Source organism: Bufo gargarizans, chromosome 8 (genome assembly GCF_014858855.1).
Source record: "Bufo gargarizans isolate SCDJY-AF-19 chromosome 8, ASM1485885v1, whole genome shotgun sequence".
In the NCBI taxonomy this organism is placed as follows: Eukaryota; Metazoa; Chordata; class Amphibia; order Anura; family Bufonidae; genus Bufo; species Bufo gargarizans.
Genome location: NC_058087.1, coordinates 65,838,682 through 65,982,860, shown reverse-complemented (window position 1 = coordinate 65,982,860; position 144,179 = coordinate 65,838,682). Strand labels below are relative to the sequence as shown.

General features: G+C 42.0%; 1 protein-coding gene across 1 annotated transcript; it reads left to right on the top strand.

Moving 5' to 3' along the window:
- Positions 1-44,733: 44,733 nt before the first annotated feature.
- Positions 44,734-132,279, top strand: CPS1 (carbamoyl-phosphate synthase 1). Its single transcript, XM_044305128.1, has 38 exons — positions 44,734-44,945; positions 50,471-50,580; positions 52,570-52,714; positions 54,359-54,448; positions 55,826-55,882; positions 56,816-56,908; positions 63,058-63,147; positions 64,066-64,194; positions 64,285-64,391; positions 64,560-64,701; positions 64,787-64,864; positions 65,013-65,111; positions 65,364-65,459; positions 67,168-67,357; positions 69,640-69,797; positions 72,947-73,075; positions 75,911-76,055; positions 77,516-77,726; positions 77,812-78,010; positions 78,385-78,561; positions 78,662-78,780; positions 83,843-83,984; positions 91,263-91,328; positions 92,331-92,394; positions 96,371-96,552; positions 100,356-100,550; positions 100,974-101,041; positions 101,122-101,197; positions 104,215-104,292; positions 108,466-108,573; positions 115,290-115,379; positions 120,051-120,221; positions 120,298-120,372; positions 123,326-123,424; positions 125,220-125,279; positions 127,910-128,019; positions 128,753-128,882; positions 131,261-132,279. The coding sequence occupies exons 1-38, from the start codon at positions 44,835-44,837 to the stop codon at positions 131,357-131,359; spliced, it is 4,488 nt and encodes a 1,495-aa protein (XP_044161063.1). The 5' UTR covers positions 44,734-44,834; the 3' UTR covers positions 131,360-132,279.
- The last annotated feature ends 11,900 nt before the right edge of the window (positions 132,280-144,179 follow it).

Sequence of the window (144,179 nt, the reverse complement as noted above, 5' to 3'; positions counted from 1 at the left end):
CAGCTGTCCCCGCTCCATTCTTGTGGTAGGTGGGACCGCACCTATCAGACAATGGGGGCATATCCTAGCGATATGCCCCCATTGTCTGAGATGGGAATACCCCTTTAAGACTTTACTGAGGAACACTGTTAAGATGCCCTTTACACTTGGACACAACCTAGCCAGTCGTTTCTCTAAAAGCCTGCATCCCTCACTCAGTGGACTTTACAGTCATCATAGGAAGAGCACTATTGCCCGCTATAGATTCTCCTAGAACGAACTTGAGACAGATAGGGAAGAGGACCATAACTCCCATTCTTGCCTAAATTCATACATTGGTATCTGGGAAGAATTACACTGTACAGTTGGAACTGTGTTTCGCTATAGTTGGGCGTTATACAACTTATATTTTTCACTCCAGTAAAGAGCCCCTTAATCTTTTGCATCGGGCCTGGTTACTGACTCCTGCCCCATCCATTGGAAATTGCACTCTACACGCCATGCCTTCCACCCATACCAGGGGCGGACATGCCGCCTGTGCAGCCGGTTCAGCTGCACAGGGGCACAAGTATGGGAGGGGTCCCCTTCTTACCGGCGGCAGGGGGAGATGAGCGCTTCCATTGTGGAAGCATTCATCTGTATCGTGGTCCTTAGGACGGCGATACAGATGGATGCTGCAGCCGGGCAGGGAAGAGGCTTCGCCCTTCCACGATCCTCTTATAGGCACTAGGCCTGCAGCCTATCAGATTACATAATCGCGCCACCTGAGCGGTACAGCACGGGACACGGGCCAGAAGAGGCCGGCATCGCATCGCTGAAAGCAGCAAGGAGGTAAGTATAAGTGTTTACAGACGTGGACAAAATTGTTGGTACCCTTTGGTCAATGAAAGAAAAAGTCACAATGGTCACAGAAATAACTTTAATCTGACAAAAGTAATAATAAATTAAAATTCTATAAATGTTAACCAATGAAAGTCAGACATTGTTTTTCAACCATGCTTCAACAGAATTATGTAAAAAAATAAACTCATGAAACAGGCATGGACAAAAATGATGGTACCCCTAGAAAACACAGAACATAATGTGACCAAAGGGACATGTTAATTCAAGGTGTGTCCACTAATTAGCATCACAGGTGTCTACAACCTTGTAATCAGCCATTGGGCCTATATATATGGCTCCAGGTAATCACTGTGTTGTTTGGTGATATGGTGTGTACCACACTCGACATGGACCAGAGGAAGCAAAGGAAAGAGCTGTCTCAAGAGATCAGAAAGAAAATTATAGACAAGCATGTTAAAGGTAAAGGCTATAAGACCATCTCCAAGCAACTAGATGTTCCTGTGAGTACAGTTGCACATATTATTCATAAGTTTAAGATCCATGGGACTGTAGCCAACCTCCCTGGACGTGGCCGCAGGAGGAAAATTGATGACAAATCTAAGAGACGGATAATCCGAATGGTAACAAAAGAGCCTAGAAAGACTTCTAAAGAGATTCAAGGTGAACTTCATGCTCAAGGAACATCAGTGTCAGATCGCACCATCCGTCGTTGTTTGAGCCAAAGTGGACTACATGGGAGACGACCAAGGAGGACACCATTGTTGAAAACGAATCATAAAAAAGCAAGACTGGAATATGCCAAACTACATGTTGACAAGCCACAAAGCTTCTGGGAGAATGTCCTGTGGACAGATGAGACAAAAATCGAAGTTTTTGCCAAGGCACATCAGCTGTATGTTCACAGACGAAAAAATGAAGCATATCAAGAAAAGAACACTGTCCCTACTGTGAAACATGGAGGAGGCTCTGTTATGTTCTGGGGCTGCTTTGCTGCGTCTGGCACAGGGTGTCTTGAATCTGTGCAGGGTACAATGAAATCTCAAGACTATCAAGGAATTCTAGAGAGAAATGTACTAGCCAGTGTCAGAAAGCTTGGTCTCAGTCGCAGGTCATGGGTCTTGCAACAGGACAATGACCCAAAACACACCGCTAAAAACACCCAAGAATGGCTAAGAGGAAAAAATTGGACTATTCTAAAGTGGCCTTCTATGAGCCCTGACCTCAATCCTATTGAGCATCTTTGGAAGGAGCTGAAACATGCAGTCTGGAAAAGGCACCCTTCAAACCGGACACAACTGGAGCAGTTTGCTCATGAGGAGTGGGCCAAAATACCTGCTGAGAGGTGCAGATGTCTCATTGACAGTTACAGGAAGCGTTTGATTGCAGTGATTGCCTCAAAAGGTTGCGCAACAAAATATTAAGTTAGGGGTACCATCATTTTTGTCCATGCCTGTTTCATGAGTTTATTTTTTTACATAATTCTGTTGAAGCATGGTTGAAAAACAATGTCTGACTTTCATTGGTTAACATTTATAGAATTTTAATTTATTATTACTTTTGTCAGATTAAAGTTATTTCTGTGACCATTGTGACTTTTTCTTTCATTGACCAAAGGGTACCAACAATTTTGTCCACGTCTGTATATATTTTTTTTACGCTTTGCTTGGGGTCCTATCTGACACTCATGAGGGCCTCTACTTGGGGCCCTATCTTACGTACTGGCACACATTGGGGGGGGGGGCACTATGGAGGAGCCCTATTTTATATACTGGCACATGTGGGGGGGAACTATGGATGGGGAGGCATATTTTTATATACTGGAACACTTGGGGTGCACTATGGAGGAGGAAGATCCCTATGAGGGCCCTATGTTATACTGGCACATATGGGGGCCCTATTTTCTATACTGGCAGACATGGGGGGGCACTATGGAGAAGGGAGTGGATAGGAGCACTATTGGTGTCATTATATAGGGGCATTAAACTGGCACACATGGGGCATTTTATACTGGCACATTATGCCAGGCACCATGGGGACAAGGGGAGGCACACTATCGGGGCACAATATAGGAGTATTTTATACTGGCGCAAATTATAGAGAACTATGGGGACCTTGGGTCAACTGGGGGCACTAAGAGGTTGTTTTTTTGGGGCACACAGTAGGAGGCATTGGCACACATTATAAGGGCACTATGGGGACATTGGCTCTACAGTGTGCACTAAGAGGAGGTATTTTTTATACTGCCACACAACAGGAAATATTTATGCACTGACGCACATTATAAGGGGGCATTTTTCTACTGTTACACATTATAAAGAGAATTATTACTACCAGGGGCATTTTGGTGGACTTTATTACAGTTGAGGGACTATGAGGAACATGAATACTAGTATGAGCACTATGGGAGCAGTCTGGTAGATAATTATTTCTATTGGTGGGACTTTAGGGGGGACTATTACTGTGGGTGACACCCTGGCATGGTATCAACTTGGCACAGTTATTTTTAGGGAATATTATGTCTACACCAGGCACATCCTTTGCACAGGGGCCCTCTGCTGTCTGTGTCCGGCCCTGACCCATACAAACACTTAACATCACTGGCACCCCATCTACCATCAGGCAGGAGCCCCAGAACCAGGGTGTTCCCTGAGAAAAGAGGGTGCACCCCCTTTCACTGCACGGTCCTGGAGAACAACAGTGTGATGAAAGCCACTGTGATTGACTAACTGGTACAGCCAGAGCCGCTACCACTCTCCTCCTCTGCTCCAGCTCCTCAGGGGGTTGATGCAAGTGTGGACAGTGTGCTAGTTATATGCTGGTAGCTGTGTGTGGTCAGGGCCAATTCTGGAAATTGGTAGTGGAAGGCAATTGCTGACACCCCCTGGAGGAACCCAAGCATAACAAACAGGAGGTTGCTGCAATCTCATCTACAAAGCCTAGAATGAGATGCTGTGGTAGAGGGCAACCTCCCTGAGACCAATAATGGAAAATAAGTTTAGGTAAGAGCTTTTAGCTGTCTTGGGTGCAACCTGACCTCCAAAAGGAATTGTGATAGTGAACATAGTCCTTAAAGCTACCCAGAATGTGCAAACCTCTGACGTGACACTGAACAATGACTCTGTTTAGCTCTCGCTGCCCAACATGCAGTTAACCCATCACTGCTACCTGTGTCAACAATACAGATTAAATCACAGTGCCTCACTAAACATAAACAGTGGTTTACATTATATCACCATGCAGCGCCTAATGACATCTTGCATGCCCCTTTACCCAGGGAATGTCCCAAATTTATTATGTGTGTTAGGCCTCATGAACACCACCGTGGTTTGGGGCTACATCTGAGCCCCATTTATTTTAAAAAAAATAAAAAAATTGTGGATTGAATTCATACCCATTCACTTCAATGGGGCTGGAAAAGATGTGGACAGTACTCGATGTCCATTCCATGGTCGCGCAAAAAAAAAATAGAACATGTCCTATTCTTGTCCGTATCATAGACAAGGATAGAACTGCTCTATTGACGGCCGGTCGTTTCGTTCCACGGAATGCACATGGCCGACATCCGTGTTTTGCGGATCCGCAATTTGTGGACTGAGAAACGGACACAGTTGTGTGCATGAGACCTTAGGAATGGATTTTCCTTAAAACAGATCAAAATTTATGGTTAACCTTCACGCAGCTATTGAGATTATAAAATGTATTCTGCAGCTGCTGCAAGAGGGAACTCGCTTTATGGGGGTTATTCGGGTTTCTTTGAACTCTTCTCCTTCTAGTGGGACAGAAATAATTTCAACATTTAGCTTAAAGCCATGGGTTGGTATGAGGAAAAGTGTCTGCTTAATGAGTTCCACTGAATATATCATGTCCTGTGAACAATTTAAACTTTTTCAAATATCCTCACTATTTACATTTCTCCAGTTTGGTATTTTTTGTGGAATAATGCTAGGGCTAAACTGAGACTTTTTTTAGCGTTACTGATTGATTTCAATTACTGAGCAACAGCTGCAGTCCAAATTAATACACGGAATTGTACACAATCTTGAGGACTTCAGCTGTTACTCAATCAAAAAGCAATCAGTAGTACTACAAAAAAGCCTATGTGTAGCCTCAGCCACTTTTGCACAGCAGCATTTTGGTATTTTTGCCTCTGTACTAGGAGTGGAACCTAGAGTAGGGTAGGCTCGCACAGTGTTTTTGGAGGCGGTTTTGAGGGAGATTTTTCTCCAGGTTCTTCAGTCAGAGTCCTTCCTTTTTATATTCTGATTCCTTTTGTACACACTTCTGGTTTTGGCTGAAAAACCTGCAGGAAAATCTGATTCAAAACCTGCTCCAAAAATTGTGTGACCTTACAATTACTGATGCCAAATTGTGCCATGTGAACGAAGCCTAAAGAAGCAATGCTGACTGGGTGAAAAATGTCTTAATAATCCATTGTCTTATGTTGCAGGCTAATGTCCCCAAGAATATTTTGAGTCTACACTTCAGAAGGTGAAGGATCATATTGTCCAAGAACAACATGGATTTAACATATAACCTGTCATTTGATGAGGCATGTTGGCCAACAATGATAATATGGGAGAGAATTAACCAAGCATACACTTCAGATTCTCCACCGACGGATTGGGGGGTTCAAAAAGGGGACTATGGATACCAATATTGGAGTCTTAACTCTCGCAATGAAAGTTATATTGTGGTCTGGGACACTGATTGCTCCTACTGGAAGGTGAAAACTCCATTTGGATTATGTTTATATTTTATTGGACCTCTTTTTATTGACAAATCGAAGAAGGGTTTGTCCGTACCACCAATATTCACTGTCATTAAATCGGATACAAATGTCTTACTGCCTGCCCAAGAGTTTAAAGTGACCGAGCAGATGAGAAAAATTGTCAGTTTTGTTAATAAAGGTACATGGCCATATATGATGTGAAGAACATATTAATATTCATGCTGTACCTGTTACATTAATGGGAACCTGTCATCAACTTTATACTGACCTCACTGAGGGCAGAATAAAATAGTGACAGAAACTCTGATCTCAGCAGTGTGTCACTTATGAGTAGAGTTGAGCGAACCCAAACTGTAAAGTTCGGGTTTGTTCCGAACTTTAGGTTTTTCGGCACCCAGACCCGAACATTTACGTAAAGGTTCGGTGTTCGGCGATTTTTATGACTCCTTTTGAAAGGCTGCAAAGCAGCCAATCAACAAGTGTCATACTACTTGCCCCAAAAGCCCATCACAGCCATGCCTACTTTTGGCATGGCTGTGATTGGCCAACTGCAGCATGTGACCCAGCCTCTATTTAAGCTGGAGTCACTTAGCGCCGCCCGTCACTCTGCTCGGATTAGTGTAGGGAGAGGCTGCAGCTGCTGTGAGGGAGAGATCAGGGAGCGATCTTATCAAGAACTGGTTTATGTACTCGGCGATCTACAGAAAAAGTGTTTAGTGGGTGCAGTGTACAATTTTTTTTTAAGCCTGCCCTGAGCCAACTACTGCTGAAAACAAACTTTTTTTTTTTCTTCATTTCATCAATATCAATACCTGATCGGCAGCCATTTTATGCAACGATAGTGCACCAGTATAGGCTATCTGCAAGTCCAGAAATACAGCTTTGGCATACTGGGGTAAAAAAAAGCCAGTAATATACTGCACATCTGGGATAAGACAAGCATAAGTGTCTGTCACATTTAGGACAGAAATACAGCTTTTTGGTTACATACTGCACATCTGTGATTACACGTGCATAGGTCACTGTTACATTTAGGACAGAAACGGCTTTTTTTTCTTACTGGGGTGAAAAAACCCTCTGATATACTGCACATCTGTGATTACACGTGCATGAGTCACTGTCACATTTAGGACAGAAATACAGCTTTTTGGTTACATACTGCACATCTGTGATTACACGTGCATAAGTCACTGTTACATTTAGGACAGAAATACAGCTTTTTTTTCTTAGTGGGGTGAAAAAACCCTCTGATATACTGCACATCTGTGATTACACTTGCATGAGTCACTGTTAGTTGAGCAGACACCTGGATGTTCGGGTTTGAGAAGTTCAGCCGAACTTCCCGGAAATGTTCGGGATCCGAACCCGATCCGAACTTCATCCCGAACCCCATTGAAGTCAATGGGGACCCGAACTTTTCGGCACTAAAAAGGCTGTAAAACAGCCCAGGAAAGAGCTAGAAGGCTGCAAAAGGCAGCAACGTGTAGGTAAATCCCCTGCAAACAAATGTGGATAGGGAAATGAATAAAAATTAAATAAATAAAAATTAACCAATATCAATTGGAGAGAGGTCCCATAGCAGAGAATCAGGCTTCACGTCAGCCACCACTGCAACAGTACATTGGCATATATTTAGGCCCAGGCAGAGGAGAGAGGTCCCGTAACAGAGAATCAGTCTGCATGTCATAGCAGAGAATCAGGCTTCACGTCAGCCACCACTGTAACAGTCCATTGTCATATATTTAGGCCCAGCACCCAGGCAGAGGAGAGAGGTCCCGTAACAGAGAATCTGGCTTCATGTCAGCAGAGAATCAGTCTGCATGTCATAGCAGAGAATCAGGCTTCACGTCAGCCACCACTGTAACAGTCCATTGGCATATATTTAGGCCCAGCACCCAGGCAGAGGAGAGAGGTCCCGTAACAGAGAATCTGGCTTCATGTCAGCAGAGAATCAGTCTGCATGTCATAGCAGAGAATCAGGCTTCACGTCACCCAACATTGGAACAGTCCATTGGCATATATTTAGGCCCCGGCACCCAGACAGAGGAGATGTTCATTCAACTTTGGGTAGCCTCGCAATATAATGGTAAAATGAAAATAAAAATAGGATTGAATGAGGAAGTGCCCTGGAGTACAATAATATATGGTTAAGGGGAGGTAGTTAATGTCTAATCTGGACAAGGGACGGACAGATCCTGTGGGATCCATGCCTGTTTCATTTTTATGAACGTCAGCTTGTCCACATTGGCTGTAGACAGGCGGCTGCGTTTGTCTGTAATGACGCCTCCTGCCGTGCTGAATACACGTTCAGACAAAACGCTGGCCGCCGGGCAGGCCAGCACCTCCAAGGCATAAAAGGCTAGCTCTGGCCACGTGGACAATTTAGAGACACAGAAGTTGAATGAGGCCGAACCATCAGTCAGTACGTGAAGGGGTGTGCACACGTACTGTTCCACCATGTTAGTGAAATGTTGCCTCCTGCTAACACGTTGCGTATCAGGTGGTGGTGCAGTTAGCTGTGGCGTGTTGACAAAACTTTTCCACATCTCTGCCATGCTAACCCTGCCCTCAGAGGAGCTGGCTGTGACACAGCTGCCTTGGCGACCTCTTGCTCCTCCTCTGCCTTGCCTTTGGGCTTCCACTTGTTCCCCTGTGACATTTGGGAATGCTCTCAGTAGCGCGTCTACCAACGTGCGCTTGTACTCGCGCATCTTCCTATCACGCTCCAGTGAAGGAAGTAAGCTGGGCACATTGTCTTTGTAGGGTGGATCCAGCAGGGTGGCAACACAGTAGTCCGCACAAGTTAAAATGTGGGCAACTCTGCGCAGGCACTGCAGCATGTAGTCGCTCATGTGTGCCAGGCTGCCCAGAGGTAAGGACAAGCTGTCCTCTGTGGGAGGCGTATCGTCATCGTCTAGCCTTTCCCCCCAGCCACGCACCAGTGATGGGCCCGAGCTGCGTTGGGTGCCACCCCGCTGTGACCATGCTTCATCCTCCTCCACCTCATCCTCGTCCTCCAGTAGTGGGCCCTGGCTGGCCACATTTGTACCTGGCCTGTGCTGTTGCAAAAAACCTCCCTCTGAGTCACTTCGAAGACACTGGCCTGAAAGTGCTAAAAATGACCCCTCTTCCTCCTCCTCCTCCTCCTCCTCCTCCTCCTCCTCCTGGGCCACCTCCTCTTCCATCATCGCCCTAAGTGTTTTCTCAAGGAGACATAGAAGTGGTATTGTAACGCTGATAACGGCGTCATCGCCACTGGCCATGTTGGTGGAGTACTCGAAACAGCGCAACAGGGCACACAGGTCTCGCATGGAGGCCCAGTCATTGGTGGTGAAGTGGTGCTGTTCCGTAGTGCGACTGACCCGTGCGTGCTGCAGCTGAAACTCCACTATGGCCTGCTGCTGCTCGCACAGTCTGTCCAACATGTGCAAGGTGGAGTTCCACCTGGTGGGCACGTCGCATATGAGGCGGTGAGCGGGAAGGCCGAAGTTACGCTGTAGCGCAGACAGGCGAGCAGTGACAGGATGTGGTAGCGCAGACAGGTGAGCAGTGACAGGATGTGAACGCCGGAAGCGCGAACAGATGGCCCGCACTTTATGCAGCAGCTCTGACATGTCGGGGTAGTTGTGAATGAACTTCTGCACCACCAAATTCAGCACATGCGCCAAGCAAGGGATGTGCGTCAAACCGGCTAGTCCCAGAGCTGCAACAAGATTTCGCCCATTATCGCACACCACCAGGCCCGGCTTGAGGCTCACCGGCAGCAACCACTCGTCGGTCTGTTCTCTACCCCGCCACAACTCCTGTGCGGTGTGGGGCCTGTCCCCCAAACATGAGTTTCAGAATGGCCTGCTGACGTTTACCCCGGGCTGTGCTGAAGTTGGTGGTGAAGGTGTGTGGCTGACTGGATGAGCAGGTGGAAGAAGAGGAGGAGGAAGCCGAGAAGGAGGAGGTGGCAACAGGAGGCAAAGAATGTTGCCCTGCGATCCTTGGCGGCAGAAGGACGTGCGCCAAACAGCTCTCCGCCTGGGGCCCAGCTGCCACTACATTTACCCAGTGTGCAGTTAGGGAGATATAGCTTCCCTGGCCGTGCTTACTGGTCCACGTATCTGTGGTTAGGTGGACCTTGCCACAGATGGCGTTGCGCAGTGCACACTTGATTTTATCGGATACTTGGTTTTGCAGGGAAGGCACGGCTCTCTTGGAGAAGTAGTGCCGGCTAGGAACAACATACTGTGGGACAGCAAGCGACATGAGCTGTCTGTGTCCACCAGCCTAAATGACAGCATTTCATAGGCCAGTAGTTTAGAAATGCTGGCATTCAGGGCCAGGGATCGAGGGTGGCTAGGTGGGAATTTATGCTTTCTCTCAAATGTTTGTGAGATGGAGAGCTGAACGCTGCCGTGTGACATGGTTGAGATGCTTGGTGACGGAGGTGGTGGTGTTGGTGGTACATCCCCTGTTTGCTGGGCGGCAGGTGCCAACGTTCCTCCAGAAGCGGAGGAAGAGGCAGAGGCGGCAGCAGCAGAAGAGGCCGAGGCGGCAGCAGCAGAAGAGGTAGCAGGGGGAGCCTGAGTGACTTCCTTGTTTTTAGGGTGTTTACTCCACTGCAGTTCATGCTTTGCATGCAGGTGCCTGGTCATGCAGGTTGTGCTAAGGTTCAGAACGGTAATGCCTTGCTTCAGGCTCTGATGGCACAGCGTGCAAACCACTCGGGTCTTGTCGTCAGCACATTGTTTGAAGAAGTGCCATGCCAGGGAACTCCTTGAAGCTGCCTTTGGGGTGCTCGGTCCCAGATGGCGGCGGTCAGTAGCAGGCGGAGTCTCTTGGCGGCGGGTGTTCTGCCTTTGCCCACTGCTCCCTCTTTTGCTACGCTGTTGGCTCGGTCTCACTACTGCCTCTTCCTCCGAACTGTGAAAGTCAGTGGCATGACCTTCATTTCATGTGGGGTCTAGGACCTCATCGTCCCCTGCATCGTCTTCCACCCAGTCTTGATCCCTGACCTCCTGTTCAGTCTGCACACTGCAGAAAGACGCAGCAGTTGGCACCTGTGTTTCGTCATCATCAGAGACATGCTGAGGTGGTATTCCCATGTCCTCATTATCAGGAAACATAAGTGGTTGTGCGTCAGTGCAGTCTATGTCTTCCACCGCTGGGGAAGGGCTGGGTGGATGCCCTTGGGAAACCCTGCCAGCAGAGTCTTCAAACAGCATAAGAGACTGCTGCATAACTTGAGGCTGAGACAGTTTCCCTGGTATGCATGGGGGTGATGTGACAGACTGATGGGCTTGGTTTTCAGGCGCCATCTGTGCGCTTTCTGCAGAAGACTGGGTGGGAGATAATGTGAACGTGCTGGATCCACTGTCGGCCACCCAATTGACTAATCCCTGTACCTGCTCAGGCCTTACCATCCTTAGAACGGCATTGGGCCCCACCAAATATCGCTGTAAATTATGGCGGCTACTGGGACCTGAGGTAGTTGGTACACTAGGACGTGTGGCTGTGGCAGAACGGCCACGTCCTCTCCCAGCACCAGAGGGTCCACTAACACCACCACGACCATGTCCGCGTCCGCGTCCTTTACTAGATGTTTTCCTCATTGTTATCGTTCACCACAACAACAAAAATATTATTTGACCCAATGTATTGAATTCAAATTCAGGCCTTTTTTTAAAGACAACTAACACTATCTGGCTATCTATTTAGGTACCGTATTACACTAATACAGGCACAGCTGATATACCCTTTTAGGGATAGATTTAAAATAGCTCTGATACAGCAGAAACCACTAAATTAGGAAATTGCTAAATTGGGAATTCTATTTGAACCCAGAACAAAAACTGTGCTTTGATGGACACTAAATAACTTGACCAGCCACAGCAGTAACAACAGATTTAGCTGGATATAAATTTGAGGCCTAGTATTTAGGCGCTGGGTGACAGGTATAGGTTTACTGACAGAATTAGACTTGGAAATGCACAGTAGCGTGTGTGTGAAGTTATTCAGAATGACCCTATGTGCACCTTGAATCTGATATACCCTTTTAGGGATAATTTAAAATAGCTCTGATACAGCAGAAACCACTAAATTAGGAAATTGCTAAATTGGGAATTGTATTTCAACCCAGAACAAAAAATGTGCTTTGACGGACACTAAATAACTTGACCAGCCACAGCAGTAATGACAGATTTAGCTGGATATAAATTTTAGGCCTATTATTTAGGCGCTGGGTGACAGGTATACGTTTACTGACAGAATTAGACTGGGATATGTCCAAAAAATAACCACGCTATTGATGGTTAAATGCACTTGGTGTGCCAGCTTGACCAACCACACTATTGAGGGTTAAATGCACTTGGTGACAGGCTCAGCTTGCCCCTGATGTAGTATATGGCCAAAAAATGACCAGACTATTGATGGTTAAATGCACTTGGTGTGACAGCTTGACCCTGATGTAGGATTTAGCCAAAAACAACCACACCATTGAGGGTTAAATGCACTTGGTGACAGCTTGCCCCTGATGTAGTATATGGCCAAAAAATAACCACACTATTGCTGGTTAAATGCACTTGGTGTGACAGCTTGACCCTGATGTAGGATTTAGCCAAAAAACAACCACACCATTGAGGGTTAAATGCACTTGGTGGCAGCTTGTGCTGGCGCACCACAAGACACAAAATGGCCGCCGATCACCCCAGAAAAAAGTGACTGAAAAACGCTTTGGGCAGCCTAAAAACTGTGAGCAATTCAATAGCAGCAGTTCAATCATCCACAGCTGCAGATCGATCTCTGAATGAAGTCCTTTGCAGGAGTTAATCACTGCCTAATCTCGCCCTAACGTCGCGGCTGCAACCTCTCCCTATGCTGATCAGAGCAGAGTGACGGGCAGCGCTATGTGACTCCAGCTTAAATAGAGGCTGGGTCACATGGTGCTCTGGCCAATCACAGCCATGCCAATAGTAGGCATGGCTGTGACGGCCTCTTGGGGCAAGTAGTATGACGCTTGTTGATTGGCTGCTTTGCAGCCTTTCAAAAAGCGGCAAGAAAGCGACAAACACCGAACCCGGACTTTTACGAAAATGTCCGGGTTCGGGTCCGTGTCACGGACACCCCAAAATTCGGTACGAACCCGAACTATACAGTTCGGGTTCGCTCATCCCTAGTCACTGTCACATTTAGGACAGAAATACAGCTTTTTGGTTACATACTGCACATCTGTGATTACGAGTGCATAAGTCACTGTCACATTTAGGCCAGAAATACGGCTTTTTGGTTACTGGGGTGAAAAAAGCCTCTAATATACTGCATATCTGGGATTACACGTGCATAAGTGAGGGTTACATTTAGGCCGCAAATACCGCTGTCATATAGAGTTTTAATTTTTTTTTTGTGCAATACCCTACATCAGGGTTTATATTGGCGGTTAATTATTTTTAACATATTTAACCCTTTTTTACTTTGCTTTGTGAACGCTAACTATGAGGCAAACATCTAATAAGGGACGCGGTCATAGTCATAATGGTGGTGTTGGTGGAGCTTCTGGTGCAGGGAGAGGACGTGGCCGTTCTGCCACAGCTACATGTCCTACTGAACCTACTATCTCAGGTCCCAGTACCTGCCCGAATCTACAGCAATATTTGGTCGGGCCTAATGCTGTTCTAAGGATGGTAAGGCCTGAGCAAGTACAGGCGCTAGTCAATTGGGTGGCCGACAGTGGATCTAGCACGTTCACATTATCTCCCACCCAGTCTTCTGCAGAAAGCGCACAGGTGGCGCCTGAAACCCCTGCCCATCAGTCTGTCACATCACCCCCGTGCATATCAGGGAACCTGTCTGAGCCTCAAGTCATGCAGCAGTCTCTTATGCTGTTTGAAGACTCTGGCAGGGTTTCCCAAGGGCATCCACCTAGCCCTTCCCCAGGGGTGGAAGACATAGAATGCACTGACGCACAACCACTTATGTTTCCTGATGAGGACATGGGAATACCACCTCAGCACGTCTCTGATGATGACGAAACACAGGTGCCAACTGCTGCGTCTTTCTGCAGTGTGCAGACCGAAAAGGAGGTCAGGGAGGAAGACTGGGTGGAAGACGATGCAGGGGACGATGAGGTCCTAGACCCCACCAGGAATGCAGGTCGTGCCACTGACTTTCAGAGTTCGGTGGAAGAGGCATTGGTGAGACCGAGCAAACAGCGTAGCAAAAGCGGGAGCAGCGTGCAAAAGCAGAGCAGCCGTTGCCAAAACAGTTCGCCTGCTACTGGCCACTGTCACCAGGGACCGAGCACACCAAAGGCAGCTTCAAGGAGTTCCCTGGCATGGCACTTCTTCACACAATGTGCTGACGACAAGACCCGAGTGGTTTGCACGCTGTGCCATCAGAGCCTGAAGCGAGGCATTAACGTTCTGAACCTTAGCACAACCTGTATGACCAGGCATCTACATGCGAGACACGTGCTACAGTGGAGTAAGCCCCTTCAAAACCAAGAAAGGGCTCAGGCCCCTACTGCTCCCTCTTCTGCTGCTGCCTCGGCCTCTTTCTCCGCCTCTGGAGGAAAGTTGGCACCTGCCGCCCAGCAAACAGAGGATGTGCCACCAACAACACCACCTCCGTCACCAAGCATCTCCACCATGTCACACGGAAGCGTTCAGCTCTCCATCTCACAAACCTTTGAGAGAAAGCGTAAATTCCCACCTACCCACCCTCGATCCCTGGCCCTGAATACCATCATTTCTAAACTGCTGGCCTTTCAAATGCTGTCATTCAGGCTGGTGGAGACGGACAACTTCAAACAGCTCATTTCGCTTGCTGTCCCACAGTACGTTGTTCCGAGCCGCCACTACTCCAGGAGAGCCGTGCCTTCCCTGCACAACCAAGTATCGGATAAAATTAAGTGTGCACTGTGCAACGCCATCTGTGGCAAGGTCCACCTAACCACAGATACGTGGACCAGTAAGCACGGCCAGTGAGGCTATATATTCCTAACTGCACACTGGGTAAATGTAGTGGCGGCTGGGCCCCAGACCTTCAGCACAGCCAGGGGTAAACGACAGCAGGCCGTTCTGAAACTGATGTGTTTGGGGGACAGACCCCACACTGCGTAGGAGTTGTGGCGGGGTATAGAACAACAGACGAACGTGTGGTTGCTGCCAGTGGGCCTCAAGCCCGGTCTGGTGGTGTGCGATAATGGGCGAAATCTCATTGCAGCTCGTGGACTAGCCAGTTTGACGCACATCCCTTGCCTGGCGCATGTGCTGAATTTGGTGGTGCAGAAATTCATTCACAACTACCCCGACATGTCTGAGCTGCTGCATAAAGTGCGGGCCGTCTGTGCGAGCTTTCGGCGTTCTCACCCTGCTGCTGCTCGCCTGTCAGTGCTGCAGCGTAACTTCGGCCTTCCCGCCCACCGCCTCATATGTGACGTGCCCACCAGGTGGAACTCCACCTTGCACATGCGAGCAGCAGCAGGCCATAGTGGAGTTTCAGCTGCAGCACGCACGGGTCAGTCGCACTGCAGAACAGCACCACTTCACTACCAATGACTGGGCCTCCATGCGAGACCTGTGTGCCCTGTTGCACTGTTTCGAGTACTCCACCAACATGGCCAGTGGTGATGACGCCGTTATCAGCGTTACAATACCACTTCTATGTCTCCTTGAGAAAACACTTAGGGCGATGATGGAAGAGGATGTGGCCCAGGATGAGGAGGAGGAAGAGGGGTCATCTCTAACACTTCCAGGCCAGTCTTTTAGAAGTGGCTCAGAAAGAGGATTTTTGCAACAGCAGAAGCCAGGTACAAATTTGGCCAGCCAGGGCCCACTACTGGAGGAAGAGGATGGGAATGAAGCATGTTCACAGTGGGGTGGCATCCAACGCAGCTCGCACCCATCACTGGTGCGTGGCTAGGGGGAAACGCAGGACGATGACGATACGCCTCCCACAGAGGACAACGTGTGCTGACTACTGGCTGGCCACCCTGCTGGATCCCCGTTACAAAGACAATATGCCGTCCTTAATTCCCTCACTGGAGTGTGATCGGAAGATGCGCGACTACAGGCGCACGCTGGTAGACGCTCTCCTGAGAGCATTCCCGACTGACGCCGAGGGACAAGTGGAAGCACAAGGCGAAGGCAGGGGAGAAGGAAGAGGTCTCCAACACAGCTGTGTCAGCGCCAGCACCTCAGAAGGCAGGGTTAGCATGGCCGACGTGTGGAAAAGCTTTATCACCTCGCCGCAACAACCGGCCCCAACTGCTGATATGGAGCGTGTTAGCAGGAGGCAGCATTTGAACTACATGGTGGAACAGTACCTGTGCACACGACTACACGTACTGACTGATGGTTCTGCCCCATTCAACTTCTGGGTCTCCAAATTGTCCACATGGCCAGAGCTTGCCCTGTATGCCTTGATGGTGCTGGCCTGCCCTGCAGCCAGTGTACTCTCTGAACGTGTATTTAGCACGGCAGGAGGCGTCATTACAGACAGACGCAGCCGCCTGTCCACAGCCAACATGGACAAGCTCACGTTCATTAAAATGAACCAGGCCTGGATCCCACAAGACTTGTCTGTACCTTTTGCAGAATAGACATTTATACCACCATCAAACATACATTCTTGTACTCAAGTCAAGTGCAATGATTCTTTGTTTTCCTTTTTTTTTTATTTGTCCCAAAGTTAAATTTAAAAATATAAAATAACACAAATCAGTGTTGGCTACCTATTCCTCCTTCCCCGCCGCTTCCACCTACACCACCACATCCACCCATCCACCGCCTCCTCAACCTCCTACTCCTAGATCCAGATTGTTATTTTAAATTTTTCTGTATTTTATGTTATTTTAGGTCCTCTCCCTATCCACCTTTATTTGCAGAACAGTTGCCATGCTCTTAACACATTTTGAATTCAATGGGGTTCAGGGTCAAGTTCGGGTCAAATTCGGGTCCCGAACCCGAACTTTTTTTCAAGTTCGTCCGAACCTGCCAAACCCGAACATCCAGGTGTCTGCTCAACTCTACTTATGAGCTAAAAATAAGTGGTTGCTGAGAACCAGCATCATAATCATTGCAGCCCAGGCCTGGAAAAGTGTCAAATCTACCTGAGAAGAGTCCTGGTTATTCCTAATCTCCTGCTCTCACCCATCTGCTGCTGATTGGCAGTTCTCTCCTAGAGAGAAAGGGAGAAAACTAGGTTGAAGCCTGTCAGTCATCAGCAGGTGGGCAGGAGAGCAGGAATCCATGAATAAACATGACTCTTCTCAGGTGGCCGTGACTCTTTTCCAGGCCCAGTCTGCAATGATTGTGATGTTGGTTCTCGGCAACCACTTTCTTTTAACTTTTAAATGACAGACCGCTGAAATCAACTCTATGCTGCCGTTAGTATGGGCAGCACAAAGTTGATGACAGGTTCCCTTTAAGCGTGGTTTGTGGGCTGGTATTGGAAAAAAAAAAGAAGCAAAAATCTTAACTTCAGAAAGCATTCAGCTACATGACAAACTACAACACTGAAAAATATTTAATTGATCCAGTGAACATTGCATCCATTTGCTCGGAAAAAATTATAATTTGCCAATTGATCTTTTTTTTTTTTTTTTTTTCTCAGCTTGCTGGATACGGTAAACAGAGGTGTGAACCTACCCTTACTGAATATTTATTTCTTCAATACAGTTTTTGTGCACCTTTGTAATGATGTCAAATAATAGCCATTGCTTTCTTGTTTTCCCTTGAGCTACTGTATTATCTGAATGTTGTCTTATTTTTGTTCTATTGTTGAACATTCTCTTTGTGGCTCCTGGAGATTTGGATCTTTGTGTATAGATCTAATACATAATGATCCATTTTAGGTCAATGATGAAGACACATAAACCATGTAACAGGCTGACATTCCTAGGGGTATGATCACATGGAAGTTTTTGGTTTTTTTTTGGATGTAAAAAAAAAGTTGTAAAAGTGAAGTATTGTGTGTACAGACCATGGTTACTTTCATTATTTAAAACCAAGAGCTAATATATCTCCTTCCACTATGAAGGATAAAGATTCTATTGCATAAAAATACTGTACACTGAGGTAATTACCAGTATTAATACTGCTTGCTCTTACCTAACTTGTATTATTTTTCAGTAATGTCTGTCATGACATCCCCCCCTGTAAAAAGCAAATAAACATTTTTCATGTCACCTTAACCTTTTGTGTTTTAAAATACACTGTAGTCTATGGGATGCTGAGACACTGCCTGCTGAGCTGTGCCTAGTTCACAACTTTACAAGCAGTTACCATGACAGGCCAGGGAAGTTTTGGGAACCTTCAGAAAGCCCCAGACTGGCATGATAATTGATCAGAGCCCCGCATTTTCCCCACAGGGGGCTCCGATCGGAAGGTCGAGGGAGCGATCACTATAGCTACGCCAGTCATCTGAGGGGTTAATCAGCCGTGTGCTTGCTGTACTTTACAGTTGGCACCCACCAAGTACAGAGTGAGCTCAGCGTGTAAGCATGCTCCATACAACCCCTTTCATGTTGTTTTGCGGGACAATTTGCACTTTCTAATTGCACCATTTATTTTTGTATATGATGTAGTGGGAAGCTGAATAAAAATTCCAAAAGGTGTGGAATTGGAAAAAAGCACAATTCTACCACATTTTTATTTAATTTGTATGAGTTCTTTATGCAGTAAAACTGAACTGTTACCTTCATTCTCTGGGTCAGTACAATTACAGTGATACCACATTTATATATATATCTGTAAAGAATAAATCAAGGCAACTGGACGTACTGTAGATTTCTTGAAAACGTTTCACTCGTTCTTCCAATGAGCTTTCTCAATTCTGAGTGACTGTACAAAAATTGAATAGAGGCGGGGGGTTAGACATCTATTGTCTGCCACATACAATGCTGTCTTGACACCTTTTTTCTGGGAGGTCATTATCACCTACTGACTCCAATTAGGATAATGGAATCAACACCTTTGACCCAATGCTGGGTCTAATTACCGGATGTGGATTCAGTTACATATTTATTCCCAGAATTTTTGTAGACACAAAAAATTGAGAAAGCTCGTTGGAAGAACGAGTGAAACATTTTCAAGAAATCTACAGTACGTCCAGTTGCCTTGATTTATTCTTTACAGATATATACCATGACCTGGATAAATGAGAACCTTCACAGACACATTTATATAGTTTTTCTTGTGTTTAAATACAGTGGGATGCGAAAGTTTGGGCAACCTTGTTAATCGTCATGATTTTCCTGTATAAATCTTGGTGGTTACGATAAAAAATGTCAGTTATATATATCATATAGGAGACACACACAGTGATATTTGAGAAGTGAAATTAAGTTTATTGGATTTACAGAAAGTGTGCTATAATTGTTTAAACAAAATTAGGCAGGTGCATAAATTTGGACACCACAAAAAATAAATGAAATCAATATTTAGTAGATCCTCTTTTTGCAGAAATTACAGCCTCTAAACGATTCCTGTAGGTTCCAATGAGAGTCTGGATTCTGGTTGAAGGTATTTTGGAGCATTCCTCTTTACAAAACATCTTTAGGTCATTCAGGTTTCATGGCTTCCGAGCATGAACAGCTCTCTTTAAGTCACACCACAGATTTTCAATTATATTCAGGTCTGGGGACTGAGATGGCCATTCCAGAACGTTGTACTTGTTCCTCTGCATAAATGCCTTAGTGGATTTTGAGCAGTGTTTAGGGTCGTTGTCTTGTTGAAAGATCCAGCCCCGGCGCAGCTTCAGCTTTGTCATTGATACCTGGACATTGGTCTCCAGAATCTGCTGATACTGAGTGGAATCCATGCGTCCCTCAACTTTGACAAGATTCCCAGTCCCTGCACTGGCCACACAGCCCCACAGCATGATGGAACCACCACCATATTTTACTGTAGGTAGCAGGTGTTTTTCTTGGACTGCTGTGTTCTTTTTTTCTCCATGCATAACGCCCCTTGTTATGGCCAAATAACTCCATTTTAGTTTCATCAGTCCACAGCACCTTATTCCAAAATGAAGCTGGCTTGTCTTAATGTGCTTTAGCCCACCTCAAGTGGCACTTTTTGTGCTGTGGGTGGAGAAAAGGCTTCCTCTGCATCACTCTCGCATACAGCATCTCCTTGTGTAAAGTGCGCCGAATGGTTGAACGATGCACAGTGACTCCATCTGCAGCAAGATGATGTTGTAGGTCTTTGGTGCTGGTCTTTGTGGTGACTCTGACTGTTCTCACCATTCGTTGCTTCTGTCTATCTGAGATTTTTCTTGGTCTGCCACTTCGAGCCTTAACTTGAACTGAGCCTGTGGTCTTCCATTTCCTCAATATGTTCCTAACTGTGGAAACAGACAGCGGGAATCTCTGAGACAGCTTTCTGTATCCTTCCCCTAAACCATGATGGTGTACAATCTTTGTCTTCAGGTCATTTGAGAGTTGTTTTGAGACCCCCATGTTGCTACTCTTCAGAGAAAATTAAAAGAGGAGGGAAACTTACAATTGACCCCCTTAAATACTCTTTCTCATAATTGGATTCACCTGTGTATGTAGGTCAGGGGTCACTGAGCTTACCAAGCCAATTTGAGTTCCAATAATTAGTTCTAAAGGTTTTGGAATCAATAAAAAGACAACAGTGCCCACATTTATGCACCTGCCTAATTTTGTTTAAACAATTATAGCACGCTTTCTATGAATCTAATAAACTTCATTTCACTTCTCAAATATCAGTGTGTGTGTCTTCTATATGATATATTTAACTGACATTTTTTATCGTAACAACCAACGATTTATACAGGAAAATCATGACGATTAACAAGGTTGCCCAAACTTTCGCATCCCACTGTATTTGCATTGCCATAGTCTGACTTTTTATTTTTATTTGCTTTTCCGTTGCACTGTTTACTATATGGGATAAATACATTTTTAATTTAACAGTATGGGCATTTTGGGACATGGCTGTGCTAATGATTATTATTATTTTTTTATTTTATTTTTTTATTATAGGGCAAAAGGGGGGGATTAAATTTTTTTATATATATATATATATATATATATATATATATATAATTTTTTTTTTGAACTTTGCACTTTTTTCACTTCTTTTATGTATCCCTAGGGGACTTTACTATGCGACTGTCCGATTGTTTGTGCCATAGACGGCAATGAATCACCATTGCAGTCTATGGGAGATTTATTCTGTTCATGTTGGAGCTTAGCTGTGGTAGGCCTTGGAGCATTCAGAAGTCCTGAGGCGGCTCAGCAACCAAATAGCTTCCCACATCTCAGCACAAGGGAGCCGTTTGGGCACCCAGCATCTATGGCGCCAGCTCAGTACATGTTACAACTGAGCTTGGAAGGGGGTTAAAGGGGTATTCTAGTTACTAAAAGTTATCCCCTATCCACTGGAATAGTGATATCTGATTGGTGAGGATCTAAATGCTGGGATCCCTACCAATCCTGAGAACAGGGTTTCTGTTCCCTCGTTCTGGAGGAGCAGCAGGTTCAGCAAGCGTCCTGCTGCTCCATTCACTCTGGTGGACTGCTGGCCAATTGCAGCAATCCATTTGATGGATAAGGGTATAGCTTTTAGGAGCTGGAATATACCTTTATGTTGGAGAAGTTTTAGCAAAAGTCAATGACATCCACTTTCTGCACAGATGAACTTATAATAATTTGTGTCAAACATCTGCTCTTGAAATGAAAATGCAGATCACCTTTTATGTTGTGAACCTTCACCAGTAATGTATTATTTATCACTTATTGAAATTGCTCTCTTTATGGTCAAGAATGTTTTGATATTAATAGGGTGGGGCAGCTTGAATCCAACTGATTTAACGTGTCCAGGAGGCACATTTAAAAAAAAAATTGGGTTGCTATATTACTGAGCAGTTTTTAGCTTTTAAATTACCTTTTTATAATTTTTTCGTTTATTTTTTGCCTTCAGGAGGCTCCTCTGGTGAGCGAGTTTGACCCTGGTCTTTTTTGGTACCTAAAGAAATTGGCTATATCCATGCCAGCTCTTTTTCATAGTACAGGACACAGATAAATATTCTGGATGCATAAAAAAAAAGTTGCAATCAGTGTCTACTTCAGCCAATTCATTTTTGTTATAAAGGTCCCCAGAAAATAAAACTGATTACAGAGTTAGAGGCATAACTACAAAAGGCTGAACCCCATACCAAACTACTGAGTAGGGTAACATATATTTTAAGCTACGTAGTTGCCAACAGTCCCGAATTTCCAGGGAGGGTCCCTAATTTTCTGATATGGTCCTGGAAAATTTGTGGTTGTCCAATAGTAGAATTGCTCAATCCCGATTTTACTGAATATATCCTGTATTTATGGCAGTAACCACAAGCCTCTACAGCAATAGCACCTCCGAAGAACACGCATCTCCTCCGTTCAAGGGCTGGAAATGATGAAGTCATGTGACTGCTGAATCCAGTGATTGGCTCCAGCAGTTATGTGACCTCATCACTTCTGGTTTATCAGGGACCCAAAATGGTGGGGATGTGAGCTGCAGCACTGAAATGACAGGACTTCCAACAGGTGAGTGCTGTTTTTGTACATACTTTCCTGACAGTTTTTAATTTTGCATTTATGTTAGAAAACCCCCTTGATACATTGAGTTCCTCCTTCAGTTTTTACCACTCAGTTCAAAATTAATTTGGAAATCTGCTAAAATCAATTAATATATTCCTGAAGATAAATATTGCAAAGTGAATAAAGGGTTAGTGAAAAAGTCATGTTATATGCAGTGTTGCAATAAATTGAACATGTGCCTATCATAGGAAATCTGCAAGACCTATTTGATTTGGACTATGACTTAGAAAACAATATACAGCCAATGAAAGAAGCGCAAGTCAGCAGCCAAAGCCACGTCACCTGGTGCATTTGACTTGGTGCTAGTAATTTTCCAGTTTTTTTTATTACCCAGTTTAAATTTCTTTTGAAGTTTAGGTTCCACTCCACTTTAAACCGCTGTGACAAAAAAATGCTGTCAGCTTAGTTCCAACTTGAAATGGGGTCTAAACATATTGATGGACATTAGAAAGCTTAGCTATTATGCTATTATATTAGAATTCTTAGTATTTAGAATATATAACATAAATATTCAGAATATTTACGGATTTTGTACGTGACGGTTTAATGGGGTTATGTCATCTGAGGCATTGGTGACGTTGCTAGGATATGCTATGAATGTCAGATTGCTGTGCCAACCTCTGGGACCTGTACCTAACTAGAATGGGGGCCCCAAAGTGAACGAGAGCCACCTTTTGCATTTATTTCTATGTGACTGACGGAAATAGTCAGAGCTCGACTATTTTTGGAACTCCCATAGAAGTGAATGAAGAATGACCTTGTTTGTCCTGTTCGTTCTTGTTCACTTTGGTGGCCCTGTGCTAGAGAAGGGTGGGTTCCAGAGGTGAGACCGCACTTATCTGACACTGGTGGCATATCCAAGCAATATTCCATGAATATCTCAGAGGAGACAACCTCTTTAATATACATTTGTGAAAAACCAAGTTATCCAGACTAGATCAAAAGTGTACGCTAAAACAGTGTTCCTCAACTCCAGTCCTCAGGGCCCACCTACCGGTCAGGATTTGGGAATATCCCACAGAATGAATACCGGTGGTAAGTCCTGACGCAGTGACACTAATTATATCACCTGCTCAATACTAAGGAAATCCTGAAAACATGACTGGTAGGTGGGCCCTGAGGACTGGAGTTGAGGAACACTGCTCTAAAAGACTCTTAAAGAGAATGTAATTTGGAGAAAACTCTAGAAATACAAGAAGAATGGAAAGATTGACAGCTAAAGACACCACAGAAAAAGTCCCTAAACTGATTATATCTTGTTTGATCTGGCTGAAAAGTCAGGTTTTTGGATAAAAGCTATTTGTGGCCTCACACATGTTTGTCCATCTTGGAAAATTTCCTCTGAGCCAGCATTTGGGCCAAGGGGCTAGATAATTCTGTGAAGGGACTTATGATCCGCAAATGCTAACCCCATAGGATAAGTTACATCATCATCTAGCTGTAATAGTTACAATTATGGTAACTACAAAACAATTTAAAAAAAAATGGGATGATATTTTTTTGTAGCTAGGCAACATAAGGGTGACTGTCATCCATGTAGCTACATAGAAGGAGCCTGTCAGCAGTTTTGACCATGATAAACTGCTGACAGCACTGGGGAGGGCAGTACATACATAGAATTCGTAGCGCTTTTCTCATCAGAGGTAGATAGAATGTGAATAGGGATGAGCGAATGTTTCATCTGAAGTCGATTCGCATAAAACTTTGTTTCAATACTGTACAGAGCGAGCGCTCCGTACAGTATTAGAATGTATTGGCTCCGATGAGCCGAAGTTATTACTTCGCGAAGTCTCGCAGGACTTCGCATAATAACTTCAGAAATTGATTTATACTATAAAAAAAACATTTCCCGAACTCGGGTTCGGTTCCAAATGGATTTTTACAGTATAAATCAATTTCTGAAGTTATTATGCGAACTCTCGCGATATTTCACAAAGTAATAACTTCGGCGCATTGGAGTCAATACATTCTAATACTGTACAGGGCTCTCACTCTGTACAGTATTGAAACAAAGTTTTATGCAAATTGACTTCAGATGAAACATTCGCTCATCCCTATTCACATCTACCTCTGATGAGAAAAGCGCTACAAATTCTGTTTGTACTGCCCTCCCCAGTGCTGTCAGCAGTTTATCATGGTCAAAACTGCTGACAGGCTCCTTGTATGAAGCTCATCCCTAAATATGAACTATTATTCTGACATGTTCTGCTCCTGCAAGTGCTAAGGAGCTTCATTGTGAAGTGCTTACTGCATTGATCTGCTTCACAACTCTTTCCCTCTTCTTTGAGTGGCCTCCTGGTTGGATGCTACAGCTTTCACTTAGAGCACAAAGGAGGGACTTTGTGAAAGAGCAGTCCGCAGAACCCAGCACAATAAAAGTTCATATTCTCACTTTTTCTAATAGGAAAAAAATCATAAAAGGTGTGTTTGTACTGCTTTCCCCAGCCGCTACCTAGTGGTGCTAGCAGTTTGTCATGGTCAAAACTAGGCTTGAGCGAATTGACCTTCAGATCACAGATCCAAAGTAGATTCTTGCAAAAACTTTGATGTAAATGCTGTAGCTCTATCCATACAGCATTAAAATGTATTTGCTCCGTGGAGCCAAACTTTGTCTCGCCAGAAGTCGCACAAAACTTTAGTAAACTTCTACTGTATTCATATCTGCGTATTTAAAATAGGAATCCAAAGTGGTACCTCGGTACCAAAGCCCACTTTGGATTCCTATTTTAAACAATTTTTTTAATAAGCACATATAAATACAGTAGTAAATCATAGAAGTCTCTTGCGACTTCGGGTGAGCCGATACGTTTTATTACTGTATGGAAACAGCATTTACATTGACGTTTCTGAACTAATCAACTTCGGATCTATGATGCAAAGGTCGATTCGCTCAAGCCTAATTAAAACTGCTGACAGACTCCCTTTAATGTTCAGATGATAACTGATTCAGAACTGCTATTCTGAAAATGTAGTTATAGTTTATAGAATATTGCTGACTGGTAAATATCTAGATAATCATTTACCTAATCCTCAAACCTGCAAAACTGCAGACGGTTGCAGAACTTTTGGCATGTGCTGTAAAAGTCAGGTGGTTTGTGCCAAATGTTGTCATGTGACTGATGGGTTACAGTTGAATATTGCTAAATTCACTTGAGTGGCTTGGAAGACCTGCCCTTACGTAGATGGATGAAAGTAGATTTGCCCTTCGATCACACTCTATGTCAAACATTTGTGGGAAATTATAATAAAACCCACCCCCATGACTTGGCTGGGATAACATGATCGGCAAATGCGTCGTTGTAGAGTGCTCTCTTGTCCTCTTATTTCCAACTTTCTGAAGGTCATGAGTATTGGGAAAATATTTGGGCACCCCTTTCCATAGAGAAACCTTATGTTAAGTTTAGTGTGGGCCACAGTCTTAAGTAACTTCTTAGTCTTTTCAGAGGCTCTGACCTGAGTTCATAATGGAATTAAATGTGGATATGCCCTTTCTAACTGGAAGGTGGCTTCTCTGGGGAACCCAAAGGATCTCACACCAACCCTGAGCTCATGATTAGCTACATCAACTACATGTTGTGTGGTATAAAATATGGTTTATGAGTTATTTTCTGCCTAATCTTATTTTAAGCCGTACTCCCTTTTAGATGGTCACATTGACCTTTTTCAAGTTAAGTGCCTTAGTTTATAATGCCACCTCTCGGAGGACAGCGGAGGGCATCTGTGCTCATGAGTAGCTTAACACAGAGAACTCCCTTACCTTTCTATTACAATCCACTAGTAATTATGAGCTATAACATTCATTAGCTAGTCAGAGGAGTTGCTGAGAAATTGTAAGTACGGTCAGGATCAGGGGAATAGGTGAATCCCTCGGTGGGCCCCTAATCTCCCACCACCTACACAAGTGGCACATAACACAGTAGACTTACTGCACTACATACATATATTCAATGTGCAGCATCTCAATCAGCCTATGTTCATATAAAAAACTTAATAGATTATTAAAGAAATTACCCAGTTTATTATTATAGAAATGACCAGAGCTGAGATGACTTCTAGCAAAAAAAATATCTTAGAACAAAAGCGGGGTGGCACTGCCCTTTCTCAAACAGTAAGCCTCTAAGATTGGGTCTTATTTGTCACTCAAGGTGGTGCCTCCAAGTCTTACATAAATGTCCAACAAAAAGAATACAAATAGGCGGCACTCATCAAAAAGTGGATTCTTTATTCAAACATCTGGTTACACGTCACCATGGCGGGCATGGGGCGGACAAACATAGCACAGGCAAAAGGATCATGGTGACGAATCGCCGAGGCGCGAACCGTCTGTCGCCATGCGCTATGTTTGTCCGCCCCATGCCCGCCATGGTGATGTGTCGCCAGATGTTTGAATAAAGAATCCACTTTTTGGTGAGTGCTGCCTACTTGTTTTCTTTTTGTTGGACATTGAGATGACTTCTAGGTATAGAGGAAAGCTAGCCAGTATCCTCTTTTCCCCAGGATCTACCTTCTCAAATTTGCAGCAGGGACCCCCATGTTCAATCATCTGGTAGCATCTTGCTTCTGTGTGAGCAGGAAATATTTGAATGTATCCGTATGGTAGGCCCCCAAAATAAATTTTACTGGTGGCCCCAGGCACCCCAGTCCAACACGGAGTACGGTCACATAGTCCATCATTCTTACCACTTACTTAGCTTCTCCTCAGAGAAGTAGAGAAGATGTGGCAGCTTCAGAAGCAGCCAGCTCAGCACAACAGTGATCCATCTGCGTAACAGAAGGAGCAAGACTGAGCCTGTGCGTCCACGCTTGCCGATTTAATAAAGCAGACCAAGTAAAGGCTATTAAACTGAAACAGCAGGTGATGCTATAATAACTATTCCATGAATATCTGGTGATATGAGCATTTTTTAAAATAAATGAATGCAAAAAATGTTCATAATTTGGGTCTGGGTGCTACTATAAACAATATTGTTATGATTAAGCTAACCAATGGTGGATCCTCTTGAAGAAGTTTCTCAAACCTCTTGAGTTCCCTGCAAGTTATTGATGTTCATATGAAAAATATATACATTTAAAGGCCTTCTTTTGCACCATGGCTTCTAACCATGCCCACATCAATTCATCCCTCTGGGATATGTCTTATGCAGGTACTTACATTGAGAACAGAGTTATAATGTGAGGGGTCACTCAATTTCATATGCAGCTAGTAATGGATCTGCTTAGAACATATACCAGAGGCAACCAGCTGTATTCTGCTTTCTTCTAGCTCATATATCGCAAGAGAGTGTTTCATTTGATGCTTGTGCTGTGCGTCTATAAAATATCACCTTTCCTGGATATATAAGTACTTTGCATATTATACGGTTAGCATTTTTTGAAAATTCTTTTTTTTAATTATCTAAGAGTTGCATTTATGTGTTTTCTTCTTGTAGCTGAAATTTGCCCATCGTTCTGTCATATGAGGTGATAGCCTCATGATCAGCAACCTCAAGCATGATTGCAACATTCGCCAGTTTCCAAATTCTTCAACTTTTATTGAATCCCTTTCATGAAGCTTTACTGTGGATGGTCTCCAAGTCAACACCCATTATCCCCCCCTCCGCAATCTACACACCTACCTTATAAACCAGTAGCAAACCAGAGTTTACTGAGGTTACAACATCTGTTTGTCAAGGTTCTGCATACACGTTTATGGAGAAAATACAAAAATATAGTAACTTATACAAAACCCCAGACTGCTGTTTAAATAACCTTCTTTTCTTTTCCCTTTAATGCTGTTAGTTTAACCAACTTGTAGCCAAATACACCCATGTGATATAGGTTTGTCCTCAGCTCACTTGTAATATAGGAAAGAAAATATTGACTATAGTGCATTGCCCTCATTACGAAAATGTATGTGACATATTATGTGGAAAAGGACAGGCTCTTTACAGATAACTTAGATGCAGTTTTTTTTTTAAACTCATTTTTAGGCCTATTGCACACGACCGTATGGCTTTTTCAGTGTTTTGCGGTCCGTTTTTCATGGATCCGTTGTTCCGTTTTTCGTTTCCGTTGTGTTTCCGTTTCTGTTCCGTTTTTCCGTTCCGTTTTTCCGTATGGCATACACAGTATACAGTAATTACATAGATAAAATTGGGCTGGGCATAACATTTTCAATAGATGGTTCAGGAAAAAACGGAACGGAAACGGAAGACATACGGATGCATTTCCGTATGTGTTCCGTTTTTTTTTGCAGATCCATTGACTTGAATGGAGCCACGGACTGTGATTTGCGGGCAATAATAGGACATGTTCTATGTTAAAACGGAACGGAAAAACGGAAATACGGAAACGGAATGCATACGGAGTACATTCAGTTTTTTTTGCGGAACCATTGAAATGAATGGTTCCGTATACGGACCGTATACGGAACGCAAAAAACGGCCAGTAAACGGGAAAAAAAAACGGCCGTGTGCAATAGGCCTTATAGTCTAAACCAGGAGTGGATCCTACTGTTTTCTGGCTCAGGGTGCAAAACGTTGGTTTTCATTTTACCCAAAGACTGACCACCAACAATGCACTGCAGCCTGTATTTTTGTTAGTGCTATATTGTCAGTGAGTAACGTTTGTTTTTTTCCATGTGGGTAAGCATTGGCTCATGGATAATTTGCTTTTTCGTCCTTACAAATGCCTGGGCACTGACAAAAGGATAGTTAGGAGAGACCTATTCATTGCAAGCTCAAGATCAAATGGGAACACATACAACAATTTTGTCTTTGTTCTGTCTTTACTTTGCACTCTTCGTTAGAAATTTAATTAGTTACAAATTACTTCTTCACAAATCGCCTTCCATTATATAGAGCAGGCCTAATGATGGGGAATGGTTATTGAGCCCCTTCCCCCCCCCCCCCCTGTCATTTAACCTCTCAGATGCTGCGTTTAGCGCTAATCGGGGCATCTGAGACTCACATTCATGTGCTCAGGGGTTAATCCGGAGTTAAAACAAAAATGATACTCACCTCATCCACTTGATCACAGAGAGGCCGCCCGTTCCTCTCTTGATTGAAGAAAACGCGCCAAAGGACCTGCGTCGAATGTGAATACGTCACAAGGTGATCACTCTGGCTGCACACAGTGACGTCAACAGTGTTGAATTCACCGTGAGCAACCAGCGTGATCACATGGTGACGTCTTCAATCATGCTCAACACAGGTTCAATGAAGACGAAAGTGGACAGCCTCTACGCGATTAAGTGGATGAGGTGGGTATAATTTTTTTCTTTTAGCCAGCATTTTAGTAAAAATTGATTCGTTACCACGAAGCACGAAGAAATTTGTTGGGAATCCAATTTTTCCTGAAATTCGGATACTTCAATTCACCCAACACTATTCTTCATCTCTGTCTGTTTGGTGCTCTAAGCAAGCTTGCTATAATGTGCCCCTTCTCCCCATCATCAGCATTTTCACTGTTGTGTGTTCCATGGCTTATTGCCATCAGTCTCTTGTGTCTAGTGATCTAGTACCAACCTCTCTAATACCTATTGGTTGGATGTGCCTTATGTCCTTTGGGTGACATTAAAGATGAGCAAACCAGTTAGCAATTTTTCAGATGACAGACGAACCCAAACCTTTTCAGGTTCTTTTTGGACAAATGCAGTAGCACCATTTTACTGCACATGTTGGCGGGAAAAAAACACTAATGAAGAAGAAGGGTGCTCGCATAACCTTGAGAAGAAGTGTGTGGGGGGGGGGGGGGCTTGCTCTGATTGTCTCACAGGCAGATGAGCCAATCAATGCTGCAGGAGGCAGGGAGGGGACCTAGTAGAATGAGCAGAATTTTATTATGTGTTGGGCTGTGAATGAGGGTGGTTGGGTCTTATAGTGTGAAAAATGATCTTTGAGAGTCAGGGACAGTAAAAAATCACAATCAAGCTTGTATTCTACTTCCAGAGACAGTGAAGGGAAAAGCTAGAATTAGAAAGAATAATAATTGTGCGTGAATAATAGGAACAGGCAGGGAAAGCTGTCAGCTAGGGAATAGGAAGGGAGGTGCTGAGCCTGGCTTTGCCTCCTAGCAGAATTGCATTTACTGCAAACCTCAAAAGCAGCTACCTGCAAGGACATTACTTTTATTTTTTCCCATTTCAACAGAAATCTTTTTTTGGGGTAGGGTGGGGTGGAATAAGCACAAAACTAAACTACAAATGTTCTACCTTAGGTGTAGCATTTTAAATCTCAATGAAAACACCTGAAATACTAGTCCAAACTCCATGTCAGGGCATCTCTCATAGTTAAAGGGGTTATCCAAAGTCTAACACATGCCCCCCAATGCCTGGGCCGTCATATAGATTATACTTACCCCACTCCCCAGCACCCGCGTCACTCCAGATCCCTGCACGGCCGCCTCCCACGATGCTAGGGAGGCTTTTCCCTGTCACAGCCTGCTAATGGCTGCTCCCCCTGTTTTGATCCGTACGGCAGGGAGATGCAGTGGAGGCCGTGCTGGGATTTGGAGCAACGTGGGTGCCGGGGTGCGTGGTAAGTATAATCTATATGAGGGTCCCAGGCATTGGGGACATGTCTCCACACGGTTGCAATTTTTTGGGGGTTATTGAATTTATTAAAGCCAACATATACATGTTCAGTACTGTACATAGTAGCACACAAAATTATCCGTAAATGTTAATCTTTATATTAGGTGTTAGGCTTCAGTCACCCTTTTCCATTTATTTCTGTCTCCACACAGTTGAAATTTTCTTTTTGGGGGATTGTTGAATTTATTAGAAACAACATACACGTCATCAGTACACCAATACACAGGGTAGCGCACAAAATTATCTGCGAGCGATAAAGTGATATTAGTCATCAGTCCTCAATCAGGTCCACTGTGTCGCCATTGGTTCAATGTTTTTTGCGGCAGTAAAAAGGAAAGGCAGCACACCAGCAACATGAACAGGTCCTTTTGACCCCCCCCCCCCCTCTTCCCAGCATATTATCGGGCTGGCTCCCACAGCAGGCTCCATCTCCTCCTTCCGGGACACAGTACGGTCTCCAACAGTAGCAGGGCACAGGAACGGTCTGCTGGACTTGCAGGGTCAGAATATACCACACACACAGATTATATCAGCTATACCCCTTAATCCATGATGTTCCAAATTTCTGGAATTTAAGATTGCAAATGTGCAAATGCTCGAGCATCTGTATGAACAGCGGAAAACCATGAATGATTTGGTCATGCACCAGACCGCCTCAGCAGGGAGCATGTGTTGTATCGAGGTCAGGCAGTGGCAGCTCATACCCTTCATATTGCAGTTGTACCTTATCCCCCTCATATGTATTTTTGAAGAAACTCTGATGGTTATGCAACAGGTGACGAAGGAGGAGGAAGAACAGCTAAAGCATATTGCTGTCTGCCCTGTAGCTGTTGGGGAAACCCAATAAGAAACTCCACTTGGGGGAAGAGGAGTCAGTGTTGGAGTTATAGGAACAAGACAACAATGATGATGAAGGGGACCTTGGCCAGGACACCCAATCGTCTCAGTGGGGGGCGTAGCTGGAAAGAACTAGCTCCTCGGGCAGGCTGGTCAGAATGGCAACCTGTAGTCTCTCTTGCTTACACAGTGACAGGCGGATTGTTGACATCATATAGTCTGTATTGCACAGGGCAAGGGCTGTTTGTTTATATTATTTACACTGCTAGGTGGAGGCTTCCGTCTAGCAGTGTTCCTGGTGACTTCACTGGCTAAAGCCCGATCCTTAGCGATGGTGACATCAACAGGCTCACTGCTAGGCGGAAGCCTCCACCTAGCAGACACCCGGTACGTCACTGGATCTAATGAAAAAGCCCTTGCTCCGATGCTCCTATCAGGGGCTTCCTGGGTGAAGAAGGGTATATGTCTGGGTTCTGCTTTAAACCTGGATAACCCCTTTAACGGCAAATATATTGGATAATAAATATTCATTCAATATGGCTTATTAAACAAGGGAGAGTAAGTAGCAGGGTGACACTGTTTCTGTCCTACTTATTGTACATGTGTCTCATATAAACACCAGACAAACAATCCAAATTTTTCGGTTGTGCTCAGCCCAACAAAGTCCTGAAAACTGTGCCATTTTTTGCAAATCTGACATGTGTCACTTTATGTGGTGATAACTTTAAAACGCTTTTACTTATCCAGGCCATTCTGAGAGTGTTTTCTCATCACATATTGTACGTTACGACAGTGGTAAAATTTAGTCAAAAATTTCATTTTTATTTATAAAAAAAATTCCAAATTTACAAACAATTTGGAAAAATTAGGAAATTTCCAAATTTTGATTTCCCTACTTTTATAATAGATAGTAATACCTCCAAAAATAGTTATTACTTTACATTCCCCATATGTCTACTTCATGTTTGGATCATTTTGGGAATGCCATTTTATTTTTTGGGGACGTTACAAGGCTTAGAAATTTAGAAGCAAATCTAAAACCCACTTTTTCAGGACCATTTTAGGTCTGAAGTCACTTTGTGAGGCTTACATAATATAAACCACCCAAAAATGACCCTATTTTACAAACTACACCCCTCAAGGTATTCAAAACTGATTTTACCAACTTTGTTAACCCTTCAGGTGTTCCACAAGAATTAATGGAAAATAGAGATAAAATGGCAAAATTCCACTTTTTTGGCCGATTTTCCATTTGAATCCATTATTTCCAGTTACAAAGCTAAGGATTAACAGCTAAACAAAACTCAATATTTATGGCCCTGATTTTGTAGTTTACAGAAACACCCCATATGTGGTTGTAAACTGCTGTACGGGCACATGGCAGGGCGCAGAAGGAAAGGAATGCCATACGGTTTTTGGAATGCAGATTTTGCTGGACTGTTTTTTCCCCACGCCTCCACAACGGCAGTAACATGGAGATTATCCCACCTCCTCAGGGACAGGAAACAACTCGTGGACCAGCCTATATAAGGCCCCCTCCCTCTTACCTCTCCATATCTGAACAAGTAAGGAGGTACAAGAAGTCTATCTCTAGCCCTGGTGGTGAAAAAAATCTTCAGTTGGGCGGAAAAAAATATTCAGTCTCTTTCAGCAGCCCATGTGAGAGGGAAAGAGAATCAAGTGGCGGACTTCCTCAGCAGGGACCAGCTAAACGCAGGAGAATGGATGCTAAACCGCCAGGTATTCAAACAGATCTGTTCCAGATGGGGAACGCCAAAAATCGACCTGTTTGCCAGAAGAAAGAACAGACAGGTTCCGGATTTCTACTCTCTGTCGGTAGAGGATCAGCCCTTAAGAGTGGACGCACTTTCGGTACCCTGGCCGCCAACCCTGTTATATGCGTTTCCTCCATTCGCCCTCATACAGAGTGTCATAGCGAAAATTCTGGAAGAAAAAGTCCAGATCATCCTAGTCACGCCATTTTGGCCCTGGAGATCGTGGTTTCCGATCCTGAAGAGTCTTGCAGGAGAAGAATTCTGGATTCTCCCCCCTCGCCCAGACCTTCTGCTTCAGGGTCCGGTTTCTCATCCTCAGGTCTCTCAACTCCGCCTGACAGCCTGGAGGCTGAAAGAAATATCCTGAGGAACAAAGGTTTCTCCAAGAAGGTGATCTCCACTTTGCTACTCAGTAGGAAACCTGTCACTTCAAAAATATATCTGAGGGCCTGGAAATCCTTTCTACTCTTTGGGGAAAACAGATACGATCCATCAGGAGACCCTCAGTTGTCCCTCATACTGGATTTCCTTCAAGCGGGGTTGGATAAAGGTCTCGCAGTAAGTACATTGAAAATTCAGATAGCAGCCCTGAGCGTGTTTATGGACTGTAAACTGGCTGACATGGAAATAATTAAAAGGTTTTTTAAAGCAGCTACCAGGATTCGCCCTAGGTTAAGATGCCTAGTACCTTCCTGGGACTTAAACTTGGTACTTTCCAAACTTATGTACCCTCCATTTGAGCCAATTGCAGATATACCCTTAAGAATTCTTACTCTTAAGACATCATTCCTACTAGCCATTGCTACGGCCAGAAGGGTTGGCGAAATACAGGCTTTTTCTATCCTGCATCCATACCTTTCTGTTTCAGACGACAGGATCACGTTAAAACACGCTCCTGAATTCCTTCCAAAAGTAGTGTCTAAATTCCACTGCCAACAGAAAGTTACCCTTCCCTCCTTTTGTTCTCAGGCAAAGAATGAAAAAGAGAAACTCTTTCATAACCTGGACGTCAGGAGATGTGTCCTTTAGTGTCTAGAAGCCACCAAGGAGATTAGGAAGACTAATCAACTGCTAATTCAATACCTGGGCATGTTTAAGGGAAAAGCTGCCAGCAAGACTTCAATATCAAGATGGATCAAGTCTTGTATCTATCTAGCCTACCAGACAGAGGGTGTTTCACCTCCACCGTTTCTTAAGGATCACTCTACCAGGGCCCTAGCCACGTCCTGGGCCGAGGGTGCTTCAGTTTCCTTAGAGGACATTTGCCGTGCAGCCACATGGTCCAATCCATGTACATTTTTCAGGCATTACAAATTGGATGTTTCTGCAAATAGGGATTTAGCTTTCGGGCGTAGGGTTCTATCTGCCGTTGTCCCACCCTAGGCTATTTTCTATGTTATTTCCTCCATGTTAATGCCGTTGTGGAGGCGTGGGGAAAAGACATACATTACTCTTACTGGTAATCGTTTTTTTCCCTTTAGCCTCCACAACGGCAGGAGGAATTCCCCCCCCCAAAAAAATAAATAAATATATATACATTATTTACTATATACTCTATGTATTCATATATGTATATATGTGTATATATATATATATATATATATATATTTATATTCCTAATAGTTGAATATATATGTTCTTCTAATCCTGTAAGTTACAGATTTCGGGCTTTGATATTTGTATTTTGTTGCTTATATTTTCTTGATTAAACCTTCCTTGCATTTATCTCTATACTAGGTTACTAACTGGAGAGGTAAGAGGCCTTATATAGGCTGGTCCACAAGTTGTTTCCTGTCCTTGAGGAGGCGGGATAATCTCCATGTTACTGCCGTTGTGGAGGCTAAAGGGAAAAAGCGATTACCGGTAAGAGTAATGTATGTCTTTTTTGACACCATGTCAGATTTGAAGCACCCCTGATGTACCCCTAGAGTAGAAACTCTAAAAAAGTGACCCCATTTTGGAAACTACGGAATAAGGTGGCAGTTTTGTTGGCACTATTTTAGGGCACATATGATTTTTGGTTGCTCTATATTACACTTTTTGTGAGGCAAGGTAACAAGAAATAGCTGTTTTGGCACCGTTTTTATTTTTTGTTATTTACAACATTCATCTGACAGGTTAGATTATGTGGTATTTTTATAGAGCAGGTTGTCATGGACGCTACAATACCAAATATCACAACATTTTTTGGTTGTTTGTTTCAGTATTCCATAATAAAGCATTTTTTTAAAAAAGGATTTTTTTTGTGTCTCCACATTCTGAAAGCCGTAGTTTTATTTATTTTCTGGGTGACTGTCTTGTGTAGGGGCTCATTTTGAGGGGGGATGAGATGACTGTTTGGTACTATTTTGTGGTGCGTATGACTTTTTGATCGCTTGCTATTACACTTTTTGTGATGTAAGATGACAAAAAAATTGCTTTTTTTACACCGTTTTTATTTTAAAAAAATTATGGTATTCACCTGAAGGGTTAGGTCATGTGATATTTTTATAGAGAAGGTTATTACGGACGCAGCGATACCTAATATGAAAAAAAACTTTTTTTTTATTTATGTAAGTTTTACACTGATTTCATTTTTGAAACAAAAAAAATCATGTTTTAGTGTCTCCATAGTCTGAGAGCCATAGTTTTTTCAGTTTTTGGGCAATTATCTTTGGTAGGGTATGATTTTTGTGGGATGAGATGATGGTTTTATTGGCACTATTTTGGGGTGCGTATGACTTCTTGGTCGCTTGCTATTACACTTTTTGTGATGTAAGGTGACAAAAAATTGCTTTTTTTACACTTTTTTTTTAACGGTATTCACCTGAGGGGTTAGGTCATGTGATATTTTTATAGAGCAGGTTCTTACGGACGCGGAGATACCTAATATGTATACTTTTATTTATTTGCTTAAGTTTTACACAATACCAGCATTTTTAAAACCCCCAAAAATTTTGTTTTAGTGTTTCTATATTCTGAGCCATATATTTTTTTATTTTTTGGGTGATTGTCTTAGGTGGGGGCTCATTTTTTGCGGGATGAGGTGATGGTTAGATGGTACTATTTTGGGGGGCATATGCCTTTTTGATCACTTGGTGTTGCACTTTTTGTGATGTAAGGTGACAAAAATGGCTTTTTTTACACCATTTTAATTTTTTTATGGTATTTATCGGACAGGGTGAATCATCTGATATATTTATAGAGCTGGTCATTACGGATGCGGAGATACCTAATAGGTGTGTGTTTTTTTCAGTTTTTTATTAAAAAATAAGGGGAAAGGGGTGTTTTTTTCCTTTTTTACCTTTATAAATGTTATTAATTTTATTAAAAACTTTTTTCTTTACTTTATTTCTGATGTTCTTTATGTCTGATCCCCTCTGCAATGCATTGCAATACATCTGTATTGTAATGCATTGCCTGTAAGTGTATGACACTGAGTAATACACTAACAGGTTGCCTAGGAGACCCAGCCTGAGGTTGGATATCCTCGGCTCCCATAGAAGGCAGGTCCCGATGTCGTGCAAGGCATTGGGCAGCCTCTGCATGGCATCGGGCTGCCTTCTGAGACATCGAGTCCCCGACGCAGCGGCGCAGGGACTCGATGGGCTCACTCAAACACAAACCCCTACTATGCCGTGGTCAGCAGCATAGAAGGGGTTAATCCAAAGTGATCGCTGATACGGGGGGTGTCACAGGACCCTCCTCGGCATTGTCCCAGGGTGCCTGCTGATTGATTTCAGAAGGCACCCAGTTCCGATCACTGCCCAACAGGTACGCCCTGTGTCCTTAAGTACCGGGACATCAGGGCGTACCTGTACGCCCTATGTCCCCAAGAGATTAATTGACCTGATTGTCTCAAACTTTACCTGTTCATCCATAGTATGTGTATGTGCATACAGGTTGCACCAACTACTACTATAACACACCATGATATTTCTTTATGTTTTGGTATCCTTAATTTCTGGCTGTAGGTCATCAGTGGTGGGCTACTGACCATAGCATCTAACTAGAACTTCATACCTCCTTCAGTGAAGACAGAAAGATTATCTTAAACTCCACATTCCCGCCAGTCAGTTACAAGAACAATCAGAAGGAATGGAATGTAACCTCTCTTTGGCTTATGTTTAAAATGTCTAATGTTTTTTTTTTCCCCCATACAGCTACTCTCTAATTATAAATGGATGCCCTCCCTTGGTTAAGAACTTAAATTGTAATGAGTGTTTCCCGGCCTTCCCTCCCCCCAAAAAAATCATCTGACATTTCTTGCCACCCTTCAACATATACACAAGGCTGCTAAAGTCCTGTATGCACCATGTTTGTTTGCTTTTCCATAAGTCTTTTTTTAACCAAATTAGGCTGAAATCATGGCACATGTAAGATTCCTTAGGGAATTTTTCTCACCTACCTTGTGCCATGATCTGATACTCTTTTTAATATAAAAAAAATACATATTGGGAAGTAGTATCTCCTGAACAGGGAATGCAAAGGTTCTTGATGACAATGGGTATGCAAAGGTCCTTGATAGGGTTCAACCCCAATTCCCAAAAAGTTGGAACGCTGTGTACAATGTAAATAAATGTAAATAAAAATAGAATCCAATGATTTACAAATCTTCTAAACCTGTATTTTATTCACAATAAATCATAAAGCACATTTTGAATGTTGAAAGTGAAACATTTTCCCATTTCATGAAAAAATTTACTCATTTAGAACTTGATGTCACATGACTGAAAGTATAAAAAGAGCATGTTAGAGAGGCAGAGTCTCTCAGAAGCAAAGATGGTCAGAGGTTCACCAATCTGTGGAAAACTGCATCTAAAAATGGTGGAACAAATAAAAAAAATGTTCCTCAAAGTAAAATTGCTAACACTTTGAATATATCATCATCTATAGTTCATAATATCATCAAAAGATTCTGGGAATCTGGAGAGATCTGGAGAAATCCATGCGCACAAGAAAAAAGGCAAACAGTCAATATTGGATACTCGTGATCTATGGGCCCTCATGGGGATCAACATTAAAACAGGCCCGATTTGTACTGGAAATCACTTCATGGGCTCAGGAACACTTTTAGAAATCATTGTCTGTGAACACAGGTCACTGTGCAATCCACAAATCTAAGTTAAAGCTGTAATATGCAAAGAAGAAGCCATATGTCAGCCCGATCCAGAAACACTGCTGTCTTCTTTGGGCCAAAGCTCTTTTGAACTGGAATGAGGCAAAATGGAAAACCATTTTGTGGATAAAACCATGGATGCCGTGTTCTGCGGACTTAGAGGAGAGGGACTATCAAGCCTATAATCAGCGCACAGTTCAAAAGCCTGCATCTTTGATGGTATGGGGTTGCATTAGCGCCTATGGCATGGGCAGCTTACACATCTGGAGAGGCACTATCAATGCCAAACAGTATATAGAGGTTTTATGCTCTCATCCAGATGTCTATTTCAGGGAAGGCCTTGCATATTTCAGCAAGACAATGTTTACGACTTCTCAAAATAAGAGTCTGGCTGCTAAATTGGCTTGCATGCAGTCCTGGCCTTTCACCAACAGAAAACATTTGGCACATCATGAAATGTTGAGCAGCTAAAATCCTACATCAGACAAGATGGGACAACATAAAAAAAATAAAAAATCCAGCAATTGGTCTCTTCACTTCCCAGACATTTCTAATCTATTGTTAAAAGAAGAGGGCATGCTACATAATGGCTTACATGGCCATGTTCCAACCTTTTTGAGATTTGTTGCTGCCATCTAGTTCTAAATGGGGTTGTACAATAAAACATGTGCCATCTCAATGGCTTTACCAAAAGTGCTGATTGCCATATTAGTGATTTACTTTAGGTTAGCTAAGAATACAATTTATTGATTATGCAACATTTAGGTGAAAAGGAGGGACCTACTCACAAATGGCAAAACATGTTTGCTAAACTATGCCTTTCCATGTATTGTAATGGTCATGAAAAATCTGGTCACACTTACCCAAGGTGTCACAGAAGGGTCTGAAAGTTGAAATTTAGAATCCCTTCAATTCTAAAACGGGAAAACAAGCAGAGACTATGATGACAGAAAACAAGAAAATGATATTAGACATTATTCTGTGGTTAATGTTGGAATAGTAAAAAAATAATAATCATGTAGTGAATTATAATATGTTGAGCCTTATGGTTATAAATTGTAATGTATGGTTTATTATTTTATGCACTTATATAGTGCTATTATATTCCTCAGCGCTTTACAGACAATAGCATCCAACTGTCCCCAATGGGGCTCATAATCTAAGTTCCCTATCAGTATGTCTTTGGAGTGTGGGAGGAAACCTTGGTCAGATTCGAACCTAGGACCCCAGCGCTACAACGCACCAGTGCGAGCCACCGTTCTGCCCCTGGTATGGTTGTAATAAAGCACTTTCATTAGCTTCAATATTCAGAAAATGTGTGTGTTACTGTGTCATATACTTGCAGTGTAAAAATCATGGGAATTTTTGAACCTACACTCCCTAGAAACAGAAATAAAAACATCACAATTAGATGCTGGCAGCCAAGAAATATGGGCACTAAGAAATAGACACAAGAACCCCCTTTATATACCTACATAGTGTTTGAAAATGGTGCTCCCGCTCTGGGAGACACAATTAGCCAGAAGGGGGCGGAGAGCATGGTATCTTCCCACCAGCCCAGGAGGAGATTTGCATAACTGGGCGCACAGGGGCTCCCCATCGCGGTCCCCCTGAGCTGGTGGAAAAATCTACCATCAAAAAGAAATTTATTATGTAAAAGGAATTCCAAGATTTTTAATACGAAGCAGTTATGGATCTTATATTGTATGCCCCGAGTTTTCAAAAAATGTTTGGTTGCTTTTAGGCTAAATTTGTGTGGTATGCTAGTATATAGTGCCTCTACATCAATAGAAGCCAGACACAAATGATCATCCACAGAGATATTCTCAATCTTCATCATAAGATCTGTGGTATCACGTATATAAGATGGCAAGGATACTGCAGTTTTGTGTCATGGAGTCGACTCCTGAGTCGATCGGACGACCCTTTTAACGGAGGATATCCCTTGTGTATTTTAGGGAGAGCATAAAAGGTAGGGATTTGAGGATTTTTGGGAACCATTTTTCCTCGTTAGAGATCACCTAAATGCTTCAATGAGAATAGATTCTAATTCCCTGGAGAAGTCCTTCATAGGATTTTTTTGATAATATCCCATAACAGGTCTTGTCATTAAGGAGATTAAGGCACATGGTTTGGTAAGTATAATGATCCATTATAACCACGTTTCCTCCTTTGTCAGGGGGTTTACAAATTATAGTGGAATCTGTTTCAAGGTCATTTAGCGCCTCCCATTCCTCCTTATTAAAAGTTCTTAACATGTTAGGGTTAGTTGAGGGAATTCTGTCTATCTCTTCAGTTACCAATTTACAGAAAATATCGATAGCCTGGGCATCCTATGGTGGAGGCATCCTACTGCTCTTTTCTTTAAGAGAGGTGAAGGGTCCTTGTCCCGGAATCTGCTCACCATCCTCCAAAAGAGAGCTCAAGACTCGTCCTTCCTCAAGATCCTCATCTAAAATCCCCAATTTTTGTATGTTTCTTTGTCATGGGATCTGAATTTTTTTTTCCATTTACGTTTACGAGTAAATAGATTAATGTCCTTTATCCAATTAAATGAATTGAACTTAGTTGTCGGTACAAAAGAGAAACTCTTTGCCAAGACTCTATTCTCAACTTCAGATAATGGTCGTGTAGAGAGGTTGATAATCTGATTTACATGGGGTAATACTTTTGTTTCAGTGACTTTGGATTGGTTGTCCCCTTTCTGTCCCTCAATTGGTACGGGAAGTCATTCGTGCCATTCCCTACTTCTAAAAAAGAAGACGAGGAGGAGGATGAGATGGGTGGGCCGGGTGTATATGTTACCCCGCTGATCAGTTTCTGGGGTGGCGTTTGAATACGGGTGTCCGTATGACCTCCCCTGTATCCTCTATGGGGCCATCTCTTTCTACTTCTCCCTCCTTCCTTGGGCCTTCCCTGTATGAACTGATGTTGAGGTAATTTCAGTGTCTGACGACTCTATATCAGCTGTAGAGGATTCCACAGTCTGGACTCCTAGTGTATCGTTAGTGAGGAAACTAAAAACTTGTTTTTCCCGAAAATCTGTGAGATCATGTATAAATTGTCTCTGTTTTCTTTCTTTTAAAGTTGTTTGATAGAATTTAATATTATGTTGTAAGAGGGTTGCTCGTCTACCAAAGTCAGGGTCAGTTTTAAATTTTAGGACTGAATCAATAAGGATATTAAGGTGTTGTGTTGATTGGTCCAAAAATTAAGCATTCTTCATCCAGCAACAGTTGCATAAACCGAATTGAGCTGTCTAACAGCTCCTGTTCCCACTTAGTAAGTAGAGAGGTAGATCTATCTCTCTCTGCAGGTACAAGGTGTACTCTCAGACCGTTTGAGACAATCTTATTTTTTATGTAATTTTCTAGGGATTGTACCTCCCACCACGATCTAAGGCTCTTTTTGTATTCTTCAAAAAGTTATTTGAATAATGTTTTTAATGAAGGTGTCCCTCCCCGGCTCCCTTCCCCCTCTTTTTCTGAAAAACCTCCCTTGCCTCACTAAGCCAAGATTCGGTGTTAATTGGTCCCCTCAGAAAACCTGCCATATTACATATCAAAAACAGCTCACTGGAACGTTATTAGTAGAGGAGTAAATTAAATGCTTACTAGAAAAATCCCCTAAAAGTTAATTTTTAATCTAAACCAATAAAACTAAAAAAGATAATTAATCCCCACACAAGATATTCTATCTATAGATGACTAATGTGCCCACAGGTATGTGACTAAATAGATAATACAATTATGTAGGGCAATATGCTAGGCAGATACACTTGGCCATGGAACGCATTGGGCATATCATTAGTATCCTGCCTCGTGCGTTCGACTGGCACGTCCATACGGTGCATTCCACCGCCCGGAAGTGTGCTCCATATGCCGGAAGTCCCAGCAATAACGCGTTCTCCGTGTAACAACCTGCCTATTTCAGCCCTTCTCATGTCTGGCCTTTAATATAATATAGTCTTGTTTATTATAATATTACCTTGCTTATGTTTTTTCATCATTATTTTGTGTACATCGTATATTTATATTGCTGGAACGCTTCTGCTTTCCACCTGACCGGAAGTAAGGCATAGTCTCTGACCCCTTCTGGCTAATTGCGTCTCCCAGAGTGGGAGCACCATTTTCAAACACTATGCAGGTATATAAAGGGGGTTCTTGTGTCTATTTCTTAGTGCCCATATAATCTTGGCTGCCAGCATCAATATCCTTTGTTTTGTCATGTCCCCTGATGATGTTCCCCATATCTTCTATGGGGAAACGTGTCGGGACACTTTTTGAGAGAACTGCTTTTTAGGGCTTTCCTAGGGGCTTTGACCAGGGTTAAGCCACCGATAAGTGGGGTCGGCCCTTTCGAGGCAGGTGCTCCGCTTTTAGGCAGGGATAGCCTAAAAGGGACACCCAGGGACAAGTCATCTCCCGACTACACTGCTGGTGACGAAATACCCTTATCTGGTGGCTTCTGGAACTACACGGTAACTGCAACTTCACCTAGCAACGCATCTACTTTGCTGGAAACGATCCTATGTGACATTTACCGCAAGTATATGGTAACCGTGAGTAAACCCACCAACCAGCCTTTATTGTTTTTTAAATGTATGTGCCTAGGATATTGCCCTACATAATTGTATTATCTATTTAGCCACTTTTAAGGGATTTTTCTAGTAAGCAATCCAGTAACAGGCCAAAAGTCAGGGCAGGTAGCACAGATTCAAATCCAGGAATCAGGAGAAGTCAGGTTAGGTGGCAGAGGGCCAAACTCGGTAGTCAGACAGGAGTGAGTATGAGTAGTCCGACAGTATAACAGCGCACCTTTTTTAGGTCTAGCAAGCTAGGCAACCTATTGCTAGGGCAACTGTCCACAGGGGATGGTCTCTTAAATTATGATGCATTCATTGCACTGATCTTTTAAGGGCTGGAGGGGGATGCAGAAGACCCTACAGAGAGAGAGGTACTGCAGGCAAAAAGCAGGCCCCAAACTATGTGGAGGGGATGGAGCAGTGCTACTCTGGTGCCTGTGCTTGCCAGGAAGCAGCAGAGAGATGCCAGCAGGCATGGACCACAAAGTTACAGTGTATATAATGACCTTTTGTAATGACAATACGATCTAGGCACTTGAGCATTGAAGTTGCTAGAAGGTGTCTACATTTTTGGAGTTAATCATGTTGAGTTTGCTAGAAAGAGATCAATGAGGAGCAGTGCCCTGGAGGACACAGTGGCTCCATGTATTGGATGGTCTCCCATTCATTCGAATGAACACCATGTATTACTACACATACAGGTGAAACTCAGAAAATTTGAATATCGTGCAAAAGTCCATTTATTTCAGTAATGCAAATTAAAAGGAATTGCATTAATGCAGCTAAAAATTAGAATTTTGTGAAAAGGTTCAATAATCTAGGCACAAAGTGTCACACTCTAGTCAGCTAATTAATCCATACCCCATGAGCAATGGGGACCTCAAAATTGAGACTTTGGAGTTTCATAAGCTGTAAGCCATATAGCCAACAAATAAAGGCTTGAAATATCTCGCTTTGCATGTAATGAGTCTATCGCTTTTGTTACATTACTGAAATAAATAAACTTTGCACGATATTCTAATTTTTCAAGTTTCACCTGTAATTTGTGCAGCTTCCCTTTGCGACAAAAAGGCTGACAGAAAATTGCTCTAAAATGTAGAAAATATGCTCGAGCCATAGAATCGTACAGCTATGTACACATAGCCGGTATGCTGTATGCTACTGGGACCATAAGTACTCCATGTGGCACTGTCCAATATTAGAGTGTAGTACAACTGTACAGAGCAGTCATACCCTGACAAAATAAACCTTTTTCTTTCCATCAATATTGTTGGAATTTTTTTATACAACAAATTATTTTCTTCTATCATTTTCAGCCCTATAATAATACCGCATAATCCAGCATCTGACCAGACAGGTCAACCAAGTCCTGTGACCTATACATTTAGGACATAAAGCCACTATTGACATACTCTGTTAGCTTTAGCTTATTTGACTTTCATGTTACAAGGACAGTTTTAGGACAGAGCAGTAGCTGTTTTTTTGTGTTTTCTATTAATTTCCAATACAAGCAGAATATAACATTGCTGATGAATAAAAAAGCTGCGGTCCTCTGAAGTAACCTGTTTTTGAACATTACTCCAAGAGATAATGTTTAATCAGTGTTGCAACGTTGTCACACAGACTTCTAAAAATCACGGTATGGAGGGAGGGAGGCGGTCATCGGGAGGCGGAGCTTGGCTTCAATTTATTAAATGCCCACATCCGAGCAAATATCAGCAAATGTGACCCTGCCTGCAGCCTCTTTCCTACAAGCCACTCTGCAGCCTAAACATCTACCCCTACTTCCTCCAGAAGGGCTGAACTGCTCTACAAGGCCCTAAAGATGACGCGGATTTTGTCTGTTTTTAGGGCTGCCAGAGCAGGGCTTCTTAAGCCAACGGCCCAGCATCACTGTGGCTTCGCAAAACCTGGCCTCCGGTTCATGAGCGTTAAGGTATTAGTATTTTACTTTGTGTTACCTGATGGTTGATATTCTTTTTAGCTTTATTGTGTTACAATAGTAGAGAAAGAGTTCTATTTCTGTAATAAGATATATTACAAAGTTTCTTGTCTTTGCTTGTATTATTGATTTATGATGAAAATTACTCTTCTAATATGCTAGATATATTAAGAGACTATTTGGGTATGTGACCACATTGTTTTATACCTCCCAGTAAACTGTACTAGTTTTACTTTCTTGATCATTGGCTATTGAGGGTTCTTACAGCATAATTACAATGTATCATGTATCAATGTAACATTAGGATATATAAATAAGGAGTTTCTAGTACAGGCACTCAAATACAGTACTCGTAGTTTGCTAGTACACACGTAGCATAAATATAATTTCCGGTGATCACTATTACCTCTTTAAGGGCTAGTGGAACCACACACTTTGATTCCAAAGGTGCCACCTGGAAGGGTTCTTTATTCCGTAATGTAGCGTACTAAAATCCAAGGCACACTTGTTAGTGATGCACAGCTGAAGTTTAGTAGATCATATAATATGTAACTGAAGTATGAGTGGGATGCATGTTCTTTCCAGCATTTACATATTATAGAGCAGTATTCAAATAACAAAAACAGTGCTTCCGTTGGTGTGACTTTTTTGAAATTGTATCTGGTACAGGAGCTTGGCAGATACTGGTTGGCTTTTTCCACCAGGCATTTCGGTGGTCGCATTTACCAGGCTCCTATTCCTCCTATACCAGATACAACCTGGTCACTCTGACTGAAAGACCATTCTTGTTATCTGGATACTGCTCTATAACATGTGAAAGCTGGAAAGAACATACCGTACATCAAGTTCATACTTCAGTTACATATGATATGATATAATAAACATATTGTTTATCACGTAGCAGTGTGCCCTGGATCAATCATTCATATCTCATCCATCACTCATGTTGGCCCCAATTTCTCAAGTATTCAGAACAGGATCTCTGCCTTTCACAAGACCGTATTTAACAACTTCTTAGATCAGTTTCTAGGCATTTCACGAATTCTTTGTCCTTCAAACTACTTAAGGCTAAAAACTGTGCAAATATCCATGTAATTTACCATCATACAGTTTTTAGTTTTAGTGTTACTATTGCTAGATTCTATATATTAAAGTGGCTTTGTCATGAAGGCAACCCCTTTTACAGAATAAGTTGGACCATCAATCAGTCTTCATCCCCAGGAAAGCTGTGGCACCCATACATTTCCTCTGAATCATCACCCATGAAATACATGTGCTGCAAGCCCAGAAGGAGCAGAGGATGGGAGTGGTATTGGCTCTGGCTGTAGCAGTCAATTACAGTGGCCCCTAGGGCTAGGGCAGTGGTAGGAGGGTACACCTTCTCTTCTCTTGGGGTGCACCCTGATGTTGGGGCTCCTGCTTGATGCTAGTTGGGGAGGGGCGGGGGGCTTGATATTATTGGTTTGGTGCAGAATGGGAGTTGTACATACAATAGTATCAAAACACGGTTCCAAATAATTCACACTGCAATCTCCCCAGGTAGCAATGTATGGATTTGAGCGATGATGGGAATTGTAGTACTCTTTCCTCTCTTTCTGCAGAATCTATGGCTGGCAATATTAGTCCTGCAATGCTGGCTGTAATTTTCAACTCAGGGATACAGGGTTAAGATACGAATGCCCAAGTCATGTCCAAGTAGGAAAGGTGTATCAGCAATGTCTCTCTCACAGCAGTAAAGTCAGCAGCTTTGATCAGCAAATCCTTACTGTCTGACTCTAATGCTCGGCCATGCAAATTCTGGACTTTCTATCAGTTCCTTCCTTTTATCTCTCTTTCTTTCACCTGAGTACTGCAGACGTGGTGAGGTCTTTCACTTGAGTAGATAATCCTCAGAGAAGGTGATTCTCTGGGACTTTGTTCCAGTCCTGTGAGGAGTGGAGCACATGGAGCTTCCTCTCACTCCTGCCTCCGCAAACTTACTACTAACTAGACTGAGCTAGGGGTGGATCCAGGATCCACACATAACGTCCTGCAAGGGCTGAGCCAGGTTTGTTAACCCAGTCTCATCCATACCAAAGCCACGATGGTTACATTACAAGGTATGAACAAATAAAATAGCATTGCATAATATTATATTTGCAAGTACCTTATTCTGGTGTACTGCACATGGATGGACTGATTCTACCAGAGTGGGAGCTGCTGATTCTTAGAGGATTTGCACTTTAGCTTATAGACAGGGCTCCTGAGCACAAGCATCTTCATCTTCAATGTCAATATGACCTTATTGTACGCAGAGAAAGTCTGAGACAACCACTTTTAATCAAGGAAAATGACAGTCATTACTGTAGTGTATTGATAAGACCTTCCTATGTACCATTATTTTTGGAACCTCAACAACAAATTCCAAATCTAGAGTTAAATAAGAGAAATAACAAAGATTTAGATGTGGAACTCTTTTTTTTAATGAGTAGACTGTTTTACTACTTAGATTAATACCACAATAACGGAGGAAAATCCTAAGGGCACTAATGTACAAATGTGTAACATAAATAAGCACTTGATGTTAGGAAAACCATTCTAATTTGGGTGGCGAAGTATAATGGGCATTAACCACTTATGGCTGGTTTAATACATTTTAATGACAGAATTTCAAGACTATTAAAATGCCTTCTATAGATAGACACAGGCAGTAAAAATCTTTTGTTACAGATTTTTGCGGTGGTTTAATAGTTCAGTATAAGGTTTTCAAAACCACATCCACTTGAAGTGGACTCCATGCAGATTTTTAAATCTCCAGCATGTCTATTAGGCCTCATGCACCAAACCGTATTTTATATCTACATATTTTGGATTGCATACGAACCCATTCATTTCTATGGGTCTGCAATAAAAACGGACAGCACATGAATGTCATCTGTGTGCTGTCCACATGCATGTGTCCGTTCTGCAAATTATAGAACATATCCTATTCTTGTATGTGTTGTGGACAAGGATAGCCATTTCTAGTAAGGAGAGTGAGAAAACCATGGTTTTCACATGGAAGGTGTTTGCATTTTGCGGATCCAGGGTTTGCGGACCGCAATACTGACATGGTCATGTGCATGAGGTCTTATCTTGAGGAACTGATATGGATTTTGGATGCAGATATACAGCTAAATAAATGGCAAAATCATTTATGCCATCTGATTTCCATGATTATTTTCCCTGTCACACATGTGTATGAAACTGTATATAGTCTTTGATACATTATATTTTCCAAATATGTGCCACAGATATATTGTAATACTGCTTTTATGTATATTCCCTGGACTGCTCATATATAGTAGACACTTTATAGATTTATATGAGATGTTTTGGAATTTGTTTTGCTCACTACAGCTTCTGTATAAAGCTTTATAATTTCTTATATAATTTATGTAGCAGCATAGGAGCAGCAGGAGCGGAGGATGAGAGTAGTAGTGGCTCTGGCTGTTACAGTCAATCACAATGGCTTTCCTCACACTGATGCTCCCTAGGACTGTGCAGTGAAAGGAGGAGGCACCCTTTTTTCCCCTGGGGCACACCCTGATGTTGGGGCTCCTGCCTAATAGTAATCGGGGTGCCCGTGTTGTTGAGTATTTGTATGGGTGCAAAGCAAAGCATGTAGAGTGCAATGGCCAGCGTATGGTGCAGGAGTCAGTAACCAGGCCAGATTTAGCAGAATAAACATCTCTCTTTACTAAAGTACAAAAATAGGAGTTGTAGTACATCCAACAATAGCAAAATACATTTCCAACTGTACACAGTGCAATTCTTCCCAGATAACGATGTATGAATTTAGGAAATAATGGGAGTTATGTCTCTCTTCTCTCTCTGTCTCAAGTCTCTTCCTGCAGAATTGATGGAGGGCAATTGTACTCTTCTAATGGTGGCTGTAATATCCACTGAGCGATACAGGGTTTTAGAAATGACTGGACAGGTCATGTTCAGGTGTGAAGGGTGTCTTAACAGTGTCCCTCACTTCAGGAAAGTCATAACAGCTTTAGATACAGGTTACCCTACTGACTCCAATGATTGGCCATGCAGACTCGAGGTTCTTTAGTTCTCTTCTTTGTCTTACTCCTTCTCTCCTTCCGTAGATCATACAGAGATGGTGAGACTCTGTAGATTGATGGGACTAAGAAGAGAAAGCAAAAGTCCCAGCTTCCCCTTCCTTCCAAACTCTTCCTATTAATGACTAGAGCTAGAAGTGGAGCCAGTCCACCCCTAACCTCCTATAAGGGCTGAGCCAGGATTTATCAAACACAGGCTTTCATGAGGGCATTACATATACTGTGCATAGTAATATATCTATTTAGTAACCATACTAACTAGATTACTATGAACGCAAGATAAATCTTTATGTAGCTATCATTGAAGCTGCGTGCTAAGAAAACTGGCCAAACAAATAGTCCATATTTATGATACATTTAATATTTCAAGGGCCTCTATATTATTAATAATAATGGTCTTATGGTTTTAGTTACAGGAAAAAATATTTTCTTTCCATATATTTCATCCTAAATGAGACTGGTTTTCCCAAATAGGCCTCATGTACACAAGCGTGTTAGGGATACCTGTAATAGCCTGGTGTGTGCCCATACTGAGGATACATGGTGGCTCAGTGGCCTGCAACACTGGGTTCTTGGGTTCAAATCTGATCATGAGCAACATGGAGTTTGCATATTCTGGCTTTTATTTGAGTACTCTGGTTTCCTCTAAATGATTGAGGTAATCATTGGGAAGGAACATTTCTAGCAATGATCTTCCTGATAATTGCCCTGTGTAAATAAGCTGCCAATCACCGATGAACAAGCCGACAGTCATTCACTGGGTGGAAATATTGTCAATGTGGACAATAAAATTACCATTTATAGGAAACAGATCATTGTGTGTAAACAGGGATCTTCTGCCCAAAAACTGTGAATCTTTGGGGGGATGACCAACTACACAAGTTTTTACTTATTTCAAAACAGCAGAGGTGATTGCTGCATGTAAATGCATCTCTAACCTCCGTTCACGGTCAGGCAATTTTAGGGAATGAACAGTTCTTTAATGATAATTGCCTGCACAGTTGGCCCCTGTCTTTTAAGGGCATTAAAACTCCAAAAACATACTGATAGGATAATTGAGTTTTCTTGAAACGCACCGCTAATATGTGTCTGCCAGAGATAGCCACATTACATGATGGGAGTCTCACTGGGCACAAATGACAATCACTGCACTGCAGACTCTGTTAGTGCTATTTAAGCAACATTAATGCATAATCCAGGGGAAATAAAACTGTAGTGTGCGCCATAGAAACAGGCGGAGGCTATGGCGGTGCAGTGACGCTATGGTCTATGATACAGAATACATGCACACAGCCCTAAGGATCATTTACATAGTTGACTGTACCTCTGTGTCATATTCATATTATATTAAAAACATCTATATAAATGCAATGCAAATACAATAACAGTACCAGCCATATAATAAGGCATTAAATATTTCTTATTTAGGCGCACACTGCAAATCTAGTGCTGGAAGATGGGACAAAAATCAAAGGCTACTCCTTTGGGCACCCTGCGTCAGTAGCCGGAGAAGTCATTTTTAACACTGGATTGGGCGGGTAAGTTGCATTTTATTGAACCTCAGTTGTATGTTTTAGCTGGAAGAATTCACAATATTAATACAAGTAGGTTTATGAGACGGCTTAGAGAGGACCTGTCACCTCTCCTGACATGTCTATTTTAGTAACTCCATTTTCCATGTAATAACCATCATGAAGCATCGTTTCTCATAACTTTAGATTGTGCCATGAATGAATTGCTAGCAGTCCGCAATAAAGGTCCAGATGGGTGTTACCAGTTGGCGGTGTGTCAGAGCACAGTCTGACGCTATCCAATAAGTGCTGCCAGTGTAAGACTGTGCAGGGACAGACCGCCAGCTGGTAAAATCTGGTTGGACTTTTATTGCAAACTGTTGGCAATTCATTCATAAACTTCTAGTACAATATAGACTTATATCAAAAGATGCTCCACCATTACTGTTGCAAGTATTTGCTAAAACAGACAGATCACCAGAGGTGACAGGTCCTTTTTAAGAGGAACCCTACTTTAGCTTTGTAATAGTCTCTTTGCCCATATTACCAGTTATGATGAGCTCTTCCTAGTATTTTTATATTGCAGAAATATAAAGAACAAGTGTATATTGTGTAGAGAATATAACTTACATACCTTGCAGTATCCAGAGGCGTAGCTAAAGGCTCTTGGGCCCTGGTGCAGGAGTTCAGCTTGGGCCCCCCTTCCCTCAGTGCTTTGTGGCCAGGGGCAGGGAAGCACATAGCCTTAGTGCTGCCTGAGGCAAAAATTCAAACGGCGCCCCCCCCATGCCAAATTCTTGGCCTAACCCCTTCCCTCCAGCCAGAGGTGTAACTTGACCAGCATGCACTTTCTATAATACTGGTGTCTTCTTATGTGGTACAAGGGTCTTTGGGCCCCTCAGGCTCCTGGGCCCGGTAGCGACTGCTACCTCTGCATCCCCTATAGCTACGCCCCTGGCAGTATCTTATTTGGTGCAAATTTATAGAATGGACTTTCCCACAGCTATGATGCGTCACATTTGTCATGTGACCGTGGCAGCCATTTACCAGCTTCAGCAGTGATGTGTCCTTCACATGGAGATCAGAATAAGGGTCCATTTACACGACCGTGGGACTGCTGTGGATGACATAGAGGCATGGACACCGGAGCACGCGGAAGGGTGTGCCTCCTTATCAGTGCCTCTACGTTGCAAAAGATAGAACATGTCCTATGTTTTGCTGCATCTTGCGGATAGCAGACCCATTGAAGTCAATGGGTCTGCATTGTGATGCAGGGTGCACACGGCAGGCGCCCATGTTTTGTAGGTCTGCGGTTTGTGGATTACAACACTGCCACAGTGGTCCCACAGTTGTGTGACCGGACCCCAGGAACCATGAGTACATGTCAGACTGATAATTTCACCTCTATGTAGTTTTTTTTCCAGAAACATTGCCATTCTTATCAGTGATGAGCGTCAGGGGCAATATTCGAATTCGCGATATTTCGTGAATATTCATCATATATTTGCGAATTTGCGAATTCGTGATCTCTCCAGTCATTATTTTCTTGATTGCGAAAATCGGCAATCGGAAAATTCGCGATCAACACTTCTTCTAAAGTCAAAGATATTGCAGACTTTTCATTGGCCCACAAGCAAGAAGCAGTGAGGGATCATGGGTACTGCTGAAATTTTTTTGGGGAATATTCGCGATTACGAAGCTATAGCACTATATTCTAGATATTATTCTCAAAGTGCCGATATTCGCGATCAACACCAATTCTTATCCATAGGTTGTGTCCCCATTCACTTTACGATTGTAAACCACATATACTGTAAAACAATGCAGAAGACATTTCAAATGCTCAGGAGGTCCATCTAAAGTCTTATAGAAACCTACATCCTAACTGTTTATGCCAAATGACATACTCGATTCTGTCACAGAGTAACAAATCCAGCTCTGCTACACCTGTAACAGCCATCACATAATAGTATATAAATGTACTACTCTCTATGCTACCTTGTCTTTTACCTTCAGATATGTAGAAGCTTTGACAGACCCAAGCTATCGTGGACAAATTCTCACCCTTACCAACCCGATCATAGGGAATGGCGGAGCACCTGACACCAAAGCCCTGGATTCCTATGGTCTTAGGAAATACATTGAGTCAGAGAACATTCAGGTGAGTGCTCTTTTTATATTTGCTTTACCTTTCTCCCATATCCCCTTCATCCCTGTTTCTTGATGTTGGCACCGTGCCTAGACCAACACTATTACACGTCCCTCAGTGCATCAGCCTCTGGCTTGTCCTCTGCATGGCTCCGGCTCTCATGGACATGTAACGATGACTGCACACCGCGTGGCTTAAGCGTGGACTTCGTGCAGAAAAAGACATGACTTAATACAGTACCAGCAAAATGCAAGATTATATACACTTAGCTTTTTTTTTTGCTGTGGAAATTGACCTGCCGTACGTATTTTGAAATCTGCAACATGTCAATTGTTGCGTTTTTTTCTTTTTTTGTGTGTGTAGAATTTACACTTTCCAATAAAACTGGAGGTCTGGGGAAATTTTCTGTGAAATCTGCACCAATAACTGCATAAAAACCACAAAAAAATGCACTAAAAACAAGATAAATGGTGCTGATTTATGTGTGGTTTTTGGTCCAGATTTCATGCGGATTTTCCACACACAAATCTGCATCGTGTGCAAGTACCCTCACAGGTCAGACAACATTGATGGCTTTCTCTCAGGGCACAACCTGCTGGTGACGCGGCAGTGCTGCAATCGAGTTCTGCGCGGCTGAAAGGGCCGCAACGGGCTCTAATTAAAGTGAATGAGACCGCACTGTTCAATGTGTCTGTATTGTTAATGGGTGTGCTGCACCTTCAGTACCGTGTGGCCATTAACAATACAGATCCACTGAATACTGACGTCTTCATTCGTTTAACTGGAGTCCAAATACTCAAACGCAGCATGGCTGTGTCACATGCGCCGCACGACCGCATCAGTTGGTCATACCCTTAGGCCTCTGTCACAGGAGCAAGTTTTCCCCGCGGATGCAATGCATGAATTTAACGCATAGCACCCGCACTGAATCCTGACCCATTCATTTCTATGCGTCTGTGTACGTTTTTTTGCGGGAAAAGCGCAGCATGTTCTATATTCAGCGTTTTTTAACGCAGCCCTGGCCCTATAGAAGCGAATGGGGCTTCAGTGTAAAATGCATTGCATCCGGAAGCAAGTGCGGATGCAATGCGTTTTTCACTGATGGTTGCTAAAAGATGTTGTTTGTAAACCTTCAGTTTTTTAAACGCATAAAAACGCATTGCACTTGCGCGGAAAAAACCCCGGAACAACTGAATGCAATCGCAGACAAAACTGACTAAACTTGCTTGCAAAATGGTGCGAGTTTCACTGAACGCACCCGGAGCGCATCCGGAGCCAATCCGTCACGCTCGTGTGAAATAGGCCTTAGTGTCAGCTGGGAAAAGCCGATGTTCGTACTAAGCTTGCCTACAGGGCTTCATTAGTTCCATGGAGACCACAAAGTGTCCTCTTGTCCCCTTTTGACTTAAAAAAGGAATGGGATAGCATAGTAGATTGCATACAAGGTTGTGCAATAAAAAAACTAAACTAATGCGATCCTACGGGCGACATGTGCCACTATGTGATTGAATAGTAGGATACGGCGCAGCAGCAGCACTCTGTTGGAGACGTACATCAGGGGCTTTTCCTGATGGAGATAGAAGGATTCCATCCAGTCCTATTCTTAAGATCCTCTTAGCCGTATGGACCAGGAACAATCATGTCTTTGTCTTGCAGGTGTCTGGTCTACTGGTCTTGGACTACAGTCATGAGTACAGCCACTGGGGGGCAGTCAAGTCACTCTCAGAGTGGCTACATGAAGAGAAGGTTTGTAGTCAACGTATACTCATCATATGTGGTTCATCTGTAGGACACATAAAAATGTGCCACGCGTGAAATAAACACTAGAATCTGTGCAAGCACTCTCCCTTCACTTCTGGGGCCCGGTTCTGGAGATAGAAGCATCTATCTGACAGTGATGGCGTATCCTAATAATATGCTATAAATGTCCCAGATGGGAGTTCCCCTTTAAAATCAACACCTTCACTGTACGTTTTCCCTATTTGCAATGCAAAAAAAACGAAATGTTCACCACACACTAGAAGTATTCTCATGAATGTTCCTGACTACCCTGATTTACTTCTCTACCTGAGTAAAATGGTTTATTTCCATCAAGCCATCAAAAAACACATCAAATAAGGCATCACAAGTCAGTCTGTAGGGATATTTTGAGAGATACTATGCTTCCTTATATTTGGAAATGAACAACTTTTCAGCTCAACTAAGATTTAAACATGGAAAATGGCATTTATCGTAATGAAATGATCTTAAAGTTTTAGTTTTTTTTGGGCTTTGAGCTCAGCCATCTGTACAATATCGCCATCTAGTGGACATCCTTTATCACCGCCGCTCAATTTGTAACACTAACCATATTAATCCCTAGTGCCTTATTCACACAGTCAGAGTTCGGTCAGTGATTTCCGTCAGTGTTTTTGAGCCAAAACCAGGTGCGGCTCTAAACAAAGAGCGGATGCAGATCTTTCTCTCATACCTTATGTCTGTGGAGGCTCCAATCCTGGTTTTGGCTCACAATCACTGATGGAAATCACTGACCAAAACACTGACTTGTTAATAAGGCTTAAGGTCTGTTTCACACTGTCAGTATTTGGTCAGTATTTGTAAGCTAATACCAGAAAGGAAGCCTACAGAGGCCTCTTCTGTGATTTGGACCCATTCCTGGTTTTGGCTTACATATACTGATTAAAAATTACTGACCAAATACTGATCGTTTGAAAGAGGCCTTAGGGTATGTTTAGAAAGTACATTTTTGACAAGTGCTTCTGTGCGGATTCGGTGCTGAAAACCTCACCAAATCTGCACTGAAAATATCTCCCATAGAGCAGATCTGCATGAAAACCCGCAGTGCGCAGGGGGATTTTGTCGCAGACATACCATCACTGTATAATAAGTATTTATTTTATACAATTTCTACCTTCTAGTATACAATAGAATTTTACCTGAAACTATACAATATTATAAAGACTTTTAAAGAATAAATATTTTTTTGTTCTAAAAATAAAAAAAGGAATAGGTATTTTTTAAATTAGGAAACTGCTTTGTGATTAAAATGGCTATGCCATGCAAGGACAGTGCACATATCATATATGCTACATTATGGCATGACATATTTTCTCTACTCACCAGGTTCCTGCGCTGTGTGGAATTGATACCAGGATGTTGGCGAAAAAGATTAGGGACAAGGTAAGTAGTCGTCTGCTTGAAACAGCTCTTTTCTTATGAGCTGGGTCCCGCAATAATGCACTGATCATAGGGTGCTCTGCTGCTGAACCCACTAGTGGTCAGTTATCTGCTGGGGGACAAGAGGCATGCATGGCGCTTCACCGGGGTGAATGGAGAATCACCTGCTAATAATTGAAATCAAGTAAACAATGCAGCTGGCAGGTCCCCCAAGGTAAGAGACCCTCTGTAAAGCCAGTAGGAAGGGGTGGCAGAATTTGAAAATGGGGTCTCACTAAACAAGAAAACCCATTTAGGGTGGTTTTTTGTTGTTGTTGCAGTTTTTGATGCAGTTTTTGAGCCAGAAGTGGATCCAACATGAAGGTGAAGTATAAGTCCTTCCTTTGTAGTTCTCATTCCTTTTGAATCTACTGGTCTGGCTTTGGCTCAAAGGCTACATCCAAGACTACCGCAAGAACTGTGTGAAGCCATCCCAAATGTCTACCCTTTATGCCTCGGGGATGTTCATACGACTATAAGCTGCCGCTCAGTGACTCGCAGCGCTGTGTCCTATTGAGATGTATGGGAGGCAGAAAGGACGCGGCCACCTGTGGGTTTTCCGATGAATTTCCGCTCGGCTGTCTGCACCAACATTTAGCTGTAGAATTGGTTGTGTGAACTCCCCTTAATACGCCTTCCCATGCAGTGCTGATAGACACGGTGCTGAGTATAAGACATGTTCTCTTGATGCAGAAGTGGTTCCCGGGTAGCAAGGGGAGCACAAGGGAAAACTTGATTCAGCCTTCTGTCTGCCCTGCATGAAAAGCTAATAAAACGTATGATCTGGACATTTAAAAGAGGGGCTTCAAGACAAGTAACATGCCTACGGTAACAATGAGCTATCCATGCTGGCACCTCAGGACGCCATAATTATAACTAAATTATTTTTACATCCAGGGCATTGTACTTGGTAAAATCGAATTTGAAGGACAGCCAGTGGAGTTTGTTGACCCCAACAAGAGGAACCTGATTGCAGAAGTATCAACCAAGGTGAGAAAATGCAGCTTCTGGAATCCTTTAGGTCACAGATCATATTTAATATGAAGTATTGGCCTCATAAGATACATACAGTATACCGCAGGGCTGCATTTTTGTTTCATTTGCTTTTGTGTATCGTGACAAGCATGAAATCACAGCGAGTAATACATTCTGGTTAAACACTGAGTAAGGGGCCTCTTTCACCCAAGAGTATTTGCAATCCGCTGCTAATGTTAATGAATAGGGCTATGCACATAGGCGTATATTTTCCGTCAGTATTTGAAATCCGCAGAATGTTCTAGTTTTATGTGTATTTGTTTCCACATACACCCATTATAGTCTATGGGAGTACATCTAACATGCAGGAAGGAATTAATACGCAATGCAGATGGTATATATATATCCATGCGTATTCCAGAGCCAGAATAAGAACGGATTTCATTATGCTTAGGTAAAAGCAGCCTAACTCCATAAAGTCAAATAGTAATCTCTGAAAATTGTTGTCATGATGCACAGTGAGCCTAGCCTTTAGTGAACGAATCAATTAAGACCCTTCACAATAGCATACTAAAATGTATACAGAATACTAGAGGCACAAAATAGGAATAAAAGATCCATCAACAGCAGTGTGTAGACAGTTTACAGGTACAGATGCAGATGGGCCTTTTTTCTACTCCCAGTATAACAATTAGCAGAACAGGAGGAATCTGGCCAAAAGACATGTATCACCGCTCCACCGAATAGCAGGTATAGATGGGGAACCAACTGCTGGCATACCCTCTGATCGATGGAATTACATTCAATCCCACAAAGATTGAATTGAGAGTTGGGTTATTCACCTCCTCCTTCCTGTGGTAATTCAGCTGAGGTTGGGATGAGGGAGAGATAAAGTGACACGTGTTTTGTGTAAAACCAACATTGAGATTACCAGCTCGACCTCAAAGATTTAAATGTGAAGCTTAAAGGGTTTCTGTCATGAGAAAAATCGTTATGTAGCGGACTGAGATTAGCAATGTGCTGATGTCAGCAGGACATAACAGTGTGCTTTATAACTACCTACCTGTCGCCGTTCTCTTAAAAAACAGACTTTTATAATATGCTAATGAAGCCTCTAGGTGCCATGAGGGCGTTGCTGCAGCACCTAGAGGCTCGCTCTACTCGCCTTTTGGCACTACCAGGTCCACTTGATTGACGTCCTTCTTCTCCACATCATCCTCATAATCCCGCGCCTGCGCTGTCCCGTTTAGTATTCGGCGCAGGCGCAGTGAGTGAAGGACATTCGGCTGCTGCCAGCTTCCTCACTGTGCCTGCGCCGATTACGTCACAGGTCTGCAGGGGAATACTAAACGGGACGGCGCAGGCGCGGGATTATGAGGACGATGCGGAGAAGAAGGACGTCAATCAAATGGGCGTGCCAAAAAGCAAGTAGACCGAGCCTCTAGGTGCTGAATCAACGCCCTCATAGCACCTAGAGGCTCATTAGCATATTATAAAAGTCTATTTTTTAAGAGAATGGCGGCAGGCAGGGAGTTAACAAACATACTGTTATGTAGTGCTGACATTAGCACATCGCTAATGTCAGTCAGCTGCATAACGATTTTTCCCATGACAGAAACCCTTTAAGGAAACGCCAGGCTCAAGAACTGGAAGACTGTGGTAGTGATACTATGCACTGAGCCCCTTTTTAGAGCTCAGAGATTATTAAATGGATTGTAATGCTTAACACACCCCGCCATATCTGATTTTTGGTCTGTAAATTATAATTTTTTCACTTCCATCAATAGAAAGGGCTATTCTTAAACGGGCAAGAATAGGACCTATGGTGAGGTTTGCAGATTGGGTGCATAAATACGTGAAAAAATGGATGTGAGCATTGTCCCTTAAAATTGTATGGTGCCGTGTGCTATCATGGTTCCTCACATCTTCCGATCTGTTTCAATTACAAACTGGGGGATGTTAAGAGGAAAACCTTTGCTTTAAGTAATGATTCACACTTGGTTACCAACATATCGAAGGGATTCTCTGGGAATTCATAAAATATAATAACTGAAAATACTTAAATATTACTTTATTATAAATATATTCCCAAATACCTTTAGTTGTAATGGCTTGTTTTGTCTGGGGAGCAATCATCAGGGAATGAGATGATAAGATCTTCAGCTGAATCTCTGTAAGAATGGAGTTCATGAGGAGACACGAAGGACAGAGAGGAAGGACACGAACGATAGTGGTATTGACAGCAGCACTTGTATCCAGTCTCTATTACCACAGCCCCACATCACCACCATCTGTGCTGTCCATCTTGTATGTACTTCATGTCTCCTCATGAACTCCATTCCTACAGAGATTCAGCTGAAGATTTTATCATCTGTATTCTAGATCATAATCCCTGACAAGTAGAGCAGAGAGGAGGATGAGGCAGCTCTTTAGCTCAGTTTTGTGAAGTAACTTGTCCTGCTGTGTGATTAGGACAGGTTTTGTTTTTACTAATAGGACAGCACAGCGGCCATTTTATTTCTCCTAATGATTGCTCCCCAGACAAAACGTGCCATTATAACTAATGAAAGATATTGGGAATGTTTTTATAATGAAGTAAGATTTAAGTATTTTCTGTAATTTTATTAATTCCTGGAGAATCCATTTAAGAAACTAGCTTGATGATTGCTAAGATTTCTGTCACTAGTCATAGAACAATGGAATTTAATTCTGTAATGGAGCCATCACCATCAGAAGACAACTGTGACTCAAAGACACCATTGAACTATAATGGGTTCCACCATGGTGTCCGGAATTAGTGCGGCATTCTGAGCAGTTTTTTCCAGAAAAGTTGACAGGATATGTGCAAGAGGTTCCATATGGAACTGCCCACACAAAGGTATGGCAGAGCTCAAAAACATCAAGCGCTACTTGTGTTCACAGTGGAAGCCACAAAGCCGTCACAGATCCGTCATATGATGGGTGTCAATGGGTTGTGTCAGGATTCTATTGAGGAATCTTTCACCAGCAGTGTGAACATTGCACTATGAGAATGAGAAGCTTTGCTACAACTGTACAAAGTAATAATGCAGCAAACGGTGGTAATAGTTAATGCACACATCATCATGAAAAAACTAAAATTTCTCTTAAATTTATGATTTTCTAGTATAGTCCCAATGGATCTTACTAATACTTGTATATTCTTGTGTTGGGTTTTCTTGAAGGCTATCCATCCAATTATCTCTGTGTTGCAATCATTTAATAAATGCACCAGGCCATATAATTTAATGGTCTATTAGGGAGTTTGGCTGTCAGAATAACTTAAGAATCTGACACATTTCCAGATGATCTGCGACACAACAGGCGGAATATTTCATAACTCCAATTTGAAGGCTTTAAACGCCATCTCGTAAAATAAAGTTGACAATAATGAAATTTACCATTGGCAGTAATTAGTGAATGCAGTAATCTGCCTGCTTCAGTGATAAACAGCCGCTTAATATGAAGCAGCGTGAGGTAGGTTTCTTTTCCGCAAGAGCCAAAAATTGATTTCTTAACATCTGCTTCTGCCTATATCATTAATGCTCTGTTCACACCAATAAAATAGTCTCAGAATATATGTTTTTGTTGATGAGAGCTGGAGAAGGATTTTGTTTAAAGAAGCCCAACCTGTGTTAGCTGGAGATTTAACTATAATATGTCAAATTAAGCCATTAGGTACTGAAGATCAAATAAAATCAAATAAATCGCTTGCTGTCATTGTGCTGCCTTTTCACATCCTGATATAAAGTGGCACCTTCCAAAATGACTTGAATTGGGACAGTAGTACCAGGGCGTCCCTTCTCTCACCTAGATCACCACCTTTCACAAGTGAAGACACAGCAGAGACAATTGATTGGGGTGGTGGGGTAGTCGTATGTGATCAGCTCAATTAGTGGCGTAGAGTGAGGGATGGGGGCCAAAGGGGATGTTGCCAAATTGCAATGGGGTGCCTACTCACCAGGGAACTGTCAAGACAATATGCAGGCTGGGAATCTGTCCTACTGGGAAGATGTCTGGTGGGCTGGTCATTAGTGCATTTTGGAGGCTTGGAAAGCTAAAGGACTTGTGATGAGGTCATCATAGGTCCTGAAACCTCTAAAATTAAAGGAACTTCACTGACAATGGTGTAGTTCCGAGGTTAGGAGAGTGTTGATGCAGGTTCCTGTGATTACATCAAAGGTCCTTCAACCCCTGAGAAGAATGTCAGGAGATGCTTTCTCCCTCCAACTCCAATCTCACTGCTCCTGTCCTGCAAATCCCCAAGAGAGGTATATATATATGGGTTAGACATATGGGGACAATACTGCTGCCATTTGGGCAGGGGTTGTCAGGGTGCAATAATGGTACCAATGAGGGAGGGGTTTTCAGGACAAGACTGCTGTCAGGGATATGAGTGCTCAGAGGACAATTCCTCTGCCAGTGGGGGAGGGGTTTCCAGGGGAAAATGCTGTTGGCAGTGTGTATGGTGGGGTAGTAAGGGGACAGTACTTCTGCCAGTGTGAAATAGTTTTTCAGAGGACAATACTGCTGCCAACGACAGAGAGGTTGTCAAGAGATAATAATGCTGGGTATGTTGTACAAATCACATAAACTTTAGAAAAATTGCTAAAAACAATGGGTGAATTGCTGTTTTACACCATTTCCCTGTAATAAATAAATAAATAAAGGAATAAATATATCATAGGGCTGCATCTGGTATTCTCATCGACAATGAATGGAGCAGCATTGTGCATGCATGATCATTGTTACATTGAAATGTGTGGCAAGGGATCGCCGTTCTTGTGATCGGTGGGGTCCCAGTGATTTGACCCACAGTGATCAAACATTGATCAAACATTTATCACCTATCCTGTGGCAAGAGCCAACCTCTTTGAGAGATGAAAAAGGTTGTTTGTTTTCAGCAAGAAACTGGACAATTCTAAGGAATAACCTAAACTAAATTATTGAACAGTACTTACCGCACCTAACAGATCTGGGGGCAGTACTCCAGTTCTCTTGGCCAGTTTTTGTTTACCCGGCTGCATTGGTGACAACACATAAACAACATGGGACTGCTGCAGTCAGTCACTGGCCTCCCGATTGCATTTCTGAGGCCTGAAGTCTGCAGCAGTCATCTGTTGTCGGACCAGCTAAGAGAACTGGATCTGTCAGGTAAGTACTGCTGAATTCTTTATTGCAGCTGCTGTATTGGACAACTTCTTTAAGAAGAACAAATGAGACCACAAAATAAAAATTTCCATATCCAAAATTTCACATCATAGTGACCCTGTGCTGGTGCAAAAGTCCAAATCTGAAATAGGCTATAACACTGGGTTCCTGCTATGTGACTGTGCACCACGAGCTACTGATCACAACCACCATTTTGAAACCACCACCGATGTTGTAATCATCTAATGTGTATAGAAGCCTCCTGATTTTGGCCATCGGGGGAGATAAGGATCAGTCAGTTGGATTTCAATTGCCTGATTCTTTGTTCTGCGGGAATATAGGATTCTGCCAGAGTTTTCAGGTAACACGTTTCTCCCTTTTCCCTGTTCAGGACCCATGTATGCTCAGCTGAGACCAGCGTGCATGTGTATGGAGGGATCATATAGTACATGACAATCTCCTTGTAACAAAGCTAGAACCAGCCCTGTACCTCACATGGATCCAGATCTCCTCATTTATTGCTCTTGTAGATTTGGATCAATCTGACAGCTCAGAGGTAGTGTCTTTTGTGCTGTAGCTCAGGGGCGTGTCCATTCTGCTGCATCTCTCTCCCTATCACAGCTCAGGAAGCAGTTGAAGGAGGAAACTGAGCATGTGCGGCCATCTCAGCGAGCAGGACAAAGAAATAAGGAAGAAAAATAAACACCAGGTGGTGCTATACAGATACATTTTATTGAATAACTCAGTGGCTATGCAAAATTTTTAACTACATGCAATTACAAAAGAATTCAGATCCAAGAGCTGGTTTGAAAACTGTAGACCATTTTTCGTGGGGCAACCCCATTAAAAACAATTTAAAGCCTGCAGTAAAAGAGACACAAGTATTATTTCAGTATTTATATCTAGAAGGTTGCAATTGTGTACATCCTTTTGGGAGAAAGAAATCAATAACAGATGATAGGGATCACCAGTCATTTTCTTGTCTTTCATTTTAGGACGTAAAAGTATATGGCAAAGGGAATGCTGTTAGAATTGTGGCCGTGGACTGTGGAGTGAAGCACAACATCATCCGTCAGCTGGTAAAGGTAAGACTCCATTTATACCCCACCCAGTGGATTAGGACTCGTGATATCTGTGATTGTCAATATCTGTTGTTTCTTTCTGTTCTTGCTTTCTGTTATTCTGTGAAAGACACAAACTCATATATAATCACTATATATTTTTACCTTTTGATCAGATTATTTAATTTACACTGTATTGATTCTTAAAAAATCTTAAATAAAATAATTTGTGACCCCCTATGTAAATGATAGAGGTAGACTAGAAAAGGAAGCAAGACTTCCCATCTTGGGTAAAGTCAATAATCTCTTCTGCAAGTCCCCCCCCCCCCCCCCTCATTCTTTACATGAAGTGATGGTGGCACCACTAAAGTGTTAGGACTTTTGCCAATATGTCTGCTCTCCTTTATAGGAGTTCCTGTGGTTAATTTTCACTGTTAGGGTATGTTCACGTGACAGATTTTGAAAATCTGCCTACAAAACTCTGCCCATTTTTCATGTGTTTTTTTAATGTGGTTTTTCAACACTTAAAAAAAAAAAGTTTAACAAATGGGTGTCTATTTGAATAAAAATACTGCATTTTCAGCTTGTAGTTTTTGGAGTGGATCTGCACCAAACATATACATACCGTTTTTTTGGCGCTTCCCATTCATTTATTTGGGAGATTCAGATTCTGTCTCCAGATTGGGCATGCTGCTTCTTATTTCCACGTGGAAAATAAACATTTGCTGTTGTTTTGAGACGTTCTTTGGAGTAGATTTTGAGGCAGAAATTGCACCAAAATCAGCTCCAAAAAACTCTGTGAACTGAGCCTTAGGCTTCACTGCATCTCAAGAATATGATGGCAACTTCAAGCTAAGATGAATGCTCTGTGGTTTCAAACGTTTTCATTTAGAAAGAAAATTCATTGTTAATCTAGATGTAAATGTTCTTTTTTGATATCAGAGAGGAGCGGAGGTGCACCTGGTTCCCTGGAATCATGACTTTACGAAAATGGAATATGATGGTCTCCTACTTACAAGTGGACCTGGAAACCCAGAATTGGCCCAGCCTCTAATCCAAAATCTTAGGAAGGTTAGTGATTATTTTGCATTGTTCTCTAACCCGGTAAAAATTAAAATATCCTATAACTGATGTGTAACGGATAGTCTTCTTTTTTACCAGGTCTTCAACAGTGACCGCCCGGAACCAGTGTTTGGTATCTGTATGGGGAATGAGATTGCAGCTCTGGCAGCTGGGGCCAAGACATACAGGTTGCCAATGGCTAACAGGTATGGAATAGGATGCAGAAATACAGAATTGGTTGTCCTCATAACCACCCAAAACAGGATTGTTTACTCAGTGTGGTGTAACAGAGGACTTAAACTAAATGCATTTATTCTATATACTACATATGATATGTATACTCACTGTATATGGACTTTATGTCCACTTTTCAGAGGGCAGAACCAGCCTGTTATGAACACAATGAATGGACAGGCCTTCATTACTGCTCAGAATCATGCATATGGAGTAGATAGCAACTCTCTACCTGCTGGCTGGAAGCCACTCTTTGTAAACATAAATGATAAGAGCAATGAGGTGAGCAATAAATCAAAGCCTATATTTTATTAATATATCAGGAAGAATATGTTATGGATATTTAGAACTATGTAATGTGTTGCAGGGCATCATGCATGAGACCAAGCCAATCTTCACTGCCCAGTTCCACCCTGAGGCCAATCCTGGACCGGTTGACACAGAGGTATAGTAAATGATATTTCAAATTAAAGAACTAAATAAAATAACCAATTGTATTACATTTACAAGTAGAATAACACTATACAAGCATCGATTACTATAGGTAATGTCCAATAGACATTTGTATTAATTGCGTTTTCCCACATTTTCAGTTCCTGTTTGACGTTTTCCTTTCAATGATAAAGAAGGGTAAAGGCACCACCTTGGCATCAGTAATGCCCAAACCTGCTCTACAGTCTAAGAGAATTGATGTAAGAAAAACGCCTCTGAAAATATCACTGCCTGAAATAATAAGTATTAGTCAAATCATTAATTGCTTGAATTATCTTTAATTTTAATTTCTTATTATTTATACTTTTATGAATTGGGCTTCAGGACTAGAACTTATATTTTAATCTATTCTAAACGAAAGCCTTCTTAATTAACTACAGTGTCTCAGTGTGAGCATAGAACTCTTTTTTTTTTAATGTCATGCTGTTTATTTTACATTTTCTGATTTGAAGGTATCTAAAGTCCTTATCTTGGGTTCTGGAGGTCTCTCCATTGGACAAGCAGGAGAATTTGATTATTCTGGATCTCAGGCTGTCAAAGCTATGAAAGTAAGTGAAAAACTAAAAATGTAAAAGAGGCAATACATAAGAAAACAAAACATTACTAAGGCTACTTTCACACTCGCGTTTTGGCTTTCCGTTTGTGAGCTCCGTCATGGGCTCTCACAAAATAGATCAGTTTTGCCCTAATGCATTCTCAATGCAGGATCCGCTCAGAATGCATCAGTTTGCCTCCGATCAGTCTCCATTCCGCTCTGGAGGCGGACACCAAAACGCTGCCTGCAGCATTTTGCTGTCCGCTTCACGATACTGAGCCAAGCGGATTTGTCCTGGCACACAATGTAAGTCAATGGGGACGGATCCGTTTTTTTCTGACACAATATGGCACAATAGAAAACGCCTCCCATTGACTTTCAATGGAGTTTATGACGGATCCGTCTTGGCTATGTTACAGATAATACAAACGGATCCATTCATGACCGATGCATGTGGTTGTATTATTGTAACGGATCAGTTTTTTTCAGACCCATGACGGATCCGCCAAAAACGCCAGTGTGAAAGTAGTCTAAAATAAGAAGGTAGTGAAGAAGCACAAGGAAAAAAATATGTAAAAAAAAACTGATAAAGTCATCAAAACTGGAGACAGAAAGACTGTAAAACTAACCCTAAAATGTTCTTCAATTATAGAAGTAGTGAAAAGGTGAAAACTAAAAGTGTTGGCCCTTTATAAAGTGATGAGGGAGGAGTTGTAGATTGTGATATGGAATATACAGAATATAGAAAGCAAATTAATATTTCTGCTCCTCTGTACTCACAGATTGATAATGTAAACTTTAGTTTTCAGTATGGACAGTGCTTTAGTAAAGTTTACTTATATAGATGTTTACTTATCTCACCTTTAAGGGGTTGGCCCATCTGGGACATTGATGGCTTATCGCTAGGATATGCTATCAGTAGAGCTGAGCGAATTTTTAAAAAATTTGATTCGCCGGTTCGCCAAATTTTTCGGGAAAAATTTGGTTCGATCCGAATATGTTTGTGGAAAATTACGTTAAAAATGGCTATTTCCTGGCTGCAGAGAGCCTTTATAGTGGTGTAGAACACTGTGCCTTGCTGTAACACGCATAGGGAGTCTGCTGTGGTAATAAAACAATACTGTGAGTCAGTATGACAAGTAGATGACAGGCGTCGCTCTTAGAATCACTGCACACTTCACTTATTACGGCAGTTACGGGGCCAAAACTGACCAAATAACTAAATTGTGAACTCAGCCTTACAGGTCAATTTTAGCGCCAAGAAGAAGCACACTCCTTTTACACCGTCATCAGCTGATTTCACATGGATGTCTACAGAACCTGTTCTATTAAACGCATATACAAGTAGCACCCCCCCGGACAGAGTCACTGACTACTTTCCACTTCCTCTGATCCGTCAGATCAATAAGCCACAAAAAACGGATCCATCTTTAGTAAGGTAGACTCACTCACAGCCCGATGAAGGTCCTCGGCTGCTGTTCTCGGAACTGCCTGCTCCCGGTGACTGCATTTGATTTCAGACCGGCTCCCGGCACAGGCACAGGTAAGGGCTTACCTGTGCATCGCCGGACGGGTGAGTCTACCTTACTAAAGATGGCAGCCCACATGTGTTCGCTGGCAAACACTGCAAACTTCCCATCACTGTTGGTGAGGGCCATGGATCTATTTTTCTCTTTCTATTGGATTTTACTTTTAATACTGTTGTCTAATTTGACGTACAGGAAGAGAATGTGAAAACAGTTCTCATGAACCCCAACATCGCCTCTGTCCAGACTAATGAGGTGGGCATCAAGCAGGCTGACACAGTGTACTTCTTACCTATCACACCCCAATTTGTCACTGAAATTATTAAAACAGAGCGGCCAGATGGCATCATCTTGGGAATGGGTGGGCAGACTGCCCTGAACTGCGGTGAGTATGCCATATTAAGATTTGTATATCTATTTGGATTTATTTATTTTTTTACTATTGATCAGTTTAAGGATACATTCACATGACCGTATCCATTTTGGGGTTTTGCAAAATATGGATACCGGCCATGGGCATCCCGCACATTTCGTGGGCCCTATTGTCAAAGGACGTTTTATATTTTGCGGCACAGCCGCATGGATGCGGACAGCACACAGATGACATCTGTGTGCTGTCTGCATTTTTGCCGACCCCATAGAAATGGGTCTGCATGTGATCAGGAAAAAAAATGCTGATCGGACACAGACAGAAAATAGGATTTGTATGAATGAGGCCTAATCCATTCTATGCTCTTAAGCAATCTTGAGGTATGTTACTGGGATTTCTAAGGAAAAAAAAAGTAATGACGGCAACATGAAGACTAAATTACAGTCATAACACGCCTAGCTCTAAATAAATGAGTACTTTTCTTTTTTTTATATTAATCGGTTACACATTTCATAAATGATTATACAGAATTCATAGTTCTCATTTATTTAAATCATTCATTTTATGCCAATCAATGCAACACCATGGCAAAAAAATGGATTAGTACAAATATGCCGCATTGTGACTTCTTATACAACAATGGTTATGATGGTGCAACCCTTAAAAGGGCATCTGTCAGCAGATTTGTACCTATGACGCTGGCTGACCTGTTACATGTGCACTTGGCAGCTGAAGACATCTGTGTTGGTCCCATGTTTATATGAGCACACATTGCTGAGAAACATGATGTTTTAATAGGAGCAACTGAGGCGTTGTCATTACATCTAGAAGCCCAGCTCTCTCTGCAACTGCTGCTTCCTTTGAAACATGGGACCAACACATGGGATCAACATAGATGCCTCCAGCTGCCAAGTGCACATTCAAAAGGTCACCTATTTTCATAGGTACAAAAGCCCTGTTAACAGTTATAGGTCTACACTTTTAATAGGTGGTGCTAGATAGACAATGTTCCTTCTTCGCCTTGGAGCATTGCCTGGCTTATAAGACTCCCTACCAACATAGAGGTCTCCACAAGGAGAAATGTTATTTTCTCAGAGACATCTTGAATAGTGTTGAGCGAACTTGTGTTTTAAGTTCGGCGTCTAAAGTTCGGGTTCGGGTTATCGAGATAACCTGATCCCGAACTTTAGACGCCGAACTTAAAACACAAGTTCGCTCAACACTAATCTTGAAGGTTTCTCCCCTAGCACACCAGTATCCTGCTCTACACTGATGACTGGCAAAAACTCTGAAACAGCTGTTTCTGGATCAATCTCTTTTCCTTATGGAGAAGATTCTGGTTTGACTTAAATTCCAAATCATGTTCTAAGGCCTCAAACACTGATCATTCAGAATTTATATGTTCTAATTCATTAAAGGGAACCTGTCACCTCCTAAATGCATGTAAACCCGCCAGCAGCTCTCATATTTGTTTCTTACTATATTGTTTTATCTCAAAAACTAGAACTTCCACCGGGAGACTTAAAGGGAACCGTCTAAATGCATGTAAACCCGCCAGCAGTACCTCAGGGTAGCCCGCAGTGTGATACTAATCATACTTTTCATCCTGCAGTCCGATGCTGCATAAGGTCAGAAAACAATCTTTTATCCTCCGTCAGTGCTAATTTGCATGTTAGCTTGAAGTCAAGGGGGCAGCGGCCTCCTTGCTTCAAGTCAAGGAAACCACACCCCCTCTTGCCTTTGAGTGACAGCCCTCAATTCGGCTTCGCTTTCCAAAGTCTCGCGCATGAGCGGTGCACTCTATTTTACTGCGCGATCCCATGCCCGGACGGAGGATAAAAGATCGTTTTCTGACCTTATGCAGCATCGGACTGCAGGATGAAAAGTATGATTAGTATCACACTGCGGGCTACCCTGAGGTACTGCTGGAGGGTTTACATGCATTTAGACGGTTCCCTTTAAGTCTCCCGGTGGAAGTTCTAGTTTTTGAGATAAAACAATATAGTAAGAAACAAATATGAGAGCTATTAGTCAATGGAAGCTCATTTATCATACTTACCAACATTGCAGTTGGTAAACGAGGGTCAAGTAGACCATACCCTAGGTGCCTCCAAACTGTGCAGTACTGCCCATTTATAGGTTGGGATTATACAAGCTTCACCTATTCTTCCACCCAAGACAGCCCCAAATTTGCTGAGACTGTCTCTGAAAATTAGGGACAGTACCTGCAAATTTGGGACTGTTGGCAACTATTATATATGATCACAACCCGTATGCTTTTTTTGCTACCATAACAGGTGTGGAACTCTTCAAACGTGGCGTGCTTAAAGAGTACGGAGTTCGAGTATTGGGCACTTCAGTGGAATCCATCATGTTTACAGAAGACAGGCAGCTTTTCTCCGACAAACTAAATGAAATTAATGAACCCATCGCCCCAAGCTTTGCTGTAGAATCGGTAAGATTGGTTCAATCTGTTGGAAGATCAGTACAAATAAAAATTATCAAAAGGGTTCAGCAGGAATGATTTAAAATGGATGCCAGAAACTTGTCCTATTATGTGAGCAGGCAGGGGCGTAGCTATAGGGGGTGCAGAGGTAGCAGTCGCTACCGGGCCCAGGAGCCTGAGGGGCCCAAAGACCCTTGTGGTACATAAGAAGACACCAATATTATAGAAAGTGCATGCTGGTCAAGTTACACGTCTGGCTCAAGGGAAGGGGGTTAAATCAAGAATTTGGCATGGGGGCAGGGGTGCCGTTTCAATTTTAGCCTCTGGCAGCACAAAGGCTATGCGCTTCCTGCCTTTGGCCACAAAGCACTGAGGGAAGGGGGGCCCCAAAGCGTAACTCTTGCACCAGGGCCCATGAGCCGTTAGCTATGCCCCTGTGAGCAGGACTGGTTGCCACCACATGCAGAGCTGTCTAGGAGGGTGAGGGGGCAGAGCCTCACTACACACTACCCTGCTCTATAATAGAGATGTGATCCTGCTACGATTCACCATCATGGCTGAGCAGCCTGACAGGAAAACTCACTAATATGTAGTATATGCAAGTGCCAGGGTGCATGAATAGTCAGGTTTCGCCCCTTTAGCCCCTTAGGTTTTTCTGCAAGTGGAGGCAGCCTGTCTTGCTTACATTCTAAGACAGGTTGCTGGCAGATATCGGAGAACTCCTTTTAAAGGATATGTCATCAATATCAGATTGGCGGTGGTTCGACACAAGGCACCCCAGACGATCAGCTGGATGAAGAAAAGGCACGCGGCGTGCCATCTGCTGTCTCTCTTTCTGCTTGCTGTCTACACAGCAGAAGCAAGCAGAAACAGAGAGACAGGAGATGGCACACTCGGACGGCGCATGCCTTCTCTTCATACAGCCGATCGATGGTGGTTCCAGGTGTCAGTCCCCCATCGATCTGACAACTTATCTTGAGGGTAGGTCATCAATACTATTAAAAGTTCCTTAATTCTGTTCTGATTAATTTCTGTGTACCTGTAACCATCACACTAGTGCGTATTAAAGAACTGACTGCATACAGACGTATTATTGAGCTCAATATTCTTTGTGTAAGTCCATTTACAGTAAGCTCCCTCTAGTGGCAGCAGCAGGCAATCAATGTTTTGTCAGTTACCTCTATGACAGTGTAAAGGAATGTATATAGCAATGTATTGATGTAGCCATTTCTCAGATTTCCATTACCTTCCCTATTGCAATTTTTTTTTAAAAAGCTAATATTTTTAAAGAACAAATTGTGAACCATCATGAATCATACAGGTTATAAATTATGAGACTATAGGTGAGAATATTAACATGGACACATTAGCAACGTTTCGTGTCATCTGTAAAATAATAATTACAGTCATAACAACCTGGATGAGCTTTTCCACATAAAAAATTAACTTAAAAGGAATCTGTCACCAGATTTATGCTACCCTGAGGGCAGCATAAAGTAGTGACGGAGACCTTGTGCCCAGCGCTGAATCACTTACTTTTCATGAAATCGCACTTTATAAACTACAGTGAGAGCTGAGCGTGCAGTCCTCATATTCATGAGCAGTCGGAAAACCCTGCCCTGCCACGGCTGATTGACAGCTTTCTTCTTAGGGTACTTTCACACTAGCGTTTTTCTTTTCCGGTACAGCGGCTCTATACCGGAAAAGAACTGATCAGGCATATCCCCATGCATTCTGAATGGAGAGTAATCCGTTCAGGATGCATCAGGATGTCTTCAGTTCAGTCATTTTGACTGATCAGGCAAAAGAGAAAACCGTAGCATGCTTCGGTTTTATCTCCGGCGAAAAAAAAACTGAAGACTTGTCTGAATGCTGGATCCGGCATTTTTTCCCATAGGAATGTATTAGTGCCGGATTCCAGAATACTGGAATGCCGGACCCGTCCTTCCGGTCTGCGCATGCACGGACTGAAAAAAAGGTGAAAAGAATAGATGCCGGATCCGTTTTGCCGGACTGATCAGGGATTTTTAAGACTGATCAGGATCCTGATCATTTTTACTAATGCTATCAGTTTGCATACGTTTTGCCTGATCCGGCAGGCAGTTCCGGCGACGGAACTGCTTGCCGGATCTCTCTGCCGCAAGTGTGAAAATACCCTTAGACTCATGAATATTGAGAACTCCTCAGTCTATGGACTTCATTGAGAGGACTCAGCTACTGGTGCAACAGATAGACAGTCATTTTATGAAAAGCACTACAAGAACACTTTGGGATCAGTGATAGAATCACGGTCTCTATGCTGCCATCAGGTAGGATAGCAAAAATGACAGATTTCTTTACCAAGTCATTGAAGCATCGGTTTTTTACAGACACTAGCAAAAGGGTAACTTGTTTTCATGGACTATCTCAGAAGTTATAGACAGTTGGCAACTATGTGCTACCTTGTCCCTCGTTTATACGTCACCATCTAGTTTTAAAGACCATATTTTTGGACACAACCGAACATCAATCAGCCAAGAAAATTTGCTTTCCAAGATATCATTGACTTCCTTGGAAAACAGATGCAGTGACAACGTAAAATAAGCTGCATTATTGAGTTGTCATTTGGGATGCCCGATGCATGGTGTCCTCAAGGAGACCAGTGTTTTCTGGTCAATTAACATCTGACTCATCCTCAAAAATATAACGAAGAAGCGGCAGCAATAACTGGAATAATGGAACAAATATTAATGTTAACGTATGGTATTATATAACATTTGAGTAAGGCCTCATGCACACGACCGTTCCTTTTTTGAGGTCCACAAACCGCAGATCTGCAAAAAACAGAAGCCGCCCGTGTGCCCATTGTAGAAATGCCTATTCTTGTCCGCAAAACGGACAAGAATAGGACATGTTATATTTTTTTGCGGGGTCTTGGAACGGAGCAACGGATGCGGACAGCACACGGAGTGCTGTTCGCATCTTTTGCGGCCCCATTGAAGTGAATGGGTCTGCACCTGAGCCGGAAAAGCTGCGGCTCGGATGCGGACCCGAAAAACGGTCGTGTGCATGAGGCCTAAAGCCTATTCCATTCATTTTATTCAATTCTATACATTCATAGAATATTAGCAAATGTGTCAAAAATATCAGGAAATTAAATTTGTCATTTGTGCTTTCAGGTGAAAGATGCTCTGGGTGCAGCTGACAAAATTGGCTACCCTGTCATGATTCGATCTGCCTATGCTTTAGGTGGTCTGGGGTCAGGTCTTTGTCCTGATAAGGAAACACTCATAGACTTGGGAACAAAGGTAATAGAGTGGGCTCTTCAACGCAGGGGAAATTCGCAGACAGGTGTTCCATTTGAAGCTATTCTGAGCACTCCATGTAGCACTGGTACAGACTGCTGCTCATAGGCAAACCATGGTGGAAAGAAAGGAATGGGATAGATTTGGAAAAAGCATTTCTAGGACTATACAATCAGAAACGCCAAGAGAAACATTGAAAGAAGTTTAGCAATAACAACCCCCCCCCCCCACACAGGATTCCATGTATGACTATCAAAGGTGATACTGTGACTCCAGATGATGCTTCTTCCATTCACAGATTGATGGCGCTGTGTATCATATGACGGGGGCACTCACACCACTGTGGTTTGCGGTCTGCAAACCGTTGATCCGCAAACCTTGGTTCAGACTCATTGACTTCCATGGGTCTATGATCTGCAGGTTGTGGTGAATCATAGGGTATGTCCTATCTTTTACAGTGCGGTTGTGCAGATGCAGGAGATCACAGAAGGGCTTCCCTCTGCTTCCTTGTAGCCACTCTGTAAAAGATAGGGCATGTCCTATACTTTTCAGCAACATGTGGACCACAGACCCATTGAAGTCAACGGGTCCGCACAGTGATGCGGTGTGCACATGGCTCATCCGTGTTTGGAGGATCTGCGGTTTGCAAATCAAGCCATGTGAATGCACTCTAAAACTGATTCAGGCTAGGAGCACAAGGCATTCTCTTACAAATGAATGGACTTGACAATAGTTTTTTTTTTTTACGATTTAGAACAGTGGCGTAGGGTGGGTTGCCAGCACCCGGGGCAAGCCAAGTATTACGCCCCTCCCCAACCTGTGGCCACACCCCCTTTTTTTTTTAACAGATAATGCAGTAGATATCACTTGCAGCCCTATGTAACACCACAGATAACACGGTAAGAACTCTCTGAGTACAGATAATGTAGTAGATTAGTGTGAGGCCCCAGAATTCAGAACACGCACAGTGTGACCTGAAGTCTGGGGCCAGGATGCGGCAGGGTGGGCCAAATTCTATATCCACCCTCCCATCACTACAGAACATACAGGGTAATACAGCGGCCCATACCTCTTACATCCATTGATGTCTCCTTTGATGTAGATGTTCTCTTTCCTCATCTTCTCCTTTCAGACCTTCAGACCAGACCACCATTTTTCAGACATTTCTCGTCACTGCAGTTTGACAAAAAAAAAATCTTAGTTTACTACTTTTCCATCATCCTCCCATCCTCTGTACAAATCATCCTACCTCCCCCAATACGGTGCCGCTGTGCTCCCCAATACTATACTGCAGAAACAGATAAACCCCCTGATAATACTAGTACCACACAGATAATGCCCCCTTCAATAATTATTGGCACACAGTGCCATAAAATAACTGCGCCCAGCAAATAGTGCCCCTGATACTAATAGTGTAAACATAACGGCCCCCAAAAATAATTGTGGTAACCAGATACTGTGCCAGGGTGCCCCCACAGTAATAGTGCTCCCAAAAGTCCCACCAATAGTAATAATTCTCTGCTAGAGCACACATGGTAGTAATAGTGCTCCTACAGTGCCCCTAACATGTCCCCACTGTGCCCCAGTAACAATGATCCCATAGTGCCTATACTAGTAATCATGTTTCCCATAGACCCCCAGTAGACCCCCAGTAGTAATAAAGCCCACCATAATGCCCCCTTATAATGTTTGCCAGTGCAAAAAATACCCCCAGTTGAGCTGATGCCCTCATAGTGCTCCCATAATAAACCGGTATAAAATACCCCTATATAGTGCCCCCAGTAAATGCCCCCATAGTGCTCATCTTCCCCCTTCCTCCTAGTGCCCCCATAATATACCAGTATAAAATGCCCCATATATAGTGCCCCAGTAGATGCCCTCAGTCTCCCCATAATTTGCAAGTATAAAATACCCCTTCTTAGTGCCCCCTGTAGATGACCCCATAGCACTCCTCTCCCCCCTTTCCCATGGTACCCACCATAATGTGTCCCAGTATAAAATGCCCCTATACAGAGCCCCCCCATATAAAATACTACTTATTTGTGGCCTCAGTAGATGCCCCCATAGTGCGCCTTTCCCTTCTTCCCCCAAAGTGCCCCCCATATAAAATACCCCTTATTTGTGGCCTCAGTAGATGCCCCCATAGTGCCCCCTAATAATGTGCCAGTAAGAAGTGCCCCCATAGATGCCCCAACCAATTATGTTCCAGTAAGAAGTGCCCCCCATAGATGCCCCCCAATCATGTGCCAGTAAGAAGTACACCCCATAGATGCCCCCCAATCATGTGCAAGTAACAAGTGCCCCCACAGCGCTCCTCTCCTCTATTGTACCATATTAAAAAAATAAACTCACATACTTGCCTCCATCAGGCTGGCAGCGATGCAGGCCTCTTCCGGCCTGTCTCCTGCGCTGTACGACTCAGGCGGCACGATGACATCATCGCGCAACCTGCAGCAGCTTCTGTTAGGCTGCAGGCCTAGACGCCTCTCCCCTGCCCCACAGCATCCATCGGTGTCGCTGTTCTGAGGATGGCGATACAGATGACTATAGAGATGAGCGCTTCTCATCTCCCTGTGCCCTGCCGCCTCCCCCCACTTGCCACCAGGGCCGCGCCGCCTGAGACGATCGCCTTACCTCACCTAATTTGCGGTGCGGCCCTGCTGGCGCCCCCTGCAATTTTGTGCCCGGGGCAATGCCCCCCCGGCACCCCCCACGCCACTGAAGCCTAATGAAGTGTAGGGATGTAGTTATACAATGTTGATCATGTTTGCTTAATATTATGTATCATCATAACTAATTGTATCTTTCATTATTCTTACTTTTTTTTTTCTTTTAAAGGCTTTAGCAATGACAAACCAGATTTTGGTAGAACGTTCCGTTGTGGGTTGGAAGGAGATTGAGTATGAGGTGGTGAGAGATGCAGCAGACAACTGTGTCACCGTCTGCAACATGGAAAATGTGGATGCTATGGGAGTTCACACAGGTAACAGCAATGTCATATGATACTGGATAAGGGGCTTTTTGTGGTAAAAAACAACATATAACATATGCCATAAAGGGGTGCCTACATGACATTGGACTAAGCATTGTAAATTATACCAGAATATCAGACATGATTGTACTTATAAACTGTATTTAAAAGGGTATGTATTTCACCTTACAGTTTGTAGCTCCAGCTGAATCCTCTGAATGGCCACTTTCATACGGTCAGTATTTGGTCAGTGTTTTGCATCAGTATTTGTATTCCAAAACCAAAAACGGAACCTACAGAGAAGATGTATAATGGAAAGACTGGTGCCTCTTCTGTGTTTTGGGCCTACTACTGGTTTTGGCTTATATATACTGTACTGATTAAAAATACTGACCAAATACTGCCGATGTAAAAGTGGCCTATAGCAGAGCACCAAAATACTACATACTAGTACTACACTACACTAGAGCGCCCCTACTTAATGCCTGTATGGGTGGAGATTTATTTTTGTACCTAATGAACTGTCTATATTATGTTGGATAGCTGCCTCATTTCTGTTAAAGGGGTAGGTCATCAATACTTAAAGAGGACCTTTCACCAATTATGACACTGTGAATTAAGAATACAGACATGTAGAGCGGCGCCCGGGGATCTCACTGCACTTACTATTATCCCCGGGCGCCGCTCTGTTCTCCTGCTATGCCCTCCGATATCTTCGCTCAGTAAGTTATAGTAGGCGGTGATTTCAGTCACTAAGTTATGGTAGGCGGAGTCTGCCCTTGTTCTGCTCTAGCACTGGCCAATCGCAGCACAGAGCTCACAGCCTGGGAGGTTATTTTCTCCCAGGCTGTGAGCTCTGCGATGCGATTGGCCAGCGCTACAGAAGAACAAGGGAAGACTCCGCCTACCATAACTTTGTGACTGGAGATACCGGAGGGCATATCGGGAGAACGGAGCGGGGATAATAGTAAGTGCAGTGAGATCCCCGGGCGCCGCTCTCCATGTCTGTATTCTTAGTTCACAGTGTCATAATCGGTGAAAGGTCCTCTTTAATTGGTGGGGGTCTGACACCCACTGATGAGCTGCTTGAAGAGGCTGTGGTGCTCCTGTGAGCTTACCAAGCACCGCACCATTCATTGTTTAGTGGCTGTGCTTGGTATTGCAGCTTTGCCCCACTAATTTGAACTGGACTGAGCTGTGCCTAGGCCAAGTGACCGATAAATGTGACATTACTGTTCTAAAAAGAGGCTGTGGTGCTTCGGTCAGCTGATTGGTGGAGTCAGACCCCCACAGATCAGATACTGATGACCTATCCTGAGGATAACTCATCAATATTAAACAGCTAGACAATCCGTTTAAACTATAGTTCCATTTCCACAGTAATATTTAGGTCACACAATATGAATAATGTTATTACAAGTTTTAGGAAATTACTGACTCTTTCACTAACAGAATTCTTTGTCGCTCAACAGGGGACTCAATTGTTGTAGCTCCTTGTCAGACCCTGTCCAATGAAGAGTGTCAGATGTTGAGGGCCTGTTCTATCAAAGTTGTACGGCACTTGGGCATAGTTGGTGAATGCAATATCCAATTTGCTTTGCATCCCACTTCACTGGAGTATGTCATCATTGAAGTTAACGCCCGACTCTCCCGTAGCTCTGCTTTAGCTTCTAAAGCCACTGGGTAAGATTTGATAGGAACATAAATATATAAATGCAAGTAGGACAATCTCTCAAACTAGGAGGATGTTGAAACCCATTCTTTATAGGTACCCGTTGGCCTTCATCGCCGCAAAAATTGCCTTGGGCATACCCCTGCCTGAGATTAGGAATGTTGTCTCCGGAAAAACCACAGCATGCTTTGAGCCCAGTCTGGACTACATGGTGACAAAGATACCCCGCTTCGATTTGGATCGCTTCCATGGTGCCTCAGGATTGATTGGCAGCTCTATGAAGAGTGTTGGAGAGGTTAGTCTAATAGTATTAGGAATTCACATTTTCTCCATCATATGATGTCTTTTTCTATCAATCAAATTCTGTCTGGAAGGGATAAGATTTATAGTAAACTCTTACATTTTTGGCTTATACTTATAAGGAGTCTGTAAGCTGTTTTGACCCCTCAAAACTACTGACACCACTCTACCATGACCACAAGTGACCAGGAGGATGTCCCTTTATGATAACTGCCTTGGGTACTCTGCACTTGGTCCTTTCCCTGTACTCTGAGTGACGGCCAGAGTAATCACTCAGAGCTGAGTGGAGGGTTCATTTAAACATATTGGCAAAGTCATATATTACCTTTGTCTCCTTATATCTTTCACATATTATGTGATATTTTTTAGGTCATGGCTATTGGTCGCACATTTGAAGAAAGCTTCCAAAAGGCACTGCGAATGTGTCATCCATCTGTAGATGGCTTCTCCTCAAATCTTCCAATGAACAAAGCATGGGCAGCAGATGTCAACTTAAGGAAAGAGATGGCTGAACCCACCAGCACCCGTATGTACAGCATGGCCAAGGTGATAAGAAATAATATATTCAGGGGAACTAAGATCTAATGATAATAGAACTGTTACTAATATGGATATTGAAGCCTAACATTAATATCATTTATATTAGGCTCTGGAATCAGGAATTCCTATAGATGAAATCTACAAACTTACAGCCATTGACAAGTGGTTCCTGTACAAGATGCAAGGTATTCTGAACATGGAGAAGACCCTGAGAAACAGCAAGAGGTAGGATCAATGCATCATTTTGTGGTGTGTTCAGCAAGTAAGATATTGCTTCTTAAGCCCCAAAAAATGTGTATATTGATGCTTGAAACAGATGATAAAGAACTAGAAAATGTGATTGAAAGCAAGGCTAGACCAGGCTAGAAGTAAGGCACACCTCCAACATCCTAATCATGTTAAAATACGTTTTTATTCCATTGGGTACAATAAGCAGATGCAGGAACAGGTGGCAGGGCCTTTAGAATTGGTGGTAGTAGACAAAACCGCCTGCGCTGATTTACTGCAAAAGCACAAATAATTTACTTAACCTCATCAGCGCTTGGCAGACAGGAAGATTAATACTGGCCGGTGTGATAAAAACGAGATAAGCAGGCAGCGCAGCCAACGAGCCGTGGAAGTTGTTGGATGCCCAGTATTGTGGGTACCATCTTCATACATTTCATTACATGAAAGGTATTGTGCTATAGACAAAGGCAGCATCTGCTTTCCAGAGATCAGATATAGATAATGCGGACTCGAGTCCAATAAAAGAATGTTTTTTAGGCAAGTGATTACAGTGTTGCTGCGAGCTATTTCTAGCTGTTATTGGGAATGTTTCTGTAACATTTCTCTACCGCTGTGTGTTACAATGTGTCAATGGAAAGGGCAACAGAAATGAGAATACAAACAAATCATAAAGTGAGCCATCCATCTCATATACTCATATACTATTCTACATTGCTGCGCAATCTAAAGGTGGATTCCAGAATGGAGGGTCTCATAATCGTAACCTATTGTGCAGCTCCTATGTTGGCATCAGGGACCTTTGCAGAAGAACATGATGGCATTTTAGGTATTCAAATAAAAGAGATAAAAGAATCCCACGGCGCAAAATCACCCAAAGGTTGGAGTAATATCGATGCTTGTTTATTCTGGTAAAATAGTACAACGCGTTTCGGGGTTTAACCCCTTCCTCAGGTACAAAATGTCTTTGTACCTGAGGAAGGGGTTAAACCCCGAAACGCGTTGTACTATTTTACCAGAATAAACAAGCATCGATATTACTCCAACCTTTGGGTGATTTTGCGCCGTGGGATTCTTTTATCTCTTTTATTTGAACCACTGGTCTTCTGCGGGATCCCAGGCATCCCTGAACAGGAGCATCCATCCCGGGCTGCACATCATCCGTTGCAAGGAGTCTATGGGAAATCGTTCTATGTCCTCATTAGAGTTGTGCCTAAATTAGCACAACTCTATCAGGTGAGCCTCCCCAGTGGAGATACCTATTTTATATATTTCCTAACTTTATTACCCTATGGTGCGCCATTCTTTTTTGTTCTCTAGTGGAACGACGCCTGTTTCCCGATATGGCATTTTAGGTATGCCATACGTGGACATTTTTTTATTATATTTATACCATGGGTAAACCATTGGCAACCTGCATGCAATGTGGTTGAATACACACACACACACACACACACACACACTAAATTATTTCTTATCCTGGGGAGGGGGTGGCTAATGGGCCCAGTCCCTGACGGCTAAGACAAGCAGTGACAACCTCCTTGCCCCCAACACATGTAACAGAGCCCTCTAATGACTACGTCAAACCAAAAGTGGAGGCTACCCAGAGTTAAGGTATAATGGAAGGATTTGTGCCTGTTCTGTACCTGCACTTGGTTTTGGCTCACAATCACTGATGAAAATCACTGATCAAACACTGACCAAACACTGAATGTGTGAAAAGTGGCCTAATACTGGTGCATTCTTATGTGTTTTTGTGTCTAGGTCCCACCCCTACCTTACTAAGTCATGTTTCCAAGAAATAGACGATCAGTCCCACTTTAAGCCCTGCAATACAAGTTAACGGCTTAGCAGAGGGAATAATTGAATTTTAATTTGTTTTATAGATATTCTCATAGTCCCCAAATTATGGCCCATGATGCATCGTGGTGGAGAGACATATTCAAACTTCACTGCCATACAAGTGAACCATAGAATTCAGAGTTAAACCCGTAAGCGCTTGCTCAGTAGTGGATTGTCTTTTTTTTATATCAAACCTGAAAAACCAATATGACAGCTTGTACATTGTTCCCCTTTATATCCCTTCAGCTCTGCATTTTTCCCTCCATTTAAGGTGACGATAATTTGTTCATAAATCTGAGGGTGTCTTTTAGTGTCCATATAAAAAGCAGAGGAATAGATAGCAGTAAATCTGTGCGCCTGGCTGTATATTATTCTTAGCGGTTTGCTGACTCCCTTTGACCTTCCACAGTTTACGAGATTTTGCTGAGCTTCTCTTGTTGCATTTGCTATGATCATGAGCACTTGACTGTTTCACTTTTTATTAGGCCACAAGGGGGCATTACAGGCTCAGATACCAGCAGGCAATAGAACATTTATATTTGGAGAGCATTGGACTTTATTTTGTAGATGCTAATCAATTACCTGGGTGTATACAATTATTTAAAATGTCTTCTGTACAGTAGACATGGCTATAGATTGAATACAGTGAAAATGATATTCCATACTATACTTCAAAGTCAAAATCATTTTAGTTTTCATAAAGACCATCCAGATTTCTTGTACTTGAAAATCACAGTATGCTTGAAGGCATATGAAGCTGCCAGAACTAACAGTGTGTAGATCATGAAATTCACTTGTTGACCCAACACCAGAATGAAGAAAAAAACTCACTTTGTGACCTTGGAGTGAGAATTGATATCAGACCAGGGTGGTTCTTACAGAAACTAATTTACAAATCAGTGAGTACCAGGCTCCGAGTGAGAATGGCTTGTTAATGTGAGGAGTCACAGGATCATTAGACAATTTAATGTGAATGGTGCTTCTCGACTGGCTCCGAACAGCAGAGGGGAAAGAGGAATTGGTCATGTTGAATTACAAGATCCTTGATCTTTTGTTCCTGTGGTAGATAAGCTGTCAGGCAGTGACTTACTTCCCTATCCTCATGGGCGGAATGGCCACATACCCTACAGGGAAACCTCCTGGTGGGCCAATGGCCAAGGGGCCGACTGAGCCCTCCTTTTGGCCACTAGCCAAGTAAGTACTGATCTATCGCTCCTAGAACTGGGAACGTCAAGTACTTATGTACCTTGCTGGCGGCTACAGATGCCCTCCTGACTTTTAAATTAAACTGTATTGCCATATTGAGGCAACTGGAGTAGAAAAACAGAACATGGCCACCACAGTGGGGCATCTTCTAGAGAGGTATTTTGTACTATTGGAGCATTAGTTTGTGGTGCACTCTGTTATTTGGTTCTGCAGGGGTGGTATTTCGTGCCGCAAAATGGTATTTCTAGCTCCGCCTACTTGTATTAGCCTCAATACAACATGGGGCCATTTTTTATTTTTTCCAGGGCCACTTTAAGTTTCCAGTCTGCCCCTGCCTATCCTCAATAAAAATAAAACGTGCACACTCAGCCAATCCTGCATGTATATGGTGAAGTTGGGGGGAGAAAGTTGTTGGTCAACCAGCGGTTGGTCTACTCATGTATATGACTATATCCAAATAGGTTTCAAGTTCACCAGATAAGATTGAGGTGTGCTAACTTGTGCTGGGTTCCTCGTAGATCCACTATAGATCTATACACCATATTGGGGTCAAAATGTACTGTAAACTACATGAGACCATATATGCCGTGGATCCATCAAAAAATGAGACATTTTGCAAACTTTTATTCCCAGAGTGTACACTTTCTTGATACGTTGATACAAGCTGATTATAGTTGCATTAAGGGTCCTATGGAAGGGCAAAAGTGCACCCTGTGATCAGGTTATTGTTGAGGGACCCTTCCAACAAACCAGCATTGTCCAAAGTGGACAATGTCTTGGAACAGAGAACATCTTTCATCTGTTCTCTAAAAAGAAACATGAGGCACAATATGACTGAATGCTCATTAGATTTGATCAACAGATCGGTCATACCACCACTACATGGAATCAATATATATGCAGCAGAACTACATTTTCCGTTTTTTTGTTGATCTACCCCAGTCATATTTCTCATGGATTTTTACAGACTAGTCATCAAAAATAAATCATCTTTTAAATGTGTAAAATAAATGAACTATTACTCCTGTTACACAAACCAGACCACCTATATCATGATGATGATCTCTGATCAAATGTTTTCCATTAATGGCATAGCCATTTGCAAACTGTAATTGAGCACAAATTGTGTAGTCTAAACCCAGTCCGCACACGTTCCACAATATCAAAGTTTATTTCTTGAAGCTTGCAGAGACGTATCTGCATAAGATGCATAATTGATATATTTCAGAGTATTTAAGGCTGGGCATAAAATGTCTTTAGTGATGTTTGTTTAAAGCTGAAAGACGTCTCAGTTGGATGTTTCCGGGCGTACATTGTACCATGGCCTGTGTACCCTTTTTGGATGATTAGCCTTGTCACAAATCCAGGCGATGAAAAGGACAAGGAGGCGTGAGGGACACTGAATTGCGTCTGGGTCATTGGGATGCGGCACGCGTGCGCCCAGTGCCTCCCTGCGCTCCCTCAGCTCCTTCTGACAGGTGAAAACTTACTCATTAAGAGGAATTTTATTCATCCTTTTATCATGTATTATTGAACACGGCATGCAAGGAGTGCAGGAACTTTCAAAGAAGAGCAGGGCGAAATCTAAAGCAAACATCAAGCATGCCTGTAATAAATTAATAAAAGCTGCCTTGCTTGTAAAATAGTGAAACTATCCATTATATATGGTATATGATATTCAATTTAATAATACAATATTCACGTCATATTTACATTATGAGTAATCTATACAGTGGTTGTTGTAGTTGTCCAGGTTTGGGACATTTTTGTGAAAAAATCTGCTCCCCTGCTTTCCACCGCTCTATTCCAGCTCCCTGGCCCCCATTACTGGTCTACTGGTCCCCATCCTATAAACTTCCAGAAAGATGGAGTCACATGTGCCGCTGCAGCCAATGACTGGCCTTAGCGAGGATGTATCCCAAAGCTGGACATCCCCTTTTAAGGCCATTGAGGGGTACACTGTTCTTGATTGTATTGATTATAGTCTGAAGGCTTGATTTATGTTTTGCTGTAGTGAATCTGTACCAGAAGAGACATTGCGTCGTGCCAAGCAAATTGGATTCTCCGATCGGTACATTGGGAAGTGTCTGGGGCTGACGGAATCTCAAACCAGAGAGCTGAGGCAGAAAAAGAACGTCAATCCATGGGTCAAGCAGGTATGTACACTTCCCATTACAATTCTCAGGTATGTAACGATAACGCTAATGAAGAATAAAGATAATAAATAAATATAAAATATAATATATAATGTTTAAAAAATAAATAAAAATAATAAAATAAATAAAATAATAAATAAAAAATGAAAATAAAAAAAGCGAATAAAGAAAGATAAAATACACACATCAATGTTGCAGCTGATAGCAGTTAAACTGGCAGACATTATGGAATAGTTGTCCTGAAAAAATAATTGATCATTAATCCCTATCCTCTTAATATAAATTTCAGGGTTATATAGTTGGAATATATAATTGGTATATATATGAGAAAATATACTTGGAAGAATATCTCTAACCTTCCTGCATGCATGGTATTATTTCAAGTGTGCAAACTGGAAGTGAACCAAATGGTGTCCATAGTAGTCACGTGACAATATATATTAATTTGTTCCCCACACCTTTTGCATTATGTCGTCAGCACAATCCCCGTTTACATAGGGAAATGTACCGCTGGCCAGTGAGCAATTTTATTCTCGCATAAGTGATCCGTTCAGCTGACAAAACAAGCACTGGCTCATTTGTTTGCTCACTGCCTGGGCATTTACATGGGATAATTGGCTCAATCATCTGTTGCTTGAAAAATGTCCCTAAAGGTGGCTTTACACCAAACAAGTGCCAATGGAGAGAGGAGAAAACAATCAGCTTCCCTACACTGAGAACAGATGATTCAGCGTGTTGAAATCCAACATGACCAATAGTTTTTTAGGAGTCGACACACCACCATACACATCAGATGCTTAGCTGTTCCTATTGGAATAGGCAGATTTGGCCAGCGTTTATCAAATTTTTATTTAATTTTTATTTAATTACGCACTTATAGAGCGCTGCTATATTCCGCAGCCCTTTACAGACATTAGGATCAAGCTATCCTCAACGGGACTCACAATCTAAGTTCCCTACCAGTATGATCTAATGTATATGAGCACCAGCATTACAAAACAAAAAAGAAACAAAAAGAACTAACAAAAAAAAACTGAAATATGTAAATACAGTAAAACAAATTGATGGGGGTCTGCACACCGTGGATGCTTCAAATATGACTGTCCACCATGGAACTTGCTGTCATTTTAGTCATACAGCCGCATAGATTTGATGACAAGCAATACGGGGTGCGGATAAGGAATAAGGGTCTCTAAATTTAAAAATAAATCCTCAGAAAGATAGTTCTCTGCCTCAATTATACATACAGGTAGGATACTTTGCATAGAGACAAGCCATGGTAGGACTATGAGGCTAAGGGTAAGGGAGATCAGGTGTGGCATGACCACCAGCAACTGCCAGGAGTGAAGGGCCAAAAGCTGTCAACCACCCCTAGGAGCCCGCCTTCTCTCTTCTTCCCCCTTATGTGTGTTCAGGGGTCATTTAACACAAGCAATCATCTCTCTTTGGAATTGTACATTTTGTAACTCCAGTACTCAAGTACTCCAAAATTGAAAGATACAGTACAGTGATCCCTCAAGATACAATGGCCTCAGGATTCAATATTTGCAACATAAAATGGTATTTTCTGACCCATCGTAAGTTGAAACCAGACTCAACATACAATGCCTCAGACTCAGATCCAACCAATTAAGGCCACTTCTCTAGTAAAATAGCTGTATTAGTTACTAGTTAGCAGCTATTCCTGACAGTTATATGTAAGGCCTTGCTTTATCTGTCTTAGTTATCTGCTTATTTTTCTTAAATCTTTATTTTCTGTTATCTTGGATGACATTTGGGGCTTTGGAACTGATTACTCAACTTACAATGGTTTCAACATACAAGGGTCCTCCTGGAACCAATTAATATTGTATCTTTAGGGACCACTGTACCAGCAAAACAATTGCAAACAATTAATATGTTTATACAGCCTTATTGCGGTACATCAAAAGTCCCATGGCAGGACTACGGGTCATCTGCCATGATGGATGTTGAGGACGTTAGCAAAAACACACAATAACAAATGTCTTACATTACAACCCCGTGAAGACAGATGACATTAACACAACATTTACACACTGGAATTGAATAGGAAAAATTGGATGTGGTCTAGAATTTCAAAGATCTCCAAGCCTATATTAAAATGTAAGGGGGGAAGATTTCAGCATAAAACAGGAGCCATGACACCACAGTCATACTTTGAAGCTTCTGCTCGTCGCATCAGGAAAAAAATGCAAGGATTTCTTACACGTTATTTTTTTTATGTACTATAATCAATACAGCTTCTTGACAGTAGTAAAACAGAAGGCTTCAGAAACTGAGCAATTAATCTGAAAGGCCAGCTGTGTCCTTTATTTTCTAAGTATTAGCATTCCTGAAATGTATACAATACACCGAGTTTAAAGGATCAAATAGCTTAAAGAGGTTGTGCTATCAACTACTTTAAGTGTATTTTCATCAATGACTCTAGCTCTCATTCTATCTTGGATATTTTTTTTAATTGACCTAATTTACAGTTTTCTCTTACCCCCCATGCTTGAATCCTACTTCCTGGTTTGTCATGGGTCTGCTGTCCTATCACATCTTAGAGCGAGGAGATGTGTACTGACATCAGCAGATCATGTGACACTAATCACACCCCTTGTTCTTACCAGTGACACTTCCTACGTTACAAGGCTTCAATGGAGGACATAACCTACAGCAACTAAATATCTAAGCTGTTGTGCCACAAGGTGCAATAGTATAGCCTACTATAAAATTAGAGTTAGGGCTCTTTCACACTTGCGTTGTTCTTTTCCGGCATAGAGTTCCGACGTCGGGGCTCTATGCCGGAAAATTTCTGAACAGGATTATCCCAATTTATTCTGAATGGAGAGAAATCTGTAACAGATGCATCAGGATGTCTTCAGTTCAGGACCGAAACGTTTTTTGGCCGGAGAAAATACCGCAGCATGCTGCGTTTTTTGCTCCGGCCAAAAATCCTGAACACTTGCCGCAAGGCCGGATCCGGAATTAATGCCCATTGAAAGGCATTGATCCGGATCCGGCCTTAAGCTAAATGTCGTTTGGGCGCATTACCGGATCCGACGTTTAGCTTTTTCTGAATGGTTACCATGGCTGCCAGGACGCTAAAATCCTGTTTGCCATGGTAAAGTGTAGTGGGGAGCGGGGGAGCAGTATACTTACCGTCTGTGCGGCTCCCGGGGCGCTTCAGAGTGACGTCAGGGCGCCCCATGCGCATGGGGTGCTCTGACGTCATTCTGGAGCGCCCCGGGAGCCGCACGGGCAGTAAGTATACCGCTCCCCCGCTTCCCACTACTACTATGGCAACCAGGACTTTAATAGCGTCCTGGCTGCCATAGTAACACTAAACGCATTTTGAAGACTGATCCGTCTTCAAATGCTTTCAGTTCACTTGCGGTGTTACGGATCCGGCGGGCACTTCCGGCAAATGGAGTACACGACGGATCCGGACAACGCAAGTGTGAAAGAGACCTAAGGCAGTTTTTATAAGTGCTAGTATTTGGGGAAAGTGGTATAACATCTGTTGGGCGAGATAAATTTACATTAGTGACACAACCCTTTAAGGGTAACAGTTTAGAAGAAAGGACTCATTGACTTCTATGAGAGAGTTTTTTAGGTATTCCCTGTGAACTGTGCAGAAATCACTGTGCAGGGAGGGGTAGTAGATAAGCTGTGACCATCACCTATTTTGAATTGGGAGATGCCTGACACCACAGCATTCAACAGAGAGAACAAGGCTTTCTGTTTAACTCTGTAAGACTTGAGAAATTAGTTGTTTCCTCAGAAATGCATTGTCACCATAAGAGATCCCAATAAAGAAGTTGCACCTACTTCTGATCTGGTTGTGTTTTGCGCCACATAATGTCTCTGGTGACTTGATGTAGACTCCAGTTTCAGTCGAGTTCACCTATCAACTATTGTGAATGGTGGATCCTGTGTTATCTTTCCATCCTAATCCTGCCTGTGATGATAATGAGATGACTGCTGAAAAGTGATCTCTATAGAACAGGAAGTGTAAGTCTATTATCACAGTACATCATCCGGTCACAGCTACCACGTCCACATCATACAGAGTAAACTTTATAAATCTAGAACTTAGTCTACCTTCTAGGATTCTTTTATTGTTTGAACCAATAGCACAAACAGAGACTTCTTACTGGCCTGCATGATATTACTATTAAAATCTTGAGATTTTTATATCATCTGACAGATTAACCTGCTTTTTGTCAGGCAATTTCATTTTCCATTTTCATCATTCCTTTATTTCACCCACAAAGCAATTTCTACACTGCTCTTTGAGAGCTCCCATTGAAACGGCGGCGTTCCGCTGAAGTGGCAATTAAACAGTATATAAAAACCTGTAATCACGAAACATCAGGAGCTGACCTGGTTTAAACGTGCCGCATCTGGATAGGAAAAACTAGCCTCGCAGCCATCTCCCGAGGTGCTAACATTGTTTTATGGGCTAATACTTTATTTTAAGTGCCCCATCATTACCAACGTAATTCTGCATTCATGGCAAGCTCCTCTATTTTAATGAAGTTACTTTGTATGCGCCGTCGTAACACGGATGCATTTGTACGCTTGATCCTGTCATTTGCCATGAGGTAATAGAATCCTGGTTTCAGCTAATTAATGCGGCACTCTTTCATTGCTGGATGGTTAGCCACAGGCAAGGCAGTGTAATCTATGGCCCTTCACTATGCTCATATTATATGGCTTCTCTTTATTTCATGTGTTAGAATAGCACTGCTTTCACCATTAATAAGCTATGCATACGGTTTATGTTTAATGGGACATTATTATTATTATTTAGAATTATCATTATTTATATAGTGCTCACATATTCCATAGCTGGCCTTTACAATACCATATTAAAAACTTACATAATTTTACCAAATGAACATATAACTTACAGCCCCACATTGTTATATAAACTCCAAAATGTTTCTATTAAAATCATTGTGACATTATTGTGGCTACTCCACCGTCTATCCATGTTGTAAATGCATTTTATGCCACCCCAGTCATAGCTCTTCCTTATTAAATAGGCATAATAAAATAGAATTTGTGTTCAAGGCTTTGCAGAATTGTAAAATTAGCACCAAGGAGAGGTTGATATAAATGTCACATAAACTGGGGGTTTACCTGGCATTTATACAGCACATTGGTGTATTCTACATCTAAAAGATTGTTCCAAGGGAATGTTGCAAGCAAGGGGTATATAGGATTTCCCATTTACAAAGTGTGCCAAGGCATTATTCATTTTTGAGACCCTGTTGCCTTTTCATCTTCCTTTCCTGTGTGGTGTTTTTGGCCCCACTGGCTTCAAAAAGTCTCAAATGCAACACAAATGCATGTGCACCAGCCCGCTGAGGAATGCTTGCAGGATGGGAGTGGTGGTTGTGACCTTGAAGGTAGTTGTAGTGCTCACAGATCACAGTAGCAATCTCTCCTTGGGGCTTTGCAGTGACTGCAGGGCACACCCTGGTGTCGTACGCCTGCCTGGTGGTAGTTGGGGTACCCTTGATGTCAGGTGTTGGTTTTGGCAGCAATGATGGAGGTTGTAGTAGTGTAGTAGCATGCAATGAGGTCCTTTAGAAAGAAACGTTTAGATAAACCTTCTGACGTCTTCTTTCTAGAGCACTTTTTGATTAAGTTGCTTCTTTGGTCGTATACTGTCTCAGGGATGAAGATTCTCTGAGAACGGGCCTAGTTCTGAGGAGTTTGCGCAAATAGGTCCTCACGTAGCACAACTAAACTATTTACTGACTAACCAGGGAGTGGACCCAGGTCCATCTCCTGGCAACTTAAAGGGATTCTGTCACCTCCCCTAAGGCAAAAAACGATTTAAAAGCAGCCATGCAGCACAGCTTACCTGGATTAGGCTGTGCTGTTCAATCTTGAAATCCGTCCAGCAGTTAGTTCAAAAAACGAGTTTGATCAATGAGGAAATGCGTCCTGAAGGTGCCCAGAGGGGCGTTTTTTTCTTCTGAGAGAGCCCAGTCCCGCCCCTTTTTCAGTGCCCAGCCCGCCTTCCTTTTACTTCCTAACCGCCGCCCCCAGCCTGCCACAGCCTCTCCTGCCTCTCCTCCCCCTCCCTCTTGCCGAACGAAGTCTCGCACAGGCGCAGTACCCACTGAGGGCTGCGCCTGTGCGATCATCAGGAGACTGAGGGCGGCAGCTTCATCTTCGTCACTGGGCATGCGCCGAGCCCAGTGACGTCCGATGCTCGCTCTTCCCTGCTGGACGGATTTCAAGATAGAACAGCACAGCCTAATCCAGGTAAGCTGTGCTGCATGGCTGGTTTTAAATCGTTTTTTGCCTTAGGGGAGGTGACAGAATCCCTTTAAGGGGATTAGCCAAAGTGTTAACCCTAAGCTGTCCATAGAGTGCTATTAGGTATACAAATACAGTAAATCACAACATTTCACTTAGCATCATTACACTACAACTATTTACCCTTTGCAGTGAGCCTGTTCTGGGGTACTGCACATGTTTTATACATGTGGGTGCTTGCATTTTTCAATAGGAATTAGTCATGGTTACATTTTTTGCATTTTTTATTTTTCATTGCTGTATTCCAACACTGCACCTAGATGCCCTGTGTGAACTTGGCCTTCATCAGCTGTTTCTGTAACTCCCATAGACTACATGTTACTTTTATAATGCCTTTCGTGGGCAAAAAAAAGTCCTTTAAAGGTGTTGTCCTATCTGGGACATTCATGTCATATTGATAGGATACAAACATCTGATGGGTATGATACGAGTGATTAGAGAACACATTGCTCTTTTCCATTCACTGCTATAGGACTCCTAAAAATATTTGAGCAATTTCGCATGGCTGTTTTAAAGTCCCATAGCAGTGAAAGCCAGCTGTGTATACGCTGCCCCCCTTCATTCAATATCGCAGACAAGTCTCATAGCAATGAATGGAGATTGCCACACTTGCTCTCCATTCACTTCAGGGATAGTTTTACCTATAAGCTGTGCACCCTAGAGCGGAGAGAGTTAAAACAACATGCTAACTAAGATTAACGAGCCCAGCAACTGCTTTCAATTCCTGAGAACAAAGCTTAGCGAACAGTTCAGGGCTATGTCCTTCAGATAGGAACAGGTCTCAGATTTGGGGTCCACACATATTATAGCATAACCTACCGATATTACATAAATGTCCCAGATGGAAATCCTTTTAATGCATTTTTGTGTGTGATAGTTTGTATATAGTCCTGTCTTTCAGTCTTAATTAAAATTGTATCTAATTTCATTCTACAGATTGATACATTGGCTGCTGAATATCCTGCAATAACAAACTACCTCTACCTCACCTACAATGGACAGGTACTAGGGGGGATCTGGTGCTTTGGCTTTCACATCAGTAGACTAATTATTTATGACTGTAATTGTGTAAAATAGAATGAGCCCTAGAATTTTGCTAGGTCTACAAAAAATACTGATGATCCATAGGGAGCCCATTCAAAAGACAGTTAGTCTGGGGCCACTAAGGATTTTTGGGGCAAAATACCCTATTTTTTACCCTTTTTTCCAAATAGACTACTGCCAAAATTGCTCTAATGCTGCTTTCACATCTTCCGTCTACTTTCTGTTCCTCTGCTCCGTTATAGAAGCAGAAGAACGGGAAGGACGGATTTGGCACATAACTGAGATGAACGGAGCCTACGGACCCCATAGACTATAATGGGGCCGTTAGGTTTTCTGTTCAGGGGATCGATTTTGTAGCAGAGACAAAAGTCCTGCATGCACAACTTTTGTGTTCTCTACAAAAAACTTCCCTAAATGGAAACCTAAAGGATCCCATTATAATCTATGGGGTCCGTAGGCTCCTTTTAGCTCAGTTATCTGCCGAATACATCCTTTATAGGAGCAGAAGAACGGTAAGGAGAATGCAGATGTGAAAGCAACCTTACCTGCAAAAGCAACAATGGCAAAGCTCTTTGAGAAATGTTTGATGGTGATATTGAAGGCGTCTTGAACTTTACTTGTGTAAAAAAATGTCCACATGGTTTCCACAAGGATAAGGGTGTCTTCACATGACTGAAAATCTGTTCCATTCACCTGAATGAAGATTGCAGAAATCCTTGTGCTTGCCGCCCCATTCATATGAAAATTTTGCAATAAAATCTGCAACGGGTGAAGGCAGCCTAATAGTCACATGTATACTGTAGGCCTCCATTAAATTTTTTGGTTGACTATTTATAAATGTGATGCAATTATAAGATTTGACAAGACATTTACTGAGCTTTACTGAGTCCCCTTCAATCTTGATTTTTATGATCCATAAATCTTTGCTATGGTTAATGCTTTTACTCATTTCCCCTCCAGGAGCATGACATAAAGTTTGATGACCATGGAATGATGGTTCTAGGCTGTGGCCCGTATCATATAGGTACTGTCTGAGTCCTGTCGTCCTCTCATGTCTATAATAACCAGTTAATAAAAAAATAGAATTTAATACATTGGACTGCAAATGGAGAATGCAGCACTGTGAGACATATGTAAGACTGTGACATTATTAGAAATAACTAATGAAATCAGTTTGCAACAGATTTTACACTTACAGTTGGAAGCTGTCCAAGTATCGCTAGCTGTAAATTAGGAATTTCTGTAATCTGAACAACAACTCTGTTGAACCACAGGAAATAACTCTGTGGACTCTGTTTTATGCCTTGCGGTACTTTTTTTTCCTAAATACTTTGGCAGTACCAAATATATACTGTACAAATTATGTCCCATTGTGTCATAGCAATCCTTAAAGGGGATGGCTCACCTCAGACATTAATCACTTATCGCTAGGATATGCAATCAGTGTTACATAGATGCGGGTCTTACCTCAGGGATCAGGTCCTATCTCCAGAACAGGGGCCCTGAAGTGAAGGAGAAGACACTGCACGAGTGGTGTGCTCTCCATTCATCGCTATGGGAGTTTTGAAAATAGCTGAGCAAGCAAGTCTCATAGCAGTCCCATAGTAATATTTTAATCAAATATTACAAAGCATAGTTAATTATAACACAAAAGAAAAAAGCAAATATGAAGGTAAAAACTAAAGTGTGACTATGCAGTGATACATGTGTATAAAAACATTGCAATCTACTGTACATAAGAGCACTGGTCCTAAAAAAAAGTCCTCAAAAAGAACTTACCTTCAAGTAAAAAAAATATGAAGTAGACATAGGCTTTTTAAAAATTATTATCATACCAACATACACTGTACACACAATATAATACTTCCGGGTCTATGACATAGCTTAGCAATAGGCTGCAATAGAATTACAGCATTTGTCCAGGCAGAACTTCCTCACTTTGTACACAGCTTTAACTTTCTAATATACTTTATTTACATCTGATGTCTGTATCCTAAGATTAAACCTATGATCACCTGGCTCTATCCACTGCCACCCACTGAACTGCTAACATCACATCTATCGTTGAGAACTTTTTACTTCTTGTCCAGGAAGGGACTCTGAGCATATCACTTATTGTATAAATCAGTGGATATATATATATATGTACAAAGTAGGTTTTATGACCCTAAATTAGTTTTGCCTGGACGACACCTTGAAGATCGTAAGGTAAGCCAATCAAGCATTATGCAAAGTCTAGGAGTAAAGAGTTGGAGGAGAGGGATTTGCAGTTAATGGATCAAATAATGTATCTAAACTGGAGAACTGTAGCTTGTCATAAGAATTCAAACTGCTAGAATCAGAGCTGAAGTAGGGAGTCTTAGACTGGGCAATGCCCCCTGGGGAAAAGATATGCAGATTAGCTCTCTTCTAAGAGAAAGAAAGGTGTCTCTACAATGCCACCTTGCTACCCTAATTCAACCCAATGTCCAAGCCTTAAGCAAGCCTGCCTTGGACCGTGGTGAAGGATATTAGCTAAACCAAGAACGTTCTCCAAAAGGAAAGGGAGACCTATCTACATGAAAGTTGTTTCAGGGCGTTAGCCCCATGTTCGTAAAAGCAGGGTGCTTAGTTTCCTACAGTAGATGAGAAGCCTTTGTTGCACCCAGCCAACCAAGCACCCACAAGGCACAAAAACAGATAGTTTAGGCTGAGTTCACACTTCAGTTATTTGATCAGTTATTTCCATCAGTTATTGTAAGCCAAAACCAGGTGCGGGTCAAAAACACAGAATAGGTGCAAATCTTTCCACTATACCTTATCTCTGTGTAGGCTTCACTACTGGTTTTGGCTCACAATCACTGATGGAAATAACTGATCAAATAACTGAAGTGTGATCTCAGCCTTAGTTAGTTAACTTAGTTAATTGAGAAGCAGGGCATACATCTAGGAATTTACAGAGGTTGTGGTTGGACTGGGGACATGGTACCTGACACCAGTGCCATTTATCAACCTTGATGATTAGGGGACCATCGTACAGAATGTGCATTTAGGCCCAAGATCTTCCAGTTATTCTCTCTTTAGGAGAAAGTGCCTCGACTGATCTGAAGCCCTATTCAAAACTAGACACTACATATTCGGACCACTATGGGCAACACCAGCCTCATCTCATCTGTGCTTTAAGCTGAGAAAGTGTAAGATATAAATTCAATGGAAAATAGTGACTTATTGTAGCCTTTGCGGTCTACCACATCACACTGGTACCTACCCAAATTAATAAGCTGTATTGTAATAAATAAAATAAAATATCTGCTGCCCTAGATGTAGTTTTAAAAGAAATACATTATAACGCAAACGATTATAAGGTTTCCAGGCAAAAAATAGGTCATTAACTTTTAATAAGTGAAATAGCTCTCATACAAGAATAATCTGCGACAAAAGAGTTTTAACCTTACTGATTCGTGAACTGCTCTCCTCCTTGGATTCTATTTCCCATTTATACAGATAATTGTCTAGGGCTCCTCAACCTTTAATGAGACACATTTTCAGCACTGGTGAGATACAGTTATGAACAGACATCTGGCTAAGCACACCATCTCTGCGTGCGCAGGTGGTGTAAGCATTTGTGCAGGTTAACTCTTTACGTTAAGACAGAACACAGACTCACATTTACTAATCCTGTCTAACCTGTAAACAGAGTAAACGTAGACACTAAAAATATGCCAAATTTATCATAGGATGACAATGGATGACAATTCTGGTGTATCTTTAGATTGGTTGATGCCACCTATTTTTGGCTTAGCTGGCCATAGACATTAGATAGAAGTTAGTTGACGGTTGAACACCAGTTGAACAAACATCTAGGGAACTTTCGTTTCACAGACAGAGCCATACACATGTTAGTTCATATTGGCCTTTATAGTTGTCCAAAGTTCCCATACACATTGAATGAATTCCAGCAATGGATGAAAGATCCTTCTGGCAACGTTCTTTCATTCATGAACAATCTTTCTTTGAAAGAAAGATCTTTCATCCAAGTATCGGACAAAAGTACTAAACATGTCAGACTTCTTTTCAAAAGATAATGGTCTGTAATCGGTCGGCTAGCATGATCGTCTGTTGTTCAATTTCAACTGACCAACATTCATTTGGTTGAAATCATCCATTTTGATCAACTTTAGACTAATGTGTATGGCCAGTTTACACCAAAAATCTGACCACATGCCTAAAAATATGTCCCGAAATTCTGTCTCTGAGCCAAAAATCTGTCCCAATGTACCAGATTCTTCCGCCAAAAACTTTAGACCTACTCTGATTTGGTCTAATCTTTCTCACTTTTATGCACTAAAATTGCAGATTTCATCTTCAGAAATGTATCTATAAGGGTGACAAAAGCTGCCCACACCCACATTCTAGCTTAAAACCGAGAAATGACGAGGATGTTTAAAAAAGTCAATCTTTTTGGCCCATCTTAATACTAAATGTGCCTAAAATTAGGTGCATCAGAATTTTGGTGCAAACCATGCCAAGAAAGTGGCACACTTACCACAGTAATTGTTGGCCGTTCTTTTTGTCAGGAGGCAAACATTTCTTGTTCCTTTATGGCAAGGCATTAGCTTGACTGATGCTCTTGGGGCCCTGGTGCAAGTGCTGTAAGTGGGCTCATCATTTAACGGGAAACCACTGCTGCTGTAGGTCATAACGTTAAGACCTATATCTAATATGAGCGTTAAAATGTTCACCTGTATAGTGATCGCCATCTCTAGTGTGATCACACTGTTATGGTCATAACATGATATTCTGCGCCTTCTTACCAACAACCTCTTAAAACATGGCAAAGAAACCTATGAGCCACTTAGATATAGGGCTCCACTACTTGCATTTTCAAACTCAGCAATCCTTTTAGGTTGCTTCACAGGTTTTGATGATGGATGTGGAATTTATATCATTCATTTTCTTAGTTTTTTTAAAAAGTGTTTTTACGAAAATATCCGTTTACACCGACTTTCTGCATTGTGTAGGCAGCAGTGTCGAGTTTGATTGGTGTGCAGTTTCCAGCATCCGTACACTACGTGAACTCGGCAAGAAGACCGTGGTGGTGAACTGCAACCCTGAGACTGTCAGCACAGATTTTGATGAATGTGACAAGCTTTACTTTGAGGAGCTGTCCCAGGAAAGAATTTTGGATGTATACCAACAAGAAGTGAGTAACTCAGGTTCTGTTTAAAATTCACATTCAGAATTCTGGTAGCATGAAAATGTAATTTCATTAGTCTTCAAAAATATTATACCCCCTGAGCAGATACAGGATGTATACACAGACCAGCATAAGGTCAGTTATGTTCTAGCTTTCATATAATCACAACCCATGACTGTAGTGTCTAGCGATCATGAAGGCTGTATAATCATCAACATGGCGCACAGATAGGAAGATTGTACACACGTGCACAATCCTCTGGATAGGTCATCAGTATCTGATTGGTGGAGGTCCGACACCTGAGACCCCACCATTCAGCTGTTTGAGAAGGCACTGGCACTCCTGTGAGCTCCGCTGCCTTCTGGCAGCTGACCAAGCACAGAGCGGTACATTGTATAGCGGCTGTGCTTGGTATGGGGCTGAGTCTTCATAGGCAACGTGACCCATGAACGTGTTGCCTCCCATCCTAGGAAAGCAGAGAGAAGGCCGCAGCACTCACAGGAGACCCGGTGACTTCTCAAACAGCTGATCGGTGGGGGGTCCCGGGTGTCGGACCCCCACCGATCAGATACTGATGACTTATCCAGAGGGTAGGTGATCAGCATAAAAATCTTGGAAAACCCCTTTAATTATTAAGTAAAATTGAATATTTATAACTTTATAAGTCAGAATTATACGAAAGTTAGAACGGTAAGACATAAAGGTCTAATTATGAGATCAAAAAGTCATAAATATGACATAAAAGTGAACATGTTGAGAGAAGAATAAAGGAATAATTGTCAGATATAAAATCATAATAAAGAGAAAATAGTCTTTAGTCATAATTATTATTTAAACCTACAATACATTGCTTTTGTGCAAATGAGCTTTGAACTTAAAGACCCGCCAGCTTTCCTGATGTGTATGTTTTAGTTAATACAATGTGTTATGCGGTGGCTCGTCAGGAGGCGGAGTGGAGGATGGGAGTGGTAGTGACTTTTGTTATAACACAAACAAACAGGTAACGGCAGCGACTTCTTTATTGGACAGACTTCACAGAAAGTGTGCCATAAAAATAAACAGCAACGTTTCGGCTACTACATAGCCTTTGCCAAGCCAGTACAATAAGTACATTGAGCCAGGCTTGACAAAGGCTATGTAGTAGCCGAAACGTTGCTGTTTATTTTTATGGCACACTTTCTGTGAAGTCTGTCCAATAAAGAAGTCGTGGGAGATGCTGCCGTTACCTGTTTGTTTGTACTATTCGGCGGGCTGCTGAAGATCTGCAGCCGTGATTTGGCTGATGCTTTCCGGTGTGGTCGTTTCATGGTCCATGGGTGCTGCTCTACATCTACTATTCTCACTTTTGTTATAACACAGTCTATCAGAGTGTCTGTCCTCACACCACTGCTCCTTTGGGCCCTGCAGTGAAAAGAAAGCGCACCCTCTCTTCCTTTGGGACACACCCTGGCGCTGGGGCTTCTGCCTGATGGTAACTGGGGTGCCCTTGATGTTAGGTGTCAGAATGGGTTCAGGGCAAGGCCTGTAGCCAGCTTATGGTTTAGGAGTCAGGAAACCAGCCCAGAGATGGAAGAATAAATGCCTCTCTTTATTTTAGTGCAGAATAGGAGTAGTAGTACATTAAGGTACATTAAGTTATAACAAAGACAGTTCCAACTGTTCACACTGCAATTCTCTCCCAGATAGCAGTGTATGGATTGCTAATGTCTCTGAGTAGAATCTATGGCTGGCAATAGTACTCTGGCAATAATGAAACTCTAGACTAGACTGAAGGTTAGGGGTGGGACTAGCCCACATCTAACCTCCTACAAGGGCCGGGCCAAGGTGGTTAGCCCTGGGTTTGCCATCCATACACACTATACTGGTGGGAATACATAATATGGTAATACAATAGATCACAAAACATTAAGGAACAGGCTTATATGCAGATACACCCTGCACTGGGGTACTGCACTTAGAGCTCTGCAGTGTGCCGTTCCTCTGCTATTCAGCTGAGAATCTGTGAATAAATAAAGGGAGGGCTAGGAGAGGGCTACAATTTCCACTTAATATGTAGAAGAATAGTCCAGCAAAGTGAAAAAAGTGGTACAAAACTCATACGCTGTCTTCACATGGATATTTGGTGAAACATATCAAAGGTACATATGTATGTGCAGCTTGCCACACACACAGGCCTTCACATGTAATTGCTGGGAAGCACTCCTTCTCTATTATACCTTAGCAGTTCTTGAGATCTAGTTCCTGGTGGACTGAGACGCACATATATACTGTATATGCACTTTTGATATGTAAATCATTAAATATTCATGTGAAGACCACATATGATCTTTGCACTAATAAAGCACTTTTTTTCACTTTCCATTAAAGGGAACCTGTCACCGGGATTTTGTGTATAGAGCTGAGGCCATGGGTTGCTAGATGGCCGCTAGCACATCCGCAATACCCAGTCCCCGTAGCTCTGTGTGCTTTTATTGTGTAAAAAAAAAACAATTTGATACATATGCAAATTAACATAAAAGAGTCATATCTTACTTGTGTGACCAGAGAAAAGTCATATTTTCAAGCTCTGACTCATCTCAGGTTAGTTTGCATATGTATCAAATAGTTTTTTCTCCACAATAGAAGCACACAGAGCTATGGGGACTGGGTATTGCGGATGTGCTAGCGGCCATCTTAGCAACCCATGGCCTCAGCTCCATACACAAAATCCCGGTGACAGGTTCCCTTTAAATCTGGGGGATTGCTGGACTAGTCTTCTATATCTTGTGTATGGACACAGTCTGGTTCTGCTGACCACATTGAATAGCAACACCCAGTTGTCAATTTATAATTTCTCAGAAGGAATAACGGAGGAATGGCACAACACAGAGTTCTAAGAAAAGATGATCCAGTCTTGTTACTTCATGAACTGTAAAATTATTTATTAAAACCAACATGTCAGGAGTGGCAACATGTCCTCTTTAAATTGAAAATAACTTCACGCAGCAGTGGAAATTGCCATTTACTAACTGTTTCAGTTGAGAATCATGATAACTTACAGAGCTACGATAATAGAACGCAGTAGGTTTTTCTGAGAACTTGTGTAGAGCCAAAGATAATATATCACAAGTGGCAAACTCACTAGTGCTACACTGACCAACCCAGCACAGCTACAACTCACTGTATATTGGACAAGTTATAAATAAAACATAGACAATCTTAATTACCATATGTTATATTTCATAAAACCGCCTCACAAGCAGCAGGAGATAAGTGTGTTGGTCTTATGAGATGTATTGAGCCTTAAAGAGCATCTGTCAGCATGATTAACCCTATTAAACCTGGGATACAGCCTTGTAGGGTTGATTATGCTGATAAAAACAATAAGCTTATTATGACTCTCTGCGGTTCCAGTACTGAGAACTGCATTTTTATTTATATGCAAATGGCCTTACTGGGACACTGGGGGAGGCTGGCTAGAGTCCTCGGAGCACCAGTTTGTCACAACCCCTCCAGCTTTAGCCCCTCCCCTTGGCCTTGATTGACAGGACTAGTCTTCTAGTGCCTGCTGCTCTCATAGCGCTGTGACCTGTATTCACCTACCTGTGCTTATCTTTAGATTTTCAGAGCTTGCTCATTGTAGCTCAGGACTCAAACTGAGCAAGCGCCGAGACCTGTCAATCTCATGCAGTGCGCTGTGTCTCCCAAGACTGGAATATAATATGATTATTCTCCAACATTACATACATATTTGTACTTTCTATCGTGTATATATCAAGAAAAAAAATCAAGAGGTTATAATGACGCATGCTTATTTTATTTATCCCTAGCAATGTGATGGCTGCATCATCTCAGTGGGAGGGCAGATCCCCAACAATTTGGCGGTGCCGCTATCCAAGAACGGAGTGAAGATCATGGGCACCAGCCCGCTGCAGATTGATAGGGCTGAAGACCGTTCCATATTCTCTGCTGTCCTGGACGAGCTTCAGATTGCCCAAGCACCATGGAAAGCAGTTAACACTCTGGTAACACCAAGTTTTCTAATATTATGTACTGACTGGCTACATATAAGGTTTCATAGGAACTAGGGGTGTATCTAAGGGCTCATGGGCCCTAGTGCAGGAGTTCAGCTTGGGCCCCCCTTCCCTCAGTGCTTTGTGGCCAGGGCAGGAAGCGCATAGCCTTCATGCTGCCTGAGGCTAAAATTGAACCTGCACCCCACCCATGGCAAATTCTTGACCTAACCCCTTCCCTCCAGCCAGAGGTGTAACTTGACCAGCATGCACTTTCTATAATACCAGTGTCTTCTTATGCGGCACAAGGGCCTTTGGGCCCCTCAGGCTCCTGGGCCCGGTAGTGACTGCTACCTCTGCACCCCCTATAGCTACGCCCCTATAAGAACCAATACCTGACTCTATTATTCATAATTTTATTATTTTCCCTGATAGGATGATGCTCTGCAGTTCACAAAGACTGTTGGCTACCCATGCTTACTGCGTCCTTCCTATGTGCTCAGGTAAAGCCAAATAGTCAAATACTAGGTAAGAGCACCGATATAGTAAAACCCTTTTTAATATATATTTCTCTTGTATGTAGTGGTTCAGCAATGAATGTGGTATATGGAGATGAAGAACTGAAGAGTTTCCTAGCAGAAGCCACCAGAGTCTCACAGGTGAGTTCATATCAAGTTCTCAACTATATTATAGTATAAGGGCCATGATTTGTTGCTCATAGGGATCTATGGGTGCTTTACTGTGCCTATGTATGTCTTCAATTTCATATGGAGGTGTATGAAGAGGTTTTCTATCTGTGGCATGGGTCATTGGAAGCTGTACTACTGAGATAGTCTCCCCTAGGAGAATTGCTTATCGCTTACTATCCTCACAATATTTTTTTTTATGTTATTAAGCAGGTCTTGAATGGGTATAAAGGATTAAAACTAGAGTCCATTCTTTTGTCAATTTGATTAATGGAACGGGTTGCTGAGTGTTATATGAAAAAATCTGAAAAGCTTGATGAAATATGGAAAAAATGGCTATATTAGGGCTGGAAGTTATTCCTTTTTTTTTTTTTTCCTCTTCCCGTCCCTCTCCCTCTCCCTTGGGGTGGTGGGTGGGTATTGGGGGTAAAGGGAGAGGGGGAAAAAAAAGAAAGAAAAAGTTATTATAATATTTATTAATTTGTGATATGGATTTCCTATTGTTGAATTGTTGTCATCCGTGTATAAAAGTATGTTTTTATAAAATTGAAATATAAAGAATTAAACACACACACAAAAAAAATAGTCCATTCTTTGCTAGGCCTTTTAGATGCTGTATATTTGCATGTTATGATCTTATTTAGGTCAGGATTATAGCTCATAGGATTTAGTGGTAACAGTGGAATATTGGGATTTTGGGCTTATGATAGCACATTAGGATAACCTGCACTTTTTTTTAATCATCATTGAGGTTGTTATGTATGTGTATATATATATATATATATATATATATACAGTACAGACCAAAAGTTTGGACACACCTTCTCATTCAAAGAGTTTTCTTTATATTCATGTCTATGGAAATTGTAGATTCACACTGAAGGGATCAAAACTATGAATTGACACATGTGGAATTATTATATACATAACAAAAATGTGTGAAACAACTGAAAATATATCATATTCTAGGTTCTTCAAAGTAGCCACCTTTTGCTTTGATTACTGCTTTGCACACTCTTGGCATTCTCTTGATGAGCTTCAAGAGGTAGTCACCTGAAATGGTCTTCCAACAGTCTTGAAGGAGTTTCCAGAGATGCTTAGCACTTGTTGGCCCTTTTGCCTTCACTCTGCGGTCCAGCTCACCCCAAACCATCTTGATTGGGTTCAGGTCCGGTGACTGTGGAGGCCAGGTCATCTGGCACAGCACCCCATCACTCTCCTTCATGGTCAAATAGCCCTTACACAGCCTGGAGGTGTGTTTGGGGTCATTGTCCTGTTGAAAAATAAATGATGGTCCAACTAAACGCAAACCGGATGGAATAGCATGCTGCTGCAAGATGCTGTGGTAGCCATGATGGTTCAGTATGCCTTCAATTTTGAATAAATCCCCAACAGTGTCACCAGCAAAGCACCCCCACACCATCACACCTCTTCCTCCATGCTTCACGGTGGGAACCAGGTATGTAGAGTCCATCCGTTCACCTTTTCTGCGTCGCCCAAAGACACGGTGGTTGGAGCCAAAGATCCCAAATTTGGACTCATCAGACCAAAGCACAGATTTCCACTGGTCTAATGTCCATTCCTTGTGTTCTTTAGCCCAAACAAGTCTCTTCTGCTTGTTGCCTGTCCTTAGCAGTGGTTTCCTAGCAGATATTCTACTATGAAGGCCTGATTCACACAATCTCCTCTTAACAGTTGTTCTAGAGATGTGTCTGCTGCTAGAACTCTGTGTGGCATTGACCTGGTCTCTAATCTGAGCTGCTGTTAACCTGCGATTTCTGAGGCTGGTGACTCGGATGAACTTATCCTCCACAGCAGAGGTGACTCTTGGTCTTCCTTTCCTGGGGCGGTTTGCATGTGAGCCAGTTTCTTTGTAGCGCTTGATGGTTTTTGTGACTGCACTTGGGGACACTTTCAAAGTTTTCCCAATTTTTCGGACTGACTGACCTTCATTTCTTAAAGTAATGATGGCCACTAATTTTTCTTTACTTAGCTGCTTCTTTCTTGCCATAATACAAATACTAACAGTCTATTCAGTAGGACTATCAGCTGTGTATCCACCTGACTTCTCCACAACGCAACTGATGGTCCCAACCCCATTTATAAGGCAAGAAATCCCACTTATTAAACCTGACAGGGCACACCTGTGAAGTGAAAACCATTTCAGGTGACTGCCTCTTGAAGCTCATCAAGAGAATGCCGAGAGTGTGCAAAGCAGTAATCAAAGCAAAAGGTGGCTACTTTGAAGAACCTAGAATATGACATATTTTCAGTTGTTTCACACTTTTTTGTTATGTATATAATTCCACATGTGTTAATTCATAGTTTTGATGCCTTCAGTGTGAATCTACAATTTTCATAGTCCTGAAAATAAAGAAAACTCTTTGAATGAGAAGGTGTGTCCAAACTTTTGGTCTGTACTGTATATAAAAAATATATATACCCTAATATAATAATATTATAATGAATACAGTATGTTACTAGATGGTATCTTGAAATGCACAGGATGTGTGACTGATATATACATGACAAAAACTATTATATATAATTCATAATCAACTGGCAGCAAAATGTTCACATCTTGCCAGCTCTTAGGTTAATGTTCCTTGTCTTCATATTACGCCTCTCTGTGGCGTGACTATGGAGTTTTATTTATCTAAAGAACATCCTGTGAAGTTTTAACTCAGAAGATGAAAGTGTCTTTAAACACTCTCAAGGTGGTTAGAAGGAAGAGAAGAATTTATGTGGGAGCAGGTTTGATCTGAGAAAGACTTACAGTGAGTGATGCAAGCTCTTAGCTACAGGAGATTGACAAGACCAACAGTCAGAACATCTGAGAAAGAAGATGGCAGCTCTCCCTGGGAAAGTCTTGCTAATCTATTTAGTGGTTTTAGCAAGAGCTTTATATTGTCTTATATTTTATATCGAGTTTAACAATATTTTCTGCACCATGCTGAAGATGAAACTTGATTTTAATATTCTCTTTACAGGAGCACCCGGTGGTGATCACCAAGTTCGTTCAAGGAGCACGAGAAGTGGAGATGGATGCCGTTGCCAAAGAAGGCCGTGTAAGTGGTTATGTTTATGTGGGGGTAGTTACCTCATGAAAACTTTTTTTCCAATGTCTTATATTTTTTTTTTTTACCTGCAAGTTAGTATTCTGAGGGATGAGGATTAGTGCTGCTGGTAAAGGGGTTGTCTAACCTCAGACATTGGAGGCAAATCGCTAGGATATGCCCCCAATGTCTGATAGGTGTGGGTCCCACCTCTAGGTCTTGCACCTATCTTTAGAATGGAGCCCGCAAAGTGAAGAAGGGCGCAAGTGGCTGCCCTCCATTCATTCCTATGGGAGCACGCATTCTGCTGTTTTCGGCAGTCTCATTGCACTTTGCAAGTGTGGCCACCTCTTTATTCACTTCTATGGGGCTGACAGAAATAGCCGAGCCAGCGCTTGGCTATTTTCGGCGTTCCCATAGGAATGAATGGAGGGTGTGTGCCCTCCTGTGCGGGCTCCATTCTAAAGATAGTCATGGGTCCCAATGTCTGAGGTGAGACAACTTCTTTCATTAATTGCCATAGTCAACAACATGCTTGACCCAGGCAACTTCCTGTGGCCCTTTATAATAGAAAGAGCAGTTCTGGAATACACAGTGGTAGTCTAATGAGAAATTTGTGCTTGCCCCCCTAACCTCTTTTAGCATCATACATGGATGTCCTAGAGACTGCACAGGGACATCAGCTGTGATATGGGTCTGTGTGTCAAAAAGGATAAGTGAAATATTTCAGACACAGTGATCAATAGTAATCTGAATTTAATCAGATTTCAGAAGATCCCTTTTGATCTCTTATAGTCAATGCCAAAGATTTGATCACGGGGGTTGACATCGGGTTAAAGCAGACAAACATCAAATTGCGAATTGCAGCAAAATCTGTTAAAAAGTTAGATAATTACATGTGCCCTATCAGTTTAATAATAATTATTAATATAATATAATGTTATGGTATTTTTTTTTACTCATACAAGTATAATTGGAGGGCTTTCTTCCATTTTTTGTAGGTGGGCAGCAGCTCATCAATCACATGCATCTCCTATAACACGTTTCTAGTAGCTCTTTTTAACTCCTTCTTCCCATAAAGGTTCACTGCTAAAGAATTAATGTTCTAATAGTATGGTTCATTGCTAATGTATGCTAACTATGCACTTTTAGTGGTGCAAATTATTCATGTGGTTTTATTATGCACTTTGCAATCCACAAAAGCTGTATATGGGAAGGAAATAGTTAACTGGCAGCCTTAGTTATAGTTGTTGGGTGGTAGACAGGTCCTTCCCCCCTGGTTATTGAGTCTTTTGGTGAGCAGGCCAAAGTGAAGATGTGTGTAGTGGCTTCTGACAAGTAAGCCCACTTTGGACTTTACTTCCTGTGTTTAGGGTTAATTGCTTCTAGCGCCCGCCACACTACTGAGATGGATTGGCCATCCATTCTAGGAGTGCACCCCACAGTTGGGCACTGAATATACAGTACCTTGAAAAAGTATTTATACCCCTTGAAATTTTCCCCATTTTTTCACATTACACCCACAAGCTTAAAGGGAACCTGTCACCCAAAAATCGCCTATTAAGCTGTTTACAGTACCTTATAGTGCTGTATACTCGTTTCTTGATGCACTTTTTGTTCGTTTTCCCGCATGTCTGCTCATTCAGAAATCGATGTTATATTCAGCTGCTGCCCCGTGCTTCAAGTCAGGCTTGAAGTCACGGGGGCAGCGGCCTCGGCGTCTTACATGGCCCTCTCCCCGCCCCCTGCCTCTGTTACTGACAGCCGAACTCCGAATCCGGGACCGCGCTCAACGGCCGCATGCGCAGTAAAGGGCGGCAGGAGCGCGGTCCCGGCTGCCGCGCGTACTACGCGCCGTCTTACTTTCGCCGCACTGCGCATGCGCCCGACATCCTGTATCAAACGCGCCCGCGCCCGGCATCTGGGCGCGGGCGCGTTTGATACAGGATGTCGGGCGCATGCGCAGTGCGGCGAAAGTAAGACGGCGCGTAGTACGCGCGGCCGCCGGGACCGCGCTCCTGCCGCCCTTTACTGCGCATGTGGCCGTTGAGCGCGGTCCCGGATTCGGAGTTCGGCTGTCAGTAACAGAGGCAGGGGGCGGGGAGAGGGCCATGTAAGACGCCGAGGCCGCTGCCCCCGTGACTTCAAGCCTGACTTGAAGCACGGGGCAGCAGCTGAATATAACATCGATTTCTGAATGAGCAGACATGCGGGAAAACGAACAAAAAGTGCATCAAGAAACGAGTATACAGCACTATAAGGTACTGTAAACAGCTTAATAGGCGATTTTTGGGTGACAGGTTCCCTTTAAATGTATCTTATTGAGATTTTATGTGAGCAACACAAAGTTGCAAATATGAATGAAGTGAAAAGAAAATGATACATGGTTTTCAAAATGTTTAATAAATAAAAATCTGGAAAGAGTGACATGCAAGTTAAAGGGGTATGATTACTTTTTCAAGGCATTGTACATTAAACATGAACTTGCAGGCTTTTGGTCAATTGAGAGGATTGCACAGTATATCAAGAAAGGCTTAGAGGGGATTAGCATACTGCCTACCCCCTATGCACACCCTTTTGGGAAACACCAGCCAAGTGAAATTGCTAACTTTGCTTACTACTTATATTTGCATTGTGCCACCCTTCATCTCTAAGTAAAGAGACTTGTTATAGTCAAGCCAGCCTGATCATCAACTCCACCATCCTCCGGTTATGTACCTACCCTACTATCTTGCATTCCACTAGCCATTTACAATGAAGGCCACCTTGGCCACCACCAGGCAGGAGGTCCCAAGATCCAGGATGGTCCCCAAGGAAAAGAAGGGTTGCACCCCTCCACTTATTGCATGTTTAGTCTGGGGTAATGGATAGTCACTATGAGAACTACCACCACCCTCGTAGCCACTGCCACTACTCCTATCCTCTCCAACACCACCACTATGCCTCCCCTGCGGACTCACACTGCACATGGATATATGTGCACATATAGCCCAGAGAAATATGGTATGTAATGTCCCCACAATTTCCTTCTCCACTTTCTAGAGATAAATATACCTATATTCTTCTATGAGTTTAGAAGTATGGAAAATTAAAGAATAGTTATCTCAGCCACTTTCCCTGCTCAGGGGTGGACTGGGAATTTAAAGTGGCCCTGGAAAAAAATACTAAAAGTGGTCCAGTTTTGTAGTTTGGTCCAAATTAATGGAAGGCAGAGCCAGCAGTAGCATATTGTGGCACTTTATACCACACAAACAGAACCAAATACCACACTCCATCACAAAAGACTGCCAGCAGCACGAAATACATCCCCGAAGACTTCATGAGGGGGAGCCAGGTGGCCCCCTGGGCATCGGCCCATTGGAAAATTTCCCGGTAAGGTCTATGGCCAATCTTCCCCTGCCCCTGCTTCTCTATGAGATCACCGTGATGACACTGAGGGAGGGAAAAGGAGCAGGAAAGGTACTGAGCATGTTAGTCTACTATTGGATTTACAGTGGAAGGATGAACAGCAGGGGGCGCTACCAGAGAGGAAAAAGTAATTTACATAAAACACTAATAATACCTCAGATAAAATGCTTTATTCATTACATAGTAATACTTTTAGGGGGATAATTAATTGCCATAAAATAAATTCTGACTCTCGACAGACGGCCATGTCCAGTATTCCTTCCTACAATAACTATGCAATTCAAGTTGACCTCCTATGATTTGCATTTCATACACGCAGACTTGGCATGAATAGGAGACAACAGACATGCTGAGATTCCTGACAATGTCTTTGTAATGAAGGAATAAAATACTTTTCTTCTTGTGATCTGAAATTCTCTTGCCACGTGTTTAACATAACTGTAGTTTTTACTTTTGCTGGTATTAGAAGTTGGAACATGGAGGACGTTGCAATATATCAGCTGACTCGTGTTAATATTGTTCATGCAGTCAAGAGCTCTATCATTTCGGCTCGCTAACCTCTAGCCAGGCATCGTTTCCTGATTTTTATCCAAATGGCACTGCTACATTTTCAGTTTTGTAATTACACAGCTCCTTACAGTTTTGAAAGCCTCATTAGGGAAAGTAGACTGAGAGATAAAATGCAGCTTCTGGATTTCCATTTGGACAACTGCGCACAAGGGTGTGTATAATGAACCAAGAGGCGGGTTTTAATTTGTATTATTTTCATTTGTATAGGTCATTTGCCATGCTATTTCAGAACATGTGGAGGATGCCGGAGTTCATTCAGGGGATGCTACCCTTATGATTCCCACACAGACAATCAGCCAGGGGGCGCTTGAGAAGGTGAGGTGACATTTATTGCCTTGTGATAAAAAAAAGCAAACTAAGTCACAATATGTAATGATGTTTAGATCCTCATGGACTCAATGGACTACATAGTAGTGGACACATACCTCTGTTTTTATGTAGAAAAGAATTGTACAATGCACCTGGGGGTAGGAGAACCTCTCTTGGTGCCCAAAGTCTGGTGCCCCACAAGCCTCACTCTTTAAAAGGGTTGACCCATCTAACACATTGGTGGCATATCACTAGAATATGCCAACAATGTCAGATAGGTGCAGGTCCCACCTATGGGACTTGCACTTATCTCTAGAACAGGGCCCCTAGAGTGAAGTAGGGTCAACGTGCAAGCATGGCCACGCTCCATTCGCTTTTATAGGAGTGATGAAAATAGCCAAGTGTCCGCTCGCTATTTCTGGCACTACCATATTGATGAATGAAAAGGTGTTTGAACTTGCGTGGTGCGCTCACCATTCACTCTTAGGAGTAGAGGAACTCCCATAGAAGTGAATGGACAGCACGCTGTGCACTCTCTTTCATTTTAGGGTCCCAGTTTTAGAGCCATATTCTTATCAGTTTGATAAGAATTGTGCTATAATGAGTGTTTATGAGCTGTTAGGAGATCCGAGATGAGAGCTACACATGAGCCATCAGATGACTGGATTAGAAGAAATCAGACTGTGACAGCTTGCAAACAGACAGATTTTTAAGGCTACTTTCACACTAGCGTTCGGGTGTCCGCTTGTGAGCTCCGTTTGAAGGGGCTCACAAGCGGCCCCGAACGCATCCGTCCAGCCCTAATGCATTCTGAGTGGACGCGGATCCGTTCAGAATGCATCAGTCTGGCAGCGTTCAGCCTCCGCTCCGCTCAGCAGGCGGACACCTGAACGCTGCTTGCAGCGTTCGGGTGTCCGCCTGGCCGTGCAGAGGCAAGCGGATCCGTCCGCTTACAATGTAAGTCAATGGGGACGGATCCGTTTGAATATGACACACTATGGCTCAATTTTCAAACGGATCCATCCCCCATTGACTTTCAATGTAAAGTGTGGACGGATCCGTCTGAGGCTATTTTGACACTTAGAAATTTTTTAACAATATAAAGCAGACGGATCCGCTCTGAACGGATCCACCGTCTGCATTATATGAGCGGATCCGTCTCAGACGGATCCGCTCTGAATGCAAGTGTGAAAGTAGCCTAACTGTTGTATCTCTAAAATGGCTTAACATTTTTAATAAAGATCAACTGAAAAAAATGATTCTTAGCCTAAAATAAGTAATATACAATCATAAAAAAATCCTAAAGGTATCAATAGCCTTTGAAGTTCAGCATGATACTTATAAGAGAGGAACAATCATTTGTTTGCTTCCCTATATCCTCAGACTCCACAGTTTTATAATTGATTAACCATACTCCACATTTACCTTTTTTACTATGTTTTTATGTAGAAATCCTCAGTATAGGTCATCAGTATTTGATCGGTGGGGGTCTGACTCCCGGGACCCCCACTGATCAGCTGTTTTAAGAAAGCAGTGGCTCTCCTGTGAGCACTGCTGCCTTCTTTCTGCTCACCAAGCACAGCGCCGTACAGGAGCATAGCTAAAGACTCATGGGCCCTGGTGCAATAGTTCATCTTGGGCCCCCCTTCCCTCAGGGCATTGTGGTCAGGGGCAGGGAAGCACATAGCCATTGTGCTGCCTAATGCAACAATTGAAACTGCACCTCTCCCCCGTGCCAAATTCTTGACCAGCATGTACTTTCTATAATACTGGTGTCTTCTTATGCACCACAAGTGTCTTTGGGTCCCCACAGGCTCTTGGGCCCGGTAGCGACTGCTACCTCTGCATCCCCTATAGCTATGCTCCTGGCGCCGTACATTGTATAGTGGCTGTGCTTGGTATCGCACTCAGCCACAGTCAGTTGAATGGGACTTAGCTGTGCCTAGGCCACGTGGTGGATGAATGTGACAACACACTGGAGATCTGGTGAGCCCTGCATTTTCCTTATTTAGCTGATCCGCGGGGGTCCCGGTTGTCGGACACCCACTGATCAGATACTGATGACCTATTCTCAGGATAGGTCACCAGTATAAAAAAAAGTTGGAAAATCCCTTTAATGTTAATCTTTGAGGCTTTATTCTCCCAAGTTGATGCATTCACTGAGCATCAACTAAACTCTGTACAACACAATGACTTTCCCACATTCATGGTTTGCTGTCATCTGCCCCATGTTGTGGTCAGCAGAAGACAATATTACTCTGCTTTCATTTAACAGTCACAGTTTATTTAACTTCCTGTAGCCACACAGATTGAAGGTTGGAATAATGACATTTCAATTATGTACGGGGAAACCAACAGATGTATACTGACTTTAACAGATGTTCTGGACTTTACCCATGACAGAAGTACTTGGCACTTGTAAACTAGCCTTTTAGAAATGTAAGACACACACAATCGTGCCAATATAAATTATAGTTACCATCGGGAATTATGATAATCTTGGAGATTAAGTTCCAAAAAAATGATCAAATTTATACATTTACTGTATATTGTATAGACAGCAACATTGTAGTGTAAATCTTTTTGAAGCATATGTTGCATATATAGCATTAAAGGGGTTTTCCAGTTTTTAGCTTGGCCTATCCTCTGGATAGGTCATCAGTATCTGATTAGTGGGGGGTCCAACTGCTTGAGAAGGCAGCAGCGCTTCCTGTAGTGCCGTGGCCTTCTCACAGCTTAGTCTAGGACATGTGACATCATGTTTATTAGTCACGTGGCCTAGGCGCAGCTCAGCACCATAGAAGTGAATTGAGCTGGGCTGCAATAACAAGCACAGCTGCTATACAAGGTACGGCGCTGTGCTTGGTGAGCTGCGAGAAGGCCTTCTCAAATAGCTGATAGTCAGAGGTCCAGGGAGTTGGACCCCCGCCGATCAGATACTAATGACCTATCCAATAAAAATCCTGGAAAACTCCTTTAACATATTCCACAGTTCTGAGATTGTCATCACTCCCTTAAAGGGGTTGTTCATCCCTGGGGACCTTTTCTGCAGTCTCCTCAGCGTTGCAGGTGTCACCCATGTGCCATATAACCCAGTGACATATTACCACTTCAGCCAGTGATTGGCTGTAGTGGCCACATGACCCACGTCAAAATGGACGTTCTCATGGGGAAACCCATGTTGAAGGAGAGCCGGAGAAGCAAAGGAGCCAGAACCCAATGATAGAGATCAGGTAAATATGATTCTCTACACGAGTCTGTCCCCAATGGGGCTCACATTAGATAATTTCCCTATCTCAGACATACTCGGGGGCCAACTTTATAAGAAGTCAAATACCCTATCAGTAAATATTTTGGAAAAAAAAAGTGGTACTTAGAGGAATTCTATACAGACACATCTCCATTTTTCACATCCACATTTATAAGTATGCAAACTCCTGAACTTCAATCCACAATACTGTTTGTTCTGTGGGGATGTGCTCGTGGTAGGCTACAGTAGCGGCTGCAGTATTGAGGCAATCACAGACAGTCTTTGTGATACACCGTGACTTTATTCACACCAAAGGCATAACAGGCAATGTGCAGACCACACAGGTGCATATCCACATAGTCCATAGAACAAAAGTCCTTCCATAGCAAATAAACAGCAGGTTTGAGTCACCTTGTTTCTGGACAGACCACACCGGTCCTGCAGGCTTCTAGGCTTACCTGCCTTTGTCTCCCTCAGGCCAGAGCCCCTTCGGCTTGTAGCACCACAGGTCCCAGAGGCTATCCTTTAGTTTGTGCTGCACCCTGTCTCTCCTTGACCAGCACTGCCTCTGTCTGTCAAATTCTCCAGCCCAGCAAGACACACCACACCCTGCTTCATCAGGCTGGATTCTTCAAAGGCCCAGCGCCACCAAAAACCTGGGCTGGCCATGGGGAACAGGCACCCACCCTGCTCTTTACCTGTTCCCAGTAAGAACCGGCCTGGACACGCAGCATTTGCCGCTGTAACCGCAATGATCCGGTTCTTATTCCACCGAGGCCAGGACCTCTGGTGGCACGTATCGTCCGTCCATTATTATCCTGGGGACTCTCCTACAGTTCAGTGTCTGTACAGAGCTTGCAGGTACAGGTCTTTACACCAGATACTTTAAGGCTACAGTAAAAAAACTAAAACAAAAAAACTAAAACATAATTGCTCCAAAAAACTGTGGCACAAACCTCATTATACCCACAACATGTGTGCAAAATGTAGACATGACCTAAAGTAACTGATAGTAAACTAGCTATCCTAGAACATTGCATTTTAGTGTCTATGAAAAGCTGTCTCCAAAGTTTACACTAGTTCCAGTACCAACTAGGAAAAATCTAACCACAGTTCTAGGATATAGTTGAGGCTACAACCCAAAACAAGATAAGTAGATGAGTTGTTCATTCTTTTGTAATATTATTAATATATAGTGTGATATATAGTGTTGAGCGCGAATATTTGAATAGCGACTATTAATCGCGAATATTACGAATATAGTGCTATATATTCGCTATATCGAATATTCTGCATATTTTAACATCTGAAAACATTATTTCTCCTTGCTTCTTTCTTGTGGGTCAATGAGTCATTGGCCCAAAAGCAACTTAAGCAGGAAGGAATCATGTCAAATATTCTAGAAAATGAATAATAAAGCAATATAGTGAATATATTCATTATTTAGAATATTCGCTTTTTTTTCCCAATATGTACAGTTGTTCGCATACTACTCCCTGACAAGCGTCCCCGTCACCATGGGAACGCCTGTGGGTTAGAAAATACCATCGGATCTGAGTTTTCCCTGAGATCGTGAAAACTCTGATCCGATAGTATATTCTAACCCACAGGCGTTCCCATGGTGACGGGGACGCTTGTCGGGGAAGAGTATGCCAAAGAAGAATAACAGTACACATTGAAAGAAAAAAAAAAAGACGAATATTCTAAATAACGAATATATTTGCTATATTGCTATTACTTAGTTTTTTAGAATATTCGTCATATTCTAAGACAAGAATATATAGCAATATAGCAAATATTCGCAAAATACACATATAGACTGCTATTTAGCTAATATAGTGCGATAGTAGTTTTTTTTTAATAGTGTAATTTTTTTCCAAATCTGAAGTTCAGAAGAGACAAAACAAATTAGACTATAAAAAAAAAGATTATAGCACTATATTAGCTAAGTTTCAGTCTATATGTGTATTTTACGAATATTCGCTATATTGCTATAACTTCAATATTCTAAAACAAGAATATGTAGCAATATAGCGAATATTCGTAAAATACACATATTAGCCAATAGCCATAGCCAACCAAAAGGAAAGTATACAGTTAAAAAAATAAAAGAAAAAAAATTGCAATACGCAAATAATTAAATCGCATTTTATTTGCGATAAATAGAATAATGACGAATATTCGATTTTGACGAATATAAGACTAATATTAAATCGAATATTCGCAAAATATCGCGAAATTGAAAATGGCACCTCCCACTCATCACTAGTGATATATAGACTTGTGAGCAGAAGACAGCATAGTCCCTTGCTACTGTAAATTTCTTTTGAGTGATGTATGTATGGAGCTATTTTCTTCTTCTAGGTAAGAATAGCTCCATATATATGTGGCATACGATGGAGTATACCATTGTTCCATTGAATTTGTAATCCCGTAAAGAAAACCTTTGTATGCCTCTGTACAAAACTGGAGGAATATGGAAGAACAGTAAGGCTCTTTGCATCTCTACAGAAGAGTTATTGCAATTCTTTACAAAACGGAGCTATAATATCACCTTCTGCAGGAGCCCTAAAGGATAACTGTCACATTTAGACCCTAATTTCAATTTTCATATATGTAGTTACTAATAACATGATATTCCAGAATCAGTTACTATTAGACTGACTTACCCCATATTTAATAAGATTCAGCCCTTAGCAACCAGTCTGCATAAAACTGCAATTTCTCTATTCAGTTAAGATGGCCGCCACTGCCCTCACCCTGAGGCTAATCCCGCCTGCCCTCACTAGTTAGTAACAATAGCCCCCCAAAAGTGTCAGTAACCAGAGGCCTCCCCCTAAAGGGTTAATCTCCTGCAGCACAAAGGTGTCCTCTTACCACATGTTGCTTTCATTTATACACTGAGCAGATGGCAGATCTCCCTTCCCTGGTCTGCGCTGCTTCAGCTCTGCATTCTCCTGCTCTGCTGAGTGAGGGAACGTCTGCCAAGTGCAGGGACAGGGAGAAGTGCACACAGCCCAGGCACTGTTATCAGCTGCTGGGGAGGACCTGGCTTTAATCATTTACTTACAGTCCCTGGCTGTCTGTAATGTGAGCCTGCACGCTGCGTGCTTCTGCGTCCTCCGTCCTTCAACAAATAGATGGACCATGCCTAGCAACCCTATTTTAAGCAGAGGTAAAAGTAGGCAGTACAGGGAACAAAACTGTGGAATTAAGGGGTAATTGAATACACAGTGAAAAGTTGAAATAGGGCCACCAAGGTGATATTAATCACCACAATCCAATACTCCCCAAAACAATATATGTATATACGACAGTTATCCTTTAAAGAAGATGAATTTATACCTCAATCAACCTGGTTATTAAAATCTAATGTATAGGGCTTACTGGAGCTATGTGTCTAAATTACATCAAAATATCTCTCTCGGTACTGATTGTACTTAAATACTTATCTATTTTCTGTCATTTACAGGTGAAAATTGCAACCAAGAAAATTGCAACTGCTTTTGCCATTTCTGGACCCTTCAATGTTCAGTTCCTTGTCAAAGGAAATGATGTTCTGGTGAGTCCATGAAGTCATACATAGAGTGATATAATGGGTGGTCGAACTTGAAAACGATATATAGTTTTAGGACCAAATCCCATTTAAGGAATAATCACTTATATGGAAATATAAAGGGTAGGTATACACGTTGCAATCTACATACAGTCAAAATCTCACCCACATGGAGTGGCCAATGACTGTGACATTTTTTTGGTAAAACTGAGGCATCACCCAAAAAATTGTGCAGCCATTGGCCACAGACTGTATGCAAGGTTTCAGCAACTCATGGAGGTCGCACTGCGTGTACCTGCTCGTACTGTTTCTGTACAATCAACCCTCTGGCCACATTTAATTATTAAATTAAGCTGATTGGGCATGACCAGGATCACTTACATCCAGCCACATGTAATATAATCAAGGGCGGACTGGGAACTTAAAGTGGCCCTGGAAAAAAATAAAATAAAATTGGCCCATTTTGTAGGCAGGTCCAAATTAACAGAAGGTGGGGCAACACAAGTAGGTGGGGTCAACTATACCATGGTGCAAAATATTGGTCATGACCAAAAGACACTCTAGAAAAAGAAACAATATCAAACATTTGCTAATTGATACCTAAAACGGTAGTAAATTCTCCCAAAAGTGACACCTCAGGCATTATAATTTAAAGCGCCTGATCCTTATGTCCCCAACATCACATTAGACTGTCAGCCAGTTCCACCAAAAACAGTGGGTTAGCTGGCGATAGCCTAATGGTATGGGGACCTTCAGTGTGCAGTAAGAACTCCAGAAGAACATGCATAGATGCTCAGCTTAGGTCAGTTTCCAAAGAGGAAACCACTGTAACATCAATATTCATGTATGATCATCATCTGCACACATGAATCAGAGTTGATGGTTGATGATAATTGTGTGGGGGTGTCTTTTGTCCAGGACGTGGGCAGCTTGCTGATGTTAAAGGAACAATGAATTATGTGAGAACTTCCTATATCTGGTCGCCTGTGTAATCACCTTTTGTCAGCATTTTTCCATATTGGGTGCCAGTGCATTTACTGTCAAAAGCACCAGAAATAAGCCAATGAGATCTTTTAGGAATAGTTTCTATCCATTTGATAACTGATCCATCATCATGATTGTAGTGTGAACAAAATGAAAGCTACAGAGGAAGCAATTGAGTAGGCTGGGTTCACATCTGCATTTAGCTCTCCATTCTTATGATCCGTCGGAAGAACAGAAAAATGAAATATAACTGATCTGTCTTCTTTTGAGCATCAGTTATGATCAGGAGATGTACTTCTTGCAGGACTTTTACTCCTGCCAAAAATAACTGATCTCTGACAGAAGTGACACAAACTGATGCAAACCCATCATAACTGATGCTCAAAAAAAGACAGTTTGGCAACGTTCACATGTCCAACACAAATGCCTGCTGCTGGCCAGACAAAAAACTTCACATGCAACGATTCTTGTCCAGTCCAAACCAGGCATTTATGCTGGAGAACAGCCTGATCACCGCTGGACCCCATTATAGTCAATGGGCATAAGGATGTGAACTGTAGAAATCCGGCAGGCTTCTTTCTGCCGGATCCGCTGCTGCAGAGGTAAACCTACCCTTATTTTTCATTTTTCTGTTCTTCTGATGGATCAGAAGAACAGAAAGCTGAATGAAGACAGCAAAGGAGGAAATATGGACAATCACAATACATTAGTAAATGCCTTGTATTAACTTTGTCTACAGGATAAGTGGCATTTGCTGAATCAAGACTTTAAAAAACGAAATAATGCTGTGAAGCATGCCATGAAATATGCCACTGTCAATTTTTTTTTTTTTTACTATATAGAAACCAGTGACAAGGACAACAAGCATGATAAATATACAGGGATAGGGGACATCTGTAAGGGGGCAAATCATTTTGCAGTACGGTACATTTATAGACAAATGTATTATTATAGGCGTTTTTTTTTTTTCTTTTTTGCAGCTGAGGAAGGAAAATAGCTGCCAATCAAATTCTAGCTGGCATGCAACGTTTTTTTTTTTTTTTTTTTTTTTATCCAACCTTCTGGGATGATTCAATAAATATTAGATTCATAATCCTGGACCAATCTTCACAGTTAGTCAGACATCATTTATTTAGAATGATTACAATACTCATTTTTCAAACACTGTGCTAATTTAATAAGACTAGATAGCCAATTAATATTCAGGTTTTAAAACATTCACTAGTGAGTTCTGAAAGTCTTGTGGGATAATCTCCATTTACAAAGCAGTCTAGTTCCGTGTGGCTTCCTCCTCCTGTATCTGCAGACAGCTTTATGTGGGCTGCCTACATAATTCCAGCTTCTCTGTGCTCCATCACTATACTATTGATCTGTCAATCACCATTCTGTGAGGAACTTGACAAGGCATTGATAAGAAATGAGCCCCTACCAGACTGTATAATACAATAATACCAGGGTGCTGTCACAAAGGGAACGTGTCAACTGTCACTATGTGCGTTGGCGTTAGATATAGATCAGAATCCTATAGGTGCTTGTTTGTTTTCTGTAAACGGTTGTGTTTAAAGTGGCACTGTATTAAAAAAAGCATGTACATACAAACACTCATACACACACCGGTTGATGCTGTGCGAAAAACTGGTTCCATGCATACAGACAGATCATTGATGGTCTTGCTGCTTTCAGCCCCTCTGATCGTCTGATATTGGAGAAACTGCTCTTAACTGCTTATTTTTCCTGGGCTAGTGATGCAGGGAAAATAACCTCCCAGCAGCGTATCTCCAGTGATCCATCAAAAAGTCTCTTAGGACAGTGTTCCTCAACTCCAGTCCTCAGGGCCCACCTGCCGGTCATGATTTGAGAATTTCCCTAAGGATGAAATCCTGTGGTAAGTCCTGATGCATTGACACTAATTCCATCACCTGCTGAATACTAAGGAAATCCTAAAAACATGACCGACAGGTGGGCCGTGAGTACTGGAGTTGAGGAACACTGTCTTAGGATATGCAGTGTGTACATTCAATTGATTAAACTACACTTAAACTACATGTGCACTCTTTGATTTACTAGCTTCATTTTTAGGCTAAATACTTTTTTTAATACTATTTCAATATGGGACAGAGTAGGGAGAAACTTGATTACTGCAGCACTTTACTTCCATCTTGCTGAAGCCAGATACATTGAACATAGATACATTTTAGAACTTGATTATGTTACCCATAAATTAAATTACAATTAAGAAGTCAGAACAGTATTTCTAGATAAAAGTGCAAGGTTTAAAGATTCACCAGTCAATGTGCGTTGTTTGATAAATTTAGAGCAAAGTATGTTAATGCAGTCTCAAGAACCACTGGGAGTCATTTATTATGCTCTATTTTTATGCTGTACTCGCCACTGGGGAGTGGCAGGGACAGGGTGAGGGTATGGTGGAAATGGGGCCATTAGCCCAAACAAATTCACTAGCATTTATGAGCTGCAGTAGATTTCAATCTAGGTGCATGTGCTCCCAGAAGATGTGCCTAATTTATGATGAGTCCTGACCTGTACCTCATAGTAAATTTTCCCCCAATTTGTTTGTATGCCTGTAGAGGAGTCTTGCTAAGCAATGAAATCCTGTTATCACAGCAGCATCTGCACTGAATAAAACAGGCAGTTTCGGTGTAGTGTGAGATGGGAGATGGGTGTACTAACATGAAGGATGTGTGAGGAGTATTAGTGACCATGACTAGCTGATCCTGTTGTTTTTGATGGTCTCAGCCAACAATCTGTTGTGTATGGGGACCTACTGACTCACCCCTGAAGAAGATGTTGGGGGATAAAAAGCATAAGGCCCTTTGAATCTATAAGTACCTTTATCTTCATTGAGATAAACTGCCTATAGAGGTTCCTGGCAGAGTCTTTCTCCTCTTACCCCACTGAAAACACACTGGACCAAGCATGTGTGTGTATGGAGGAGTTGGGAGAGATAGTCGTCAGCTGAAGCAGCATTCAGTCAACAGCTATAGATATATGGGCATCTTAAGAGTTTGGTGCCTCTTGTTAACCATGGACTATATGGACAGATGACATTTTTTTTTCCTGCCTGTTTGTTGCCAACTTACAGATAATTCTCTGCACTGGTCTGAAGAGGAAAATAGAATATAGCAGACAATGTGCGTATTTGATTTCAAAACCGCTTTTGTTTCCAAAAAGTCACTGTAACATTTTAAAGTGCGTTCAATTTCAACATTGTTAGTAGGTTCCATTAGTGCTTTGGAATGGATAGTAAATTGCTGACTTTAATTCATACTCCAGCACTAGACAAAGGATACATTTTATTTTGGAAAGTACATTTATTACACAGGAAAGTGCAAGGACTGAGCACCGAAATTGCAGACTCAAATGGTTGTGGTAGTTTTTATGAAGCACAAGTATCATTTTGTGTGAAATTGGTTGGATATTCCAGATGACAGCCATAAAGGTTGTTGTGTACAGCTCCTAAGCAATTATATTTCTTTGATTATATTTCTTTGGCAGAAACAAATCATAGAATCATTATATCCAATACATGTTGACCCACCTGTACTATATTCAAAAGGTCAATGGTTTGACAGCTTTCTAAGAACACCTATCACTCATATAAACCTTTACTATTACCATTGTAAATGTATATACTACATGTCTATCTGGTAACATTGATGATTTCTTACCAATTAGGTGATTGAATGCAACCTGAGAGCCTCCCGCTCCTTCCCATTTGTGTCCAAGACTTTGGGAGTTGACTTTATCGATGTGGCTACCAAAGTCATGATTGGAGAAAAAATTGATGAGAGTCCTCTCCCTACATTAGAGAGCCCCATCATCCCTGCAGATTATGTTGGCATCAAGGTGAGCATCTAAGAGGGGTACATTTAAAAGGCAATACTATTCTCTGTTCATACTCATGATCACTCTTTTTAAACAGGCACCAATGTTCTCCTGGCCTCGCTTGAGAGGAGCTGATCCAGTGCTGCGTTGTGAGATGGCATCTACTGGTGAGGTAAATTTAACTTTGAAGATGGTTATTGAATTATCTACTCATTTCAAGTGCAAAGGAATACAGATTTGTATCATTTTCAATTTAACTTACTGTTATTTTTCTCAGTGTGGATATAGATTTTGTAATGTGTGTATATATATATATATATATATATATATATATATTAATATATACAGGATGGTACTTGAAAGTAGTCAATTATAGACCAAAATGTCAGGAGACATTATCTGGATCAAGGGTATTGAATAGTGTTGACTTGTCCTTGTATTTAAGCAGGACTTGTTACCTTCACTTGCACAGCTGTCTAGGGTTGAGGGGCCGGAGCCTCACTAAACACTATACTGTTCTACAATACATGGATATGATGTGATCCTGCCTACGATAAAATCATGGCTGAACAGTCTGACTGGAAAATTCCTCAATGTGTAGTTTATGCAAGTTCAGAGCATGGCTCCTCTAGGCAGCTCTGCAAGTGGAGACAACCAGTCCTACTTACATTCTAGGATAGGTGTCTGGCTGTTATTTTAAATAATTCCATGAGAACCCCTATAATGAATGACCCATAACCCACACAAGGATGTATGGACTTTCTCATTCTGATTCCTTGGTTGAAGTCCTCAAAATAGTCAATGATTGGTGTCAGTAAACCGTTGAAGCAACAACAAAGTGAGGAATAGAGTCAGTGGTCATCACCAGGATATCAATTAAGATGACACAGGCCAGAGAACAAGATAGCGATTTTGTCAGGAGAGTCGAGGGTCAGAGCCAAGAAGAGAACAATTGGTACTTGGCAAAGAATCCAAATGCTGAGGCAGGAGAGACATCCAAGAACAAGGTCAAGGTCAATCAGGGTGGGGTGTCAAGATCAGAGCCACACTGCACAAGAACAGACATTAGATAAAGCTTAATAAATTTATTTATATAGCCACTGAGCCTGATATCAGCAGCTGGCCCCAGTTGGCCGTTGGGTTGTGCAACCCAAAGGTGCAACTGAATCTAGCCGGACTGCAGCTGAAATGAGGATCAGAGGAGGAAGAGTCTGATTGTCCAGCCACCAGATTCAGCTGTGTCCTGGAGCCACAACTGCTTGCGGTAACTCATCGCAGGACCTGGGCTTGGTAAGTATTATATACCAATGCATTCAATTAAACACATACCCTTACTCTTCAAAAAGTCCTAACATTTACGTAGTTATTCAATAGCAAGAGACCATGAGGTCCTGTCTCAGTTTTCTTTTGGCCTCATTTTACTGCATTGGAGAAATTTAGACACAAAAGTTCAAAGTACAAAATGAATTTGAACAAATAAGCATTTAGAATAAATAGCAAAGAACAGTAAAGCACTACACTTCTATCACATATAATCCTAGTAAATAACTTAAAACTCAGATAAAGAAAGCAGTGAATATGAAAGGAATGTACAACTAAGGGATGAATGATCTCAACAAGGGATGTAGAAGAATCACCTTCTTGAAGGTAGAAAAGTGAAGTTTGATTTAAGAAAGCAAACGAGTCAGACTGAAAGAAGAGCAGCCAAAATTGGTATATAATAGTTCCTTAGAGGAATCATATTTAAATAGTCTCTATTGTTCCACATATGGATTAGAACCATCATCCACAAAGACTTTTAAATATCTACCTAAATACTCTTTAAACTAGCTAGGATATTGATATTGGTGTGGATGGTGATTTGGAGCAGAACAGGAAGTGTTGTCATTGGAACATGTGAGTAGAGCAGAGATCAGCAACCTTCCGCACTCCAGTTGCAGTGAAACTACAACTCTCAGCATGCACACTTACTTGACTGTTCTTGTACCTCCCATAGAAGTGGAAGAAGGATTCTGTGAGTTGTAGTTTCAGAACAGCTGGAGTGTGGAGGTTGCTAGTCCATGGAGTAGAGGACTAAAGACACTTCATAGTGGAAATCACAAGCTTGAAATGTCATATATGTTTACAGATAATAAATTTAGCTAGGCACAATGTCCTATCCAAGCCTTGGATTGTTAAAGGGGTATATAATTTTTTATTTTTGTGACGTATTTGTTTATATAGTAGAAAAACATACCGTTTTCTAGTATACGTGTATTTAAAATTGTGCATACATACCTTCCTTCTTTTATCAAGCAGTTGACCTATGTAATGCATCCATGACCTAACTGAAACATGGCATCAGTCATGTAACACCCTACACATCATGTAATTTCTGACATTCAGTAAGCAGCACACATGACACATCAACGTGATATTTAAATAGGACCAGTATTGTAATAATAATTTTTATTGCGGTTATTATAGTAACTACATTACAGTGTGTATTTACATGGTGGCTTGTCTCTAGGTGATGTTGTAAAAAGGTTGCCTGTCTCTAGGTGATGTTGTCATGTCATTAATCAAGTTTAATGTAAAAAGAAACACACACAGACCTGCTCCTATACAGACACTTACAGGCATGAGTTGCTGCTGCAGGTAGTAATACTGTATATAGTGTGCATGTCCTGCTCCTCAATACATTACTATTTACCTGTTAGATATCTGGACAATTAAACGGCTAGGGCAGTGGAAAAGCACACCTATCGGTGACGTCACCGAACACACTGCCGGGAGGAAGCTTCCGCCCGGCAGTGTGTTTTTGTAAACAAGAGCCCTTGCCCTGTGCTATCCAGTGCAGGGCCAAGGAGAGCATCGGAGCATGAGATGCTCCGATGCTAACGTCAGGGGGGCTGCCTGGGTGAAAATATGGGTATGTCCGGGTTCAGCTCTGAACCCGGACAACCCCTTTAATTGAATTATTAAAATCAGACTACCTCTTTAAGAAATAGCTCTTTTTCATGATGAGGAGGATATTTACAGTACTTTGTAATTTGCCCACATCCACACATAGTGTACATCTGATGACAGGTTGTTAAAAGATAGCAAACGCTTTGCTTAACCTTGTTCTATTGTGCTCTATTCAGGTGGCTTGCTTTGGACAAAACATCTACTCTGCCTTCCTGAAGGCCATGATCTCCACAGGTTTCAAACTTCCCCAAAAGGGAATTTTGATTGGAATCCAGGTTAGTATTAGATAAAGTTAGGGTATTTTTCTGTAACATTTATAGTTTAAGTACTATATAAAGAAATACCTTCCAGCGCTGAATCAGAGATAGTTCTCAATGCCAATAAGTCTCCATACCATGGAGCAACTCCAGTAAGTCTCCATACAGGACTGGTCTCTTTAAGGAGAGCCAGTACCCTGCGTAAGCATAGTTTATGTACAGACTAGCATGCTATATTGAATGGGAGAAGTGCTGCAGTAACCAGGCATGGCCACTAAACCGTGGATGGAGTTTTGTATTTCCAATGCCTGATTCCAGCACTTGATAAAACAACTGATTGGCAGGGGTGCTGGGTCAGACCTCCCCCCTCCATTCTGATACCAAGCATCAATAAGTAAGTCCCATCAAAACACTTTAAAGACCACTCCTCTCTACAGTATATACCCTATTAGGACACATGCTCATCAAAGAGTGGCTCTTGCTCTGGTGGGCATGTATGACATGGTCATCGATTATACAGTTACCCTTCTGTAGTCAATGCAGGTGAAATGTATCACCGTATGTAGCTTCTAACAGGTGTTAACAGGTAACCAAGTGAGTTTGGCCTCTTTCACACAAGCGTGTCCGGATAAGGTCCAGATGCGTTGCGGCAAACCCGTGCGAGTAGGTACGCAATTGCAGACAGTTTAGACTGCGATTGCGTTCCGTTGTTCAGTTTTTATCGTGTGGGTGCAATGCGTTTTGCACGCGCGTGATAAAAATCTGACTGTGGTACCCAGGCCCGAACTTCTTCACAGAAGTTCAGATTTTGGTTCAAGGTTGTGTAGATTGTATTATTTCCCCTTAAGGGAAATTAATAGCATTCTGAATACAGAATGCATAGTACAATAGGGCTGGAGAGGTTAAAAAAATAATAATAATAATTTAACTCACCTTAATCCACTTGTTCGGGCAGCCGGCATCTCTTCTGTCTTCTTCTTTGAGGAATAGGACCTTTGATGACGTCACTACGCTCATCACATGGTCCATCACATGATCCATCACCATGGTAAAATATCATGTGACGGACCATGTGATGAGCGTAGTGACGTCATCAAAGGTCCTATTCCTCGAAGAAGAAGACAGAAGAGATGCCGGCTGCGCGAACAAGTGGATTAAGGTTAGTTAATTTTTTTTTATTATTTTATTTTTTTAACCCCTCCAGCCCTATTGTACTATGCATTCTGTATTCAGAATGCTATTATTTTCCCTTATAACCATGTTATAAGGGAAAATAATAAAGATCGGGTCCCCATCCCCACTTGCTTGCGGATGCTTGCGATTTTCACGCAGCCCCATTCACTTCTATAGGGCCTGCATTGTGTGAAAGACGCAGAATATAGAACATGCTGCGATTTTCACGCAATGCACAAGTGATGAGTGAAAATCACCGCTCGTGTGCACAGCCCCATAGAAATGAATGGGTCCGGATTTCTGCTAAGTCTATCTTGAAATATGAGACTTATCTTACTGAAAGATCAGATTACATGCTGCCCATAGAAGTCTATAGAGAGGGGAGGGGAGGAGAGGAGGAGTGAGGCATATTTCTCTTATAACATATATTACAAAGTTTTTTATTTACCTCTAGTATTGATTTATGAAACATTTATTGAAAGGTTAGTCGCCATTTAAGAGTACTTTATAATTGGGTTTATAATGTAGTAATTGGATTATAATGTTGCAGTATGCAGAACTTTTCCATATGATTTGTGTACTATATAATCAGTATTACTGCATTATTTTTCCCTTTTTTTAATATTTTTATTTCATGTAGCATTCATTCCGTCCCCACTTCCTCGGCACAGCCCAGCAACTTAAAGAGGAGGGATTCAAGGTAGAAAAAGATGTTTTATTACTGTTTCTGATTAAAATGTTTCTAATTAAAATGTACTGCTCGTATTTGTGTATTTCAGACTAAAGCTTGTATTTTTCCTATTTAAGTATTCAATACCATGAGAAAAAATATAGGGATACGATCTACTGTAGTTGACATAAATACTGCAGGAAGATAGGTAAAAGTACTGTAGATACTGTAGGCAGACAGAAGATGGCTAGAGAGCTAGAGAGTTAGATAGCTATGAGATAGGTATGAGATAGATAGAAAGAAATAATAAAAACAAGAGGCGGCAATCCAGGTCCAGTAAAAAAAAAGTGGATATTTTTCCTCACCCATGCTTCTGCAACATTTAAGCTCAACTCAATGGAGCCTTTGCTAAGCTTGAATAAAGAAGTCCACTTTTTTCACTTGAACTGGAGTGCTGCTTCTTGTTTATATTATTAGAATTTTTGGATAAAAGTATGTGATGTATAAAGGATTTTTTGCACCTGGTATATTCTGAGGCGTGTCACTTATATTTTTCTTTATGATAGATAGATAGATAGATTAATAGATAAATAAAAAAAGCAAAAAGGCAGCACTCAGCAGGATAAAGTAAAAAAGAGATTTTTTTTCACCGATGTGGATGCAACGTTTAGGCTTAACTTTAGAGCCTTCTTTATTTGAGATTGGCAAAGGCTCTATTGAGTTGAGCTGAAACGCTGCAGAAGCATAGGTGAATAAACTTTCTTTTTTACTTTATCCTGCTGAGAATGCTGCCTTTTTGCATTTTTTGTATATTGAGCAATGGTCTAATCCCCTTGGGCTTCCACCTAGTTTATTTCTTGTTATGCATTTGCTCTTGTTTTGTGCTGTCATCCCTGCCTAGATAGATAGATATTAAATAATAGATAGATTAATAGACAGATTGATAGATAGATACAGTTGTGTTCAAAATAATAGCAGTCAGACATCCCTAACCTGATCAATCACTGTTTTTGGTAGAAATTATATTTCTACATGGCAAATCATTTACTAGCAGGTGTAGTAGAGTAATAGAAATTCATGCCATGCATGCTGCTGATTCTCTGTAATTGACTCACTAATTGAAAAGGGCATATTCAAAATAATAGCAGTGTGGAGTTCAATGAGTGAGGTCATTCATTCTTTGAAAAACAGGTGGCAATTATTTCCTATTTAAGGAAGGAAGGCAGCAAATGTTGTACATGCTGGTTACAAAGAGGAAAATGGGTCGTTACAGACATTGTTCAGAAGAACAGTGTAGCTTGGTTAAAAGTTGATTGGAGAGGGGAAAACATATAATGAAGTGCAGAAAATGATAGGCTGCTCAGCTAAAATGATTGCAAATGCTTTAAAATGGCAACCAAAACCTGAAAGATGTGAAAGAAAGCGAAAAACTACCATTCGAATGGATAGAAAATTGGCCAAAATGACAAGTACTCAGCCAACAATCAGCTCCAGGAAAATGAAAGAAGGTCTAAAGTTACAATGAGTACTGTTACTATTAGAAGACGCCTATGTGAAGCCAAGCTATCTGCAAGAAGCCCCTGCAAAGTCCCACTGTTGAAAAAAAGACATGTGCTGAAGAGGTTACAATTTGCCAAAGAGCACATTGACGGCCTAAAGAGACATTTTGAGGACTGATGAAAGTAAGATTGTTCTTTTTGGGTCTAGTGGCCGGAGACAGTTTGTCAGATGACCCCCAAACACTGAATTCAGGCCACAGTACACTGTGAAGACAGTGAAGCATGGTGGTGCAAGCATCATGATATGTGGATGTTTCTCATACTAAGGTGTTGGGCCTATTTATCGCATACCAGGGATCATGGATCAGTTTGAATACATCAGAATACTTGAAGAGGTCATGCTGCCTTATGCTGAAGAGGAAATACCCTTGAAATGGATGTTCCAACAAGACAACGACCCCAAACACACCAGTAAACGTGCAACATCTTGGTTCCAGATCAAGATTGACGTTATGGAGTGGTCAGCCTAATCCCCGGATCTTAATCCTACAGAAAACTTGTGGGTGACATCAAAAATGCAGTTTGAGGCAAAACCACGAAATAGAGAAGAACTGTGGAATGTAGTCCAATCATCCTGGGCTGGAATACCTGGTCACAGGGGCCAGAAGTTGGTTGACTCAATGCAACTCAGATGTACAGCAGTTCTCAGAAACAGAGATTCAAAGGAAAGCTAAATCTTAAAACATTTTTCAGTTTATGTAGTAGATGTTTGAGTTTGTAAAGAAGAATACAAACACTGCTATTTTTTTTAACAGTCTAATATTCACTTTTCTTTATTTTTTAGAGGAACAGCACAAATGTTATATATTTTGATTTGGAATAGAATGTATAGTGTTCCCAATGCATTTGTGTGTATGGAAATAAAAGCTATTAGAAGGATTTTGAGCTTTATTCACTTTTTTTTAAAGACACTGCTATTATTTTGAACACAACTGTAGATAGATAATAGATGGATGGATGGAGAGACAGTTACATATATACTAACATTCAATTCTCATTTACTTATTGACATACTAACACATTCGCATTGGATACATGATGCCCCAAATGCCATGTATAGTCAAAATTTCTCATATGCTCCATTTCTCTCCTACTATACAGCTGTATGCTACTGAGGCCACTGCTGATTGGCTGAATGCAAATGATATTCCTGCTACAGCTGTTGCTTGGCCTTCCCAGGAGGCACAGTCCAGCACTCCCTCAATCTACAAGTATGTTCTAGAATCCCAAAAGCTAAGATTTCCAATTACTGTTGAACTGGATATATCATTATTATTTCTGAGTATTCTCTTTCTAACCCATGTTTAGAACCAGGGTGACCACACTGTGCACAGATAAGTTTCTGGTTGGCGCCTTTGTAATTGTAGCACTCTGTGGGCACTAGAATATGACTAGGGTTTTTTTTTATAAACACTACATTGTGGCAAGACCAATATGGGCAGCTTGGTGGGGGAAGGAGCACAAGGGTTGGCTTTGAAGGTGAGGTCTGGATAATAAAGGGTGCAGCTTGAGTAGAGATTTATTCTGAAACATTTGCCATGGCACAAGCTTGTATGCTTCAATGATTGCCTGAATGGCAGCAATCCTTTAAAGTGGTTCCCATAAGGCTTGTTAGCCTGCCATTCCCGCTGTATCGGATTTGTATTTACACAGAAGTCTTGAAAAAGTGAATTTATATGGATTCATAAATGATGTTACTCTACACCCTGTAAAGATTCCTTATATGTGTAAACTATTTTTTCAATTCCTGGATGATCAAATTTACTGATGAAATGTATTGCTGTATTTTATTGTGTATGTTGGATAGAAAAAGTATATCTGTGCTATTGTTTTTGCTGTCCCTCAGAACATGGACCTTATGTGATAAGTCATATTGGTTGTAAGTACAATAGTTGCACCAGACGTAATTTTCTGCTGTGGCTCATCTTATTGTTCTCTGTACAGATTGATCAAAGAAGGCAACATTGACATGGTGATTAACTTGCCAAACAACAACACAAAGTATGTGCGTGATAACTTTATCATAAGGAGGACTGCAGTGGACAGCGGAATCGCCTTACTTACCAACTTCCAGGTTAGTCATAACTATTTAGGTGAAGCTGACCACGCACTTAGAATCATTGATAGCTGAATGATCTTATGCCATTTATCTACCAGGGAATTATAGATAAAAGATATTGAAATGGGAACTGTCCAACCCTTTCTTCTGACAGCTGGGGCAATGGGCGACAGTTCGGCTTTTCCCATAGACATATCTGAATTTCTACTGTGCCGTTTATCTTTAAATAATATTTAGGCTACTTTCACACTAGCGTTAACATTTTCCTGTATTGAGATCCGTCATAGGGTCTCAGTACTGGAAAAAAATGCTTCCGTTTTGTCCCCATTTATTGTCAATGGGGAAAAAACTTAACTAAACAGAATGAAATGCTCCAAAATGCATTCTGTTCCGTTCTCATACCGGAGAGGAAACCGCAGCATGCTGCCGTTTGCTTTCCGTCCTGGAATGCAGAGCAAGACGGTTTCGTCATGACCCACAATGAAACTCAATGGGGACGGATCAGTTTTCTCTGATACAATAGAAAACGTATCCGTCGCGCATTGATTTTCAATGGAGTTCATGACGGATCCGTCTTGGGTATGTTAAAGTTAATACAACCGGATCTGTTCATAATGGATGCAGAAGGTTGTATTAACAGTAACGGAAGCGTTTTTGCTGAACCCTGCCGGATCCAACAAAATTGCTAGTGTGAAAGTAGCCTAATATATATATCTGGTCCAGGCTGAGATGCAGGACACAATGTTATAATCTATTCATAAGTCATAGATTACCTATAAAAGGGGTTATCTAATTTATAAAACCCATTTTCATACACCCTTTTAGAGAATTTTGAGTTGGTAGAGGAGGTCCTCTTGGCGAGGTTGGAGGGCAGTTAAGAAAGAGATTCTCTTTTGATAGGAACTGTTCTTACCTGCATTAAAGGGGTTATGCAAGACTAAACTTTGTCTAACAGACCTCTTCAGAGTAGCTGGACCTGAGGTTAGATTCATAATTACCTGGTCCTTGCCGCTGGATTCTTGTTCAATATCTCCAGGGCCGCCTCGGCATGTCTCTGGGAACGAGCGTAATGTGACCTGTCACCTATGAGTAACGTGACCCACCTCATAGGTGACAAGCCACCACTGTGGTCAGTGATTGGCTGCAAAAGTCGAGTGATGCCCATCAACAGGATGATTCACAGAGACCAAGGACCTACCGAAGAGGCCGTGGCGATATTCAGCTGGAATCCAGTGGCAGGGACCAGGTAAGTATGAACCCAACCTCAGGTTCCGGCACTCTGAAGAGTTTAGTCTTGGATAACCCCACCCTAAAAATGGCTGTTCAAAAAGTTCTCTCTTGGATAACCCCTTTAAACAGACAATCCATTGAGTTGAATGTTCACTGTGTAATGCTTAATCTCTCCTGTGGTGGCGTTGGAGAGAAAATGAGCATTTACTGCCAGATTTCTCCATAGAGTTATGGACATCTTATTATCAAGGTACCCTTCTAACAAGTAGGGATTGTCCACAGCAGAGAACCCCTTTAAACTATTTTTAAACTGTAGTTCCGGATAATCTGATGAACTTTGCTACCATGCAGATTCTCGTAGATGGCATAGAGGAGTTTCCTGTTGCCTGCTGAAAGCTCTTGCTTGCTGGGCATTAGTACAGTACAAAAAGAGTAATTTGCTAAAATGTATAACTTTCATCATATTTTTGATGTGCTATGGAAAGGGTTATTTAGATTTCAGACTACGGGGAAATGCTGTAAGTCTCACTTCTTAATAGTAGTCTGTGGGAGTTATGGAAACAGCTAAGCTCACCTGCTATAGACTATAGAAGATCCATTTAATTTATTGAGTGTGGCCAGCCCCTATTGTATTGTTCTTCATACCGCAATCAGGTTTAAAATGGTCTCAGTATCTTGGGTGGAAATTCTGTTTTGGTGCACAAATGACGTATATCCAACCTTTTGGTAGACAAAGCCTCAAGTTGTGGAGGCAATAATTCTTCTAATATACCGTGCATTAGCTTTTAATGCATATGACAGAACTACATTTAGTCTGTAAACTAAAAACATTACATCGTGGACTGCTATAGAAAGGTAAAATTGTGCTGTACTTTTCCCTTGTTTTTCACATTCAATTTAAACACTTGCTTCCATAGACTTCGCTACAGCAATTCATTTATCACATTATGAGGACTGTGTAAAGTGTTCTCTCTCATACTTCAGTAAATGAACATATAATCAATATAACTTACTGTGCAGCTAACAATTCAGATACGGCTTATAAATGGGGTCAGGTCAGCCAAATAGCACATTCAGAATCTTATCAAAACCAGATAGCTTTGAATTATGTTTTTTTTTTGTTCCGGTAATTTGCTGACATGAACTTTACTTATATTTTCTAGGTGGTTAAACTGTTTGCTGAAGCTATAAAATATTCTGGAGACCTGGACGCCAAGAGTCTTTTCCACTACAGACAATTTGGGGGCTCCAAATCCGTATAAGGAGCCTAAATTATTCCGAAGCAGCTTTTCCAACTGAAAGGACCATCTCACTAAATGTCTTTTGTTGATCATTTGTTTACTTTCAATTGTATTTTACTTTATTAAAAGAAGACCAATGCCACTTTGATCATGTCTTTAAGGTTTTGAACATGTGAAATCTGAGCTCTGCTCAGTAAAAAATAATAATTACATGGGTACATGTATGTTTATAGATTTCTTCGTATATAGTTTAGAATCACCCCTAAATTTACCGTGCCACTATGAAATGTAAAAACATAAAATATTCATGTTGTAGGCCATTACACCTTAAGCAACTAAAAGAAAATGTAGAACGAGTAAAAAATAATCGATAAAACCTCCCCACAAAGAGTTCATAACTGATCACATACATGCCACCCATACAGTTCATGCCTGCTCATTTGGAGCAGCAATTCACAAAGGCATATGGTATCTCAGCCACTTTACATATGATGTTCCCAGAAATAAAGCTCTTAATGCTTTGTTTAAAATTAACCAAATCGGTTTTGAGCTTGGACATTTTGTCCAAAAGACATCTAAAATCAAATCTATGATCAAAGCTGTATAAATTAGCCCCACATAGATGGTCTACTTTATAATTAGACCAAAAGAAAGTGTAAATCCTAAGAAAATAAAAAAAATGCTTATAAAACTTTTGGGCTAGAATCATGGATGGCAGGAGCTCACACTAAACACATATAGTAATAGTACCAACTGCTGTTCAAGAACACAGTACCAACCCTGGATAATGTTTCTCATGATCCCGTAAATAATAGTATACCCATTGTAATGATGAGCCTTTTCAAATGATGGAGACAAACCTGAAAAGAAACAAATGGTAAAAGATGGAGGATCCTAATAATTGCATGTGAAGAAATAAAACCACTGAGTCTTTTTCAACACAATGTCTCGCGTTATTTTTTAACAGAATCATCTATCTATCTATCTATCTATCTATCTATCTATCTATCCATTATCAAACTTTCTATCTATCTACATCAGTATTGTTCAGGAGTCTTAATGCTGGATGACTAAAACATCACCTATTGATATGACATGGCGGTCCGGGAGAGATCAGTGGTAAAGCCCTGATGTCCACTTCCTTTCCAGGATGACCCATCCTCAGAACCTGCGCCGAAGTGGTTTTGCAGGGCAGAGGATTGACATCAAGCACTGGGCCTTAAAACAAAAAAAGGAATATCTCCATTTTACTATTTTTTACCCGGTTCTGTTTTCAAATTCTTAGCTTGAGGACTGATGTCCCCCTCCTCTCCCTTGCTGCACCAAGTCAGTTTCCAATAGCCCTCTACCTTTGATAATCAGGCACTTCAACTGTCTCAGGCCTGCTTGTAAGTGGGCGGTATTGTCAAATGTATTGGTGGTGGTGTGTGCTGCTTCCCATTCTAGGATGACAGAGGGCATCAAGAGAGAGCTAACACAGTTGTAACTTAAACAAGGTGGTGTTCTCTTGACTCAGAAAGGGTGACAAGTTTACACGAACAACAGTGTTTGACAGGCAACAGGCATGTTTGTTTCAGTCTGTCAATGAGGGAACAGGCTTATTACAAGGCAACAGGATAAATGGGTACTGTCTCTTTAAGAAGTGGCAACTCATTCTCCCTCTGGCTTGTCTTACACTCAGTTACTTGTTGTTGGCACTCTTTCCCTTGTCTCCTCAGAATGCAGGGCACTCTTTCCCTTGTCTCCTCAGAATGCAGGCACTGTAGATGGCCCTATCTGCACTTATCACCATGGATAACTTTCCATGTCGAGCAGTATCACACAATCTGCACAGTCTATAACACGTACTCCCTGGTTGCAATATCTGACTTCACAACCATCGCACACACTTATCTACCGCGGCATCTCTACCTTGTGACACAGTTGCAGATTGCAGTATTTTGCGTCAAAACCCATTTTCATACAACCTTTTAGAGAATTCTGAGTTGGTAGAGGAGGTCCTCTTGGCCAGGTTGGTGGGCAGTTAAGAAAGAGATTCTCTTTTGATAGGAACTGTTCTTACCTGCATTAAAAGGGTTATGCAAGACTAAACTTTGTTTAACAGACCTCTTCAGAGTAGCTGGACCTGAGGTTGGATTCATAATTACCTGGTCCTCACCGCTGGATTCTTGTTCAATATCTCCAGGGCCGCCTCGGCATGTCTCTGGGAACCAACATCCTGCTGACAGGCGTAATTTGACCTGTCACCTATGAGTAACGTGACCCACCTCATAGGTGACAGGCCACCACTGTGGTCAGTGATTGGCTGCAAAAGTCGAGTGATGCCCATCAACAGGATGGTTCCCGGAGACCAAGGACCTGCCGAAGAGGCCGTGGAGATATTCAGCTGGAATCCAGTGGCAGGGACCAGATAAGTATGAACCCAACCTCAGGCTCTGGCACTCTGAAGAGTTTAGTCTTGGATAACCCCACCCTAGAAATGGCTGTTCAAAAAGTTCACTCTTGGATAACCCCTTTAAACAGACAATCCATTGATTTGAATGTTCACTGTATAATACTTAATCTCTCCTGTGGTGGTGTTGGAGAGAAAATGAGCATTTACTGCCAGATTTCTCCATAGATTTATGGACACCCTATTGTCAAGGTACCCTTCTAACAAGCAGGGATTGTCCACAGCAGAGAACCCCTTTAAACTATTTTTAAACTGTAGTTCCGGATAATCTGATGAACTTTGCTGCCATGCAGATTCTCGTAGATGGCATAGAGGAGTTTCCTGTTGCCTGCTGAAAGCTCTTGCTTGCTGGGCATTAGTACAGTACAAAAAGAGTACTCCCTGGTTGCAATATCTGACTTGCAATATCTGACTTTGCAACCATCGCCCACACTTATCTGCCGCAGCATTTCTACCTTGTGACACAGTTGCAGATTGCAGTATTTTGTGTCAAAACCACTGTGTACAGTGTCTGTCACACAACATTGCTCATAGGCAGCAGGTTGGTACTGTGTTACAGGCTTGTCTCTTTTACAGGTCACGGCTGCTTTCACAATACATGTACTAGGTGGCCACCCTTTACCCCTCAGCTCCAGCTTGAAACCTCTGTGGTGTCCGGCTTCTATTGCCCTATCAATTTCTTGAGCTGTTGTGCTCTTCTTTCCAGGAGTAACCACATCTTCTGTTTCACACAGAAATAATTCTGGATCTGTCTCCAACAGCAGCCATCAGCTCACTCTTCTATGTCCTGTCTCATACACACTGACTGGGCACATAGCATGGATTCCACTTGTATTTATTATCTCAGCCATGAACCTTTAATACAAGCTCAAGGACGTACCAGGGGTCTGCCAATTCAGATCTAACCTCAGCACAAAGACATTTGTAAATTATATCAGCTGATCAGAAGGTATTGCATCACCCCATTTATCATCAAGCTATGATAATACAATTGCTCAATAGATAACAGCATTCATTACAATATATAAGGCTATATATACTGGATGGATAGATAGATATACTATTGGAAAAAACTAAACCATGTTGGGACGCATTGACATTACACCTACAGAAGCTTAGAAGTTTTCATGACATCTCATTCTAAATAGGCATTAATATGGAGTTGATCCCCCCTTTGAAGCTAAAACAGCTTCCACTCTTCTGGGAAGGCTTTCTACAAGATTTTGGAGTGTATCTGTGGCAATTTTTGCCCATCCAGAAGAGCATTTGTGAGGTCAGACACTGATGTTAGAGACAAAGGTCTTGCTTACAATTGCTTACTAGTTCAACTCAAAGGTGTTTAGTGGGGTTAAGATCTGGGCTCTGTGTGGGCCAGTCAAGTTCTTGCACACCAAACCCACCCAACCATGCCTTTATGGAACATGACTTGTGCATTAGTGCAAAGTCATGCTGGAACAAAAAATGGCCTTTCCCTAAACTGTTCCCACAAAGTTGGAAGCAAACAATTGTTTAAAATGTCTTGGTATGCTAAAGAATTACATTATTTTTGTTTCATTGGAACTAGCCCCACAACATTATCCCTCCTCCACCAAACTCTACAGTTGGCACAGTGTAGTCAGGCAGGTAATGTTCTCCTGGCATTTGCCAAACCCAGACTTGTCCATCAGACTGCCAGATAGAGAAGCATGATTCATCACTCCACAATACATGTTTCCACTGCTCCAGTCCAGTGGCTGCGTGATTTACACCACTGCATCCCATGCTTGGCATTGTGCCTGGTGATATAAGCCTTGCATGCTGCTGCTTTGCCAGGGAAACCCGTGCAATGAAGCTCCAGACGCACAGTTTTTGTGCTGATGTTAAGACCAGGGGAGGTTTGAAATTCTGCAGTTATTGAGTTAGCAGTGCATTGATGACTTTTATGCCCTGAGGGGAAGATTTATCAATCCCTGTGCGTCTGATAAGTGGCATTAAAAAGTCACAGGTGTGACTTTTTTTAAGATTGTCGCACCTGCCACTTTTCTGAAAGGGGCTTTGCAAGGTTGGGAAAGGGGGCATGGCCTGCCAATGCGACAAATTTATCTTTATGTATGCCAGTTTTCTGGCATAAATGAAGTCAGGAATCTACGACAGCTCTGATCTGTTGTATATTTCTGGTTAGGCTCACGGACTGCAGAAGAATGTGCCTAATTTATGACGAGGCGCGTGCCTAGTCATAAATTACGGTAGGCGCATCCTCCGGCAGTGCAGAGGATATCAAGACAGGAGTTTTGATAAATCTCCCCCTATGTGTCTCAGCACTCGGTGATGCCACTCTTTAGCTTTACGTGGTCTGCACTTCGTGGCTGTGTTTCTGTAGTTCCTTAACTAAACCTCAGGACCATAGCACTATTTGTCACCTACAGGCTCAAAGGGGTTGTTCACCTCTTGGCACCTTTTTTACAGCACCCCCCATCATGGCCACTAGACAGACCCGCAATGGTAATCATTCTTACATGATTGCCCCTGGCTGGGTTCTGGCTCCATCACTGCACTGCTGGTTCTGCTGGTCCCAGGTCTCCCTGTGCAAACAAAAGGGATCTTTGAGCCCTCCAAGGCACCATGTCTCAGGTGCAACTGTTTCTTCTGCAACCCCTATAGCTACACCCCTGATTCCGCCTCTGGTTCCAGTAAGTTCTATTTAAAAGCAGACACCTACACAAATTATGTCCGTTTCATTTACAAGCAATGCACAATTGAGTTGTCTTGTTGCATTAGCCCCTAAGACCTATGATTAATGGTTCTTCTAGAAACATTCAATTTGTCCAAACTTTTCCAACACCTACTGAATTAATGACTCTTTGCTTCAAAATATTTAATCTCAAACGACTACTTTCTTTTCCTCTTTCATCTTTAGTAAGTTCCTCCTCTGAACCTTGCAGACTGTCTCCCTTGTTCTATGCTATACCTAATATAACATACTTGTATACAGTGAGATATTTGTGTAGCGGGTATTCATAGAAATATCAGCTAGGCACCATATTAGAGGCAGAAAATAGTGTTGCTGAAATAATACGCCCCTCAAAACATGTTATGAGACTCTTTCTGAACACCAAATGAGAGAGGATGAGATCCTTGTTCCGAGCTCCAAGCAGCTGCCGTCAGCCCTTGAACTGCGCAGTCGTCCTCTCTGATAATGGAAGCTGATATTATACCAAGGACAATCCAAGCTCTGAATAAAGCTAATGTTCTCTAATTACACCCCAAAGTGCTATCGCTCGGCAGACTGTGCCAGATACCCACAGCTGCAGGTGCCAGGCTCTAACACAATCAGCCAGATAAAGCTTCCTAATTACACCCAACATTACGTTGCTGCTAATGGGATGCCATTGACTCAGATCACTTGCTCTGTGTTTCCCTGCTTTGTTTCTCTGCTGTATGCCGCTTGCCTGTGAGCATCGCCAGCCCGTATCCTGCTCTCCTACACAAAGAGACTTTGTTCTGCAAACCTAGCAGGGCATGGAATACAGCTAAAGACAGGCTTAGGAGGCCACCTGGCACCAGTTCACTCCTGAAAAATAGCCTGTTTTTAAAACTGTGATGCGAAGGGGGCTTCAAATGTTTAATGAATAATTAAAAAATGTACTGTAAAATAAATTGTCATGTTATACTGTACTCTAGTAATGACAGTGGGGCTGCAATAAGTTTTCCAAAGGTTGCAATCACAGCCAGCCAGGCACCCCCCATGTCTTGAGGTTCCATGGCCCACCACCTAACAGAATAGCGATGCTATTGTTATATGGACATACTGGAAGGTACTGTATTGCTGTTGGCAGGGAGGTTGAGTCAGTTTTTACAAATCTTTAAAAAAATTGCTACTCATCCCAATCATTTAATTACTATAAAACTAATTTCTACAGAAAGAGATGGAGTCTCACCAAGTCCCCTTTCCAAGAGACCAGGGAGTTTTAGGGAAGATGCATACAAAGAGTATTTTCTGCAGGGTTGGACTGGCCATAGACCCTACAGGGAAATTTATTGGTGGGCCAATGCCCAGGGAGCCAGCTGGGTACATATTAATCTGATGCTCTCATCACTAATGAATGCTAGGAGCATCAGGTACTTATGCATCTGGCCAGCAGCTGCAGGTGCCCTCTGGAATTCAACTGTATCGCCATCCTCAGGAAGGGCCGTAGTATTATGTGCTACACTGTGGTATTTGGTTCTGCAGGGGCGGTATCTTGTGCTGCACCATGGTATTGATGCCCCTCTTACTTCTGTTATTCCTGCCAACTTAGTGTTGGCCTGCTTTCAGTCAATTTGAACCTACAACATGGGACCACTTTTAGCTTTTTTCCAGGGCCACTTTACATTCCCAGTCCGCCCCTGATTTGTTGTGTGCATAGTGTGCTATTTTGCCTTCAACTTGACTTAAAAGGGGTTGGCCACTTTCTGGCTACTGTTGACCAATGTGTAGGTAAGTTGACTATATGGCACTTACTAATATGGCTTTGCTGATATTCTGTGCCATTTGCTATATTTCATAAACCCTGACTCCTTGTTGGACAAATTTTCTTTTCTGTCTGCAGAGAGATCCTGTCCATGAGATGGACGGTGAGAGATAGCCAGTGATTGAGGGTCATGTGACCAGACATATCAATCACCGTCCTCCATTCAAACACACTGGACCTATGCTAAATTCACAAATAATCAACAGGGCAAGTGCAGACGTCAGGTGCAGTTATTTGAATGAAAGAGACATCACATGGAGGTGATGTGCCTGATCGCGTGACGCTCCATCAGCAGCCATTTTATGAACAAGACCTCTGTGTGGACAGCACAAAAGACTTGGCAAACAAGGGGAAAACTTTATGAACTATAGGAAATGGAACAGAATATCAACAAAGGTTATATTAGTAAATGCCATATAGTTATCTTACATACACATTGTCCAATAGTATCCAGAATGTAAGCAACCCCTTTAAAGGGAGTCTGTCACCACCATATGGCCATATACAGTGCTTACATTGTCCTATAGCACACCTATACATGAATGTAATTCTAACTTTATTATTTTCTTTAGACTTGCAGAAGCTAGAAAAACGACGTTAAATTCATATGCAAATGAGCACTTGCAAGTGCCCAGGGGCGGCGTTCACTGTGTTGGAGCCCAGGCTGCTCTGCCTTTTTTCATTGTTTCCCCGCCCCAGCCTCTGCCTATGCCCGCCCTCCTATTTCCTTGCTTCATCCTTCGGTCTGGCCGAGATCAAGTTTCTGTGCAATGCCGCGCCACCCTGGAGCATGCGCACTGCGATGCCCATTATGGGCACGGCATCGCTTTAACTACTGCGCATGCACCGGCAAACGCCACATTGCCTCTAGTTTCGCCCCGTTTGCCGGCGCATGCGCAGTAGTTAAAGTGAACGCCGCCCCTGGGCACTTGCGAGTGCTCATTTGCATATGAATCAAAGTTCATTTTTCCAGCTTCTGCAAGTAATCTTACATTTATGTATAGGTGTGCTACAGGACAATGTAAGCACTGTATATGGCCATATGGTGGTGACAGACTCCCCTCAAAATCAGAGCCCCTAAACTAATACAGGCACCACACTAATCCAGACCACTGCCCAGATCCATAAATCAATTAAGACCTTAAACCAGGCATAAAAATAATTGCAGTGCGAAGACTAACCCCTTTATACTAAGGATTCAGTCTCCATGCCAGGTCCCTAAATAAATACTGAGCCAAAGCTAACCACTGTATAAATTCAAGACCAGACTTCTAAATTTAGAAGTGAAGTTACGACTATGTCATGTGGCCTGGGCGCAGCTCAACCCTATCAACTTCGAAGGATAGATCATCAGTAAGAACAAGTTAAATAACCCCTTTAAACCTGATTCAAGACTCATAACTATATATTCAGACTCCAAAACAGACCCCAAAATAAATTGAGACCAAAAATAAATACAGAGTCCAGATCAGATCTGACAATTCAGCCACCTTCCCCTCCTGCGAAAAAAATAATCAATTTAGATCCTGGACCAGACTCGATGGCCTGATGCTGGCTAGTTTAGTGGCACCCGAACTCTAATGATTAGCTTAATGATTGCCCCTTCATTATTTACACAGGCACATCAGGTTGTTTGTGCCCTTTAAAGCAGACCAGCTCCATTGACTTGAATGTATGGCACTGTGTATGGCACTGCATTTGCAAAGATTACTAGCTTGAGCACTACTGCAGGGCATGTTCCGATCAGTGAGGAATACCAAGGGTTGGACCTCCACTGATCAAATATTGATGGATTGGCCAATCCTTAAGCTAGGCCAAAAATGTTTATATCCCAGAAATAGTCTTCTGGATAAAGGTAAAAATATGATGAAGATCTTTGAACTTAGGAAAACATCTAAAAACCTCATGGCTGGGCACCAGCTTGAGCGTTGCTATACATTTTAAGGGGTTCTGCACTTTCATTTAACTGATGATCTATCCTCTGGATAGATCATCAGCTTCTGATTGGCGGGGGTCCGACACCCAGGACCCCCGCCGATCAGCTGTTTGAGAAGGCAGCGGCGCTCCAGCAGCGCCGCTGCCTTCTCACTGTTTACCGCCGGGCCGCCCGCCCACTGACGTCACGACTAGTATCAACTAGAGTGGGCGTGGCTAAGCTCTGTTCACTTGAATGGAGCTTAGCCGCGCCCACTCTAGTTGATACAAGTCGTGACGTCAGTGGGCGGGCGGCCCGGCGGTAAACAGTGAAAAGGCCTTGGCACTGCTGGAGCGCCGCTGTCTTCTCAAACAGCTGATCGGCGGGGGTCCTGGGTGTCGGACCCCTGCCAATCAGAAGTTGATGATCTATCCAGAGGATAGATCATCAGTTAAATGAAAGTGAAGAACCCCTTTAATGTGCTGAGTTGACCATTGGGGAGTGGACCTCTACTGATCAAACATTGATGCCCAATTCTTAAGCTAGGCCATACTTTTATAACCCCCAGAAATAGCCTTTTAAATAAAGGAGATATATGGTAAAGATTAAAAAAATAATAATCTAAAAACCCATAGTTTGGCGAAGTTTAGAAGTGGGACTACTGGAAGAAATATTTTTCTTTAAAGGTGCATTCTAGGTGTTTAGGATAGGTCATCCATATCTGATCATGTGGGTCTGACTCCCAGCACTGCCATTGATTAGCTGTTTGAATAGTTTGTGGTGCTCACAGTCCTCTTCCTAGGCCTGTGATGTCCTATTCACCAGTCACATGGACTATGCTTTGCTCAATCACCTTCAGCCGTCATGCAATGGACCCAGCTATAAAATGGACGGCGATGTGCTTGGTAAGTTGTGAGGTTGCTTGCCGATCTGATATTTATGACCATATCCTTAGACGAGGTCTTCAATAATAACCCCTTCCTGACTGCCATACGGCTATATACATGCTAGCTGCACATACCCCGTGCAGCTAGCACGTGTATAGACGTCATGGCAGCTCTTTAATCCAAGCGCTGCAAAACGCTTGGATTAAAGCTTCTGCCCCTGCACTCAGGGACAGCATACAGTCCAGTAATACCGGCAAGGGACCAATCGGAGTGGTCCCTTGCCGACGATCACTCTGATTGGTTAGTCTATACAGACTAACCAATTGGAGCACGGCACTGTAAAAATGCCAGTTTCAGGATGTGATCTCCACTCTGGAGATTACAGCCTGAAATCGGGTAAGACACCGATTGTGCCCCTGTGCCCCTGCCATTTATAGTAGCCCCTTATGCCGGGATTTCCCTCACGTGTGCCCCCATTGCCCCCCTTATGACCCTTGCAGCAATCTTCTCCAGCCAGCCAGTGATGGCAGCAGCTCAGGAATGGAGCCACTGCCATCAGCAGAGTGTTAGCTGTAACTTACAGCTAACACTCTGCTGCAATGGGTGAAATCGGTACTGGCACCGATCGGCCATTTAACCCCATAGATGCCGCGTGAAAATGTAAAAATGTAAATAAAAATAAAATAAAAAAATGAAAAAATAAATAAAAATACACATATTAGGTATCACCGTGTCCATAATGACCGGTTCTATAAATATATCACATGATCCACCCTGTCCGATAAACACCATAAAAAAATAAAATAAAAACTGTGTAAAAAAAGGCCATTTTTGTCACCTTACATCACAAAAAATGTAACACCAAGCGATCAAAAAGGCATATGCCCCCCCAAATAGTACCAATCTAACTGTCACCTCATCCCGCAAACAATGAGATCCTACCTAAGACGATTGGTCAAAAAATAAAAAAGCTATGGCTCTCAGACTATGGAGACACTAAAACATAATTTTTTTTGTTTTAAAAAATTATACTATTGTGTAAAACTTAAATAAATAAGAAAAAGTATACATATTAGGTATTTCCACGTCCATAACGATCTGCTCTATAAAAATGTCACATGACCTAACCCCTCAGGTGAACGCTGTAAAAATTAATAAATAAAAACTGTTCCAAAACAATCGTTTTTTGGTCACCTTGCCCCATAAAGTGTAATAATGAATGATCAGAAAAAGCATATGTACCCAAAAATGGTACCAATAAAAATGTCAACTCTTTCTGCAAAAAACGAGCCCCTGCATAAAAATAAAAAAAAGGCGTTCAGAAAATGGAGACACAAAAACAATAAAAAATAAATGCTTTATTATGTAAAACTGAAACAAACAAAGAAAGTAGACATATTTAATATCATTGCATTCATAACAACCTGCTCTATAAAAATAGCACATGATCTACCCTCTCAGATGAATCTTGTAAAAAATAAAAACGGTGCCAAAATAGCCATTTTTTGGTTACCTTTCCTAACAAAAAACTTAATATGGAGAAATAAAAAATCATATGTACCCCAAAATAGTACCAATAAAACTGGCACCTTATCTCCTAGTTTTCAAAATGGGGTCAATTTTTGGGAGTTTCTACTGTAAGGGGGCATCAGGGGGGCTTCAAATGGGACATGGCATCTAAAAACCAGTCCAGCAAAATGTTCCTTGCAAAAACCATAGGGCGCTCCTTTTCTTCTGCGCCCTGCCGTGTGCCCTTTCATCAGTTTACGACCACATGTGAGGTGTTTCTGTAAACTGCAGAATCAGGGTAATAAATATTGAGTTTTGTTTGGCTGCTAACCCTCGATGTGTTAAATAAATAAAAAATATAAAAATGGAAAATCTGCCCAAAAAGTGAAATTTTGAAATTTTATCTCCATTTTCCTTTAATTATTGTGGAACACCTAAAGGGTTAACAAAGTTAGTAAAATCAGTTTTGAGTAACTTGAAGGGTGTAATTTCTGCAATGGGGTCATTTATGAGGGGTTTCCACTATGTAAGCCTCACAAAGTGACTTCAGAACTTCAGAAATTGCTTCTAAAATTCTAAGCCTTCTAACGTTCTAAAGAAATAAAATGATATTTACAAAATTATGCCAACATAAAGTAGACATATTTTATGAGGTATCACTTTCTGTTTTAAAAGTAGAGAAATTGAAATTTAGAATTTTTTTAAATTTGGGATTTTTTCATAAATAAAGGTAAAATATATTGACTCAAATTTATGACTATCATGAAGTACAATGTGTCACGAGAAAACAATCTCAGAATGGCCTGGATAAGTTATTACCACATAAAGTGACATATGTCAGATTAGCAAAATTAGACATGGACATGGGGGCATCAATGGCCCTTGGTCATGAAAAGGTTAAACACTTGGAAGTCCCATGAGAAACTTACTGACTAGTCTATGACCAAGTGTTTTAAATATACAGATGAATTTAATGGAAAGTGTGGTGGAGGGGTCTGTTGCATAGGAGGGGTTAAACGAGTCTTTATTTAGTGCACCAAACTATCACACTAGATCATCTAGAGCTGCCTTGGCCTCCTGCCTATTAGATGTTCTTTGGATAGGCTCAAGAACCACTGAATTAAAAGCAAGTGCCTATCGATTTGTTTTCATGGTTTATTTTTACAGCAAACAGCAAAATGCAGACTTCTGTTGTTCCCTGTGATAAGGAAGTAAATTTGAAAGTTGTGTAAGAGTAGGTGTTCAGTCCTTATTAAAGTCTGCTAAGCTGCAAACAATATAAAGTATCATGGTCAGCTTTACCCCTTAAAAATCCTCTTTTACCAGCAAATGATTAATAAAGCAAACTATTAAAAAATGAAAAGCTCAGCTCCATTCCAAGAAGCATTGGTCTGGCGTGTTTACATTTAATGTCTTTTACAGGAAGTATTATTTATCATCTCCCTATGCAAGTTTCTGATGAAAAAAATAAATTGCAAACCCTGTGTTTGCGTCTTTTCAAACACCACTTGCAACACAATTTTGTAGTGGGAGACGGTGGGGTCAGGACTAGTGTTGGATGAGTTCAGCTTGGAACATCGCTGTGTTC

Bases quoted from the DNA above. Each gene is read 5' to 3' on its own strand.
- CPS1 (XM_044305128.1), top strand. From the start codon at position 44,835: ATGACGCGGATTTTGTCTGTTTTTAGGGCTGCCAGAGCAGGGCTTCTT. The intron at 64,865-65,012 runs GTATAGTAAATG...CCACATTTTCAG, and splicing joins CTGGACCGGTTGACACAGAG to TTCCTGTTTGACGTTTTCCT. The intron at 104,293-108,465 runs GTAAGTGGTTAT...TCATTTGTATAG, and splicing joins CCGTTGCCAAAGAAGGCCGT to GTCATTTGCCATGCTATTTC.